This window comes from Onychostoma macrolepis, chromosome 24 (assembly GCF_012432095.1).
Source record: "Onychostoma macrolepis isolate SWU-2019 chromosome 24, ASM1243209v1, whole genome shotgun sequence".
Lineage (NCBI taxonomy): Eukaryota > Metazoa > Chordata > Actinopteri > Cypriniformes > Cyprinidae > Onychostoma > Onychostoma macrolepis.
This window is the reverse complement of record NC_081178.1, coordinates 16,427,176-16,571,354: the sequence shown is the minus strand read 5'-3', so window position 1 is coordinate 16,571,354 and position 144,179 is coordinate 16,427,176. Positions and strand designations below refer to the sequence as shown.

General features: G+C 36.5%; 4 protein-coding genes across 14 annotated transcripts in view; 1 reads left to right on the top strand and 3 right to left on the bottom strand.

Moving 5' to 3' along the window:
- The window catches only part of si:ch211-285f17.1 (sickle tail protein homolog), a 132,880-nt gene extending 121,493 nt beyond the window's left edge, over positions 1–11,387 (bottom strand). The window contains exons 1-2 of one of the 2 annotated variants that reach the window (XM_058765012.1): positions 11,264–11,387; positions 10,655–10,869 (exon numbers count right to left, since the gene is read on the bottom strand). In XM_058765012.1, coding sequence (XP_058620995.1) covers positions 10,655–10,727 — 73 coding nt within the window. In that variant the 5' untranslated portion in view covers positions 10,728–10,869; positions 11,264–11,387. The remainder of the gene's footprint in view (positions 1–10,654; positions 10,870–11,263) is intronic. The other variant, XM_058765011.1, reaches the window with a different exon arrangement.
- A 2,884-nt stretch (positions 11,388–14,271) lies between these two features.
- Positions 14,272–16,600, bottom strand: LOC131533464 (OTU domain-containing protein 1). The gene has a single exon (XM_058765799.1). It carries the CDS (start codon positions 16,107–16,109, stop codon positions 14,805–14,807), a length of 1,305 nt encoding a protein of 434 aa, XP_058621782.1. The 5' UTR covers positions 16,110–16,600; the 3' UTR covers positions 14,272–14,804.
- Positions 16,601–17,684: 1,084 nt separating this feature from the next.
- On the top strand, positions 17,685–26,498 carry tgif1 (TGFB-induced factor homeobox 1). Of its 2 annotated transcripts, none has more exons than XM_058765801.1 (3): positions 17,685–18,092; positions 22,086–22,315; positions 24,882–26,498. In XM_058765801.1, exons 2-3 carry the CDS (start codon positions 22,097–22,099, stop codon positions 25,455–25,457), a joined length of 795 nt encoding a protein of 264 aa, XP_058621784.1. In that variant the 5' UTR covers positions 17,685–18,092; positions 22,086–22,096; the 3' UTR covers positions 25,458–26,498. The 2 variants fall into 2 exon arrangements, with proteins under 2 accessions (XP_058621784.1, XP_058621783.1); XM_058765800.1 differs by lacking the exon at positions 17,685–18,092 and adding an exon at positions 19,036–20,049.
- Positions 26,499–29,460: 2,962 nt separating this feature from the next.
- On the bottom strand, positions 29,461–139,873 carry dlgap1b (discs, large (Drosophila) homolog-associated protein 1b). Of its 9 annotated transcripts, none has more exons than XM_058764858.1 (12): positions 139,843–139,873; positions 106,495–106,579; positions 79,184–80,314; positions 74,629–74,843; positions 71,609–71,789; positions 67,155–67,395; positions 43,392–43,780; positions 42,826–42,908; positions 37,332–37,747; positions 35,514–35,605; positions 35,174–35,326; positions 29,461–33,828 (listed from the first exon to the last, which is right to left on the bottom strand). In XM_058764858.1, exons 3-12 carry the CDS (start codon positions 80,264–80,266, stop codon positions 33,616–33,618), a joined length of 3,066 nt encoding a protein of 1,021 aa, XP_058620841.1. In that variant the 5' UTR covers positions 80,267–80,314; positions 106,495–106,579; positions 139,843–139,873; the 3' UTR covers positions 29,461–33,615. The 9 variants fall into 9 exon arrangements, with proteins under 9 accessions (XP_058620841.1, XP_058620837.1, XP_058620845.1 ...); XM_058764854.1 differs by lacking the exon at positions 139,843–139,873 and adding an exon at positions 139,261–139,465; XM_058764862.1 differs by lacking the exon at positions 139,843–139,873 and adding an exon at positions 139,261–139,465 and having other exon boundaries at positions 71,729–71,789.
- Positions 139,874–144,179: the final 4,306 nt, after the last annotated feature.

The following is a 144,179-nucleotide window of genomic DNA, read 5'->3' as shown; positions in this document are numbered from 1 at the left end:
AATGAAAATAAAAACTAAAATCTAGTTTAAAACATATGCAAAGGTATGAAAATTATTGTATTCATATTGGATTCATTTGAAAAACGTAATACCATTTTCAAGAAAAAACACAAAAATAATTATAAAATTATAAATTAAAAAAAGTGGGAAATAATTGTAAGTAAAGAAAAACAACAATCTAGCTGAAAAACGCATGTGCAAAGCCATAAAATTGCTTGTGTTCATACTGGTTTATTTTGAAGAACCTTTATACAATTTTCAAGAAAAATAAATATTAAAAAAGGATTAAAAAATGTAATAATAAAATACAATAAAGCAAAAATTTAAATTAAAAAATGTAAAAAATTAAATTTAAACCCAGGACAGAAATCTGAGACTAGATTAAACAAATGGTTGAATGACATATATCACTGTCGTAATAAAAAAAAAAAAAAAAAAACAGTTTAAAAATATTTTAAAATACATGCAATTAAGTTATGAAAATGCTTTGTTTATATTAGTTTCATTTGGAAAAATGTATACAATTTTCAAGAAAAAAGTAATTATAAAAAAGGTCTATAAAATACAATAAAATATTCATATAAGTGGATCCCTGCCTGACAGTCTAGTGCAGGGTATTGGGTTAAAAGGTCTGACAGCCCTGCATTATAAGTTAAAAAAAAAAAGTTACTTTAATACACTTGACATTCACCGACTAAAAGCAAATAAACAATGACTGACAAAGACTTTGACTGGCAAAAAGAGTATAACAGGGCCTGTAAATAAAATGATAGAGGAATGTGTGTTTATATAAGTGTGTTGGAGGTGATAAACCCGTCTGAGAGTGGTGTCTGATTGGCTCTTACAGTGTGGGATCATGCCGTGTTAGAAACACTTTCACAGCACGGGCACCAACATTATCCACTTATTCATGGAGATAAGCCTCCAGTGTGTGTGTTTGGAGGACACTATGTTCTCTTTGAGAATCCAGACACTTGTTATGTCAATATCACCCCCAGCAGAGGATAAACCGAATCTAACCTTTAACCTTTCACACATGGCCTACACCTATCACATGAAAGCAGATCTCCAAAATAACAGCCACAAAAAAAACCTTACAGCTATTCACAATTATCTGTTTTTCTTGCTTCTTGTTTTCCATGAATGTTTGTTTCTTGCAGTTTTTTTAGCCCTCTCCGAAGCCTCTAAATTATGTAGAGTGGCAATATTTTATGAAGTGTGTTTTTGCTTTGATAAGTTGCTGAGATTGTCCCTGCATATCATGTTGGTGTTAATGAGATGGAGAGAAGGGGAGGACAGATGTGAAGAGCTGAGGAATCAGGAAGAAACATGAAAAGAGGAGGGAAAGGACAAGCAAAAAAGGGAAGAAAAGGGAGGAGAAGAAATTTGAAAAGAAGTCTAGTACAGTGATGTGAAAAGGTTTTTAAAATTTTTGCATATTTGTCACATTTAAAAGATTCAGATCATCAAACAAATGTTAATATTACACAATGATAAAGCAAGTAAATACAAAATGTATTTTTCAAATGATGATTTCATTTATTAAGGGAAAAAAGCTATCCAAACCTACCTGGCCCTTCGTGAAAAATTAATTACCCCCTCCTGTTAAATCATGAAAGAACTGTGATTAACCACATTATTTTAGAAAGTTGAGATAAATTTCACTAGCCAAACCCAGGCCTGATTACTGCCAGACCTGTTGAATCAAGAAATCACTTAAATAGAACCTGTCTGACAAAGTAAAACATGCTTAAAGAGCAACACATCATGCCGCGATCTAAAGAAATTCAAGAACAGATGATAAACACAATAGTTGGCATGTATCAGTCTGGAAAGGGTTATAAAGCCACTTCTAAGGCTTTGGGACTCCAGCGAACCACGGTCAGAGCCATTATTCACAAATGGAGAAAACTTTTAACAGTGGTGAACCTTCCCAGGAGTGGCCGGCCTACCAAAATTACTCCAAGAGCGCAATGACGACTCATCCAGGAGGTCATAAAAGAACCCAGAACAACATCTAAAGAACTACAGGCCTCACTTGCCTCAATTAAGGTCAGTGTTCATGATTCAACAATAAGAAAGAGACTGGGCAAAAACAGCATCCATGGGAGAGTTCCAAGGCAAAAGCCACTGCTGACCAAAAAAAAACACAAAGGCTCATCTCACATTTGCCAAAAATATCTTGATTATCCCCAAGACTTTTGGGCAAATATTCTGTGGACTGATGTGACAAAAGTTGAAATTTTTGGAAGGTGCGTGTCCCGTTACATCTGGCGTAAAACCAACACAGCATTTCATAAAAAGTACATCATACCAACAGTCAAACATGGTGGTGGTAATGTGATGGTCTGAGGCTGCTTTGCATCTTCAGAACCTGGATGACTTGCCATAATTGAAGGAACCATGAATTCTGCACTCTATCAGAAAATCCTGAAGGAGAATATCCGGCCATCAGTTTGTGGCCTCAAGCTCAAGCACACTTGGGTTATGCAGCAGGACAATGATTCCAAACACAGCAGCAAGTCCACCTCTGAATGTCTCAAGAAAAACAAAATTAATTAATTTGGAGTGACCAAGTCAAAGTCCAGACTTAAATCCAATTGAGATGCTGTGGCATGACCTTAAACAGTCCTTTCATGCTTGAAAAGCCTCCAATATGGCTGAATTCAAACAATTCTGCAAAGAAGAGTGGGCCAAAATTCCTCCACAGTGAAGTGAAAGACTCATTCCCAGTTATTGCAAACGCTTGATTGCAATTGTTGCTGCAAAGGGTGGCACAACCAGTTAATACATTTAGGGGGTAATTACTTTTTCACGTAGGGCCAGGCAGATTTGGACAGTTTTTCCCTTAATATATGAAATCATTTCAAAACTGCATTTTGTATTTACTCGGGTTATCTTTGTGTAATATTAAAATTTGTTTGATGATCTGAACCATTGAAGTGTAACAAATATGCAAAAAATTTAAAAAACATGAAGGGGGCAAAAACTTTTTCACACCACTGTATATTTAAAAGTATAGTTACCCAAAAATGAAAATTTGGTCTTAATTTATTCACCTCTGCATGACTTTCTTTCATCTGTGGAAAACAAAATAAGGTTTAGTGATTTTAGTTTGCTTTTTTATCCTTTTTAACAGCCTCTGGTCACCATATGTTTTTATTGTAAACTGGATCAGAGCAGCATGAACATTGTTCAAAATATTTGTTTTTGTGTTCCACAGAAAAAAGAAAGTCATTTGGGTTTGGAGCAACATGACATTGAGTAAACAATGACAGAACTGTTCCTTTAAGACAACAAGAGAAAAAGAAAGAAAGAGCCCAGGAAAGCTTCGGATAAGATACTTGTTGTTTTATATGTGAAGAACAGAAGGATTTCCTCAGTGTGAAATAATTGTATTCCCCAGACAACTCTAGCAGCTGTTTTTGTGCGGATTTACTGCTCTGCTTGCAAGAGCCCTTAAGTTCCCCCATCTAAAATAACACCAGCACAGCAGCCTCTACCTTGATGCAAATCTTGAGCATTGTCTCAGGATTTTAGGAAGGTATGAATCACACTTTAAGTGAAGAGGTGAATGAGGGGGTTTCTATTTCTCCCTCCTTTTTTGCTGACATGCCGAGACTGTTCTCACGGTGGGAAGTTTAGTTTTACTTCCTAGACCACAGAAATGTCCTTCCAATTCTACAGCATTAACGACAGACTAAACATTCTTATAAAACCAAGGCTTTCGGGGAGTGTAAATACGCATATGTTGGCTCACACACACACACACACACACACATTGAGACCCATGTGCTGAACAAATGCACGAATCAGTGTAGCTGCCTACAGATTACATTGCAAACACACACTGTCACTGTCAATTTTATATTCTGGCTTATATGACAAGGGACTCTATAGAAGTGTTATTACTTTTAGGTTGCCATCTGTAATATACTTTAGAAACTTGTGCAAAGTCCCCAGTGTGGGCAAAACTATAAAGTGAGGAGACTTGTTAAAAAGAATAAAGCTGCTGTCTGCACCCTTTACTCTGTGATTGCTGGGACTATTTGAACGCCCCTACCCAAAGTTTTATAGTGAACTCTATGTGATATATTAGCTTTTCTCTGGTGAAGACAGTGATAGAGAGGGAGGATGAGAAGGGATGGTTTCTCCTTCTCAGAAGCTTTATCCTTTTTTCACGGATAAAGCAGGTTTCTCCTCTCTTCCACTAGGAGAAAGCTGATACCATCCAGTACTGTAGCTTCATCAGCATGCTTGACCCTGGAGATTCAGTTTAACAGTTGTGTATAAGAACGTGACTTTCTAAATTGGTGTCATGCCGACACTAATCCAACTAATCCAACTTAGATAAAAATTTTATTGCTCAGATGTTGCTCTTTCAAAGCTCATGCAACTGTTGGTTACATTTCATCTAGTGTTGTTATCTGTTGTCTAAGATATGTATCCTAAAAAAAACCCCAGAAATTTGCAATTAAATTATATGTTAGTTTCTATTTATTTCTCACACAAACACACATATACACCAATGTTTGCCTAGAGCAATAGACGCTGCTGGCAACCGAATGGTGTCGTAGGTGCAGCTCAAAGAGCAGTATATATACCACCCGAGAACCAGCTTTCAGTCAGTAGAGTGTGCAGGGTCAGAATGGGAAAAGTGGAATTTGATAAAGGACAAATTGTGATGGCATGGCACCTCAGAACTTCAATCTCGGAAACGGTGCACCTTATGGGTTGTTCACTGGGTTGCTGCTGTAGTGAGTACGTATCAAAAGTGGCGCACGGATGGCCAAACGATGAACCGTCATCCAGCCGTGTGTCGGCTGCAGCTCAATGATGCTCAAGGGAAGCGGAGACTGCTGCGCCTTGTTCACAGCAACTGCGGGGCCACAGTGTGACAAATCGCCAGAAGCTACAAAAGTGACCAGTTTGTCACAGCCTTCTGCGTAGCTGACGACCTAGTCTCGCGTAGCCAGACCTTCAGACTGATGGCAAAAGGAGTAACAGATATTCAAGTTGCATTTCTTGATGCAGCAGCAGACTGTGGTAAATGACAGTGGTTTTCTGAAGTACTCCTGAGCCCATGTGGCTATATTTAACACTGCAGCATAACGGTTTCTTGACATCTGAGGGCTCAAAGGTCAAGCACATTCAGCTGAGGTTTCCTGCCTTGCCCTACATGTACTGTGATTTCTCTGGATTCCCTGAATCTTTTCACAATATTATGTATGGTACTAGGTGAAAGACCTAAATTCTTTGCAATTTTGCATTGCTAAATGTGTTTTTTGATTTGTTTGACACTTCTCTCGTGAAATTTGGCACAAAGTGATGAGCCATGATCCAGCTTTGCTTGCAAAGACTGAGATGCTCCTTTTATAACAAAACATGATACCTTGACCTATTACCCATTCACCTGCTTACTGTGAACTTTTTCAAAACAGTTTAACATTAATATTCTATAACCTTTTCACTTTTTGCCTCTGTCCCAAGATTGGACCATGGATGATTGGAAGGAAGTGGCCAGGACTCCTGGTACATCACATCGATGGCCAAGCACAGATATGCCGATTACCAACAGAGGCTGTGGCACCTGAATGCACTGTGAGGCGGACACAGGCCAGCAGCAGCGGTGTTATGCTGTGGGTGTTGTTTACTTGGGACACTTTAGGCATCATTATCCCAATAACACAGTTCCTGACAGCTGTCAGGTATCTGAACATCGTTGCGTACCAAGTGCCATGCCAACTGTGTTCCCTGCCGGTGGTGGCCATTATCAACAGGATAATGCCACACTGCTAAAAATGGTCAAGAAGTGGTTCAAGGAACATGATGGTGAATTTCTGTTAATGCCTTGGCCTCCAAATTCACCTGACATAAAACCAATCGAAAAGTGGGTTCGTGCTACATCACCACCACCCCACAATGTACGGGAAATGGAGGACCTGCTGTTAACATTATGGTACCAGATACCCCAGGAGAGCGATCGCAAACTCATCGAATCAATGCCTTGCTGCATGGCTGCTGTTTGGTGGGCTAAAGGAGGTCCTACAGGTTATTACGTAGCCTAGGTGGTCATAATGTAATGGCTCATTGGTATATATCAGTATATACATTTTTAAATATCACTTCAGATTCAGATACATGTGAGATAAACAAGACTGAAGGAATTGTCCCCATTTACTTCCCATTTATTGCTGTCTACTAGAAACAATTGAGACACTAAAGAGGTCTTACTGTGATTTTTTCTATCTGCACTATTCTGCAATTCTGAATGTTGCCTTATCCCTCTACTCCTTGATATTTCTGTTCCTTTTTCTGCCTTTCATCTCTTTCAGTCCCTCATTCTGTCCTAATCAGCACTTGTGTTTGACATGCATTGACTATAGCAAAGAACGCACACACACACACACACACACACACACACACACACATATACACACTAACATGTGCTGAGCTAATGCCACTCGGAGGGATTTGTCAGGTCTGGCAGTTCTCCACTGTGTCGGCTCTCACGTGGTATGTCAATTGCCCTGTCACCATGGAGATTCAGCATTTTCTGCCCTGTCATCCAGGGATGTGTGTCTGTACCTGAGCTTGCATTTCTATCCTTCACACACATACACATGCAGCCATGCATTCCTCTAAGATCTCTCTCTCTCTGTGTATTGAGTTTAACTGATGAGCCGGAAAATTAAACTCAGTCCTCAAGTATTTCGAGTCCAGAGTCACTTCAAAGCCTCGCTGAGGAGAGCATCATATGGCCATGCGTGACATCTGCATCCAATTAGAGCTTTACATGAACAGGATCCTCAAACCCTCTAGCGTATCTGTCACGACCAATCAGCCAATCACAAACCGCCTCCTTAAAATAGATTTAGCAGCCATTTGGAAAAAGTCAAAAGCATGGTGAACTGTCTTTGATGAGTTGATTGACGTCAACTGTCTTTGATTTCTTATTAATCGTGCTTTTCTAGCTTATTAAAGATGATATGAATGATGCATCTTTAACCAATCACCATGTGTGTTAAAAGACTTGGTAAAATGATATATTATTGGAATAACAGCGAATAAATCTCACATACTCTTCCTTTCACACCCTCTCATTGATCGCAGGAGAAGAGACGCAACAACTCTCATAAAAAGGAGCGAGGCCAAGGACAGTTTTGTGTTAGACATCCCAGCCCATTTCCAGACAGCTAAATCCTCAAAAATTTTCCAGATTAAGCAATACTCTTTGAGTCTGCATAACCAGCCATGACAAGTAGAAACCTGAGTAAGACACGATGCTGATAACTAATATCGGAGTTGCTCCTCAAAGTTATAAGCTTTGGCTTTAATATACTGAACCAAACATGGAATTACTGGCACAAATAGTTAGTTATATGCTTTTTGAGCTCAATAAGGTTAAGAGCAAAGGTCTGTCTCATTTCGTACACTTCTGCACTGTTTTTGCAGTATAAGTACAGTGTATCATATGTTCACGCTGATAAATGGTATATGACGTAGTGAGTGCAATAATTGCACTTAAAAGTTGAGATGAAACTGAAGTAGCAACAGATTTTTTTTCTTGTGTATTTTGACGTACATTCAGGTGAAACGAAAATGTAGCGTTGGGACTTGGTTTTATGCATTAGTTATTGATTTGATGGTGGCGGATCTGAATGCAGTCTTGAGGTTGATTGTTAGGGGGCAGGGTTTAAGCGGACTATAATTGGACAAATGTGGCACACATTCGGCAGAAGACTTAAATTACACTTTGATTAAGAATTATAAGCAAAAATTAGCAAAAAAAAGTTTAAAAAAATTAAAATTAAACGTGCTCAAATTAATTGCTTACAATAAGATCAATAAATGCCTTTGGAAAATAGATAGAAGTGAAAGTTTATTTCATACCAACTTTTTTGATCACTGTTTTCTCTACATTTTGGAAGGACGGGAGTTTTAGGCCCGGAAAATTGCAAAGTAGTGGATGTGACAATTACTGAAACTGAAAACTGGGTTGAGTTAGATGCTTTATCATCAGCAAACATTGTGTCTGTTTGAATCATTGAAATGAAGGTAGGTAGGTCACAATAGTGCAGGGGTGCTTTTCCTGAACAACGAAGTAATTCTCTGCTTAACAATTGTAGTACGATGCATAGTAGGAGAAACTAGCTTGCTAGTCATGACTGTTTCCCGAAAACAAGAAGTTTGTCACACATCCATCATTCGAACGCTGTTGGATAGAACTATCATTAATGATGTTAAGCAAGTGGTGGAGTGATAACTTCTGCTAATTAAACATTTCGAAATCAGTTAATGTCAGATGCTGTTTGCGAATGTTCATTGGAACTGTGGATTCGGGAAACACCAAATTGTTGAACTATGTTGGTAATAGTGAAACTTGCAAACCATAGTTGGTGAACTAGCTGATAAAATGTAAAAACTGTAACTTGAATGCAATGTAAGTCGCTTTGGATAAAAGCGTCTGCCAAATGCATAAATGTAAATGTAAATGTAATGAACTGTATTTTTAGGAAATGCACCCCAGGTTAGCTACCATGCTAAAGCTAGCAGCAACACCAAACTTTCCCTTGAATTAAAAAAAAAAAAATAACATGAAAGGTTTTTTTAGTTTTTTTTTAGCAATGTTAGCATTCCATTTGAGCCAATACAAACATTTTACATTTCATATATGAGATGGTCAAGCACATAGTATATACTAGGCTACTTTTTAATACTAGATGGTTGAGTACACAGTGTTTAATACATAATTTAAGACACAACTTAAATCTAAAGTTCTCTTCAGTGTCTAAAATGCTCACAACCTTCAATGACCCACTTCACTCTCTTGATGTGTGTTTTCCAAACAGCCTCTTCTATCTGAGCAGCACTGCAGTCCTGACAAACACTTCCTGTCCTTAAGATTGTGTATCAGTGGAAGGTCTAAGATTGTGTATCCAAACAGTGAAACCTTACGACACTCTAGATTTCACTAAGAGGAGCTTGCAGTCCTCCAGTAGTCTTGAATAGTCTGCTACTTCTCAGATGGGTGGGTGCGGGGATTTTTGAATGAGCAAGAACTTTTTTAATATTACAGCTCTCAGACTGTAATATTGCTCTTTTTATATATTTCTCCACTACCTCCAATCTCTCGTCAAGTCCAGGAGGCATTCAGTTGTAGTGTACAGGACTCATCAAAGCCATTCAAAGTCATTTCACATGTTCTGATTAGAAATAGCCATGAAGCAAATATCAGACGGAGCACCGTGAAAAAGTTTTTCCGAGATTCTTCAGGTCACTAAGGGATAGTTACCTCGATTCCTGACATTTTTACACACAAGATCATAAATTAGATGTCTAAATCTAAATTTCTATCTAGTAACTTTTCAAAGTAATGTTTGAAAGGAATGTTCTCAAAATCCTAAAGGAATGAACAGGATTTCTAATGAAATCTCTATCGTAATTTGGAACCAGTTTAAAGGGATCAAATAGGAATCTCCTTAAGACTCAAATAAGAACTGGATGAACTTAAGGTCTATGAAATTAACCAAATAAATTGGGTAAAAAAAAACTTGAGTTTATCTTATTTGATTCTTTGAGGATATTTAATTGGTTCCAAATTATAAAAGGAATCCCATTTGTTTGACTAGTACTTCTTTAGTCATGACATATAACCGAGAATAGCATTTCATACACAGCAAGGGTGTTTCTCTCCGCTATAATGTCATAGACGAACGCCTTGCATTAGAGCAGAAATTACAACAGTAGAAAATGTGGCAACACAAGCAAGAATGACTTAAATGTTCACTCAGGGTTTTAAAGGTTATGAGACCGTGATGAGATATGAAACAGCTGTTCTCGTTCAAGTTTTCTGATAAGCTTCATTCAGCAGAAAGCCACTGCTGTCACTGGAAGCGTACATCAGCAAAGATCAAAATCAGTAATGAATAGTGGAGTAAGATGTGTCAGTGGGTAAACAAACAAGCCAAACACTGCAAAAATAGCATGCATTTTTAAAATAGTAGTTTTAATTACTGGTGGGGTAACGTGTGTCAAATTCACGGTAAGCTGTGCTATTAGTTCAGCTAATAGATTGTAATACTAAACTTTGCCTCCAAACACAGGAAGTTAAAAAAAGTTTAGTACATTTAAATATTAATATTAAAGGTTAAATATGAATATTAAAGGTAATCTGGGCTGATTTATGAAAAAATGGCAAAGATATGGTAAAATAAGACTATGGCATGTTCAGAATTTATTGTAAATGTTCATATTTTTATTGTAAATCATCTAGGCTACATAATTCCCCAGTGTTTCCCTTGACATGACACAGCTTACCCATGGCGTGGGGCAAGTTGTGCCACTGGACCTCTTTAAAAAAAACAAAGATTCATAATTTTATTGCGTAACACAACATTCTAAAACTAAAAATATTGCATTTATTTTTTGCCTCGAGACCAACTTAAGTAAAAAGTGGCACAGCTTACCCCACTCTCCTCTAAACTTCAAACTCTTAGGCTGTGCGTCAAAACCAAGTATGCTGCCTGCCTGGACATCATATGAGTGTTTGTATGTTCGCTCAGCGTCTCCGATGCCCAAAAATACTAACTAGGTAGGCAGCACACTTGGTTTTGAGGCACAGCCGGAGGAACCAGAAACTCCGAAATCTTACTGCTAATTTTCGGGCTGGCTTTGCGCTCGCTGGTAGAAGGAAGATCCGCGAACTGGACCCGGTGTCCGGACATCTTCTCCACCTCTCCAGACTGCTCGACCCTGGCAAGAAATCCGCAAAACTTTCGCTTATTTCCCGCTTCAGTCTGGCTGAAAACACATGGAGCTCTGAGTCGGTGTATGCGCTATGGATGTATGACCAGAGGACACAAACTCCTTCATGAGAGAGGAGAGAGACAGAGGGAGGGTGAGGAAGCGAGGGGGTTTTCAGCCCAAAAAGTAAATAAATAAATAAGAAAGGAACTTAAAGTCCACATGACTGCAGAATTACGTCATTCCAATTTAAAGCAAATTGTTCTGTAAGAGACATTTTGCGGTGTAAGCTTATTTACGCATATTTTGCCACATATTTAAAACAATGTGGTTTCATCAACATAATCAATAAGCTATATGATCTTATATAAACAATAACCATGGATGTTTAGCTAACTGACAAAATGTCATAGTGCTTGACCTTTTTCAGTATGGATGCAGAATGCACAAATTGACCAATTATTTAGCTAACGTTTATTAGACCCCTAAACGACATACAATGATTAGTTGGACTTACTGGTAACTATACAGTATCATATGATGAAAACACGCTCCTTCTCACACATACACAGTGTCATGTGTCATAGACTCGAGGTTTATTCATGTGTCCTGTCGCATGATCCAAACGATGCACTATGGTCTGCATAATAAGCTGCATGATTTCTGAGGCACTACTCTATCATAGAGCGCTCTGGCTTATACTGCCATCTAGTGTCTGACACAAAAAAACATTAAAATCTCTTAATATAGATAGATCATACCAGAAATTGCCTATTAGGGATGCGATTCTTTCATGGGTAAAGTCTGTACTCGCACCTTATGTGGACAACAGGGTTATAGTAGTTGACTGAAGCTAAAATAAAATAAAATATTTTGTTACTAATAGGCTTCTTATATTGTTACAATAATAAAATATTTTAAAAAGTTGTTTTATTTCAGCTAGTTTCCAAAGCAACTATTATCAGTTTCATTTAGGCCTACTTTAACTTGATGTATAAAAAAAAAAAAAAATGAAAATGGATCAAATTAAAAAGGAATAAAAAAGATTTAATTACAATGAAAAAACGAATTATGCTAATACATATATACTGTGTATAAACTATATATATATATATATATATATATATATATAAACTAGTAGCATCTCAGTGATACTAATATACTAAATTGAAACTAATATCACTGGTGGATGAGTGGTTAATACATCTGAAATTGTCTTAAAAAAGAAAGAATTCCTATATAAAAAAGTCTATATAAAAGAACATGGTAAGATATTTACAGATTATTGCACATGCCACAAAACACGGAGGTCAACTTGTTCTAAATAAACCTCCTGGATATATGTCGTAAAATAACTAAATGTACTAAAAAGTCACTGCATATTACAGTAATATTTAGGCTTGACCAGTTATTTTGTGAAGTGCAGGCCACATGAGGCAAAATTATGATGTGAACTCAATAATTTTATAATAGTGCCTCTGTGTTGCCTACTGCCAAAAAGTCATATGAATAGCTAAGCTTCATCAGTTGTGATACCAGTATGTGCCGCCCCATATACACGTAAAGAGTGATTCTTCTATTCAAGGAAAGAATTTTGAAGACCCCCATCTCCCCCTCAGAGGAGCCACTTTAAATAGAGATAACCACACTGAGGTCAGGCTTCAGAGCAGTCTATGAGAACATGCGCTCACAAGACAGACTGACATGAGATCACTCTCTCCTCTCATTCCTACATGTGTATGTCATTTTTTTTCTTCTTCTTTTTTTTTTTTTCTCACAGGGTGCCGTGTCTGTAAAGGTTAACATTTGCGTAAAAGCCATGTTCTGGGAATAAAGAAAATTTCTTAAAGACTTTTACATTGTCCAACCTTGTCCTTGTTGGTAATAAACTCTACAGTATATATTGAGATACAACTGGGTGTTTAAATCTTTATGATGTTGTTAAAGGTTAATTAAAAAAAAAAAAGTATCATTTAACTTACACTCTTAAAAATAAAGGTGCTTCACGATGCCATAGAAGAACCTTTTTTGACTAAATGGTTCCATAAAGAACCGTTAACATCTGAAGAATCTTTCAGTTTCACAAAAGGTTCTTTGTGGCAAAAGAAGGTTCTTCAGATTATAAAAAGGTAAGAAAGAGATGGTTCTTTAGAGGTCCAAAACAACACTGGACCCCGACTTTCATTCACTGATAAAAATTATTTTGTGGTGAAGTAAATACTACAGAAAAACAAATGTAATTTCTACTTTAAATAATTTAGTTCAGGCAAGAATTTAAATAAAAGAGTAAATTCAATATTAGTACTCAATTTAAGCTTGTAGAATTTAAACTTTGAACTAAGAAGTATATTTTACTTGCAATTGTTTGTTATTTTTACAAATATTGTTTAAGTAAATATCAACGTCATGATCCCGTTGTTCCCATCATGCACTTGGGCATGAATAATTAATAAGGTAATTTTTTTCTTGCTGTTTTCGAGATGTGTTTACACTGTGTTTTGTGGTTGCTTTTGTTGTTAGGTTAAGTAACTTGCTGTTTTGTGACATCTGGAGTTCATTTTTTACTCAAAACGACCCATTCATACTCAAACACTATTCACTGATTGTCACCGTCATTGTGTATCATGTGCCAAGTATTCAGGTCTCTGTGTTCCTTTAGTTAATAACTATATTGAGTCAACATATTACCTTAGAATGAATAATGAGCAGTCTACTTGCTTACATACGTGCTTGTAACTTAACTACATGCTTTATAGGCATTTTTTTCCCCAGTGCTATGTTGTTTGAGTAAAGCTTACAAACCGTGACTGAGTGAAATGTACTTGAGTATTGTACGGTAAACTTAAAATAATTAAGTAGAAATTACTCATCAAACTTTACCTGGCCACGTTAAATTTACTTATTTCCTTTACTAATTTTAGATAACTTAGTTAAGTAGATTTTACTTAATTCCGTATTTAAATTTTACTTTAAAAATATGCGTGCAAAAACTTCTTATTTTATTCTTATTCTTCTTATTTATTAAACAAAAATATCTTATTTTGTTTTCCACTAAAGAATCATAGTCATACAAAGTGTTGTCCGAATCCAACTTGTCAAATCCAAGTCGAGTTCAAGTCTGAACGTATCTGACTCGAGTTCAAGTCTCAAGTATCTTAAATCTACAGGTTTAGAACAACGGAGGGTGAGTAAATGATGACATTATTTTATTTTATTTAATTTCTTGAAACAAAACTTTAACTGAAATAATATATATATATATATATATATATATATATATACATATATATATAATAGCTTATTTCAGCTGCTCAGGCAATATTTAGTTAAAAATGTAAAATATTTTAGTTATTTTAGTACTTGAATTTTAAACTAAATATTTATTATTTATAAAATATGGGGAAAAAGCTAATAAAAACCTAACCAAAATTAAAACAAAACAGAAAATATAAAATCAATTCAAAATCTTAACAAACACTTTAATAGTGTATATCAATGATACTAAAGTAAAACTGTTTCAAAAGAATTTATTCAAAAATACATATTTGCAAAATAGATTTCAGGCACTTGAACATGACAGAACCATCAGTTTAATATATATATATATATATATATATATAACACAACAGTGCAGGTAATGGACTAAAAAGAAAAAAAAAACACATTCACACATAAACAGTAACAAGAACTGCTGGAAATGTTTGTATAAGTGCGACATATTCCATTCAGGTGGATGAACAGTTCTGCACAACACATTACAAAACTATATACAGGAAAAAAATATACATACAAGACTTAAACTTCTGTAGACAAACATGCAATCAAGACTAAGAAACATTCGCTCCGACCCAGTCCTTATTTTGCATATCGCACCACAAATCATCTTGTGCACTGCACTTCAACACATTTATGGAAAAAAAATGATGACACACAAGGATAGAAATGTAATAAATTAAGGCAATATTTAATCACTTGAGGAATCAAAGTGCAATCAATTTGGAAACATCAGAATGAGTTACAGTATTCCCAGGTACATTCTCCAATTGAGTCCATCGCATTCAATGCAGGCCGTTCTGCTCAATGTACATTTTGGAAAGGGACGCCGCCATAGACTTGGCCAACTCCTCGTCCCTTTTGCGCTGCACCTGGGTGTGACGGCACCAGTCATCATACTCCGGGTTGGGCTGGCAGCTGTCCAGCAGCACATCATAATGACCGTTACTGAGCCAGCTTAACCATATAGCCGGTTTAGACAAGTCCTCTTCACCCAGGTAGTGCACCATGGTTGATACCGTTGGGCTTTCCACGCTACCTCCAGTGGTCAAGTAGATATTCACATTTAGCATCTGACTCATGGCCAACAGCTCCGGATAGCCAGCCCATGCGCCGTCCTGCGCCGCATTGATCAGAAACTCCCCGACGTCGCCTTCGATTATGGGGTTGAACTCCTCCAGGTGGTCGGCGATGTGGTGCATGGTTTGCTCTCTCAGCTCCTTGTGCATTGACTGGTCTCCATAAGCTGCCTTGGAAACAGCCCGGTACAGGCAGTTCCCATCTGGGATGATGTGAAAGCGGTATTTCTGCCTGTCGTGGAGGTATTTGTTCTGTTTCTCCACTTCGGCCAGGTAACGGGTAACCTTGTTGTTGACATCGCTTTTGTTGGGTGTCGCAGCGGGCTCCTGAAGGATGTGCAGCTCGAAGACTGGATTATCATCTTCAACACTTTCCTGCCTTTCTGGGTCTTTAAGACTTTCATATGAATCAGATGAGGGTTTTTGTCCAGTTCCAAAAGTTCTGGAGGGTGTGGCATCACTTTGCAAACATGGCTCGAGTCTCCTCTCACAAACTCTGTAACTGTCATTATCAAAAAACCTATCGTAGTGAATTGAATTTTTCTCATTTATTTCATCGTTGTCATCCCCAAAACCGTCTCTTCTGGGGTCTAAATCTAAGACAGAATCAGAGTGGTGATGATCGTCTCCGTTGACTGCGTAAGAAACTCGGTTGTAGTGCGTCTCCAGAGCTCTACGGTTTGTGCGCGGCTCCTTCACGATGTGAACGGGCACAGATCTCTCCACGCCGTCCGGTCGCGTGATGATAATCTCCGCGGTAGAGGTGTAGAAAACCGGCCTCATCGAGGTGGCCTCATAACATGAAAACGCAGGCATGTTCGCGTCAGGCTGTCCCCCTCGAGGCAAATATTCCGTGTGGGCTTCTATGGCGCTTCCGTTAACGGCGTTTCCAACCACCTCCAAAGAGCTGGAACTTGTCGCTGGTGCGTTATTGGCGACGCTGGTGAGAGTTACGGAAACTTTTCGAGAGGAGCCGGGGTAGTGTGTTAACGCGCTGCTGTACAAGTGCATTTTCAACGTCCTCCCTTTATACAATACGTCTTTGACCTCGTTGTTACCGAATGATTACAACACAGTCCAAAAATACTCTCTGTCATCAATAGCAGTGAATGTGTAGGGCGCGTTTCCATGGATCCTTGTTCCCCGCTGCTACAGAGTTTTCTTGCGTCAGTTCCAAAGCAACCCTAATTTTAGCCCGAGCACTGGTGGTAACCGGACCCCCCGGTCTCTGACACACCGCCCGAGCCGAGGAGACGACCCGCAGCTCGCGGGAATGCGAAAGATGTGATGTGTCACTGGGACTCTCGGCGTTTCTCTCGCTTCTGTCCGTGTTTACGCTAGCGCGCGCGTCAGGGCGGCGTCGCCAGATTGGAATGCGTGCAGCTTGCCAAGAGGCCGCGAGTTCCCATACAGTTCTGCGGACCACACTGCTTCTCAACAGCGAGGAAGTCCCGCCTCACACAAAACTTCATTGGTCCTACTTTATCAAGAAGAGTTGGCTATGAATCGCCTAAGCATATTAAAGACTTTTCTAAGAAATTTACGTCATCAAACCAAAGCTTCAATCCAATAAGTTTATTTTTTCAATACAGACACGCAAATACTTTTCTCCTTGTAGCTTTCATCTCCTGTTTTTCCTTATATGGTTTTAAACTTCCATTTGACACTGAGTTCCAGAATTGTGAACATTTTTGCTACACACACACCTAATCCACTGATCCCTGAGTCCTGAACATTCTGACTCGAGACCTCATCCCATGACATCATATTCTGCAAGGAGAGTCTCAACACTATTACTGCACCTGTTCTGGGAGTTAGTCATTCGTTTTTTAGTGATTCATCTCTATCTATCTATCTATCTATCTATCTATCTATCTATCTATCTATCTATCTATCTATCTATCTATCTATCTATCTATCTATCTATCTATCTATCTATCTATCTATCTATCTATCTGTCTGTCTGTCTGTCTGTCTATCTATCTGTCTGTCTGTCTGTCTGTCTGTCTGTCTGTCTGTCTGTCTATCTGTCTGTTTATCTGTCTGTCTGTATAAAAATTATTAGTAGGCTATTACAGAGGAAATGATGTCACTGGGCAGATCACGGTTAAATTGAAGGTCAGTTGAAACGACATGAGTTTTAAATAGCTTCCACATAACTCTCATACATCGTTCCTCTTGTGTTCTCAGTTTCACTGTGCTGACATACAGTATGTCTCCAGAAACTGAACTGGAAGTGGATATCGCCCTTTTTGCTTTAAGCTTAAGGGGGAAATATTTAATGTATCTCGAATATCTTCTGCACCTTCCAAAAGACATCACTTTACTTATTTTATTTAATGCATAGCGTTACGCGACTTATTTATTTTGAATTATTTACTTCACTTGGAATCAAAATATATCGATTTTTTTTTAAATCTTATTTAATCTGAAAAATGAAGACATGAGTTTTTACCAATAGGTGGCAGGCAAATGCTTCTACGACGCTTTTGTGCAAAGCGTCTGCAGTTGCGCGATGTAGCGCCAGGGGGGGGGGGCTATTGGTCTCTCTTTATCGGATAACAGTAACACGCCTTTTTGACTGCGATGAGTGTTACACAATCTAAAGTGAGCTGTTTCGGGTTTATGAGAAATCGTGAATCATCGCGTTTTCTCAGATCCATTGCAGAGACAATCAACATAAAGACATTACCTCACCGAGCTTTATTTCCTTTAACAAGGACGATGCAATGATAAGATTTTTGTTATAGGCTAATATCCGATTGCTGCAGACATGGGCTATTGTTTACGCGTGTGTGTAGTCAGAATAACCTGTGCTCTTATCATCAGCAGCAAATTGAGAATTAAGGCCAGCCAGATACATGACGCATGCACGCCTCGCATGGAAAAGTCAACGACCTGACCTATATCCACAGCCTCCAAATACAGCTCTCTAAAGCCTTTACCACCATGTGCTTCGGTGTTTTGACAAGCAGATCACGCTTGGTTTTGAAGGTCTGTGTCTGAATCATATGTTTTGATACACATCTAATAATGTGAGTAATGGATACGCTAACTAACGTGCATGTGAGCAAGATTTGACGCAAAAATCTGAACTGTTTTGGTTTATGCATCAAACTGGAACAACAACAGATGAACGCAGGGCTCCATACGCAAGAGAGATAATCAGCGTTAAGAATTCTGAGACTGCTGTGATTTGAATTAGGGACGCGTCACCAGGACAGCTGAAGAAACAAGCGATTCTTGCTTTACAACCATTTAATCCCAACGGTCAACTGGGTATCACGCAGGGCTGCGCCAACAGGAAGCATCACGCACGGCTTACAAATGGAGCTGTGGAACCGAGAACTATCCAGAACCGGTTCCATTTTGTAAATTTGTTCATGGCGTTCGAATTATTTAAAGGTTCTAGAACACTCGGAACGCACATTTTATGACAGTGTTTTTGCACTTACTAATCAGCAGCGCACAACCGCTATTAAATCTAAAGCGCCAGTGTAGTCCCGAATCCCGGACAAATGACTCTTTCGAGTCGGTTCTTTTTAATGAATTAAAAACATGTACAGCGCCACCAGTGCAGTCCGGATTTCGAACCAATGAGTCGGCTCTTTTTAGTGATTCACACAGATTTAACGTCCCAGGTCAAATGAATCTAATAAATGACTCTTTATAGTGAATCAAAACACTTTATTGAATAAATCTGACTCACTCACTTTACACAGTTAAAACTCACTCACTTTAAAAGTCACAGTGTTATTTGTAGGCCTACTCAAACTCGCGAGATTAAATTAAAAATGCACATAGTAGCATATGTTTTGTAGTAATCAGTGGTATATTAAAAAATAAAGCTTTGTTTATTTCGTATTTATATTTAATATTACTACGGCCAACTGTTGTGTTGCATTGATCGCTTTTAAAAAAAAAAAGGAAAAAAAAGTCTGTAGGAGGTAGGCTAAACTAAAAGGTAAACATGTTTTGCAAGAATTGTAGTAAACTGTTTTTTGATGTGTTGCTGTTCTGTTAAATTTGAAATTATGTCATTATGTAAGACTAATAAGAGCCACACTTTTCTAGAGTATTCACCAAACTCTTAAAAATAATCATTAATCGAACCATAATTGTTAAGAAAAATGAGAAGCAAAATTATTACATTCGAATTCCATCCCTATTGGCATTCTTGCAACAGCATCATGGACATCTGTCACCTGAAATAAATGCCGCATTGCACCTGATAACACATCAACGCTATAACACAATTTGTTTGCCATATAAACACGAGTAACATCCAAACATCTCAGTGACAGAAAAACGAAAGCGCCATTAAAAATACTGTTTTGGAGTAGGGCGCCTAACACAAGTATGCTGATGAAAGCAGTCCCAAATATATCCCTGCCATGTGTCTGCCTCTTGGTAATGTTAACCTACATTCATAATAAACCAGCTTCCTGTCTCTCTGCCGCAGTCATTAAAGGGAAACGTGCAGCAACTAGATCCAATTCAATGTCCAAAACACGTCTCCACAAACACATTACGCGCGCTGGATCTTTCTCTAAACACGTTTAAGATTCGGATCGGTTTGTCAAAAAGCCCCTTTTCTGTGTCTTTTTATCCTTTTTGTATGCCTGATGTCAGATTTTTCCCTCTTGCCCTCGGAGGGGGAGGATCTAACCGCGTTGAGTCACGCAGCTGTCAAAGATAGCTGTCACCCAGTTTCCACATCAAACACACTGAATGAGACGCGCAGCCTGTCCCAGGTACCCGACAATGTGTTGCGTCTCCGACAAATGAAAAACGCGCTCCGCGGCGATTCCTCGACAAAAAGAAATATTTCGCTCGATACTTTGTAACAATCTGGAATAATACAGTTGTGTGTGATTAAAGCGAGGAAGAATCGACCTCCTTGTTGCCAACGTGAAAAGGGGAATTTTGACGGACATGAAGACCAAAAAGGGTATGTATCTTCTCGATATGGTTGATAGCGGCGATATATGTTAGATTTTTATCGGTGATTGTAAGGACTGGATAGAACTTGACGATGATGGTTGAACAGAAAATGTCTGGCATACTGCTATTGTTTTCCGCTGCAGACAAAACAGCCTTTTTCTCACCATGTGCTGGCGGGCTGTCACAACGAGCCGTTTCGCGTTATTAACACGCGTGTTTTTATTCACAACATAAAAGCTTTAATTTTGTACAAACATGCTTATGTAATAGTCGTATTTATTTGAGGTGTTTTAAAAAGTGTCGTTTCACGAAATCTACAACTGTAACTTCAAATAGTCTCAAATGTACGTTAACTCTTCTAAGGTTTGTTGTGCATTAGGTATAAAATGCTTTCGTGTAATAGTTGAACGCCTTTTGCTTGGAAAAAAATGTTCACGCGCTCAGAGTTTCTCATAACACTGACTCAAGTTTTGTTATAGGAATATGAAGGGAACTTTCCAAGTGTCGTTTTTAATTTGAAGACTACTCTCTTTTTTGGCTTTCTCCGCCTTTGAACATTGCGTAGCTGACTAAAATGTGCAACAATAATTCCTGACCTCCTTTTGTGAAGTTTGTGTATTTCGCGCTGCTTCCTCGAGGCGACGCTTTCACATTCCCTCCGACCTCGTGTTTCTCACAGCACACAATAGAGCCCGAGTTATTCTCTGTTATTAAGTTAATGTTTCTCAAATATTATGGCGTCTAACCGCGTAGAGAGTCGTGTCAGTCTTTCATCTGTCAACTGACGTGATTTCATAAGTTTTCATCTCGTGAAAAGTCGAAAAAACTGAGTTTGAAATGTCCCACAAGCGACATTCTTTTGTTCGGTCTTGAGATTTGCAACAGGTTCCCCTCCCCCTCCTCCTCCTCCTCCTCATGTAGGCCGACGATAAAATTACTCTTCATCTTCACAAGTGAAGTCGTTTTCTCACACAACATTAAAGATAGATATGTACGTGATTTCACTTGTTTCGTTTTTAGACTGTGAAGAGTCCCACACGCTCGAGCTGAAGTTGGGGAAAGTTTTGTTTCACTTACACAGTGCACATGAACTAAAAGTCCCCCTCAGCACTCTGAGTGAAACGTGTTATTGACAAACTAACCGGTTTATGATAAGTAGGAACAAGTAATAATATTCAAATCATAATTATAAGCAGGAAAAAGTTGTCAGATTAGCATTTAAAGGGATAGTTTGCCCAAAATCAAAACTCTGTCATCATAACTCAGCCTCATGTTATTCCAAACCTGCATGACTTTGTCTTCCACAAAAGGGGATGGTAGACATTAGTTACAGACTCAGTCATGATTCACCGTTTTCATACCATTATAGTGAATAGTGAATGATACTATCTTTCTGTTTAACATCACCTTTTGTGTTTAATAGAAAAAGAGTCATGCAGTGTGTGAAAATAGGTAAACTGGCCCTTTAAGTGAGTTTTAAAGAAAAACAGTGTCTTTAACCATAGTTTGTTCCAGTTTTTGTGAGTGTACATACAGTATTTACAAAGGCACAATGAAACATTGACACCGTTTACAGTCTTTGTGACGCCTCCGCTCCAACCATGAATCACATGGCTTTGCTTGACAGCAGGGATGTGACACATCAGCTGCCACACACACACACACACACTCTCTCTCTCTCTCAGATGCACGCTTATACATGCATACAGACGGCCAGGCGCTGCTGTTGTGTAGCGTTCAGCGGTTGGCATTTTGGAGGGAGAGACCGTGTGTGTAGGATAGGGGGAGGAGGAGGGTCCTCAGCAGGGGTTGGGGGGTTGATGTTTGACTGGGTGTCTTTTGTCCGCCTTCATGCACATGGGTACACACTGATTCCCAGCTTACTCATTCCCTGAAACACACTTATTGACTATTACAAACACATTGCTATTACATAAGCCTAACTTCATACTTTTTCTGGTTCTCAGAGCCTTCATGTGCACACACAAATATTGTAAAATTCATAGTTTTTAAATGGTAATATTTCACGTCTCATGACTATAGGTGTGTTGGCGATGTCCGGAAGTGAGACAGAGGACGAGGACAGTTTGGATGTGCCTCTTGACCTCTCTTCAAATGGAGGAGTGTCAGGGAAGAGGAAGAGGAGAGGAAACTTGCCCAAAGAGTCAGTACAGATACTCCGGGACTGGCTCTACCAACACCGCTACAATGCCTATCCATCAGAGCAGGAAAAAGCCCTGCTGTCCAAGCAGACCCATCTCTCCACACTACAGGTACAGAACATTTTCAGAAGGTGCTTGTATGTGGCCTTGTACAGTCCAAGGAAACTAAAAAACACTACAAATAAACAAAACTGCATGTCACCCAGCCAATCAAAATATACAAAGTTCCCATGATTATGGATAACTTAGGGAGTGTTAAAACTTTCAGGCAGTGTTATTTTTGTATGATTTATATACTCTTATAGTATTTATGGTTTAATGGTTTGTTTTCTTTTTCTTTTTTAACTTTAATTTAATTTTACCTTATTTTAGGCTTTATTTCAAATAAAATAAATAAGACTTTTAATAGTTTCAGTTAACAACAACACTTTTTCAAGGTCTATAAAAACCTGAAAACAGACAAAATATTATGTGGTGAAGATTTTTCTAGTTTTAGTTTGTTGTCTAGAAATTGCATTTGTGAATGGCATATCTAAAAGCTGTATATAAAAATAAATTTAAAGATGTAATATAAAAAAATTGATTGAAAGTCATGGAAAATCATTGGTCAAAAGGTTTGGGAACCCTGAATAAAAAGGGTTTGAATGACCCAAAGCAGTTTCTGAAGTTATGCTTCAGAGAAGGTCTGAAGTTTCTCACAACTGCTTGTTTCCGTCAAGAATGCGAAGGGGAATTTTTCAGTTTTCTGCTTTGTTGATCAGTAATCTATTTATATGCTTCACAGGAGAGCAGTTAGCTGTCATCAATGTCTAGTTCAACTGACGTGTGAAGGAAACCAAAAGGTTCAATGTCATAACTAGCAGAGAGAGAGAAAAAAATACGTCAGAAGAAAGAAAGAGTCAGCTCTTTGCTAGCGCTACTGCGTTTAAGATCACACGTTCTGTTCCTGCTGAGTTTTAGCGTCATATAAACAACACTTCCTGTGAATGCAGTCAATGGAGAGAATTCCTGTGGACAGATGAGTGAATAACTGTTTTGAGTCATCTGAGATGTGGCCACATAGAGAGAGAGAGAGGGAGCAAGGGAGAGAGAAAGAGAGAGAGACTTGCTTAGACACTGGGCCAGGAATTTCCCCTGCGCTCAGCCAGCTGTCTCACTAACAATAGGGAGACACAATACACACACATTAACATAGTGAAGACTACCAGGCTCAGGCGGACCGTTGGATACACAATACAGCCCCATTACCCAGAGAGCCAAAGAGGCTTCTCTTCTGAAGAGACTTGCTGGAAGACAATACAGGAACATTACCATACTGAGGACTGAATTTTGAAAACAGGCTCTTCAGATACTGAGAAAGAAAAGTTAGAACTCAAGTTATTTCATTATAGCATTGTGACAAGTGTGTGTATTAGGAAAAACAGCTTTGCTTATTTTGTAGCAATTGTACTAAGTTTAAATATACCAGGACGAAAATGTAAAGTTTGAAATATAATTGGGCTTGTTAACAATTACAGTATTGCCTGGGTGTGTACAAGTACTTTTATTATCAAAATAGACAATAAAATCAAATTCAACATTGAGAATGTATTACACATGTGTAAAGAATTTTTATTATTTTATATAATTATTTGATGGTCCTAGATGAATAGAGTTTATTTTAGATTTTAAATCTGTGTGCATTTTTACTAAAACTTTCATGTAAATTATCAGTTGCCTGTGGTGCACGATCTGCATTGAATGAAAAGGCCAACAGAGTTCAAATGTTGATATAAACTAAAGGTGTTAAGAGTCGGCTGTTACCTCACGGTTGTAATTGGCCTTTTGTGGAGATCCACACTGAAGTCAAACATTCACATGTGTTTTCTCTAGTCTGAAATGTTGGATTTGCATTAGAGTAGATCTCAACGCCCCCTCAGGTGAGACTCACCAGAGCCGTGAAAGATACAGTGCTATTAGCATGATTAAGGCCTAATGCCCTTAGGCCCAACAAAGAGCACAATTTGAGGGATAAAGGTGAACTGTTACTTAGGTGATTGAGAGAAATCCTCACCATCGAGAGCTTCCTGATTTCAACTGCCAGCTCAGCTTTTTAAAAGAGGAAAAACAAAAATAGAGTCAGAGAACCGTCACATGTTAACTCAATACAGCATCATGAATTTCCATTTCAAACTCGAGCGAGACAGTGTGCAAACAAAATTAAACTGTGTTTAGGACTATAGGTTTTGAACTTTGGAAAATTAAGAAGTGGTAAAAGTTAGAGATAGAATGTGAGGTTATTCTTCCTTAGCAATATTTGGTTTCTTAAATTATTTATATTTATTTTAAAATAAAATGTTGTAAGTTTTTACCTATTAACTGTATCATAATTGAAGTTATTTTTTAAATTAAGAATAATTAAATAAAAAAAAATATTAATATAATAATTAATTAAAATATTTTTATTTTCTGATTCACTGTTTTAAACAACAAAACAAACATTTCCAAAGTAGTACAGCTTGTTTAGCTTATTTAGATGATCTGCTTATGCATTATTGGGTTGTAGGACAAAATATATGCTATGTACTTAAATAAAAATATTTATAACAGAATAAAAATTTATAATACAGTATGGTGGAGAAGAATTGTCAATATATTATTGTATGTGATGTATCATAACCTGTTCTTCTCTCTACAGGTGTGCAACTGGTTTATAAACGCCCGGCGACGACTCCTTCCCGAGATGCTCCGGAAAGACGGCAAGGACCCCAACCAGTTCACCATCTCGCGACGGGGCAGCAAGGGTGGCGAGATGCTCAGTGACAACTCCCAGTCCCCAAAACACGGTATGCTCGCTAACGGAGAGGACCGCAGCAGCTACGAACCCGGCTCGCCTCACCCGACCAGCAACACGCCCACCTCCAACGGTTACCCCAAAAAAGCCCTGTCCCCCAAAACACCCCCCTCACCCGGACCTGTCTTACCCAGACCCTCCGTCATCTGCCACACCACCATCACCGCAGCCACGCAAGGCATTGGCACGTCGACGCGCCTCGGGGTGGAGGGGGCCACGGAGCTGCCGCTCACAGACGCGGCCGGCCTGTTCGGGTGTCGCGGGGAGGGGAACATCAGCCCCCAGAGCGGCCTGTTCAACACCCCGCCGCCCACCCCGCCCGACCTCACCCAGGACTTCAGCGGCTTCCAGTTGCTGGTTGACGTGGCGCTGAAGAGGGCTGCAGAAATGGAGCTGCAGGCCAAAAAGCTCCTCGCCTGAAGACAGAAAAGACGGATGGATGAATGAAAAAGCTTCATCGATGTTTCTTTCTTGCCCCCCAAAACCGAACTCCACAGGGAGTTCAAAAAAACTTGACTGAGCAACAGAAAGCAAACAAGCATGGCCTGATCATTTCTATTTTTGGTAAATGTAAATCAAATTGATGAGGATTCCTTTATGTAAAGCATTTCAAGGTGCCTTGGCAAGTCAGTTCTTTCTTTTGTATTCCATTTATATGTAAATAAATATGTATCTTTTCGTTTTGTACACAGGGGACCAAAACCAAACACAGTAATACGACTTCCTGTCTTTCCTTATTTTTACAAGAAGACAAGCTCTTCGCCCATTCCTCATGAGTCTTTTTTTCTCGTTTTCAGAGATTCGGCTCAATGATTGTGGATTTTGCCTCATTTTTAGAGAACACGTCTGATATTCTGCCTCGTTTTTTTGCACAAAATGGCAGGTCATCTCAGTATCTTATCAACTCTAGCTTTCTCTCCGACAGACTCTAATCACTACTGCACCGGGTCATTCTGTGTCTCATAGATGTTCAGTTTTTTGTATTGTTTTTTGTTGTAAAGTTTCTGATGCTGTTAGTACGTTTCTTTTTTCCTTTCATTACTCTTGAGGGATATTCAGATGTAGCAGAACTATAGTCTGAGATTTCCTCTGAATACTCAGTGTAGAAACGGCCAGTGAATGTGCCCACATACTCCCCACCCCAGCCCTGAACACACACACACCTTAGACAAATGAGCTGGAAGAATGAACACTACATGAATTGTATTAGTAGTTTTTTTTTTTTGTTTGTTTGTTTCTGTTTTTTTTTTTTTTGGTTTATCAAGTTGAGACCACTTTCAGAGGTAAAAGGAAAGAATGGTTTTATGTCACCAAATATGTTGATTTCAAGGTTTTGGGACCTTAGACCAGTGCATTTACAGTAGCCAATGTGACATGATGCCCAATGATGTGACTTCTCCTCCTTACTGTGCAATGTATGTGGCAAATAGGGGTCACACGGTGTTTAAATAAAGTTTTGTTTTCTACAAAATGGGTGTTTATCTCCTTTCTTCAGCTTAACTGCGTTGCTCGATAAGTATGTTCATAGTAAGGTTCTTGCATTCAAGGCTGTTTTTTTTTTTAACCTCTATACAAAGAGTAGCATGGGAAAGCTTAGCCTTAAGATGACAGTTCTTTCCAGTAGTGTTTGAAAAATGAAATAGCATGTAAGGCCTGACAGGATAGGTGGATTGCTTTCATAAAGCGGAAGGCAGCATGAGCAGGTACATCCAAATGAGGTGATTTATACCAATTCACCGCTGCCCTGCCTTGACATCTCACGCATATTAAAGGCATGTTCCTACAGGCTATTGCTAAATCACACTGACATTCTTCTGTGTGTAAGCTTCACAAGAACTCCAATTAGCATAATCCTGCATTTAATTAGCAGTAGCTAAAACCAGACGTCAAAGATGGCTTGCCAATGGCGTCTGTTAGAGTGTGCATGTCTGTGTATCTGAGCACAGACAATAAAGACGGATTAGCAGGGACACGTCTGTCCTGGATATTCAATCACACTCGGTCAGACAGCTGTTCTTTACTTTAGACTTCTCACTGGGACGAGATCCAAACAAACAACTCAAAGGGTCATTGGTCTGGCTGGGAACTAGTGATCAAAGTGATTAGCAGCTCAAAGCAGTTAATTAACCAAACACCTATATTTAAAAAGACATTACATTCTATAATACTGAAGACTTTTGGATGGAATGGATGTCTCTCGCACATTAGATGTTGTCTGGGTTCATCTGTGGGAGATGCCTGAAGGTGTCTACTAATAAGTGTCAAAGAAGGTCTGTTCTCCTATTCAGGCCTCGGGCAGTGATTTAAAACTATGAAGCCTAGTTAATAGTAGGAAAGTATGTAAAAGGTAATAGGAAGTTTAAAATCAGCAAGATTGTGAGATATTAAGTCAAAACTGTGAGAAATAAAGAAATGCATGTTACCATTACATATCACAATTATGAGACATAAAAAAGTTTAAAATTGTGTTAGTCAACTTGTTGCAGTTACAAGAAATAAAGACAATTATGATTTATCAATGTCACAATTGTGAGCTATGTATCTATTACGAGAGATAAAACCACAGCTGTGATATGACAATTGTGAGGTGTCACAACGGTGACACAAAAATTGCTATGTGAAATTGTTGCAACTGTGAGATAAAAAGCCAAATTGTGAGATATAAAGTCAGAACTGTGAGAAATAGTTGCAATTGTCTAAAATAATGTTACAATTACAACAGTCGCAATTACTTGAAATAAGGGAAATTATGAGAAAACTGTCACACTCACAGTATATATATAATACAAGAATAATAGCTCTGGCAGGTCATGTGAGTCAAGCTTGCATCAGCTGACTCTCAGCTGATCACATCTACCTATAGGAATACGACATCACGGCAATGACGGCATCCCTGCATAAGCGCTCTTCAGTATTATTCAGCAGCTTTTGCTTGCTCGGGAGCAATTACCCTCCTCCATCCCCAACTCCTCCTTTCGCCACAGTCAGGACTTGGCTTCTGACATTCCTGTTAAATCAGACTCCCTAATCTTGAGTAATGTGTTACACTAAATGTAATTAAATACATTAATGATCTGCTTGGTTCTGTTCTGGTAAGCCTTGGGGGGGTTATTATTATTGCTGCTCTCCCTGCTCATTCATGACAGGCTGCATGGATAGGAGTTTTTGCCCAGAACAGAACCATACCGCCAAACCAAAATGTATGCTAAGTGTCTATCACAGTCAGAATTTTAAGATATGTTGAGAAATATAAATAGTTGTGAGATTTCAATTGGGAGAAATAAAGTCGCAGTTATGAGAAATAAAGAGAATTATGACAAACAGAGTTACAACTCTGAGATAAATGTCTCAACACACAAAATGTCCCTTTGTCTGAGTTTCTACTAATGAACTGATAAGTTGAATCAGGTGTGATTGATAAAGGAGACATGCAAAATGTGCAGTGTTGGGGAGGCTCCAGGAACGTGTTTGGGAACCCCTGGACTATTGTAACGCTCTTTTAGCCGGAGCTTCTAAATCTACACTTAATAAGTTGCAATATGTACAAAATTCAGCCACTAGGATTTTAACTGGGACTAGGATTGGCAGTCATATTACTCCAGTGGTTCCAGCTGGTTCCCGGTCAGGTTTAGAGTGGATTTTAAAATTATGATGCTTACTTTTAAGCAGTTGTGGCCTAATGGTTAGAGAGTCGGACCTGTAACCCGAGGTTGCGGGTTTGAGTTTCAGGTCCGACAGGGATTGTACGTGGGGGGTAGTGAATATCCAGGGCTCTCAATACCACGACTGAGGTGAGACCCTTGTGCAAGGCACCGAACCCCCAACCGCAGCAATATGGCTGCCCACTGCTCTGGGTGTGTGTTCACTTCTCACTGCTGTGTGTATGCACTTGGATGGGTAAATGCAGAGCACAAATTCCGAGTATGGGTCACCATACTTGGCCACATGTCACGTCCTTTCCTTAAAGCATTACATGGCCTGGCACCTCATTACCTCACAGAATTGTTGCATCCAAACACTCCTAGTTGTAGATTGCACTCCTCTCAAGTCAAACTTGTTGGTTGTTCCTCAAACACATCTAAGATCTATGGGTGACATTCTCTGCCTCTTGAACTTAGGGAAGTTCAGAATTATGATGGTTTTAAAGTTCAACTTAAGACATTTTTTTTAAACTTGCATTAGCTTATTGATTTTGTTTTGCTTTTCATTGTATTTGATTACATTGTGTTCAGCGCTTTGAGAAGCTGCTTTTAAAGGTGCTTTATAAAATAAACGTATTATTATTAAACTGCAATTGTAGGACTTTCATTATTGCGAGATTTCGCAACAATGACAATTAAAGTCACAATTCTGAGAACTAATTCATTCATTCATTCAGGACAGAGCAAACATACATTTATTTGGAAATGAATCACTCCATGGCTGTGAGCATCTGTAATGTTTTAATGATCAAAATTTCATACACGTGCCATAACATCAACAGTGTTGTTACAATAAATACAAAATGTAAGTAGTAAGATATCCTTAGATGTAGGTTACATTTACAATGAAGAACATTCATGTATTTACACACAGTCATTTAGATAAAGTTTATGCCTTTACGAGAACAGTAAATACATAATATTCTGCCTTCATTTCCCAAAACATTGTGGTGGGTGCACAGACCACATTTTGGCAACAATACACAGCCTAATCTTCTATTTTGGGAGATAAAACCCTAAAAAGTCAGGACTTATCATGTTGCCAGATATAAACTGATATTTTCACATCAGTGAATGACAACAGTTAAGAAAATGAGATTGTGATCACTTTCGGCAAAAACTTAAGTGCTATATAGTCTCACAAAATATCTCTCTATGTCTCATAAATATATCTTTAAATACTAAAAATGAAATGTAATCAATTAATATTTCAATAAACATTTCAGTATCATTTTATTTATATCTTTTTTTTTTTACAAATAAAATGACATGGATTTCCTTTGTGTTAATCACTGATTGTCCAAAACAAAATTATTCCTAATTTTGGTGTCAATTTGGACTGTAAATGCTATGAAATACTACTGAACACATTGATACAGAAATATCAATATGAATGGGTATTTTGTCATCAATATTGAATGCTTTAATTGGTACCGTAACATCTCCAGTATAAGACCTCTTCATGATATACACATACACAAACATACACGCACATTCATACACACGTTATATAGTCTCCCCTGAGGCTACGTTGTGCATGACTATCATATATTCATAAATTAAGGCCGAGCGTTTAAACATCAATAATATTTCAAACAAACATTAACCACAGTAGAAGGGCTCTAGTGCATAATAACTGGAACTAAGAGTTTAGTTAATAAGATAAACACTAACAGGATCAAACTAAAGCCAATGCAACTGAACTGTCTATGAAAATAGAGAATGGCTGCACATTTGGCTGCTGGGAAATTAATATCAATATATATATTTATAGTGATGTGTCTATCCACAGTGAAATATTCTGAGAAAGAAAAAAGAAATAGCTCTGTTTATTTAACATATTTAACAAGTGCAAATTAGTATTATCAGTTATTGAAAAATATGAGACAGTGCAGTTAGGTTTTGACTAGTATTGAGTAACCCGTCAGTGCAACTAAGATGCAGCGCTGTTTACAAATCAATTACATGAGCAGCACAAGAGTGTAATTCAATGGTTAAAGTAGGTTTCCTTAAATAGAAAAATAATAAACTGATGTTATGTGCTCTGCATTGATACATGTGTTTATTTGCACTGTCTCCACAGGGTTGCTGAAAGTATATACATCTTAGTATAAATAAAAACACAAAGTAGCTGATCTATATTACAAAGTATTAACTGTGCTACATATCGGTGAAAAAAAAAAAGAGATGCCTTCAGGTAAATTAGGAAGCACTTGGGTACATGCACTTGATGTGGGAAAAAAAAAACACACACACTTGACTGACTTGGCCGAGGATAAAGACTATCATGCTAACTTGTGATTATAAATATAATGAATAAATTACTCATCAAAATTTGAGTTTTTAACTAAAATGTGTATGTATTACATTTATCGAACTGTGACATTGCAGTTGTATTATTTAAAATGATACTTTAAGCATTATTGAAATTATTGAATTATATAGCAATGCTAAAGAGGGCAATGATGGTATGCGAGTTTAAATGTGTTTATTTGGGTTTTAAATATCGCTACAACTCCATTATAAAATACTGATATTTTACTTTATATTCATTTATACAAACATTTAGACAAATATAGTGAGGAGCTATATTAGTAAGCAGTCAGGAAGGAGTTTTATAATTCATCATTTATATATTTACAGAATATGCTAAATAATGTGCATTTTTTAAAAGAATCTTATGCCAAGTTCAACAAAATGTCCTAACAGGGCACGATGTGATGAGTTTACTGCCAAGATAATTTGCCCATACTGAACAAGAAACTGCTGAGTGACATGACATGATCACAGCCAATCAGATGTTTAATGTTTAGTTATGAAGAGCAGAATAAACCAATGCGATTTCACAGTGGGCGGAGCTATTTAATGCCATAGAATTAGAAAATGTCCTGTGTTGTTGTGGCCATTCACACTGACAGCGATTTTATTGCTGGAGGAGTAGCTGTTAAGTTAAATAAGCCACAACAAAGTTAAAATATAGTTGTGAGCTGCAATTGAGAAATAAAGTTGAAATTTTTGATATACGTTTGCAATTACGTTCAGCCACAGTTACAAGAAATAAAAACTCTCCTGATATATAGGGTCACAACTGTGATATATTTATTATGAGAGTAAAAGTAATAAAATCACAATTACGATATAAACTTAAAATTGGAAAAACATTAAGTAAAGTCACAATTACGAGAAAAAATCTCTTGCGATATACAGAATCACAACTGAGGTATACTAATAATGCGACTCATATAAAAGATATAAAAATGTAATTGCGAAAAATAAAGTCACAATTACGATATAAAATCACAATTATCACCTAAAATTAAACTATTATCACCGCAATTATATGAAGTAAAGTCTCAATTAAGAGATATAAAATATCTTGTGATATATCGTCACAATTGTAATATATTGTGTGACTATGACACATGAAAACGCAATTGCGAGAAACAGTCACGGTTATGTTATTATCACAATTAACATCTAAAACCACAATTACATTACGTTAAATCATAATTATGAGAAATAAAATCTCTTGTGATATACTGTTAGAATGTTAAACGCAATTGTGAGAAATAGTAATAATTACGATATAGTCGCAATTAACATAAAATTATAATTACGCTAAGTCACTACAATCACAGTAATGAAATAAAAATTCACAATCCATAAAGTGTCAATTGTGGGTCACAATTGTGGCTTTATAGATTGTGAATATTTATTTCATAATTGCGACTGTTGTGACTTAGTCGCAACCAAAATAAATAAAGTAGCAATTCATTGGATATGGTCACATTGCACCGCCTTGTTCAGGTCACTGAAATCTTTGAAAAATAAAGACTTCGCATCACTTCATTGCTGTCAGTGTGAACGGGGCTTAATGCTGAATGAAATCCCTGACTGCCTGTATGTAACGTTTCTTAACGTGACACATTGCTAATTTATGAATGGCTAATGAATCAGAGCCGTGAAGAGTGGCGTGTTCTGACAGCGCTTCTGTCAATGACGTGAACACGTTGAGCGGTGACAGATAAATGTGTCACATTTGATAGATACAATGGACATCTATGTCAGTCAAACAGGTGAGTGGCACTGCTGATGGGAGATGATAGTGAGCAGACAGGAAAGGAGATAGGATGGTTTGAGAGGACGGGAGAGGATGACCGAGTGGGAGTTGAAAAATATGAGAAGAAAGAAGAGAAGAGGTGGTTTTTCCATTCTATCCCCTGATACTGAAAACAGAACAACCTCGCCCTGTCTCAGAGGTGCAGGGTGACACGTGAGAGAGTGTAATACATGTACTAAAAGCCTGACACACACATTTACATACATACACTGCATTTGTGGCTACATTGGCATTAAAATCTTCAGAAGTGATCGGTATGTTGCCCTTTTAGAAGTTATGTCCTCTTTGAGAACACAAGACATATGGCTCTTACACGGTAACTGCAAAAAACGACAAATTAAATAATAAAATTCAGTAGTAGTGTGCATTATTTGGGTAGTAATATCAACAGACATAATAATATATTGTATTTTAGGCATGAATATATATATATATATATATATATATATATTATTGGTTATTTTAACAATTAAATATAGAGTGTCTAATAGAAACATTAAAAGTCTTTGGGAGTTTAACAAGGGAGCTACAAATGGCGGGATGGAGGAATAGAGTAAAATTAAGTTGTAAATACATACAGTAGAAGCCCACAGTGAAGAAACTCTCTTTTACACAAGAAAAGAGGAGTGATTATGTTACAGCTACCCTGCCTTTGTCATTCAGTGCTATTGTGTTATGGTTGAAGATGTGTGTGTGTGTGTGTGTGTGTGTGTGTGTGTGTGTCTATTTATGCTTCTGAGCACCCGGATTTCAGTGTTTATAATCGTGTTTGGGCCTCTGGGATGTATATTTCAATGCTGTCGGCGCATTCTGTAGCAGAGCTCTGGCGCTGAGAGGCAGCAGCGCGTTTAGCCGCTAACAGCCGCTTACGGGCCTCCAACCGCTGGGAGCCCTCCAAAGACCGGTCTCTCACTAGCAGCATGGGACCTTTCCCCGGCTTCCTGGGTACCGGAGGAGGTACGCGCCTCTCCTGGACAGCAACGACAAACTGGTTAGTGCCACTCCTTGACGTAACACAACACTGCTAATGCATGCAATTATGGGGTCATCTGTTGGGTCATCGGCAATATTTAGTTGTGTGTGAGTGCCAGGCATCAGCCAAATACATTAAGTGAGATCTTAGCCATTTTTGCCAGCTAAGAGTTCAACCCATTTGGCATGAGATGAACGGGACCACTGGATGTAAACCACATGCATCGTGCAATTTGGGAGCATCGCCTCAAAACCAGATCACTGTCAAACACAGAAAATAATAAGAAAATGAGCAAAACAAATCAGATCAAAGCATAACACATGCAGCATATATTAATAAAATAAGATAAACATTCAAATAAAATATTAAATAATGAAGCAATAGTCAAAGAGTCAGAGTACATGCCATATTTAATCGAATGCAAATACAGAAAACTGTCCATTAGTGAAATTTTGAATAAAGTGCTGGCTGTTCTTCTCCATACAACTCCTATAAAAAGGAACTGGATCTGTGGAGCTTCAAAAAGGACACAAAAGCACCATAAAAGCATTGTTAAAGTACTCCATGTGACTTGACATCTGCCCTAGCACTCCTTGGCTTGTTCATAAGAATTCATGAGAGAAGTAGTTATGTCTGAATCACAAACAAATCATTATTTTAATTCCTTTTAATGATTATTTGGTTCAGCTTACAAATTTTTAAGACTTAAACCAGTTCACAGACATAAATCAGTTCACAACAGTGATCCAAATGATTCGGTGACAAATTGGACTGATTCGATTCTCAACTCAGTGACTCAATTTCTGATGGCAGCAGTTAATAGCTCATATAACGACTCTAATTTTTCTGATCGTTTCCTCACAAAAAGCTATCGTATGACTTCAGAAAACCAGGAATATAATGCAAAAGTCATATGGACTACTTTTAAAATGCTTAAATGCTGTGTTTGTGCCGTTCTTTAAGCTTGAAGGCCTCAGGCTTAATTTATATGTGATGAAAGAGCAAACTGTACAATAATTAGTCAAAACAGTTAATTTGGGGGGAAAATATACCAGTTTGGAACAAGTAAATAATGACAAAATTTCAATTTGGGGGAACTGTTCAATACAGAATGGCATATCGAACAGAATACTTGTTTCTTGTTTGCATTAAATAATACAACATCTACTCTGACATACATCGAACAGTTACAATACACCAATCATTTATCTTAAGCATGCCAACGAAATGGCACTGCACTGTATTTACACTGCGTTGCAAATTAATATGTGACAACTGTGGCATTCTTAACCATTTTTAGAGAGTGTGTAATGCATCTGGATTTGTGATGTAAAATCTGTACCTTTCTCTCAGGAGGCTCCAGTGCTTTCCAGTTGTTAGCTTTCAGCTGGTGTAGCTCATCAAACTTCAGGCTGATGTTCTCAATGGACAGCTGCAGCATGTCCCAGAATCCTGCCAGATCTTGAGACACGGGCCGTGGGTGGGCATTGGGATTCTGACAGCCAGAGAACAGATTATACACAAAACATCTGTTAATTTAAAAAAAAAAAAAAAAAAAGAGACATAATATCTAATTGGGTAATACTGATTTAATACTGCTCAGGCTAACATTTCCATTTGAGGCAGGGCTACCCAGTGCAGCTCTGCTCTGATTGGCTGATGGATGTGTGCTCCATACGTACCAAGTTTTCTTCACAGAGCTCCCGGAACTGCTGAAATTTCTGCGACATCAGCAACTGAGCACTACCCACCGCACTTCGAATCTTGCCGAGAACTAAACACAGACAAAAAAAATAATAAAAAATAGAGAATCAGCTGTGGAAAACAAGTTTAGTAAAAGAAAACTGGATTAAGTAGCTTGAAAAGTTGATGAGAGAACAGTATGAGAGATTCAACGCAGTAACACAGTAGTGGATATGTGTGTGTCACAAAGGCTTAGACACTCAGTTAATGTTTAAATGCTGTCTCTTTGAAGTGATAAAGGGTCATAAATATCCAAGGCTTGGGAACCCAAATGCAGGAACCAGAGGAGCAGGGGGAGTGTTTACCATGTACACCAAACAAACACCCGCCAAAGCCAACGACCCAAGACACTCACACACACACACACACACACACAGATCAATGTGATGTAAAAAAATAGATTAAGAGTGAAAAAGAGTAAATAGCATATCAGATTACCAAACAGCAGTGAATTCTCTTAAAGGAAGCTAATGTTTGCCATGCGGGGGTCATATAAAGGCTTTTGCTGTGGCCTGAGGAGTGACTGCAGCGTGTCTCTGTGGATTGGAGGCATGAGGCAGTTTAAACAGAGATCCGACAAAATGAACTCGCTCTGTTTAACATATGCAGCAGCAAGAGACCATATGGCAAACAATGTGCTGTCATCGGACAGATTAGCATATTTTATGTATTCAGGGAAAGAGGGAAGGGTTAGAGAAGAGAGAGAGTGGAAGGAGACAGATATAGAAACAGTGAGAGGAAAAAGAAAATATACAGAGAAAGAGGGAGCAAAAGAAACGAGGGAGACGGGTGGCTCCCTGCTGGTAGAAATGTCTGGTATGTGAGAGGGAGACAGACAGGAGATAGATGAACAAGCAGGCTTTGTGACTGACACGAAGATGGTCACTGCGCCGTGTGTGTGGGTGTGTGTGCTTGAGCAGGGAAAAGGCGGGAAGTGGGATAAAAAGAAAGAGTCTGGCCGGAGGTAACCAGACTGTGAAATGACCTTGTGCACTGGTAGTTTTGTTAAAGTGGCTGATTATTCTCCAAATGACTTAGACACAGTCTGTACAAATGTCACTTTAGTTTTGCATCAAAATGACTACTTGACTTTAAAATAACATGGTGGAATTGGAAATTCAATGATTTAGCTACCAAAGCCATTTTGCTAAAATTACTTTCCTGTGTAGTGTAGAATAACTCAGAAAATTGTGAGTTGCCTACAGGGGCATCATGCACTCATTATTTTTGAGGGGGCACAAGTTGGGGTGGGGTCATCATGTGACACACAGCAGCCAACAGCACTTATGTTTTATTTATTTTTTCCTTTTTATTCTAAACATTCCCAAACGCATTAACTATATCATGAAATATCTTGATTCTGACCTTTATAGATTATGTTGATCTATAGTGCACTATATGGACGATGGTCAAAGCAACCTAATAATGTAATCTATTAACTATGCATAAAAACCTGTCTGTTTATGGGTGTCATGCCATGACATATTTTTAATACGACTGACTTTGTTTAATGTCAATTTAACATTGAAAGTTAATGTGAATAAAAACATTGCATTTAAATCAAATATAATAAATGAGTCCCAAAATGCAGTTGAATCAAACATGAGTTTATAATAACCACAATGTTGTTAAATCGAACAATCTAATCTAAATGAGTATAACTTCCACAACATCTATATACATCTGAATGCCTAATAATGCTGTCTAGATAGGCAGCCTACTACTTTTTTGATAGTCATTATCTCAGAGTTACTCACTGTCTTCTGGAAGCTCATTCTCTCTCTCATCCTGTTCCATCTGTTTGCACCACCCCTCCATCCTCTCCACCTCTGCTTGCAGCAGTTTCAGAAACCAGCGTCCGTCCTGCGGACACACGGACCCTGACACCCCACTTGCATATTCCTCATCCATGGCTCCATCCATCCAGGGGTCTGGAGGGGGCAGAATGGAGGGGTCAAAGCCCACGTCGGTGTACTCATCTTGGACACAGGCATGGTAGTGGTTCCCAGAGCCCTGGATGCTGACAGTAGAAGTGGCAGCATCTCGCGACGACTGGTGGACAATGGGCCCCTGGTGGGTCTGTGTGAACTGCTCGTCGCCAAGACCCTCCAGAAGGTCAAGATCAGCTTGAACGGCAGTGGTGACGCTGTTGGAGCGTGTAACTCTGCGGTAGCTGGAAAGAAAAGATGAACCATGTTGTATAGTTTGTGTTGAAAGTGTTGACCAAAATATGGTGGGAAAAAATAACACCTTTTATGCTAACCCCAAACGTTTGAATGGTAGTGTATATTTTTCAGAATGTTATTTTAAAAAGTAAAAAAAAATGGTTGTTATAATGGTAAAATGTGACCCTGGACCACAAAACCAGTCTTAAGTCGCTGGAGTATATTTGTAGCAATAGCCAAATCATTAGGACATTAAGTAAAGATCATGTTCCATGAAGATATTTTGTAAATTTCCCACTATAAATATATCAAAACTTAATTTTTTATTAGTAATATGCATTGCTAAGAACTTCATTTGGACAACTTTAAAGGCGATTTTATCAATATTTAGATTTTTTTGCACCCTCAGATTCCAGATTTTCAAATAGGAATCTCGGCCAAATATTGTCCAATCATAACAAACCATACATCAATGGAAAGCTTATTTATTCAGTTTTCAGATGAGCTATAAATATGACTGGTTTTGTGATCCAGTGTCACAAATGTGGTTAATATGCTATTCTCTATTATCAAAAATGTTAAAATGAATGGAATGTCTATTTACACTAAGAGCAAATAGGGATAGATTCTATTCACACTATATAAAAATAGTATTTTCTTTGTACTATGTGTAAATAGTAGATGCCACTTAGTGTAAATAGTGGCAGATATTTGCACCTTAGTATTGTAGTAATTAAATAATAACATATTGAGTGTAAATTCTAATTTTTAATAAAATTATTAAATAGATGCCACACTATTGGAACAATAAAGCCCTCAATACACCTACCCCTAAACCTACACATATACATTTTATAATTAAATACCCGTAAGGCACTTTATTTCCACTCTTCGAATATTTCCTTTATTTTTATTGAAAATAAATGCTTTTCCAATCTGATATGTGATGGGAAATGGGAGAAGAATGAGTTCCGCAAAAGGCAGATTCGAACTTTGGTCGATCGCGGTCACATCAAAAGTTACCACCGTGCACCTTACTTACTGCTGCTGTTGCTTGACAGGCATCTTTTGCAAATGTTGTATAACCCAACCACACGTTGGTAGGTGTAGTTAGCCTCTGCTAACAAGGCAGGCTATTTGCAATTAGTGTAAATAGCATATCACTAAAAAATACAGCTATTTTCACCTTGTGTAAATAGAACCCATTGCTATTTCCACTTTGTGGCATTTAGTGCAAATAGCCGCTGCCAAAAATTAAATCATTAAGAAATGTAATAAAAATATAAAACATTCTGTAGCCAAAAACTCCATTAAAATGAATTATAAACATGCCTATGATGCTTAAAAATGCTTTGAAATGAGATCTTACTAATGCACCATAATGTTGAAAATGCTGTAAAAACAAACACTTCAAATACTTAAGATTAAAAAAAAAAAAGTAAATAAATAAATAAATAAATACAGTAACTGGCTTGTAATTTTCTGTTAAAATTTCCTTCTAGGTAACTGTAGGCCATGATATCAAATACAAGTGTAACAAACACACAGACACACACCTGTAGGAATAGAGAGGGATAACATTTCAAAGCGATGTGGCTTAGATCAGCTACTCTGTGTTTGCCTGGTGTGTGTGTGTATTGGAGATGTAGGACACCTGCTCTATTCAGGTGCACTGAAGCACACTGACATCTCTCACCATACCCTGAGTGTGTGTCGGCTGTGTCTGTGCATCTGAGCGTTTGAATTTTGGCTTATTAGAAGGCACACTCTCAGAAATAAAGGTACAAAAGCTGTCACTGGGGCGGTGCCTTTTCAAAAGGTACATGTTTGTACCTAAAGGGTCCATTTTGGTACCTTAAAGGTACATATTAGTACTTAAAGTGTACATATTTGAACCTAATAGTTACAAAAGTGTACCTTTTGAAAAGGTACCACCCCAATGACAGCTTTTGTACCTTTATTTCTGAGAGTGCACAACACAAAGAATGATAGCACATACAGGCCATAAATTGTGAGTATTTTTTTCATTTTTTCATGACCTGAACGATCATTATTTTCACCCATCCTTCCAATAATCTGTGTCTGTGCTCCTTCACAACATACTGAGCTCTGATGTCTTTTTTAACCATTTGTTTCCTATTAAAGACCATTTTAGATTGTTGGTGTGTGTGCGTGTGTGTGTCAGAGAGGCCTGTTTCATATCAGTTAACTACTTCCTGTAGAGAGGAAGAGAGACAAATAAAGGGCACAAGAGAAAGAGAGAGAGAGGAGCGTATTCATTTCTTGTTCCGCTCACATGGTAGTAATCATTGCCTCCTGTAAATCATATCATAAGAAAGCGTTCGTGTGTGTGTGTGTGTGTGTGTGCGCGCGCGTCTCATGTTCATAGTTAAATGTAACTATGGCAGACTGCTTTACAACAGATTCTTTTTACATTTGAACCTAAAATACATAAAGTGGCCCCCAAAATATCTGGACACTCAAGCCACAAATAAAAAAGGAATACATTTCATTGTATTAGATGACAAAATATTAAACCAAATGGCAATGGCAAGAAATATAAATGACAAAACAATATGCCTAAATGAGCTAACTATTTCATCATTGTCCATAATGATGATCAAAACCTGACTTCATACATCCACTCAAAATCACACTGATATCAGTTTACCATGGTACCATGACTGAAAATTGTGTCATAGCCAGCCAATCAGGTTGAATCTGGATTTTCTATTTATGTACGAGATGGTCTGTTTGAGGTTGAAACTAACCTATGGTGGACTCAGAGCTTTATATATTACCCAAAGCTATCAATAGACACGAGAACACCCACACACATTCATTTTTCAAGATGCTTCTAGCAAGGGAGGGCCACATGTTAAAGCCACTAAGACCACCACAGCACCAAAACCTCTGAAGGGTGTGACATGGAAGACACAGTGTCAGAAGTTCACCTTTTTATTATTACCAGAATTACTTTCAATGGCATGTTTTCCTTTATTATTTTGTTTATCTTACATATGAAAATACACATCTATCTTTCTATCTATCTATCTAGACAAGTATTGGAGCTCAGCAGTTTGTCAGTACCACATATGACTTTGTACCTGCTATAGTGCACCTCCCCAGAGCAAAAGAAGCCAGACTTGATTGGTTTGGGGCTCATTCCTTAATTTCCTTCGTTCCTACCGCACCAAGGAGGAGGAAAAGAGTGTATGACGTGCTAAAGGAGTCTCTACGTACAGTTCAAAGGCTCTGACTTCAGCAGGAAACAAGAGCAGACCTGTGCTAAGAGAGCCATGTGTGTGTGTGTGTGTGTGCCAGTGTTTTACAGCTGTATTCCCTCTCAGTTACAAAGGCATGCTTCAGCAAAGTCCAAATACCGGCGACCTGTGCGGGTGTGTGTGTGTGTTATGTGTGTCCCTCTCTCACCGTCTAGGAATCTGCTGCCCTCAACTCCTCAATGCTGGCAGCTACCAGCCCAAACCTCATATACATGTGTACACATACACATATTGGTTAAATTCCAAAACCTAGTAAGCTCCTATATAGGCAGCTCCCTACTAAAACAGCATCTTAAACACAATCTGTAACAATCTACATTAGCAGAGACTGATGTTAGCATGTTGCTAAACTACCAACATGATATAGTAAACAATTCAGTTTTAAACTGAACTATTTTAATCTTACCAGTATTGAATAAAATAACCCTGATAACACACGTACATCACGGAGATGTCTATTTGATGTCTGCAAGATGTATTTTTAGTTTGTTCATCTGCAATATGTCTTTAAGTCGTTTTCTATCAGATGTCAAAAAGACGTTTGTGATTTAGAATGTAAAACTGACATCTTAAAGATATAAACACTCTAAACACTCTATAAAGCACAAAAATGCATAGCACACAAATACTGGGTGTAGTGTATTTTAAACAAAATTTTTATACATTTCAGTACTTAATGAAATGTATTTATAACTAATATTGTGATGTTAGCATGTTGCTAATCTAACTACATACACATAACACATATATGCAAGTATATTTTAATAGGCAATGTTCAAAGTATAATAATAAAAATAGTATTTTTTTTTAAATACCTTTTTGTACTGAATGTAATAAATTCATAAACAACACCAATTTATTTTATTTTTTTCAATAAATAATGCATTATTCTGTCGGTTATGAAGGATATTTGTGATATTGTTTTAAATCTGGCTGAGACGAGGTGTCTGTGAGGTACCAGCGTTGGAAGCATGTCTTAAATATTGCTTCCATAGACAGTTCACTTGGTTTTGGAAAAGGACAACTGACTCTAAACATACCCAACCTCCTGTAAAACAACTGTTTACACACAGTATGTGTGTGTGAGTGTAACCTATTTGCTCTGGCATTTGATCTGTACTCTTGAGCAGCGCTTTGGCTACAAGACAGTGATTTTACGATGCTTCGGCTGGACCTATAGCAGAACTTTAAGGGAAACACACAGAGACTGAGCATCTAGCGGCCTCTACCTCCTCCTGTCGTTATGTCCCTCCCTCTCACAGGGTGCTAAAACAGTGACATCTGAGGGTGTACGAGTCAGAGAAAGCAAAAGAAAGCAAGAGAGAGAGAAGTGAGACGGGGGGTCGATACTTGACCATGTCTGTGACCCAGCAGCCTGCCTGCTTCATAATGGGCACAGCAACAGATGGCCGTGCACGCACACACAGACACACCCGCATACACACACAGAGCAGCTGTCTCTCTGCCTCCCACTCCTTTACCCTTTCAGGAGGCCCCAATGTCCAAACCACCATGATAGGGACAGCTGCGTGTGTGAAATAGAGACAGAAAATGGGAGGGTCTTTGTCAAAGGAGCATGTGCTTGAAATGACAACTCTCTCTCTTTCACTTTCCTTTCTCTCTCCTATTACACCTTCCATTCTTCAACTTTTAAAGTCACTATCCTCACATCTGTAATGCTTTAAGTGACTTTATCTTATTTGAATGAGCACATGTTGGGAGTTAAAGGGTGGAGATGTAATGGCATACGCTGTGTATGTGTGTGTGTGTGAGAGAGAGTGAGTGGGTGTAGATAAACTTACCATCTCTCCTCCTCTACTTGAATGCCGACCGACTGAAACTTGCAGTGCACTTCTGATTGGTTGGTTTCCTCAGGACCGTCCACCTAAACACAGACACACGCACATTCAATATGGAGTCTGGGTGTCAGAAGTAAATTTTGAATTATTCAGAGAATATACCATTAATTATGGCTGTCTCAAAACTTAACAGCATTTGTGGGCATAGTGTACATAATCTTAGAGCATACTTAATCACAGTAGGCCTATATTCTATAATAAATGCCCGGTTGAATTTGGAATAGCATACTGGCATACAAATGTTACTATTTTTGCCATATCTTTATATTACAGAAATAATATGAGTAGTATACTAGTATGCTGTTCTGAAGGTTCTGAGACACAGTCTACTTTTCCACATATATGAGTAGTTGAATGTCTGTTGTTTACTTTTTTTGTAAATTGACTGCTGTAGTGAAGTTCACATATAATGATCTGTTTCTTGTTTTCTTTGTAAGTTTGGTATTGCTTATACAATCTGTAACCCTATAGGCAACCCAGATGTGCGTGTGTGTGAGTGTGTGGCCAACCTGTATCCCTATTGACAGGCACTTCCTGAGGGCATCTCTCTTAGCTTCCTGTGAGATGTGTGTTACGCTAGTGGTGGCGGAGGCTGTGGTGATGGTGATGGTGCTGTTGGTCACATGCTGGCTGGCTGGGCCGTGGACTTGAGCGTTCGCTGCCTCGATGGCTGCTGTCAGGGCCTTCATGCTATCTATGCTCTCTGTGGAGTTGCTGAGGCCCGACTGGACCGCTGCTAAGGCCCGGTTAGCAGGACCAGCACCGGTGAGCTCATTGTAGGCATCTTGTGCAGATTCTGTGCTGCTCTGGGCTGTTATAGAGATGTATGGCCTGGTGGGTGTTGACCTGGGCGGGACTGGGGGTGGAGTTTTCTTGTAGGTGGTTATACATGATGATACTGTGGAGTAGGAGGAAGTGAAAGGTTACTCAGTGAAATTTTGCACAACTAATTAGCACATTCATCAACTGACCAACTAGTGGAAAAATTAATTTAACATTCAAAATATAACAAGACAATAACTGTAGGTGCATGATGTGAAAAGGGATAAAAACAAGAAATGAAAGTAAAGCTGGAGTATCGTGGAACTATTTAAAGTACCATATAGAGAACAACACAACAGAAATACAATATATTAGAATAGATTAGAACAGGTTAGAACAGAGTTGAGTAAAATACAGTAGAGTAGAGTGGACTTGAGGAGTAGAAAAAAGTTGCATAGAGCAGAAAAGAGTAGAACAAAGTTGAGTAAAAGAGAATGAAGTACAGTTGAGCACAGCAGAATATAACAGAGTAGAATAAAGTTGAGAAGAGTACAATAAAGTAAACTAAAATATAGTATAATTGAGTTGAGTTTAATAGAAAATGGTATAAATAGAGTAGAATAATTTAAAGTTGGCATATAATACTATAGAGTTAGAACAATTCAATAAAGTAGAACAGAATAAAGTAATGTAGAATAAGTAGAGATGTACTAGAATATATAATATAACAGAGCAGAAAAGAATAAAGTGTAATTCAGTAAAGTGAAGTAGAGTGGATATAATATAAAATGTAATAATAAAATACAACTGGATAGAGTAGAATTCAGTAAACGAAGATAATTGTTGTTTAGAACTGTATAGAAAAGTAGAATAATGAGTAGATAAAGTCAACCAAAATAGAATTGAATAGAGTTGAGTAGAAAATGGAAGAAACAGTGTATGATAATATACATTTCAGTAGTGTAGAATAGACTGGTATAATAGTATAGAATTATAGAATAGAAAGGATCTGAGTAGAACTGAATAAAGTAGAATACTACAGAACAGAGCTGAGCAGACTTGACTAGAGTAAACTAAAATTGAATGGAGTGGAATAGAAAAGGATAGAAGAAAAATAAAAGTTGAGTACAGTAGACTGGAAAAGAATACATTTGAATAGAGTAGAATAAAACTAATGGAGAAGAAAAGTTTTAAATAAAGCAGAAAAGAATAGAACAGAGTATAATAGAATAGAATAGAATAGAATAGAATAGAATAGGAAAGAGGAAAAAATAGAATATAATACAGTTGAGTAGAGTAGAATAGTTAAAAAAAGTTTAGTACAGAAACAAATAAAAAACAATATCATGAAATAGAATTGAGTAGAGCGGAAACAAGTTGAAGAGTGTAAGGTAGGCACTGTAATGTCAGAGTATAGTAGAGCATGTTTAGAGTAGATTACTGTGAAGTACTGCAAAGCAAAACTACAACAGGAGTTTGGCATTACTGTCCCAATATCATCCATCTATTTCTGCTCTCTCTGTTCTTCCTGCCTGTGTTGCTTAGAATAGCACAGCTGCTGGAGAAGACTAAACACTGTGTATGCGTGTGTGTGTGTGTGTGTGTGTGTGTCTGTGTGTGCGTGTGTGTGTGTGTGTGTGTGTTCAGAGACTAAACAGTGGCAGTCCATTTTCTTACAGCTCCCTCATTTCCTGCTTTTGGCAGGAGCAGGTTAGTGCAAGCCCAGACACACACACACACACACACACATTACTCCTGAACACATGAAGGGAACGGATTAGATTGGAAGATCTCTCTTTTGCTTTATGACATCTGAGCGTACGAGAGTGTGTGTGCCAAAGCGCATCTGTTTTAGATTACAGAACTGTAAGAAGATCATGCACTGTCTTTTAACAGCTCTCTCACACACAGAAGGGATGTGGAACAGGTTTGTGACTCCGCTCCGTGCGTCTGAGTCTATGTAAACTGGGTCACGGTGCATGCGGAAAGTAGGCCAGGCTTTCTCTTTAAACTATTACTGCACTCGAGCCGGGCACTGTGTGTGCTTGTTCTCACCTGTGTGTATGAGCCTGTGTCATGTGTCAAGCGTGTATGTGTGTGTTCTCTGACCCACCCAGTCCTGCGGTTTATTTCTAAAGCCTTTCCTCTCTCTCTCGCTCTCTCTTTCTGTGACAAATGGCAAACCACAGGTCAAATAGCCCAAAACATCCACCCACCTGGAGCCCTTTAAACTACAGTCAGATGTGATTTTCCAAGCTGGAACAATCTGGAAGTTTTAATCTTATCACACACTACCGTAAGAGCATTGAGATTCTCATAGTCAAATATAAATGTTCATCCTGTCTACTTTTAATTAAAAACAGTAATATTATTAGAATTTCAAACAATTCAATTCTATTTTAATATATTTTAAAATGTGATGGAAAAGCTGAATTTTCAGCAGCTATTACTCCAATCTTCAGTGTCACATTATCTTTTTAGAAACAATTCTAATATGCTGATTTGGTGCTCAAGAAACATTCATTATCATTGTTGTTTAAAACAGTTGCACTGTCTAATATTTTTGTGGAAAATGTGATTTTTTTCCCCCATTAATTTTTATTTATTTATTTTTATTTGTATTTTTTTTTAGCATTTATCTGATATAGAAATCTTTTTTTAACATTATAAATATCTTCACTGTCACTTTTGACCAATTTAATGTGTTTTTCCTGAATAGAAGTATTAATATCTTTCCGAATAAAAAAAACAAACAAACAAACAAAAAAAAAAAACATACTGACCCCAAACAGTATTGTAAATATAATTAAATATAAAAATAAGTGCATTTTAGCTCATACAGTAGATACATTTATTTAAACTTCTAATAAAAAACGTCAGCTAACAGAAACGCACACAGATGTCCCATCCACACAAAGGCATGCCAGTGAGGGCAATGGGTTGTCTGGACTCCACAAAGTGAAGAGGAAGTCAGTTGCCAGAGAGCTGTCAAAGTCTTTTTAGAGGCCGAAACGTCTCAAAAATAGTGTTTTTACAACATGGGCCACCGCAGTATGATATATTCTCTAAGACCAGATGTGTAGGACGCATCCCAAATTACTTTATTTTCACCTACACGCAAGCAAACACAAAAAAGGCACGGAATAAAAACAAGTCATGCCATGTTAGCGGCATTACGGACTACCTCACAGTTTCCACGGATACACTTTGATGTTTGGATCATGGAAGCGTCACGCCTCCAAAACCGCACACACACACGCTCTCAAGGCCATCGTGTTTATCCAACAGTTGGGAAGTGGAGTGTGATACAGAATTCCTGAACTCCAGCAGGCAGGAACGGAGAAAGAAAAACTCCCTGAAATGTTTTTGTCCAACTTTCTCTCAACAAAACGGTCTCAACATCTGCCGCTCGTCTAACACAATCCGAACGCTACTGCAAAACAAACTACTTCTGACGATTGTAGTTAACCTTTAGATCGAATCTGAGGGAGGTAAGTATTTTCTTTTCAAAATGAACTCCAATTATCTTTTACACCTTCACAAAATCATTTTTACAGTGTAGTTTTGTAGCCATTCAGCCTGTTGGTTGAACATTAATTGGCTGCGTTCTTGGCCGATAAAGCATTTCTCATTTCAAAAGAGCAAAAGAATGAACGAGAGGTTAAAGAGGAGGAGGAGAGGGACTCTGTGAATGACAAAACCCCTTTTGGCCCCCGGCCCACAAACTCCTCTTTGTGAAGGAGCTTCAAACGAGCGACCGACAGAGGAGTGTGAATGGTGAATCTCTTGGCTAAAAAACACACTACCCCCCACCCGGGCCAGCACTGTATCAAAGACGGCCCCTGCTCAACCCCCTTCTCTCCACTCCTTCACTGCCCCCCTCTATCATCCATTCATCCCTTCTTTTCGGCCCCTGCCTGGAGAAACTCCCCTTTCGGCCTCATGCTTCATTAGGAGGGGAGATTGAACGCACCTCTGGGCATGTTGACGGCAGGACGCGGAGGAAACCAATGGGAGTGTGTGAGGGCTTGTGTGTTAGAAGTGACAAAAACGATAAAACTCATTCAAACAGGTTAGTTGGGCTCCCTCTAGTAGATGCCAAGGGAATTATCGGAAAAGCACGAAACACAAAGCGATATAAAGCCAGAGGAGGGGCCGCAGAGTGTTTTTGTGTGTGTGTATGTGTGTGTAAGCAGGCCAGGGTGCAGAATGACAGTTCGGCCCAGCTGCTGTGTGTTTAGAAAAGGGCTGGTCACTGTTCGTCTTTCTCTCCATCCCTTGCTCTCTTTCCACAGCCAGCTGGAGTCCTTTGTGATAGTGTAGCTGTGGAAACAGGGAGGAACATGAAATCTGTGGCCCTTCTATGAAATGGTGTGTGTGTGTGTGTGTGTGTGTGTGTAAAAAAAAGAGAAGGTAATAAAAATAGACCACCAGGCCAGTCACTGTTGAACTAAAAAGAGTAGAACAAATGTTCAGCGTTTTTTACAAAATGCAGATTGTCGCGGTTGCGACTGCTAAATGTAAACTGTGTGAGTGGAGTGTTTACTAACAGTGTGCGTGACCTACTTTTGCTTGTCCTAAGTTCATACACATGGCCAGTTTCCTCGCTGTCAATCAGTGACAAACACACCCATGCATGCTTACAAACACACACACATGCGCATGCGCCAACGCTCGGCCAACAGGTGACAAATAAAGTGTCATAATCACAGTGCAAAGTAGAAATAAATCTCAGACCAGACAGGTTATGGCAGTTCATTAAGGTAAGTGTGAGATTATTATGAATGTGGTTTAGAAAAAAATAAATTAAATAAAAAGAAATTCAAAGAAAATTCAAAAAGAAAAAAGAAAACAAAACAAAATAATTGAGATTATGAATGTGGCTTAAAAATTAAAATAAATAAATAAATAAATAAAAGAAAATAAAGTAAAAATTGAAAATAAAAATGTATCTACAATATATAATTTTAATTAAATGTAATTATTAATAAACAAATTATTAATAAAATTATTTTAAAAAATAATGGAACATTTTGAGTTTGTTTAGAAAATTAAATAATACAAACAAAATAATATATTTTTTAATTATATAATATATTTTTAAACTAAATAAATATATATATGATTGTACAAAATAAAAAAACAGAACAAATATAATAAAATGATTTTTTTTTTTATTTATTTTTTTTCCAAATGCAAAGGTAATGAGCCTTGAAACTTTAACTTCATCTTCAAAGTAGTGGGAGTAGGTATCTGCAGGGGTGCAGGGTCTTAACTTAGGTGATGAATATCTTTTTCTATAGTCTGTAAAGACAGACATGCCCTGGAGGAGGACAAGAGAGGCAGGGATGAATGAAGGGAGAGAAAGAGAGAGAGAGAGAGAGAGAGAGAGAGAGAACGAGAAAGGCAGTAAAAGAGGATGAGATTAGTTTTAGTGGCCCATTTGCTTTAGTTCCTGTCAGAGCATTCCTGACACCAGTCAAAGTGGGAACACACACACACACACACACACACACACACACAAACACCAAAACAAAACCATCTTGAACTAGGATACACAAAGACATAATAAAACCGCAAGACACAATCAACTTGAAAGAAGTCTAAAATTATAATTTAATACACAAGCAAGCTCCTGACTCACAAATGATCTCCCTTCAAAGCTCAGTTCTGCCCTCACACTCCCTGTGTTAGAATGAGACGTCTAGCCTACATACCTGTCTGATTACACATCTGCCTGTGACAGGTCACCGAGTGTGTTTGTGTATTTGTATAAGGATAGATGCATCCTGCATTGCTCTCTACCAGGAATTAAACACAACTGACAGGATGAAACACATATCCATATTTACTTATCTAAATGAGAACATATTGATACTAATTTTAATTAGCTTTATTTGCACTATTAACTAACTATTAACTTTGACCTTTGCCTCGATAAACTCCAAATTTGCTTTTAATCATTAGGTAAAGTTTAGGTATGGGATTGGATCAAGGGATCTAAAATATGGTCATGCAGAATAAGGCATTAATATGTGCTTTATAAATATTAATAAACAGCCAATATGCATGCTAATAAACTAAAATGTTACCTTATTTATTTTAAATATAAATATATATAAAATAAAATATAATTTAATAAAATAATATATTTGCTTTTAAATATAGGCCTATACACATATATATATATATATATGTACACACACACACACACACACACACACATGCACACACATATATATATATAGTGCTGTCAAATGATTAATCGCGAATAATCACATCCAAAATAAAAGTTTTTGTTTACATAATATATGTATGTGTACTGTGTATATTTATTATGTATATATAAATACACTATAAAATTAATTTAAGGGACAACTGGAATATTTTAGTTGAATAAACTAAAAATTTTAAGTCAGCGGGGTAACAAATTATTATTTTTTTTTTTTTTTACAGTGTACACACACATGCATGTACAGTATATATTTCAAAATATATATGACCCTGGACCACAAAACCAGTCTTAAGTCGCTGGGGTATATTTGTAGCAATAGCCAAAAATACACTGTATGCGATTTTTCTTTTATGCCAAAAATCATTAAGTAAAGATCATGTTCCATGAAGATATTTAGTACATTTCTTACCGTAAATGTATCAAAACTTAATTTTTGATCAGTAATATGCATTGCTAAGAACTTCATGTGGACAACTTTAAAGGTGATTTTCTCAATATTTTGATTTTTTTGCACCCTCAGATTCCAGATTTTCAAATAGTTGTATCTCAGCCAAATATTGTCCCATCCTAACAAACCATACATCAATGGAAAGCTTATTTGTTCAGCTTTCAGATGATTTATAAATCTCAATTTCGAAAAATTGACACTTAAGACTGGTTTTGTCGTCCAGGGTCACATATGTTGTTTATATATATATATATATATATAAAGACATGTAAATACATGTAAATATTTTCAAAATATATACTGTATGTGTGTGTATTTATATATACATAATAAATATACACAAAATACACACACATATATTATGCAAACAAAAACTTTTATTTCGGATGTGATTAATCACGATTAATCATTTGACAGCACTATATATATATATATATATATATATATATATATATATTTAATTAAATGACACATTGTTGAATTTGCTAAGTATGTATATTTAAAAGTTAAATTCACCTGTAGCTATGAATAGTATGAACTTTGTGTGTTTGTGTTTATTTGAAGGTCTTTAGGATCGAGATCTTTTACATCTCAAGAGGTCAGAGTCCTGACACTCATGCATTTACATCTAAATTCAAAGGAATGTGGTCAAAAGTTCACACCCCGACTTATATATGCAGCACACCCAACACGCAACTCATGGGACGAGCCAAGAACAAATCGAAATAAATGTACTGTCATCTGAGCACCACTACTGATTTGAATCTAACCAACTTTCCAGCTGACTTACCACCCTAATAATTACCCGTAACTCACCTATCTCTCTCTCCTTCTCTCTTTTTTCCCCCTCTCCCCATCTCTCCCTCCGCGGTTTGTTCTCTTTATGCTTTGTGTCTCCAGGTTTGACCTCTGACCCCTGGTATCCTGTGAGAGGGGGTTGGGGAAAAACCCGTTTGTGTGGTGGAGAAATGTGTGTGTAGTTTTTGTGAAGTGTGTGTTGGTGCAGGTTTTGGGTTATTCCATGAGTGAAGTGGTCTTTAGGAGACTTAAGAGACCCCCGACACTCTGACACGCACACACACAGGGGGTTGGGGGTGAGTGGGCAAGAATGCAAGGAACAAACGAGGAGCCCGGCAGGAGTGCAGGAATGCAATGCATTGTGTTACAAAGACTTCCTAAACTACTAAACTAAGTAGAACCTCATACACACACACACACACACAACACACCTCTTCCCATAAACTCATATAGAGTCAATCTAAGTGGCATGTTGTAATTTTTGGCTTTTTATAAATGCATGTTTTGAGATTTCAGTGCCGAAGTGATATATAGCCATTAAAGGACCCTCCCAAAACATTTAGGGGCAAAAAACACACACGCACAGACACAGAGGACCCTTTCTGGAAGAGAAGAGATGGTCTGTAATTAAGGTTTGCCCCACCCTCGCAGTGAAAACCTAAACCATCCAACGTACTCGCGCACACACACACACACACACACACACACACCAACATACATAGGAGAGGAGAGGAGGGGAGTAGAAAAGAGTTTCCTGTGGCAGGCAGTGTGACAGGATCATGACAACGACCGCACTTCCTTTCTGTGTGGCCTGAATCAAAGCATAGTGATTCTCAAAGAGAGGCCGTTAAGTTGTAATTACGTAAAGTGCACGGTCATCAAACAGTCAAGAGAACTCAGAATCACTCTCTAAAAACAGACTCTGATACTACTAGTTTCTGAAAAAAAAAGTCTTCTAACAGTCAATGTGTTTTCTTAAATCTTAAATTAGACAATGATCTTTTAATTGACATTGTAACAAGCAATGTTAGATGTTACAGTCTACAATGACAGACCACATTCCACTAGATTTTGTAAGGAAACAGACTTTAAGATCCAGCATGTGTCAGACTGTTTCATTGTGTACCTTTCGCCACCTACAGGATGGAAATAAAATTGTTTCTTCGCAACACTGAAATACACACCAGACAACAATAGCTGATACCACATTTTTTTACAGCACATTTTCTTGAAAATATAAAACACAAAATCACTAAAAAAAACAACAAAAGTGTTTTTAATAAAGTCTCTGATGCTCACACAGGCTGCATTTTTTGATAAAAAGTAAAAACTGTAATATTGTTATTATATTTATAATATAAATCAATAATATTGTAAATAATATTAAAATATTTTCTTAAAATATAAAATAATTTATTAATATATATATATATATATACACAGAGCTGGGTAGTAATTTATTACATGTAATCTGGATTACGTAATCAGATTCCAAAAATTAAGTACTTGTAATCAGAGTAAGTTACATTTTAAAATACTCGTATTCAGACTACAGTTACTTTATGGATTACATGATTACATATTATTCACACAATAGCAATACATTATTCATAAATCATTGATTCTCCCTAATTTCTCTTTTTCATCTTTTAAATTTTCCTTTCTAAAATAGCCTACCGATTATATACATATTATATATGTATATATAGTCCAGTTTTGTGGACATTCACACAAAGATCAGGTGGCGACAGCATTTGAACACTGGATTCACAAAAATCATTTCAGGTTTAAGAAGGGTTTCAAAACTGCATCAACTAGGCTACTGATGAACACATTCATTTTTATATGAATAATTACTCTGTAGGTTTTTTAACCATGTATTATTAATTATAACTAATTAAAATACACACAATCACGTTATTTCTTAGTTAAATGCAATGCAGGCATTCCAAACACTTTTGCCATCTAAACCTTATTCACCAAATATATTTGCTTTAAGTACCCTTGAGATTTTAAAATAAATATTTCAAGTAACACATTTGCATGCTCACGGTTTCTTAGATGTTGATTAATGATCACATTGCATGCAGGTAAATAAAAATATTTCATATTTTTTTAGTAAGTGTTTTATTCAAAACAAAGACTATAGAAATGCAAAGACGTTTCTCTCCTATACTTATGAATGGGAGAAACTGCAAAGCGCAATATGGAGGAACAGTCCCACCTTCTAAATGAAAGAGCCAAATTTCCCATAGAAACCTGACTAGACCAGCTAATGCATATGTGCAGTCAAAAGCACGTTATGACTCCGCATGCGCATTGGCTGGTCTAGCCTGAAAAATAAGCTTTTTAAACACTATTTGAGCATAAGAAACAACATTCATGGGGCAATTAATTTCAGATTTTTGTTGCTGATTTGACATATGTAATTTAATTGTGAGTTCATCGAGCAGTTTTTGAGATTTCAGGATTCCCCCATTCATTAAGATAGGTCTTGTGCGAGCTGCCCGGAGGCGTTGAAAATATGGCTACGGAGTGAAGAGACTTTCCTCGAAAGGGAGTTCAAATAAAAATTTAAAAAATCAAAGAAAAAAGAAAGGGAGTTTGTTTTAAATGATTTATTTTCATTAATTTATTTTTATGATTTAATTAATCGTCAGCTTTTCATTAAACTCACAACCCCTCTGCAGTTCCTTTATGAACCCTAGTTTGGGAAACCTTGATGTAATATAATGTTTAATGCACTTCATGTTGTAAATCACAATGAATGGAACAAGTTTTCTTACTCTGCATTTTTTACATCATTATGGTACAAGATAATGCTATTTAAATCAATATGATAAACGAGTTAAATGAAAAGTAATCTAAAAGTAATCTGATTATATTACCTAAAATGTGTAATGTAACGGATTACGTTACTGACTACAATTTTTGTCATGTAATCTGGAATCAGTAACGGATTACAATTTGTAAGTAATCTACCCAGCTCTGTATGTGTATATATATATATATATATATATATATATATATATATATATATAAATAATTTTTGTAATGTATATACAGTATATATAATAGTAATACAGTTTTTTTCAACTGCTTACACACATTTTCAAAACTTTGCCTCTCTTTTTCAAAACTTTACACACAAATCCAAGAATTGCACACACAACATGCAAAATGCCTCACATCTCTTGCAAAATGAAGTACTGCATTCAAAATATCACAAACATATCTCAAAAGCAAACATTTGTCTTACGTTACAAACACTTTCGCCATAATATTATATTTTTGGATATATCATATACACACAGTTATTCAAAGCATAAAGCTCTTGGAAATTTCTGGAAAGTAATTGGCGCAGAGAGTAAAAATTCCATGAAAAATTCATGGTAAACATGAACGCAAGATTGAAAAACTTTTTTTTTTCTTTTTACAGTTATTTTTAACTGCTTACACACAAAATCTTTACTTGTCACACAATTTCTGAAACCTGACACTCAAACATCAGAACCACAAACCAAATCTGCAAAACCTTACACTAATTCTCGGCATTTGACTCAGTTTTCAATTTCAGAAAACACTTTTTGCAAAACACAACACACAATTCTCTATGTAACACACACAAATCTAACACGAAGTATCTTGATTTCCTTTTTCAAACACAACCATTTAAAACGCCACACTAATTCATCAGTGCTTCACACTAACTCCTCACATGCACAAACACTCATTGCTTTATTTAACACCGACCAATCACGGCTTTAGAATAGGCCTATAAATAGGCCACAGGTCAAGTTCTACAGTTTTTCTTGCTTCGTCACTTTGATGTATTTCTCAGATCAAAAATGAAATTCTCAAAACTACTTTGTTCAACCTCCACCTCATCTAGTCACTTGTGCACGTCATAAAAGCAGTTTCTCATTCTTTTGAACAAGTTGCGATTGCTTTGGTACATTCATGCAACTGATTGTCTGCGGTTTCCTACATTATCAGTTGCTAATGTCATGTTGCTCAAAATGTATTATATAGTTCTCTGTGCAAGTCAGACCACTAGTAAAAGTGTAACTGTGAATTCAATCCAGTCTCTTTCAATCAATATCACACGTACAGAAGTGTAAATTTGTACTTTTGAAATGGATATATGGCATACATAAGAAGTGCATTTCAATACAGTAACTGTCATTCAAACTGTTGCCATAGTTTACATCAGGTAATGCTAACAGAGTGCAGTGTTATATTGACAACATGACTATGTATTTTGACTATCTTGTTTGTGAACAATGAAGCAAGGACTTTTTGTTCTGATGGCACTGATATGTTCATTGACATAAATACTTACTTTTGAGAGATGAACTAAAGATTTTGAGTAAATTACAGGCTTTTGCAGGTAATCCATTGTGTGGTGCTGTTTGGACGAATTGTTTTGAGAAATGCACATACTTCTTTGCCAGTATTACAGTAAGGATAATTCGAGAAATGCACCAAAGTGATGAAGAAAAACTGTAGGTTTTGAACAATGGATGCAAACAATGTATTTCCTTTCTTTCTTATCGTGTAATATTGTATTCAGAACCACGAATGCTTACAGTTAAAAAAAAAAGAAGTTTGTTTTCAATCTTGCATTCATGTTTACCATGAATTTTTCATGGAATTTTTAATCTCTCCGCCAATTACTTTCAATCTTGTACATGAATGTACACAGGAGCTCATGAAAGAAGAGCTTTATGTTTTGAATAACTGTGTGTATATGACATATCCAAAAATATAATATTATGGTGAAAGTGTTTGCAACGTAAGACAAATGTTTGATTTTGAGATATGTTTGTGATATTTTGAATGCAGTACTTCATTTTGCAAGAGATGTGAGGCATTTTGCATTTTGTGTGTGCAATTCTTGGATTTGTGTGTAAAGTTTTGAAAAAGAGAGGCAAAGTTTTGAAAATGTGTGTAAGCAGTTGAAAAAAAAAACTGTAACTAAGCATTCGTGGTTCTGAATGCAGTAGTACACGGTAAGAAAGAAAGGAAATACATTGTTTGCATCCATTGTTCAAAACCTACAGTTTTTCTTCATCACTTTGGTGCATACTTCCTGTCAGATTTTTGTGTGTTACATAGAGAATTGTGTGTTGTGTTTGTCAAATGCCGAGAATTAGTGTAAGGTTTTGCAGATTTGGTGTGTGCTTCGGCTGTTTGAGTGTCAGGTTTCAGAAATTGTGTGACAAGTAAAGATTTTGTGTGTAAGCAGTTGAAAAAAACTGTAAATAGAGAATTGTGTGTTGTGTTTTGCAAAAAGTATTTTATGAAATTGAAAACTGAGTCACAGGCCAAGAATTAGCGTATGGTTTTGCAGATTTGGTATGTGGTTCTGGCGTTTGAGTGTCAGGTTTCAGTGTGACAAGTGTGACAGGTAAAGATTTTGTGTGTACGCAGTTGAAAAAAACTGTAGTGATAATAATAAAACAAATATTTTTACAACCCCTATATAATGAAATAATAGGTACCCTTACATATTTAATCAGGACCTCAATGTCTGTTTCAGTAAGCTTGAAGGGTGTATGTATGTAAAACTGAATCAGAAATGCATTAGATCACCTCCTCTGTAATGTCTATTAAAAGGTAAGCTTCAGGTCATAGGTTTAGAGGAGGGATTCACATGAAAGCTTGGAGATTATGTGTGTTTGTGTATTTTTCTGCATGCCCACACTAGCAGAGCATTTCAGACAGCATGTTCATTCTGTCGCTCTCTCACTGACACCCTTTCATGTCTCTTTCTCTCACATACACATATATACTTACACAGGCTGATTAACTACGGGGAGGAAGAGGAAATCATATAAATCTTAAAGCTTTGAGACACAATGTTTAAGTATAAATCAGCACAGCACCTTTCATGGTGAGTGAGGGGAGTGCCTGAAAGGAAATGATTATCAGCGCGGCTGAGAGAAAGAGACGGTGACTGAGGAAGGGAGGGAGAGAGAGAGAGGAAGAAAAGTAGCAAGACTGTTTAACTGAAATGTCTCACTGAGTGATTTGTGAAGTCTGGAGAGATGGGCTCACACACACATAAACTCATTTTCTCAAAGCAAAACTAACACCCCAAAATATTTAGTATGTTATAATGCAGTGCACATAAAAATTGTACTATTCACCCGGCACTTTTACACAACTTTTAAAAATAAAAATAAAGGAATGTCCTATTCAAAATTGGACTTTAATTAATATGTAATTTGCATATTAAATGCAAATTACAATAATTAAAATAAGAAAATGTTCAAAAACAATTCGAATGTTGAAAATGACAAATCGTGCCTTGGAAATTAACTGAACTAGGCTTTTCAGCTGAAGCAGGCATACTAAAATGACTAAAAATGAAACAAAAATAGGCTATTACAGATAGATATCGTCGTCTGACATGATTCTCTCGCGTATCTCACGTAGGCAGCATGTTATTTCAAGCACGTGCTTTCTCCACTCTCTTTTTGTACTACAACGCCCTCTAGTGCTCAAACCCTGCAGTTTTCATTAACAACACAATATGCATTTTCAACGGGTTTAATTGCATTACAATTATATTAAATGTATGACGATGACAATTTTTTGTACTTTTTGTACTAAATATTGAATTTTGAATAATTTTGAAATATTCAATCAAATTCAAGAGTTCAAAAATATTGATTCGTCTCTTAATACAGCAAAGGACTTTTAAAGTCACCTGATTCAGAGTAATGAGAGTATAATCGATAATGTTGAGATCATATCTAAGTGAGTGTCTGCATCGATCGACTTCACTGGAGGGCTTGTTTATGATTTCACCGCTGCCATCTTTGGCATTCTGAGTCAGCCCCATTCACAGTTTCATTACACATCTCTCCCTTTAGACAGGGTGACACCGACGCCATGATGCACTCATCTCTATTCTGGTATAAGACTACATCAAAACAATTCAAAACAACCTCTACTAAATATGAAATTAATTAAACAAAACATGAGAGAAATCGAGAGAAGAAAAATATATAAAAACAAAACAAAAAAGTAAATATGTGACCCTGGACCACAAAACCAGTCATTAAGGGTCCATTTTTCAAAATTGAGATTTATACATTGTCTGAAAGCTGAATAAATAAGCTTTTTATTGATGTGCTGCATGGTTTGTTAGGATTGGACAATATTTGGCCGAGATGCAACTATTTGAAAATCTGGAATCTGAGGGTGCAAAAAAATAAAAAAATAAATATTGAGAAAATTGCCTTTAAAGCTGTCCAAATGAAGTCCTTAGCAATGCATATTACTAATCAAAAATTAAGATTTAATATATATACGGTAGGAATATAAATATCTTCATGGAACATGATCTTTACTTAATATCCTAATGATTTTTGGCATAAAAAAATCGATAATTTTGACCCATACAATGTATTTTTGACTGGTTTTGTGGTCCAGGGTCACATATTAGAGTAAGCTGCTGTATCAATGACATCATCATCATATATATCCTCTGTTACCCAGGACAACAGTTTAAATGAATTAGTTGCTGTGGTAACAACAGCATCCTCGCCTGGAATAAAGAGCTAAATTAATGTTTTGCTCATTTTTTTCTATTACACTGCAGACATCTTGACCCTTAATATCAACAACACGGTGTCAAACCATTTTTTTTCCCTAAAAAGCACTAGGCAATGACTCCAGTAAGATGTTAAACACAGAAACACTAACTCTGGCAACAAGCTTTTATTTATAGAGACCGATCATAGCTAGACTGTTTGAAATGAATGGGATCTCTTATCCTCATACTGTAACTTGGATTGTTGAGCCATGTATGCTCTCACATTAAAAACTACACCCATGCTGACCCAGTTTTCTGTCCAAGTTATGCTAAAACACTTTTGGGAGAACCACACCACAACTTTTGGGATCATGTCCACCGGTTTAACAAATGTGACTTCAAAACACAGAAAAAAAGGCAATAACAGGCAAATAGTCTCACCTCTCATGTGTGTGTGTGTGTGTGTGTGTGTGTGTGTGTGTGTGTGTGTGTGTGTGAGTGTCTTTTTGAGCTCTGCTGACACCTGCTCCCTAATATCACATATGACATACCAAAATAGACTGATGCTGGACAGAGTTCAGAATCTCTCCCTCCCTCTTCCTCTCTCAAACATACACAACAAAGCCATCATGACATTTTTTTCATAAAAAGCTAAATATATAATTTTTAGGCTCACGTATAGGCTATTACTAATATTTTTAATAAATATCTTATATTGTTAATATAATTACAATTAAATTATTTTATGTCATTATGTATAGTTGTAACTTGTATATTATTAATATTATATTATTTGTATTAGCCTACTAATTAATTTAAACTTAGAATATTTTATATTAACCTATTAATGTTTCATTTTGATGTAAAAGACCCGTAGGCTCAATCAACTTATAAACTGCATGCATGTTGACTTGCATCAGACCATTGCAGTATGAGTAAGCACAATAAGCTATGATGGTCTCCTCCATCACCTCCGTTAATACTGTCAAACACAAACAAACAATTGATACGAGAGAGAGAGAGGGAGAGAGAGAGAGGGAGAGAGAGAGAGTGAGAAGGGGGCGCGTGTATACTCACAGAGGCGGCGGATCCAGCAGTCGCACATACCCTGTAATTTTCGGTAAGCGGTAACCGGAGAGAGAACGAGAGACAAAAGCGACTGAATGAATCGGCGGGATCTGGTGATAAACTCCAGCTTGGCTCTGAATGGGAGCTAATGACACCGCACTCAGTTAACGCTCGGGTGCCGGATCGAGCTGCTAGTTCATTCACGGGCGGTAACGGGACCGGCCCACACCGTCACATCCGTTAAATACACCGATTCCCGTACCGGCCAAACATGAGCATGCGGGACTTCCCACCCCACTGAACCGACTGACCCTGTACAAATCATCAAAATAATGAAATATTCGTTAAATAATAGCCTAATTAAAATGAGAAAGAATAATAATAATAATAATAATAATAAAGTAGCCTAAAAGCCAATGTAAAATGACCAATGCTCTCTGTTCAAGTCTCTGTTCAGTGTAGTTAGATTTTAAATATTGCTGCCCATAATTACAAAATAGTGTGTATTTTAGGTCATGAGACTGTTTTTTTTGTTTGTTTGTTTTTTCCTTTTTCTTTTTTTAACAAACTCTTAAATATTTACAAAAATAAAACCTACAAATAGGCCTACTGCATTCTCACTTGATGAAGCCATTAAAAATTTTTGCATAATATATTTTTATAGAATGAGTAAAATGCTGTTCAAAACTAATTTCAATCCACAGGACATGTAAACTTTTCAAAAGTAGACCTACATCAGCAATTTATACTTTATATATTTAATTAAGGTCACGTTTTACTATAAAAGAAATTAGTTTTACAGGCAGTTTTTTAATTTTTTTTAACCGCACTATGACTATAGCTACAACTTATAGGGCCTATTTATTATGTATTATTTATTTAAACCTTTATTAGGGCCAAACAAACTTGACTAAATACATGACAAGCTCCTGTAGAAACTCACACCTATAGTTTTATATAACAGGGTTTTAATGTGCAGTAATCATGTTTATGAGTTTCTGCTCTAAAATTGATTCTAAGCATGCCCTTCAGTGATGCCTCTAGCAACATAAAACATGAATTTTTCTGGCGCATTAAACACTAAACAGTGTTTGTGCTCAAGCCCGCCCTCACGCGGCGGAAAACCCCAACTCCCAACTGTTTCATCTCTCCTCTTCATCACCTATGACTTCCTCAAGAGCTGAGCCTCCCTCTCTGTAATCCTTTATGAACTTTTTCCCACAGTAATTCCATGCATCTTGAAAAGAAAAGCCTTATTACATACTACTAGAAGCTACACTGTAAAAAAAAAGTTCTGTAGTTTTTACAAAATAATTTTGGCAGCTGTGGTTGCCAGAATAATTTGGTAAAAAATACAGAAAAACTGTAAACACATTTACAGAACAAACTGTAAAATTTACAGTATAAAACTGTAATTTGCGAACAAGGAAATTTGAATGTAAACCAGTAAATTCAACAACACACACTGCTATTAAAATCTGTTTTGTAGCTTTAACATACTGTCAACCACCATAATAATGCAGGTGGTATAAGAGAAAGCCACATGAAGAATCAAAGCTCATCACAAGCTTCACCACAAGCAGAAGTATATACTAATATATAGAAGGTGCGCAGAGTCATTCATGCAAACACAAAACACCATCATGGTAACACACGATACTTAAATAATGCAATAAACTTTCATTAAACAACAGAAGATGTAACATAAAGCCCAAATGCACATAACTGATAACAAAAAGTATTAAAAACATGATTATTTAAACAAAATACTTTCAAATGTGCAGTGTCATGCAGGGAATTCTGGGAATATCAGTTTACCGTTTTTGACTGTAAATTGTACATTGATTTGTTATTTTTTTACTTCTAAAAACTGCCCAATTAACAGCATTTTACTGTAAAATTACATGAAATGTAATTTTAAAATGACATAAAATTAAATTTCATGTAAAATTACATGAAATGTCTGGTTAGATCTTTTACAGTTTTTCCCTGTATATAGTACGGGAACTTACTGTTAACCTATTAACAGTTTTCTTTTCCCGTAGTATTTTTACAAAATTTTACAGTTAAAATTACAGTGTATATAAGATGATCTCTCATAGACACAACAATTTTCAACATAATGGTTCAGATTTAAAGATAAACATGATTCATTTAGAGAGGAACTTTAGAAACATGATTTGCCAGATTTTAGGATTTGCAGTAGTGAAGTCGACTTCAAATGTCCACAGAAGCACAGAAGTTTTTTGATAAGTTTCACTATCATGTCAAATAAATGTGTTTCTTTTGAACTTTCTAATCATCAAAAAATCCTGAAAAAAAAAATACATCACCTTTTTGACAAAATCATATGCAGTAAAATTGTTCTGAACAAAAAATAAAAATAAAATAAATAATAAAATCTTTCTTGAGCCACAAATCAGCATATTAGAGTGATATGATAATCTAAAGGATCATGTGACACTGAAGACTGGAGTAATGATTGCTGAAAATTCATATATTTTATAATATATTTAAACAAAAAAAGAGTTATTTTAAATTGTAATAATATTTCACAATATCCCCGTTTCAAATAAAAGCAGCATTGAGCTCTGAGACACTGTTTATGTCAGTGAAGAATGAGATCAAGAACGGTGACATCTATCTCTCTGGACCTCGGAGCACTCACTATAGTGCTGATCTGGGGCTGGTGTTTCCTTGTAAGCTAGAGGCATGAAAGCATTATATCCCATTACCCTCGAGAAAGAAGCAGACAGAGAAGGAGAGAGATGGACCGAAAAGCAGATAATGCACACAAAAAGAGAAATTCTCAGACAGACGGGATGTTCTAATCCTTTAATGCTGTGGAAATGACATTTAGATCAAAGCTGCTAAAAGGACAAATGCGATACACACATTTGTGCGCATCTGTGAGTGTGTGTCTATGCGTGTAACTTGGGATATGGGACAGCTGTAAAACTCTGACTTATCATTGCAGGAGTTTATACAACAGTTATAGCTCTCATCCTCAAATCTGATTGGTCGAGCCACTTTCCAGAAGTGCTGATATACAGACCAACATCATCTATTAATGTTAGTTAATGGGCCTGAGCTAACATGGACTACCAATGAACAGTTGTATTTTTATTAACAACCGCTAACAAAGATGAATAAATACTGTAACAAATGTATTAGTCATTGTTGATGTTAGTTAATGCATTAAATAAATGGAAATGGAAACTTATTGTAAAGTGTCACCAAACTGTTTGTGTTTACAGTGCTCCAGATACTCAGCGATATGGCCAAGAATATTATCAAAAGCTATTATATTTAAATATTTTTTCCTATATATAATATTGATATTTATAACAACATTAATTATACAATTCATGGGGTGGGAAATGTATTCTACATGTTTGTTAGACCTCAAGAATGAATGTTTGTTTACAAGTAAACTCCAGAGATCAAGCTATCTTTTAAATCAGAGTCCCATTTTTTTTCTAAATTAATATAAAATTATAATAAAAAATGGTGTCCAATAAAGTTAATTAATAAACTTCAACAATTGAATACATCCTTTTAAAATGTAATATAACAATTAATTTACAACAAAAGATTGCATGAATGAAAAAAATATCATGGTTGTGTGATTTTTTGTTAATAATAATAATAATAATAATAACCAATGTAATATTTGTTAAAATAAATAATAGCAATAAAATAATACAAATAATAATAATAATTATTATCTTTACTATAGAACAACTCTGATCATCAAAATGTAGACTTAATATCAAAAATGCATAAAAAGTAAATTTTGGATATCAATATTGATATCAGTATCGATTTAGTGCCCAGCCGTAGATCCAGACCAGAGTATCTGAGTGATTTTTCAGTCCAGAGGTGATTTCTCTCACCAATAAAATGGAATATTTTCAACTAACTGTCCAGATTTAGTCAAAAAAGTAGATTGCTCAATATCAACTTGTTTGCAGAACGTTTTTGTGAGTATAAAAGCAATATCACACTCGTGACTATTTCCACACACTTCCCTTCCCACACACACACACACTTGTGACCAAAGGGAAATTAACCAAGCTATAACATCCACATATTCACAATATAAACATATTTCAACCTGGAAATGTATGCTCTCAGCCAAGACTGGAGGTTTTTGTTTGTTTGTTTTTGAGCTTTTAGCTCCCTATGATCGATTTCTTCTGCGACAATGAGTCAATAATGTGTATTTGTTGTGTGTTTGTGCAGTCATAAAGCCTGAGGAAAAACATCAGGTGTGCTTGTGTTTCATTTAGTGTACATCTATATAAAGCATATTGGCTGTTTGTTTTCATTTTGCCTTCAGGTCATGTGTTCTGCCAGTGACTCCTCATGAAGGCCGTTCATATTGACAGTGATTTAACCGCTGGAGATTGGCAAGCTACTGTACTTGTTGTTCCATGTCAGAAATCCAGTACAACTCCTGTAACCAAACGCATCATGAGGTGGATAATGTGAGCACGACTGTTTAAACTCTCACATCACACCAGGATTCATTTGCATAATGCATCAAACCAAAGTGTTGCATAGAATTTGCTTAACGTTTCGTCACCAATGGTGTCATTCATGGCCTTAAATCGCCAACTCTCAATGAAAACGAACTACACTCTTCACTCTACAGGAGGAGAATTTTACTTCTCCCACATAATAAATCTAGCTGCCAAGCTAAAACCTTCTACACCGTTTGTTTGGGTCTTTCTCCAATCTAATTGGTCACTCCATGCCTGTTACTAACAAGAGGCCCTTAGCACAGGCTAAATACCCTGTCAGATAATGGCCACCAGTAATGGTCAAAAACGGTCATAAATAGGCCTCAGTGGATCAAACAGGTGCACAAAAATGGACTAAAACAGTTTTAACAACTCAAACAGCACCACTTTCATTTAAATGGAAAGGAAATGGAGATGGGAGAGGTTTTTTTAAGCAGTTATTCAGCTCAGTCAAATTACATGTCTTCCATGTCTGCAATATACTATATGTTTTGAGTCATTGTTGACTTATGATCTAAAAAAGAATACAGTGACTTTTGGTACTTTTAATATTAACACAACCACTTTTAGTAACCAATAAGAAACTGTGTGTATTAAAGGAAATGTGTGCTAAAATTATGTTTAAAGAAATGTACAAAAATAAATACAACTGCAAAAACTTTAATGAGACTAGGTTATATTGTACACAGTGCAAAAATTTGCAGTTAGTAAGTTAAAAAAAAAAACTTTTACACTGTAAAAAGTGATAAGGTGACTTAACTTTAAAAAATTGAGGAAACCCGTTGCCTTAAAATTATTAAGTAAATAATCATTTAAAAAAAAAAAAGTTAAGTGAACTTGACAATTCACTTAACTTATTTTTTTTAATTATCATTTACTTAGAAATTTTAAGGCAATGTGTTTCCTCAATTTTTTTAAGTTAAGTCAACTTATCACTTTTTACAGTGTACTAATACTAATTAAACTCCAATGATTTCTGAAGGATCGTGTGACTCTGAAGACTGAAGTAATGATGCTTAAAATTCAGCTTTGCCATGAAAGGAATAAATCATATTTTTAAAATTGCTATAATTGTTCACAATATCACCATTTTTCACTGTATTTTTGATCAAATAAATGCAGCTGTTGTGAGCAAAAATGTATAGTGTGTTATATAAACATTACAAATATTATAGTACTGGTTGGTTGTCAATAGTCCCAACTCCCAAGTGTAAGATACATGACTTTAACTCAGAAACTGCATGATATAAACTGCAAACACCCAAACCCAGAGAGCAGACTTTACTCCCTCATTTCAAAAGTCCACTGCATGACTGATTTTTATTTAATTGATTAACAATATTGTTTAAGTGAATAATGGCCTGCAAAAGCAATGATGTCTAATCCTGATTGACTTTTTTATCAGTGATTTAGGCTTGTGAAGAAGAGTTCACAAAAAGCACACACATGGGACATAGTCGATAATGGAGCTCTTTTTTTCCATGCAAAAGTCATTCCCCAAATCCCAAAATCTCGTCTCCATCTATTATGTTCCTGTCTGTTTCCTCTCCCTCATTCTAATTTGTCTCAACAGTTCTTTCTCTTTCTCTCCAGCCTCCCTTCGTCCCACTTGTCTGTAAATGTTTTTAATTAGCTGACTACGACCCTGATGACAGTGTGACGAGGAGAAAGAATGAGACTCTCTAATCGCTGTAATTAAACAACATGCCACACAAGAGAGAAGGAGGGAAGAGACCTCAGCTCTCTCTATTCATACAGATGAAGTGTCAGAGAGAGTGAAGGATGAAGGAGGGGAAAAATACTGTTGGGAGGGAAAGTAGGAAGATTGTACATTTTTCATCGGTACACTCTTAAAAATAAATGTTTCAAGAAGGGTTTTCACAGCAATGTCATTGAAGAACCATTTTTGGGTTCCCTAATGAACCTTTCAGTGAGTAGTTCTTAAAATAATTTTTTTTTCTTAGTGTGAAGAACTTATTCATAATTTAAAGAACCATTTTCCACTACAAAGAACCTTTTGTGAAATGGAAGGTTCCACGGATGTTAAAGGTAATTCATGGAACCATCAATGCCAACAAAGAATGTCTGGAATTTATGAAGCCATTTAAAATTTGATAATTATATAGTTATATACAACAGCTACAGTTGGCTATACCATCATATGTATTTATTTCTATACTTTATAAAAAGTCATGTTGGGCCAATGACAAAATAGATTTTTAAAATGAGGAATGATGTGAAAAAAAGTCTAGTTTAAAAGTTCTAAGAAATGCAATCTGCACTCTTTATGAGAATTTATTTAACTTTTTTTTTTTTTTTGGCTTCACACATAATATTGTGAACCCAGGGCACTTCTAAACTATGAGTAAACAAGTAAAAATGATTTTATATATATATATATATATATATTTTTTTCTCCTTATTCTTCCTTAACTGTTTTAAATTATTTTTAAATACATTTTTACATCTTGTTTTTATTAATATTACTATTTAATTCCTTGTTTTTATTGTTGTGACTTTTTTTTTCTTTTTTTAATGACTTTTTCACTTCCTTTTATGTAAAGCCTTGCCTATAAAACATAATTATATAATCATAATTAATTATTATAAATAATTAGTAATAAATACAATAAATTATATTTTTATTATATTTCGAAATGTTCTGTTACAAAATCAGGTGGTTACACCACCCAGACAGTTTTGAGTTTATACTTATGAAAAATAAATAAATAAATAAATAAATATTTGTAAATTGAAAACTTGTTTCTCATAAAAAAGGTGCTTTTTTTTTATTTTTTATTTTTTTTTAAGTTACTAACCCTAGTGACAAACCTGTTATTAAAACTTCAGTAATAGCGGTTGTTTTATCAGGTTTTATGGCTCTTGTACCTGTACTGCTCTGGATGGTTCTAACAGTTGTAGTTCGAGGTGGTGAGATGGCCTGACGCGCCGCTCTCTCCTCTTCCTCCTGCGAGCAGCCCTTTTCGATGGCCCGCACGTAACTGTGGCTCCTCATGCGGAAGCATCCAGACCCCGGCAGATCCAGAGCATCCACGGCCTTAGACTCCATCTCACTGAACACACTCTCACACACAGCCTCAATCTGCCCGTTTACTTCCACCTCGCTCACCTGCAGGGGGAGACAACGCGTCACCACATGCTGTCATATTACCCCTTCACCCTACTGTCATGGGATAGTAAACACTCCTGACTGAATGAGCAGGTTTCAAGATGTTAGCTCAAGGCTTACTCATGTAAAATGACTTTAAATTATTGTAAGAAGGCAGAGGAACCTAGTGAGATCATATGAAGTTGTTAAATGCTGCTTTTCTAAAGATCTATTAAAACACATTTGACTTTTCATGCTAAAATTAATCCCGGATTAAGGTGAATTTTAACCCTAGGCAACGTTTCATACATTTTCAAAGATGTTTAGCATGACTTTTAATCCTGAGTTATGAAAACCTGTTCAGGAATTGCAGTATACTAAAGGTATGGAAAGGGATGAACAGTGTGAAATATGGCACAAGATAACCAAATATTAAATTAATCAAGGGTTGAAAATGAACAATTAATTCATATTGTGGAAAAACAAAGTGTTTTTTTTACTATAGTCAGCATATTATAAACAATGGATTCACTTTTAAAATGCAAAAATATTATAACATAATATACACACACACACACATATATATATATATATATATATATACACACATACATACATATACATATACACACATATTATATATATACACACACACACACACACACACACATATATATATACATATATATATATATATATATATATATATATATATATATATATATATATACACACATGATTGATTAATTAATTTTAATTTGTACATAAGAATATACATTGTATTATTTATAGTATTGTTTCTTAGATATAATCAACAATAATACATAGTATACAATACAAAATATTCATACAAAAGGTAAAAATATGAAGCCTATGAATAAATCATAAAATCTATATATTGTGTTAATATAATTCAACTATATTATAATTATGATATAATTATATCATATAATTATGATATTAGTATACATTATTATTTTAAATAAAAAAATAAAAACACTACACAGCGGATACATGCATTCTCAATCCAGGGTGCTTTGTTTCTATAACCACCTTTTCAATGTTGGAAAATGTCTTTTATTTTCAGAAATATGTTTTAAACATCATACAAAAGTTTTACAAAATACAAAAGCAAGAAAGAAAATCACAAAGAATAAAAAAAGCACAAGTGTATTAGTGTGTTTAAGAAAAAAAGTCATTTGACTTTAACACAGATTTACTTGTAATCAACTTAATGACATCGTTTCAGCTTAAAATGTCATGACACCCATAAATAGTAAAATGAATCAACGTCATAGTTGGAATTAGTAATAGGTTAAATATTGACGTAAGATCAATTGTCAGGGGAAAATGTGCAAATTGCGAATCTCAAGCTGTCATTTGTTATGTAGGCTCAATTTAACCCTCTAACAGCCAAGCTGCATCTTCAGTGATAAGGGTTAAACACACTAATACAGATAACAGAACAGAAAAAAAGAGTGCAGAGGGGAGGAAATCTCTACAAGTGAAAGCAAAAATCAGGAATGACTGCTAATTCTATAATACAGCAGTGTAAGAAGTGTGACTGGATTTAGACAGAAACTTATGAGAGGAAGGGGTTTCATGATTTAAGGTTGGAAACAAAGTGGGAACAGGTTGTTTGGAGAATTCTGTGACTGGAGGACTAATAGTGAGTTGTGATTGGAGGAATAGAAAGCAGAGTGTTTGTCACTGGCTAAAGGAAGACAAGCACCAAGATTTGCTAATCATCTAGTAGCAATAAAACCCCCAAAACCCTCAGAGAAGCACACCTACACCAACACACATGTATGCCTGTACACACATACAGTGCAAACACATAACCACACATTCACTATACACATGAGGGACCAATAAATAATGTTGTTTTTTTTGGTGAGCAGACTGAAATGATTGATATATCCTCAGGGAGCAGAAAAGACACACATTCACACACATGCCTGAGGGCAGTGTTTTTTTCGCGGGTGGGAGGAAGCAACTCTTTAAAAGGTTAGGGCTGTTGTCAGTCTGAGTGAGCTGTCAGGCTCTGAACACTCACCTTAAAATTGTCTTGGTTGTAAACGCTGCCCGTTACCTTATCCCAGGGCTACAGAAGCTAATCTTGAAAACTCACCTTAAAATCCCATGGCAACAGACACTAATCCTGAAAACTCACCTTGAAAATCCCTTAGCTACATATGCTAACAAGGAAGAACACCACTTAAAATTGCTTAAAAGGCTTTACTGACACCAACTCACCTTGAAAATTACTGTCAAGCATTAAAACTAACAGTAAACATGAGAACTCATCTCCACACGCTTAATATTTTGTTACTAGCATATACTCCTCCAGTTAGCTACAACAGCCCATTCTGACAGAGTAGTGTTTGAAGTCTTTTACTAGTATGTACTTGTTGGTAATGGGGGAAATACATTTTGAGTAGACTAGTAAGTCAGCAGTATTGGGCCAAAATATCACATCGTAAAACTGCATCTTGTCACCACATATCTTTTTTTTGTTGCACATGTCTGAAATCGCATATGAGTACTTTTACTACATACTACATTTGATGAAGCATGCACTTTGTGACCGTTAAAAAGGTATGTTCTTCATAGTATGAATGTGTGCAGTATGAAGGAAATTAATGTGTCGTGTGACTTACGGAGTACTGATTATTAATCATGTAAACCCTTTTATTTAAATCTCGCTATCTTCCATGTTTGTAGTTTTTAAAACTTTTTTATTTCTGTTTGTATTTCTAAGCAAATCTGTGTCCAACGTACAATGAATTGTGGCCAGTTTTAGCTGTTAGAGTTTGCATGGATCTGTAACTCGAAATTTCACTGGAAATAGAAAAAAAAAAAACATCTGGGTACCTCTTGCGCTGTCTGATATTGTAATGATCATGGACTTATACTGACATCTAGGTGTGTGAAGGCAGCATTACACAAAAATGCTAGTTTTAGTTATAGATGCCATTGTAGAAATGCTCTTTGAAATGGTCTGTTTGCAAATAATTTATTCTGAGTAAACGTGAGCAATGACAAAGAGGGTAACAGAAATAAAGTAAGTAGTCTTCAGTTAATCGTGTGATCTCAAAATGGCAGCCCCCATGAGGTGGCACACTCCCATGTAATTGAAACAGCTGTGAATAGGCTACTGATATGGCTAAAGTTTTCATTTCATGTGAGTAAACAATTTTTTGGGGGTAAATTTTTCAAAGTGAACTTTTACTTTTATATATTTAAAACAGCTGTGGCAGCTAAAAGCCCAAAGTATACTTCGATAAGGTACGACAAGGTATGTGCACAGTATGTAAGATGTAAATTTCATCAACATAACACGCACATACCATAAACACAGCCAATTTTTTTTTTAAACCGTGTGAACTTTATATGTGCGAGTTGATTCGTTTGTCCAAAAGGTGGCAACACTGAGCCAACGTTTCACAGAAAAAAAAAGAAGAGAATGAAATAATGCCAACAAACTACTTTAATTAATAGAATCAGAATAACAGTAGCAAACAGTAATAATGTGTTCGGTTGTATGCATTCACTAATATTCATGTCAAAACTGAAGTATACTTGGGGATTTAGCCTTAAGGTCTTTGCACATTTGAGTCCGAAATTCTCCTCCAAACTTTTTGCACGTTAAAAAATAAATACGACCTCCCGTTGTGTGTCAATCACGTTTAAACACACAAAAACATCACAGCCACAAAAAAAAAAAAATCGGATCAGGTTTTCTGCGATTTTCTAGATTTTTTTTGATTTTCTGCGTTTTCGCATCCGTAGCAAGCATTATACCAAAAAAAAAAAAAAAAACGCATACGATTTCTGACAGTGTGCAAGGACCTTAATTATCAAGAAGTACACTAACTAGGGCACGTTAAACACAGTATTCACAAATATACAATTTGTGAAGCTAATCATAAACTTCCATACCATACTGATAGTACGCGAATTAGGATTCTGAATAATGCATGGATGAAGAGATGATAAAGGATTCCATGAGATGATTAATGGGATTGAGCAGAAATTAAGCAAAAATATAACTTCTTTTCGTTTGCATGTTTTCCTCCCCTTTGCAAACCTTCTTTAAGGCTGACGTTGAGGAAGGCTCTGGTTGGAAATCACCATTAGGATCTGATCCAGGCCGAGCTGTTGTTTCCCACTGGCGTAAGATCAGTATCTTAATGGCGATTTCCACCAGAGAACGAAGGGGGCGATGACCAACCTGGCTGATGGTGCTCATGGCCCTCATGTAACTCTCATTTCGGGAGCGAAATTTGGGCGAGGCCAGCAGACCGGCCGGGTCCAGACTGTCCAAACTGCGGTTGATTGAAACCTCACTCACCGCTCGCAGGTAACTGTGACTCCGGATCTGCAGCTTGGGGGAATGGGACTCCGTACTGATCCTACAAACAGAGAGAGAGCGAGAACAGGTGTTCAAGTATTTAATGAGGGGTGAGATTACTCTTGTAACTCACACTCATTCATCATGTTCCTGTGGTTTTCCTCCAACAGAGATCTCATACTCATTACTGTTGACCTAAAAACAGCTTGACCTGGTTATGTGTGTGTTAGTGTATTCTTCATATATCTGACACCAATCTAAACATTAACTCCTCACAATTAGTACTGGCATTTGACTGTTTGTGTTTACATGTGGATGGGCAATCAGGTCTTTGAAATATGAGCACAGAAACACATTAAAACATGAACGCACACAAACACGCATTCTATCCCTTCAGGTCGAGTCAATCTTAATTATGGATGTGGCTCTTAAAATAGTATGCAGTTACAGCAAGAAAAAACACACATTAGTCATTCTTCACTGGAGTGAGGAATGTAGAGAGAGAGGGAGGAAAAGAGAAACAAAGTACAAGAATAGATTTAGAGGAAGAGATGACAGTGGATGAAATCAATTAAAGCAGCAAATGATGGAAAAACAACAAAATAGTAGATGTTTGCTGAAGTGTACTATGAGAAGGAAAGCATACACAATTAGATCTTGCGGAAAAAATAGGACAATGCTCATGTATTCTCATTATATGCTGTTATTTCAAGAAGCTCAGCTTTTGACAAAGACAGTTTTTCACATGTTATATGTTCTAGATGAATCATTGATATATTTAAAATGTTTAAATTATTTAAACATGGTTCAAATATTTAAACAAAACATTATAGTTTAATATATGTGTAATTAATGACATTGGCCTATTAAAAAATGACACATTATCATCAACTAAAATGTAACTTTTGTCTAATTTTATAACTAATCATATACAATAAATGAATATTGAATATTTACTATGTGTGTTTTGGCAAAATTTGACTAAAAACTGTTTAAAAAAAAATTGCTCATAAAAAAAAATTGATACTGTATGACTCAGGTCCCACATCTGTGGAACGGTTTTGCAGAAATAAAGGAAATATCTGTCTATAATGAGCACAGGCCTCAGGGGACTGCATATTTATTATATAACGCAACATTTTTTTCTCTAATATACATGCGGTTGTTTAAACACGTATGAGTGTGTATGTCTACTGTATTACTGCGTTTCTGAACAGAAAGTGCGTTTACGGTTCATAGGTTTAGAAATTTCCTTTTTTATTATGCATTATTTATCACCCTAGTTTTATGTACGTGTGTGTACAGGAGTATGTATATGCATGTTTGAATGTGTATGTCCATATTTGAGTTCAAGGCACAATGCTCTGATTATAAATATTCAATGCTGTGGCACATCCTGTCAAGCAGAAAAAGATAAAGAGCACATGACAGGAACCCTACTCAAGTGTTCGCCTTTCCCTACACACTGAGAAGGGAGCATTCATTTGGAACACTGATGGCACCATATGCTTGAGTAAATTAAATACACAATTTGAATTGTCATACTTATACATAGAAATTATTATAATATGCATTTATTCAATCAAAAATACAGCAAAATCAGCTTATTTTATAATAATTTCAATTGTAATTTATTCCTGCGATGGCAAAGCTGAATTTTTTCATCAATAATTTCTCCAGGCTTCAGTGTCACATGATCCTTCAGAAATCGTTCTAGTATACTTGATGCAGTTGTGCTGCTTAATATTTTTGTAGAATCTACAATATATTTTTTTTCACCCAACCTCTGATGATCGTTTATTTGAAATGGAAATCTTTTGTAACATTTTTTACTGTCCCTTTTCATCAATTTAATGCATTCTTGCTGAACAAAAGTTGATTATTAGCATGCCTATTAATAACATATTAGCTGTTTATTAGTATTTATCCTGCATATTCTAAATCCCTAATCCTACCCAATACCTAAACTTAACTACCTATTAATAAGCAGCAAATTAGTAGTTTATTGAGGCAAATGTCATAGTTAATGGTTTGTTAATTGCGAGAATTGTACCTTAAAATCAAATGTGACGATTAATTTCTTTAAAAAAAAAGAGAACTTACATTTTTACACTGCACTGATGAGCATATGCTGTTGTCACAGCAATGATGCCCACATTATATGAATGCTTTGTTTGCAAAGTTTGCACACAAAAGTGCACATTCACACACACACAGAACTAAAAGCGTGTGTTGATTCTCTTTATAATGCAAATCAGCTTGCTCTCATGAATAAGTCTGTGGGATCCTAAAAGTGACTCACTTCATTGTAAATATTCTAAGTAGGATATGTTGTCACTGTATAGTAGCTACACGGCTATAATAGCAATATGCATGTGAGGTTTTAACATAAATACTGAAGCCGAGATCAGTTCCCGCATTAAAAAAGACCCACTTTCAGACGATATAACGGTGTGCAACCCGAAAATTGAAAGGACTTGGAAGGAACTTTAAAGGCGCAGGAAAATTCCCTTTGAAATGACTTTGTTCTGTTGAATTTTTAATAAAGGGGAGAGTGAAAGGATTTCACTGTAGTGGTAAGAGTCTCAGGACATGAAGGGATTTTATATGAAATTGCACCGAGTAAGTGTGTATGCATTTGTGTGTGAACAGAGGTGGATTTAAGGACGGGACTACACTGTCTCCAGAGACCCATCCCAACAGCACTTAGAGATGGTGAAACGCCTGTAAAATACCGTGTTTAAAATGACCCCAGAGAAGATGAGGGTTCATTGAAATTGCAGACGGATCGGCAGGTCCACGCACATGCACACCAGACGTACACATACAGCACATGCATTTAATTTCCCATGTGATTTCACGGCAACAAAATGCACAAGCAAATGCATTTCCAGACTCACTTGAGTGTGGTCATCTCGGTGAGGGAGGGCTGAGTGGCTTTCAGGTAGCTGGCTCTCCGGGCCTGGACTTTGGGTGAGGGTTTAGGGCTGCAGTCTGAGTCTCCACTGTCCTCCTCTGCCATAGCTTTGATGTAGCTGCCGCTCCTCATCCTCCTGCACGGGATCTCGTCATCCTGACCCACAGACGAGAAGCCACCCCACTCATCCTGAGGAACCTGCAGAGAGCGAGAGAAAGTTAGCTTCTCATAAACGCCTGATCTGCCTGTAAAACTTAATAATAATGACAAGCTATAAAGCAGTGCATGATGTAGACAGATAATAGAGAATTAATTAGGCAATAAATGAAATCAACTAAACAATTAGATTCATATGATCATTCAAACATGCATTAATGAGCACATTACTTGATAAACAGTTGCAAATTGTAATTATTAATATGTTTATATATAAATATGGTGGCAGTGTTTAAGTATTATTTATGTATTATTATAGTACTAAAGGGGTCATGACATGACAAACCAAATTTCCCTTGATCTTTTTACACAGAAGAGGTCTTTGTATTCTTAATACATCCTGCAAGTTTTTCATAACTTAAAATGTCCTCATCATCAATAATAAAAAAGCATTTATGTAATAACCCTCAGAAAACGGCTCGTTTTGGATCAGAGTACTTTTTTTTTTTTGTAAATTTTAGTACTTCAACTTCAACTAATTTTAATTTTAAAAATTTATTCTAATTTTTGTTTAAGTGGCGAAGTAATAATAACTTTCATATTTGATAACTAGGCATATAATAAAACAAATAAATGTTTTGTAAACAGCTGTTAACTCACCAAATAGTAATTAGTTTAGAAATGCACAGTAAATCTAAATCTAATAAACCAATTACAACTCATTTAAAACCACTGATATATTTAAGTTATGTGTCCCAAACCAACAAGAGTAATGCATTGCAACTGTCCAAGCATAAATGATGTGCTGATCAATGTTTTAAAACATAAAAAAATGCTTTATAAATGACTAACTGTTAACTAATACGTCACCAAATGCTTACTATGTCCTTATTCTAATGTATTAACCAGAACCCCTCCCTGCTGAACTACAGATATGACTATGACTTCTCAGTCTTTTCCCACATTATCTCTATAACATAAAACCTCTTTGATACATCAGATAATACAGCACTTAAAAAGCTAAAAGCGCATCCTGGCATAACGCGCACAGCCTTATGCAACCTGTACCCACACACTAACACCTGCTGCTCCCACTACAAAAAGCAATATTGACTTCTGCATAACCAACATCATTACCTGAAAATGATCTTGAAAACATTTTACACCCACTTGCAGTATTCATGTACGACACACGTAATGTGTACCTCTCAAACCCTCACCTCAAAAGCCTCTCACCTCTCGGAGATGAATAACAATCATTTCATATTATCCAGGCACGGCTCGGATTCTTTTCAAATCTTTCACCATTTTTAGTGGTCAGTGAAGGAGAACTAGTGAGCCCGGCTTCAGGCTCGCTCCGTGATGTGCATTGCATGCTAAAGAAATTCTTTCACACGTTACCCTCTTTTTCACACGCTCTACTAGGGGGCGAAGCCAACAACCTATCCTCCGTCACCAAAAACAGAAGAGAAAGGGGCACAAAGAGAGATATTGTTCAGACCAGGGGAAAGGATCCACTCTCTATGGAGTGCTAAGGTTTTTTTTTTTTTTTAAAGAGGATGGAAATGAGGAAAAAGTGCAGAGAGAGAGGCAGAACGGAAACAAAGTACATCAATAATCCTTCTGCTTGAAAACTATGGTTGCTATGAGAATGACCGTGACCTTAGCATTACTGGGAACTAAGACATCTGGAGTTATCCACAGCAAGTCAGTGTACTTACAGTCAAGCTAACTCTATTAGCAGACAGACTCTCATTACTGCAGATGGGGGCTCAGATACGGGCACTTTGGCAGTTCTCCTTAGAGTTTTATTTAGTTCCTCTATCTCTCCTGACTCTATTATCTGCAACGTCTTCTCCTCTTACCCTTCTTCTCTCTTTCGTTCCCTGACTTTCTCTCTCACACACACACACTTTACTAGTCCCTTGTAAAAAGACTTTTCATCTCCTGGTAAAAAAAAAAAACCTATTACATGACTTATTTAAAATAAATTTATTTCATACCAAGTATATTTCAAATCCATTATTTATTGACATATCTCTTAAGGCTCACTGATATAAAATTATAATTAAACTATATTTCGTTATTGCACAACACACATTTCTTAATATTATGCCTAAAATGTGTTTTAATATCACTATTAATAAGGATTGTATTGTATCTGTATAATATCAGTCTTTAAATGCTAGATATTTAAAGTGTACCTGAAGTATACTTGCAATATTTCCTCTTTAGCACAATCTAATTTATTTCAGTATATCTTTAGTTGTACCTCAGCACTACTTCTGCACAATTAAAGTGCATTGAGCACAAAATTAGTTGTTCCAATTTAGCAGACTTTAAGTATACTAGTTTATAGGGTATTTTTATTAAGCACATAAATATGTAAATGTATTTGTAGTATACTTAGCCCTGGTTTCGCAGACAGGGTTTAAGTTAAACCAGGATTAGGCAATGGTTCAATTAGGACATTTAAGTAGTTTTTATAAATGTGGTTTAGAATAAAATAATACTGGTGTGCATCTTCAGACAAAACAAATGCACTGACATATTTTAAGATCAGTTAGTGCAAGTTTCTTTCAGTTGAAACGGCTCAGATTTACATTTTAGATTAGGCCTAAGCCTAGTTTGTGAAACCGGGGGTTAAATGCACAAGGCTCCTAATCATCACAAAGCCCCTTTTTTATACAGCATACAAGTTGAATGGATTATTTTTATGGTGTCATTTTGTAGCAGACATGGTCACCTCAAATTAGTTGACCTTGACCATATTTAACTCCTCTTCTGTTCTTTTCTCTCAATTCTCCATTCTACATGCACCTCACTCTTTTCCTCTGCTCTCCTCCCTCCCTTTCTGCTTTCTCCATCACTTTCTTTTTTTCTAAGACTCAGTAACTGTGTCACATAGGGAACATAAGAGACAGAGAGATAGCAAAAGGACAAACAAAATCCATTTTTTTCCTCTTAATCTTCACACAAACAGTCTCTGATCTCCAGGGCTGTAGGCTGAAATTTTTCTCACTTATCCTTCTCTTATTTGTTTATGATCTCTCCATCACACAGCATTAGTCCACAACAAAGAAATCAAAACACAAGCCATGGTCTCTGAGTTCATTTTAATCTGTCACATTCAGTGCTGCTAAAACACAGCAGGTCAGTCCTGAGCATATGTTAATACATTCAACAACACCGGCATTGTAAGGGACCATCCATACAGGATGTGTTTTTATGCTAAAAAAAAGATAGACGGAGGCCCAGTGAAATGAAAAAAGAGCATGATGCATTTTACTCATTAAATATGTCGGTAACACTTTAGTTTAGGGACCAATTCTCACTATTAATTACTCGCTTATTAGCATGCATATTACAAGCATATTGGCTGTTTATTATTACTTACAAAACCTTTTTCTGCATGCACATATTTTAGATCCCTTAATCCATCCCCATACATAAACTTAAAGGGATAGTTCACCCAAAAATGAAAATTCTGTCATTAATTACTCACCCTCATGTCGTCCCAAACCTGTAAGGTCTTCGTGCATCTTCAGAACACTGTCTATGCAGGGTCAGAAAGCTTTCGGATTGCATCAAAAATATGTTAATTTTTGTTCCGAAGATGAATGAAGGTCTTACAGGTTTGGAACAACATGAGGGTGAGTAATTAATGACAGAATTTTCATTTTTGGGTGAACCATCCCTTTAACAACTACCTTACTAACTATTAATAAACATAAAATTAGAAATTTATTGAGGCATCATTTATTGAGGCATCAATCCATCATGATTTCATAGGAAAACTATAAAAAATTTATCAAGACCCGTCACAACGGTCACAGATGTCCATTTAGCACTTTTCAAACGAAACAATTACAAACAGCAAGACACGTCACAATGATCAAAGACATCCCTATAGCATGTTGTCATACAAAAACTATTTTAAAACAGTGAGTTTCGCAATCGAGTTGCAGGTTTGTAACCTGCAGTCTAACTTATTTTTATAGAAACATTTAAAACCCAGCAAGAAGTCATTCTAGTATGTTATCAAAGAAAAAAATTATAAAACGGACAGATGCAAAAATGCATCCTGTGTGAACGGCCCCTATAACATGCTTGGACACAGACATGCACATGCATGCAATATGTCTACTCTTCACAAACATGCAAACACAGCAGGAAGATCATGCGCTGAAAGATGGAAAACGTGGAGAGAGATGAAGCACAAGACAAACAAAGATGAAGAGATGTCACACCTTCCACACCAAGAAATCAAATGACTCCTCAGCAGAAACGAATGAGGTGTGTAAGCTGACCTGATGAGACAGATGAAATGACAAAGGTGATGATGGTCGTGCTGATGAAGAGAGGAGAAATCTCTCTCCTACCTGTAAAAACTGGCAGGTTCGTCCCTGCTGGCAGGTCTGTGCTTTGACTAGAGCTTTATCGATATTGACAGTGGCCTTCTGGTACACCTCTCGGGCCCTGCTCACCGTTAGCGTGCTTGACCAGGAGCTCTTCTTGACAAGCGGCCCAGCCTGGTCCACTGACGTCGGGCCTCTGAAAGTCAGAGCGCCTCTTGTGGGGTTGGAGCAAGTGGAGCAACTTCCAACGTCATTGTTGCTTCGTGAGGTCTTCAGGGACGAGTGTCCCCCTCCTAGTGTGTTGTAGCTCTGTCCCAAGAAGTAGTGGGACTGGGATTTGTCCGGATGCCGGCCCATGGTCATGACTCCAGAGGGTTGATGCTGGTGGTAAAGGCAGATCTCCCTGTCTAGAGTGTCGTCAGAGCTCCAGTAACCCGACCCGGGTGTCCGTGCACGAGGTTTGGGCTCGGAGCGACTGCGTTCCTTGTTTTTCCCCCGCTTGTTGCTGGACGACTTGTGCAGGGTGCCTACAGTCGTGGTGGAAACGTTCGGATGGGATATAGCCGTAGCCATTGCATCGGCTGTGATGGCGGGGTCATTTCCATTGAGGCTGCGTTGACTGGGACCTTCCAGGGAATGGGACTTGGTGAACAGTTTTTGGACGGAGTGTACGAGGTGGCGTATACGCCCAGGACTGTCACTGCGCTGGTGCTCCAGCGCTGCAGTCCGTTTGTATTGCAACGTGTGATACCCATCCTTTCTCACTGGTTGCTGCTGGTCAAACTTCTCCAGCAGGGATGATGGGATGGCAGCCGAGCTGCATGGGCCGCACCCGCCCCCAGTTCCCCCAGCTATGCCCCCCGGTCCCACATAGGGTACTATGGCGCATTCGTCCTTAAGCTCGTGATGCGAGCCGTGATGTCGGCGTGGAAATGTGCTGCTGGCCAGATCGGACTGGCACCCGTAGAAGCTGTGGTCGGTCGGGTGGGCCTGGTTGAGGACATAAGGCCGTCGGTCGTGGCGGAGGGTCAAAGACTCGTAGGATGGGTCGCAGTGTGTGAGTGTGTGGTGGTGGCTGCGGCTGGAGGACAAGCCTTTCATCGTCATCCTGATACACTCACCCTCTCACAGCCTCATCCACACACACTGAGTCTACTGCAGAAAGACAGATGGACAAAGAGACAAGAGGGCCAGAAAGCAATGTAGAGGACAAACAAATTAGGTGAAACAACAAAAAACAGGAACACAAGGAGAGAGAAACAAATAAAGAGAGGGAGAGAAAGAAACAATATGGATTAAAGATTGTCAAATTTAGTTCATATTTCAAACTTCATAGTGTCCACTATAGTGGACTGTCCTTAAAAACATTTGAACCATTCACTACTATGGGTAGAGGTACTAAACTAAATACTTTCAAAACCGACTAGTTAGTTGGTGGCTTAAACGAATAGTGGACTTATCTGTCTCAGCTGGACATCTTGTATAAGTAGACTGGTGTTGGAGTCACCTGACCCCAAGCATTTACATAAGATGTGTCTTGTTTTCAAAAACAGCTAGACGGAGCGTACTGGACTGGAACAGAACACTGGAGTCTCATGACACAATTTAAAAAATTTGACTATTTTTAACTTGACATGCTGTCTTAATGCAACACTTGAAACACAAGAAACAATGTGAGATTTGACAGAATGGACAAATATGTCTGAATGTGTATGACTTTAACGGCAGTGCTTTTAGGGGATATATTTAAAGACCACGCAGAGCAAATTGGCATGCAGCATATTAATTACAGCACAGACATTAAAAAAATAAAATGTGAAAAAATTTGAATAATCGCTGAGCCAGTTGACGACTAGTTACTCATAATTCTGCACTACTTTTCAAAAGTTTGGGGTCAGTAAGGTTTATTATTATTAAAAAATTATTCATATTTGTCGATGCCGATAACCTTGTGGGTTATCAAAAAATCTTATTTTTATTCAGCAAGGATTCACAGGAATAAAATACATTTTAAAATAGGCTATATTGAAATAGAAAACTGTTATTTTAAATTGTAATAATTTTTCACAATATAAATAATTTTACTGTATTTATTAATAAATAAAGACTGCCGAGCATAAGAGGCTTCTTTTAAAAAAAGCTTTTAAACATCTTTGACTGCCCTCATATGAAAACAAGACTTTAATACCAAAATCAATGCTCATTCAGAACGATTGACTTTCAGTCACTCTGTCGATGCAAATTGCCATGAGTGTGAACGCCCCTTTAAAACAGAACAGTAAATGCAATAGTGATGTTAGCACGCCAACATTAGCATGTGAAAAAACCTCTCCAGGCATGCCTCGCCAAATCTGAAGAAATACAGCGATGAGAGGAGCGAAAGATAAAGCCAAAGACAGATTAAGACTGAAAGAAAGGAATTGACGCATTTTGCTGTTTATTCAGCTATATCCTGTTTACTGTGTCAAAATGAGAAATCAGCCCTTCATGCTTGAAGTCATTTGTAAGACTGTGAATTCATTAAGAGCATTTACCAAAAGATCAATGCCTGTACTAAGATCAATGCCATCCAGTGAGATGGACGCTTATACAGTGCATGAGCATTCAGTATGCGCTATTTTAACTACCATACAGCAAAAAAATTTAATAAAATATCAGTACGATTTTAAATTAATACTTTAATTAAAAAATTAAACATTAAAAGTCACAGACAATACATTTATGAATGTATGCATGTATGTATTTTTATAACAATGCTATAAAATATTTCTATTTCCATTTGTTTATTTGTTCTTTTGAACATTCTATTCTTCAAAAAATTTTGCAAAAATTACTAGTAATGTAGGGAATACCAAGCACACACACTGAAATGATATGCATTATAAGAAAAGCCATTCACCCACATATTAAAGCTAAACACATGCACAAAGACTATTAAACCGGTTATCTTCTAAAGGATCTCATTTTCACACTTCCTCTCACTTCCTTATGCTGTGTGGTGACTCCAGCCTGACATATCTATGTGTGTGTGAAACTGTAGCTGGTGCAGAGTAAATCTCTTGCCTTATTATTACATTCTCTCTCTGGCTCTGTAAGAACACTGAAGATGTGGAAACAGAATAATTAATCGTTTCATCCTCCCATCACTTTCTTTGGTAACAGATGACGTCAAACTACTATTCTACCGAGGCAAAATAGCACACACACATCCAAATACACTAATTTCCAAGCAACTTTTGTTTTTTTTTGATGAAATATGCAAATCAACGAGCATGTAAGTTCTACCAATTGATGGGAGAGCTGAAGCAAATGTAAAGCATATGATTATTTCATGAAACTGATAAATAAACCATAGCATCAGTGATTCTGATGAAATCTTCATAGCTGATGTCATGGCATGTATTATATTAATGCATGAGCTGCTAGTGAATGTGTTGTTCAAATGTTGTAGTCTTGGCTGAAAAATAGCTTGATTTCTTTGCTTTCTTTTTCTTAGTAAAGCAGATATAACTCTGAAAATAAAAGAAAAATGAAAATGTGTCTCGCAGTTGCATTTGTCTGTACTTCTTAGTTGAGGTAGGACACAAACACACACAAAGTGAAAGAAAAGATTAAGTTAAGATTAAGATACTAATATAACTGACAGAGCTCCAAAAAAATAATATTAAAATATCATTAAATGGATCCTAAAAGTAGTGTATACAACTTATAATGCACTATATTTCAAGTCTTCTTAAGTCAAATGCTAGTCAAAGAAACAGACTGAAATTTAAGACGAAATTCACTGGAAAACTTCCACTAGAGAACAAATCATTTACGTAAAACCTGATGCAACGTGTCTTGAGGAGCCAGATTTGAATGTATGCAGTGACAAATGAGATTTATTGAATAAAGACAACCAAATGTTTAAAAACAGCATCTCTGTGTATGTGTGTGTAAAAGCATGTGTGCTCGATACCTCCACATAATGGCTCATATATGAGTTGTTTTGTAAGGCTGAGCTCATTCATTGCCCCCTGAAGCCTTTCAGATGTATCCTAGTGGAACTCGCTCTAAATTAGACCGAGTGGAAATCCATAAATAAAGATGCTCATCTTGTACTTTCCTCTGCAGCCCGACTCTCACTAGAGCATCACAATCCTTCTTCACTCTCTTTTAATTACATTCATTGTCCATGCTCCAATTGACTGGTGGTGTTTTTTAAGGCGAAGTCATGCTTAGGGTTAGGGAAAAAAACATGAACATTAAGTATTAAAGTACTCACTCTGCAGTACTCTCAACATGAATGATGATTCAAATCTTGTGCTTTATTGAAAAGAGGTGTCCCATTACATTTCTAAGCCATTAGAATCATAATTTTCACCTGCCACATAATAAAACAGAAAAACAACAACAATGCTCTAGTAACCACCCTATAATGACATAGTAAACACCTTAGTAACTACCAAGAACATCTTGTTTCAGTTAAACTCATTTCATCGTCCTCTCTCTCTTTTGCTTTGATTGAAGTGTGCTTTGAAACACAATCAAATCAAGCTGACTGATGACACGACAGCAGAGAGTTTCTCTCTCTGGGCCAAACTAATTACGCTGTCTGTCATTAATGAGAGAAGCACCACGTCACTCTTTGATTACACACACTCTGACACACTCTCTATGAACAATTTCTTCCTGCAGATCTGTTTGATCAAAGAAAACAAACACAAGAAGAAGAAGAGAGAGAGAGAGAGAGAGAGAGAGTGACAAAGACAGAGAGAGGGGTTGTGTACAAAGAAGTGCTCAGTAATCACTATGTCAGATTTTAGCACAGCTAAATGATTTCAAGGTAAACACAAGCAGTCCTTTCAGTAAAAAATAACAACAGAAACTAAACCGGAGCAACAAAAACAGATGAAAGCAAGCTATTTAGGACAGTAACACCCCTCCTCTTGCATTTATTGACTGTTTATTAAATATTTCATCCTCCACTCACTTTGTTCATTAAATATTTAAGCTAATTTCCTGAAACCTTTGAATACTTGCAGTATACAAGTGTAATACTCTCAAGCACTACAAGTCTAACGCTCTCAGCTACATTTAGCACATTTTGTCAAGATTATCTGCAAACAAGTGACCAATTTGAAAAAAAAGGTAAACTGTATGTAAACAATACAATGACTTTTAAAGAGGTCATGAACTGAGAAATCAAAATTGATATATAATATACTTATTTTTGTGGGAGATTCTCAAATTTATGTTGTATAAACTTAAAACGACAAGTTGAGAAAACTCAAAATCTGCTGAAGCTGGTTGCCTTGTTGGCACAACTTTTTTTTTTTAGTGTATAAAAACATTACGTAAGTTTCAGAACTCAAAACTTTCTCGTTAGTCTAAAAACAGCTTATATTGAACCCAATCTGTCAAAAAACGACAGGTTGTGGAATGTGCCACTTTATGACGTAATAATGTGGCTAAACACCGCCTCCACAGAAGAAGATCAATGCCTGCTTCCACATCACTGCCTGTTTAGCCCCGCCCACCGATTAATGAAGTGTCAAACCATGTCAGGAAGAACTTGGTCCTTTGTTCACTTAATTTTACCACGGATTCAGTTATAAACAAGGCACAATTTGACGCAGGAATTTCAGAAAGAATTAAACAAAGACGATCCTGTGCTAACAATATTGGATCCGACGTCGCACCACACAAGTGTGAGTAACTGTTTTCATCACCTGATGACTATTGCTTTGTCTGTTATTACATTGTTTGATATGTACTGAATATTTATGCATTTTTAACCTTAAACACAGCAGTGTCCATCTGTGAAGGATGTAGTCTGTCAAACATAAACAACTGTTAGCCAATCATAGCAGTGGGCATTTACTTCCGAGTCTACAATCCGCCACACCTATTCAAACGAAGCGTTCTGATAAGGGTGGTCAAAACAGGACATAAAATAGCCTATTACTTATAATTTATAATGTTTTTGATGTAAAAATATTGATAACATTATAAATGGACCTCAGAAAACAGTACAAAATAATAAAAAGGCAGTTCATGTCTCCTTTAATGTGAAATGCTACACTATATTTAAAAAAAAGTTGACCCAACTTGTGACCCTGGACCACAAAAGTGTCTTAAGTGTCAATTTTTCGAAATAAATATTCGAAAATAATATTCTGAATAAATAAGCTTTCCATTGATGTATGGGTTGTTAGGATCGGACAATATTTGGCTGAGATACAACTATTTGAAAATCTGGAATCTGAGGGTGCAAAAAATCTAAATAATGTGAAAATCGCCTTTAAAGTTGTCCAAATTAAGTTCTTAGCAATGCATATTACTAATCAAAAATTAAGTTTTGATATATTTACGGTAAGAAATTGACAAAATATCTTCATGGAACATGATCTTTACTTAATATCCTAATGATTTTTGGCATAAAAGAAAAATTGATAATTTTGACCCATACAATGTATTTTTGGCTATTGCTACAAATACACCCCAGCGACTTAAGACTGGTTTTGTGGTCCAGGGTCACACTTAAAATTTTAAGGCAACCAGCTTCAGCAGATTTTTGAGTTTTCTCAAATTCTTGTTTTAAGTTTATACAAAAATAAGTTGAGAAAACTCAAAAATCTGCTGAAGCTGGTTACCTTACAATTTTAAGTTGGCTCAACTTTTTTTCTTTTTTTTTTTTTACAGTGTACATGTGTTTCTTACGCTCAGTATAAATTTCCAGGATCGTGCTAACTATATAAAAATAAATAAATAAAATAAAATATAATACTGTTCATAAGTCGTAAGTAAGGGGTCAGTAAGTTTTTTTTTTAATAGATTTAATTATTATTATTTTTTTAGTGACAGTTAAGACATGTATAATGCTATAAACATTTCTATAATAAATTATATAGAAATCATATTCTATAGCAAAATGCTGTTTTTTTAACTTTATATTTATTAAAGAAAAAAACGTATCAGTTTCCACAAAAAAAATATTAAACAGCACAATTGTTTTTGCACAACATTGATAACAATACGTTACTTTGCATTTTGAGCAGTTGTATCAGTTGATAGTTAGATCGTTGTAAAGAAATCAATAGACACTCAGCTCAGATGTAATGTATGAGTTGCCTTTTGAAATAGTAATACTTTGATGTTAAGTTGTGTCATTTTGAACTGGTGATTTTAGTTCAATGAACAAATGATCTTAGGTCTATGTGTATTGTATCCACCAAGCATTTGAAAAAAGTCTTAAGCATTTTGAAATGTGCATTTTGATCATTGGTTGTGAATTTTTTGTCTAGAGTTTTGAAAAATGACATGAAGGTTTTGATATTAGTGCGAAAATGATTGTAAAAAACTGTAAAATGATTTCTGAAGAATCACATGACACTGAAGAGTAACAGATGCAGAACTTTCAGCTTTGCATCACAGGAATAAATACATTTTAACATATATTAAAATAGAAAATGGTTATTTTAAAATGTAACGATATTCAAGAATTTACTATATTTTGATCAAATGAAAGCAGAGACTTAAGAGACTTCTTTCAAAACCCCAAATTTCCAACCTAAATGGTAGTGTATGTTTTATTTAAAAAGCCATTTTCCCATTTTTATTTATATATGATTTTTACATTTGCTATTTCGCAATGCGTCTATCAAAATAATGAATATCAATGTTAATCTAAATATGGAATTTTGTGTTCTAGATAAGCATTATGTTGCTCACAGTCATTATGCACAAAGAGATTTGTCAACATCCTGGTGACCTGGTGAAACTTGGATATTCTGATACTGGACTAAAAAGTTTGTGAACCACTGAACTAAATCATTTTACTCACCTCTAAATAACAGATAATTATGTGACAGTCCAGGCTGAACTCGAAAGCATAATTCTTTCCCAGCCTTAACCAGAAATAAACAACCTATTACAAAACACCACCAACAAACCTAAAAACTGCCTGCACAAAACCAAGCGTGGAGGTGTAAACCACATTAAGGCCGAGCAAGAAAGTGGGCTGCTTGCTAATTGGTGCTGTGACTAAATAAAAGGGCCCTTCTATTTCGAATCCTGTGACCTCTCATCCGTTTGTACCATAACAACATATTGTTCCGACCAGCAAGCAATTTTCTCTCCCTATCTTTTTTTTCCCCCTTTCAATAAAGCCCAATAAAGACAACTATAAATAATCTCACGGGGGAAATTGAACGTGGTCGTTTTTTTCTCATCTCCATGGCAACAAGTCTTTTCCCCCATTGCTTCACCCAACAGAAAGTGTATTGCTCGTGAACTCATGAGGAGTTGGTGAGAAAGTGATTCTTGGTGTGAAAATGCAAGTTGCCATTTCAGTAACAGGGTTAAGAGTGAATAGCAGGAGTCGTGTGAGGAAAACGAGAAAAGATGGCTTTCATTCTGACCACTATGAATTATAAATGAGGACGTTCGGTCGTAGTTTTGGATGTGTGTGTGTGTCCGCGTGTGTTTGTGAGATCTCCGTTTGCGTGTTGGGGTACGTGTGTGTTAGAAATGTCTTGTGGGTGATATGTACAGTTGGCTGAGAGTGCAATAACAGGCTGCTGATGGGGCTGACGGAAACCATCAGGATCAAACTGACTAGTGAAGCAGAGATACAGCCGAGGGGACCGACACAACACAAACTTCACCCAACAGAATATACACAACAGGCTAAACACTGCATACGGCATGCTAAACCTGCTACAGACTACACATTTCACACCATGAACTACACATTATTTTGAAAAACACACTGTGACAGTGCAGTGTTTGTTATAAACAACCCAGTTTTCCTCAGATGAACACTAATGAACATAATGCACGGCATAGCCTTTCATCAGCCAATCAGAATGCACATCAATAAAGACCTTACCAAGAAAAACAAGATGAAAAGAGAAATGTGGAAAATCAAATGAAAATTGACTTCTGGTATTAAAGGGTTAGGAGAGTTCAAAGGAAGGTCCATCATACGTTTCTTATAAATAAAGCATAAGAAAAGAAAATGTGACCAGATTTCCAGTTCAGTTGTCAATATATTGCTGACATTTCCAGTGTTATTAATTATAAATGAATAAAGGTTTTGTGTGTTTTGATCATGGTATCCCTATAGCGAAATATAAATATACTAAAGCATATTTGAAATACATTTATTTCATGATAAGTATACTACAAATACGTTTACATATTTATGTACTAAATGAAAATACCCTGCAATTGTACTTTTAGTATACTAAACTTGTATACTTAAAGTCTGCTAAATTGGAACAGATAATTTTCTACTTAATACACTTTAATTGTGCAGAAGTAGTGCTGAAGTCCAACTCAAGATGAACTGAAGTATCTTTGATTGTGCTAAAGTGGAACTATAGTGCAAGTATACTTTAGGTACACTTTAAATATCTTGCTTTCAAAGACTGATAGATCATACAATCCTCATCAATGTTAAACACATTTTAGGCTTAATATTAAGAATTGTGCACATGCACAAGTAGTTCTCCAAATAAAGTTATAATAATAATTTTTATATTATGAAGTGACATGTGAGTAAATGTTAAAGGGATGGTTCACCCAAAAATGAAAATTCTGTCATTAATTACTCACCCTCATGTCGTTCCAAACCTGTAAGACCTTCGTTCATCTTCAGAACACAAATTAACATATTTTTGATGCATTCCGAGAGCTCTCTGATCCTCCCATAGACAACAAGGATCCTTACACGATCACGGCTCAGAAACATAGAAAGGAGATCGTTAAAATAATCCATGTGACATCAGTGGTTCAACCGTAATTTTACCAAGCTACGAGAATACTTTTTGTGCGCAAAAAAAACAAAAATAATGACTTTATTCAAAAATTCATCTCCTCCATGTCACCCTATAACGCCATTTTGGAGAGTATCACATACGTCAACAACGTATGCAACGCATGTACGCAAATAGGTTGTTTACATTGTTTACACTTTGACGTAAAATATCCGCATGTTATTGCATATTACATAGTACATATTATTTTACTGATGTCCTTGCTACGTTTCTGAGCCTTGATCGTGTTAGGATCCTTGCTGTCTATGGAGGGTCAGAGAGCTCTTGGAATGCATCACAAATATCTTAATTTGTGTTCTGAAGATGAACGAAGGTCTTATGGGTTTGGAACGATAATGAGGGTGAGTAATTAATGACAGAATTTTCATTTTTGGGTGAACTTTCCCTTTAATAGATTTGAACTATACTATACTATAATGTATTTTAAATATTACTTTTTTCCTGGGGATATCATGCTCTGTCATACTACATAATTATATTTGATCATCATTGGACATTTATGAACAGTAAACACTGTTACCAATGGTTGGATGTTGCTTTAACCAAAATTAAAAACATTGACAGATAACTTAAAATGTATATTACTATTTAAAAGTCAGTAAGATGGGATCAGTACGATTTTTTTTTAAAGATATTAATACTTTTATTCAGTGAAGTATACATTTATAATGTTACAAAGGATATTTGATTCAAATAAATACTGTTTTATTTTACTTTCTATTCATCAACAAATTTAAAAAAAAATTATCAGTTTTAAATATTTATACCGGTAATATTTATAATGACCTTTTTTCCCCATCTTTGACCGAATTTTAAGAACATTAACAGATCATTTAAAATTATTTTGTTAATTTTAACATTAAAAAAGAAAAGAAAAACACAGCAATTTTCATCAGCATCTGTAGTGGTAGATAGGATTATGCATAATCTTATTCTCTCTAAATGTGCACGCTGTCTCAGTCTCTGTCTCTCTCTCTCTCTCTGTGTGTGTGCGTGTGCGCGCGTGTGTGTGTGTGTGTGTGTTCTTGCTCACACCAAAGTCCCTTTTCTAGTCTTTGCTCACACTCTCAGCCAAATGACACTTTTAATGCCCAAGTAACAAAAGCATGATTTAGTTTTTTTTTTCATACAAAATAAAACTTCATACAAATCTCGGCTCATGGCACCCTCTTTAAACTAAACCTTCTTTAATAAGCTAAAGAGAAACCAAAACGGTTAAGTATTAATGACTAAGTGGGCTTTTTACAATATAGGCTATATATCATGTTCTGCCCTTTCACAGCTGATAGACAGCTAACAGCCTCAATGATCTTCAGACAGGGAAATAAACTGTCTTCTGCTCAGTGCTTATCCTCATATATTTTTCATTTAGATCATTGTAGAAGACACATAACATCGTCCTCACAGGGGAACATCTAACATGTGTTAGCCTGAATTAATGTGAAATTGCATAACCAGTTGAGCTCCTAATTCTCAGGAAAACTAAAACACCAATTATAAAAATGGAAACAGAAAAACAACAACTACTAGGAAATAGAAACAAATTGGGTAAAGAAACAAAGCAATACAAACCACAATCCACTCATTGCAAATCCAATTGTGTGGATTTAGCATTAGCAGAAGCTTAGCATGTTCAGGTCAAAAGGTGAATAATCTGAGGAGACGGACACAAGTCTTGCTCTCTCTGTGTCTTTCTTCTAATATCACACTATCTCTCAGCATTAGCGCTGATGTGCAGGCCAGTTTAACTTTTAATACCTCACTGGTTAATAGACTGCGGTCTCTGTGCTCTTTTAACAGGAGGAGGGCAGATGCTTCTGGAAATAGTCTACCTCTAGCAGAAGATTAATAAGGGCAAAAGGTCAACTTTCTTTAGTGTTATAAAGCAGACTGATGACTGCTTTTGAATATCAAGCTGTATATGTGAATTTAAATATAAGTGTGTGATGAGTAAGACATCATATTACAAACTGAAGATAAGATTTAAAGGGACAGTTCACCCAAAAATGTAATTGCTCAAATTGTACTGTTTCAAACCCTCATGCTTTTCCTTATTCCATGGAACACAAGCGGATGTTTAGTAGTTTTGTCCATGTTGCTTTTTTCCATACAAATACGGTGAATGGGGAATGGGCTGTCGGCTAAATAAAAAAAATAAAAAAAGATTCACTGAAAAACGTCCATTTATTCACATTGAGCGATATATACACTATTGTTTGGGGTAAGATATTTTCATGTTTTTGAAAGAAGTCTTTTATGCTCAACAAGGCAGCATTTATTTGATCAAAAATACAGTAAAATAGGAATTTGTGAAATATAATTACAATTTAAATGTTTTCTATTTCAATATATTTTAAAATGCATTTTAATCCTTTGATGGCAAAGCTGAATATTTGAAATAGAAATATTTTGTAACACTATAAATGTTTTTACTGTCACTTCTGATCAATTTACTTTAGAGTTGAATACAATTATTCATTTCTTTCTAAAAACAAAACCTTACTGACAAACCTGGTTTGAAAATGCACAAATTGAAATGATACAGTGATAACTCCGTCGGTTCATGTGGCAAGTTATCATATGGCTTTAGAAGATTTGAAATATACACTGTAGTTTTTACAAAATAATTTTGGCAGCTGTGGTTGCCAGAATAATTTGGTAAAAAATACAGAAAAACTGTAAACACATTTACAGAACAAACTGTAAAATTTACAGTATAAAACTGTAATTTGCAAACAAGGAAATTTGAATGTAAACCAGTAAATTCAACAACACACACTGCTATTAAAATCTGTTTTGTACCTTTAACATACTGTCAACCACCATAATAATGCAGGTGGTATAAGAGAAACCCACATGAAGAATCAAAGCTCATCACAAGCTTCACCACAAGCAGAAGTATATACTAATATATAGAAGGTGCGCAGAGTCATTCATGCAAACACAGAACACCATCATGGTAACACACGATACTTAAATAATGCAATAAACTTTCATTAAACAACAGAAGATGTAACATAAAGCCCAAATGCACATAACTGATAACAAAAAGTACACTGTAAAAAAGAAAATTTAAGTCAACTTAAAATTTTAAGGCAACCAGCTTCAGCAGATTTTTTTGTTTTTTTGAGCAAACTCAAAAATCTGCTGAAGCTGGTAAAAAAATGTTTTTAAAGTTCGCTCAACTTTTTAAAATGTTTTTACAGTGTATTAAAAAACATGATTATTTAAACAAAATACTTTCAAATGTGCAGTGTCATGCAGGGAATTCTGGGAATATCAGTTTACAGTTTTTGACTAAATTGTACATTGATTTGTTATTTTTTACTTCTAAAATCTGCACAATTTACAGCATTTTACTGTAAAATTACATGAAATGTCTGGTTAGATCTTTTACAGTTTTTCCCTGTATATAGTACGGGAACTTACTGTTAACCTATTAACAGTTTTTTTCCGAAGCGTTTTTACAAAATTGTACAGTTAAAATTACACTTATTTTTTTACAGTGTACAACATGAGTCATGTGGCCGTTTTTATGGTTTATATTTTGTCACTTTTGATATATGGAAATTACAAGATTGTCTGTTCTGTTTTTGAATTACATTAAAGAATTTAAATCATACAGCTTTGGAACACACGACCACAAACACATAACAGAATTGTGATATTTTGAGTGATGTATCCTTTAATTCCCACAGCCTGGCTTTAAAAAAAAAAAAATCCCTCTGCTTTTCTGCTGATTTAGTGGTGTGATTAAACAGAAGCCAAATGCGAAACACCAATCGAGTAAACAGCTGCTCTAGAATTCATGTGTGAGTGCAATCAGATCTGCAAAATAGGAACAAACACACACAATTCTCCAAAAGGCTTTCACACTCACACATTCTCTCGCCAGAGTTCCTGAAGCAAAACCCATTGAGAAGGACTGTTATAAAGGAGGATATGTTTTCTATTAGGTCCCTGTGTTGCAGAGATATAACCAGAGCTCTTGGTCTCTGCAGGAGGAGCTTGAGTGGCAGGACTGTTAACGTGTTATGACACTTCGGAAAGCCGCTGTGCCCTGCGTATGATGACTACAGACACAAGCCTGTCTGCAGAGAAAGGAAGAGTGAGAGAGAAAATAAGGAGAATGGGATGAGGGATAGGAGAGGTAAGAGACGGAGGGAAGAGTCGGTAGATAAAGGAAGAGAGGAGGGTGTAATAGTCTTTTGTTTCCCGTGGCTGTTGGGTTTCAAAGCAGTTCTCGTGACATCATTACCCCGTTTGTACTGTACACCTCTCAGTCTGTCCCCGCGGCTATAGCTTTCATCATGGCATCCAAATGCCCCATAAAACCCAAGGACACAAACTGACAGAAATACACGCACACGCTTTCTCGCACTCTCGTTCTTTAACACACACACATATATGCAGAGTGAGAGAAGAATAAATAGTGAGGGTTAGAAAGTCCGAGCTTTTTGAAGGCTGCAACTGTTCAAAAATGCAAATGCTTTTCAATTCTCATGACTAGTCTGCCATACCTCTATAGCGAAGAACAAAACCTGAGAGGAAATGCAGTTAAAATGCCAAATGTGGAATTGTTCTAATACAAAGCCTCTGCACATGAAAAGCTCTTTCTAGGTTCTCCACTGAATATCAGAATTCAGGAATAATGTGAGAGAAGTCTTTGGTAAGAATGCTACAGTGTGTGTTATTTATGATTCTCTCAGATGGTGAGAACATATTACCATAACAAAAAACTTATATCAAGAGACTTGATACACAACTCTTGGCTTGCATGCCTACAATGCTCTAGCTTTTATTTTGTGTTTTCCATTCAAAGTCGGATGTGGGATACTTGATATCTTCGTCTTCCAACCATTTAGAGATTTGTTGTCAGATATTCACAAGATGAATTTACGCAAAGCATTTGCTAATATTTGTTTTTTTAAGTGTATAGTTTCATCATACAAAAGCAAAACACAGTTACAATAAAACTAGGAAAATGGCTTTAAAGTTTTCAATTTAATTTTGATTTGACGTGATACGAATTTTCTCTAAATCTTAGTATAGTTAAAGAACAGATCACAGTCTAAGAGATCCAATATTAGACAATGATTTTGACAAGTTGTTGTCTTATATAATGGTAGTGCAAAATTATTAACCGAATATCATTTACTATCATACACCAGCATCTCAACCAAAGGTGCAGTCACATTTACTGTCGTCCATCAATCATTCAACTGGAATCCACACAATCAAGAATTTCGAAAGATTTCCCCATACATATTTCACAGTGGGTTCAAGTTGGCAAAGAGGATTCATATTAACAAACACAAAACGAAAATTTGGTAACACTTTAGTAGAGACCAATTCTCATTATTAACTAGTTGCTTATTAGCAGGCTGATTATTAACATATTGGCAGTTTATTGGTACTTGTAACGCACATATTCCGCATTACCATATTCTACATCCCTAATATATCTAATGCTATTTCATGCATTCTGAGTAATCTACACTGTTAAAGAGTTGGATTCTCATGCCAAACATGGCCAAAGTTTCAAAAAAACGATTTGAACGCATGATGGAGTAATTCTGCGTCAAATACACTCCTTCTGGGTTTGTATAAAGGTGTGTTCACGCCATATCGTAATTATCGTAATTACAAGATACCAACTTGAAAAAAAGCATTCACGTCCTCGTAGAACTGGAACTGTGAACTGGAAGTTTTCTGAGAGCTATGGCTTGTACCACGTGCCCACTGCATCTCGCGCGGAACCAGAGAAAAGTAGTGGCACTTCCAGTAGTAAAATATAATTAAGCAGTTATTTCGAAAAATATAATAAAATTTATGTAAATGACTTTTGCCAATGTAGATGTCTTCATACAAAAGTAATGTGAACATAAAAGACATGTAGCACAGAGTTAGATATCTAGGCTATCCATGTAAGAACAACCTAAAGAAATAATTATGAAGTGTAATAATAACGCATTTGCATAGCAACTGTTACTTGTTGAACGTCACGTGTTGTCATCTCGGAATTACGGTAATTGCGACATGGCGTGAATGCAGCATAAGTTTTGGAAAGTTTTTATTCGAGCATGGCCCTTCGTGACGTCATAAAGGGAGGAATTCCTTGTATGGGCATTTCTCCTGGAAGAGCACGCCCTTCAACGTTATCGGCAGCGCTGCACAGGAATTGCTCAAGAAAAATGTCTCTAAAGGAGTGTGTTTTTGGATGTGAGGGAAAGATAATCTTGTTCAGCTTCCCAAAGAACCCAGCATTACATGAACAGTGGATGTAGTTTGTTTTTCCGGGGCAGCAACGGAGTTTCGCAACTGTTTATTTGTTCCCGTCATTTCGGTGATGAATGTTTTATAAACAAGGCCCAGTTCGGTGCTGGATTTGCACATCGTTTGATACTGAAAGATAGAGCGGTCCCAGCAATAAAAGATCCCAGTCATCATTCGGAACCAGAGGCGTTAAGTGAAACTGCATCAAATTTCTGTGTTTTGTTGGCAATCGGTGCTTAAGTGCTCATGACTCTTTAGCTCCGCCCACGGCGCACCTCCAGGAGCTCAGCGGTTTTGGGAGAGAATCGTAAAGCTGTATCTTTCTTTTAAAAATTTGATAAAACTAAAGATTCTTTGGAGATATGAAGGATGCAAATCTACTCTATGTACTCGACATTAGTATGAGATTGGACAAAACTGTATGTGTTATGTCCCCTCTAATGACAACTGAGATCCCAGTGTGACAGCTCATAGCTGAGATCATATTTGTACAGGCTGAAAAGCAACAATTGTAAAGAAGTATTATAAATCACAGTGTGCACCCAGCTTAACTTAGGCTAAAAGTTTGCATTCACACAGATGAGAAAAAGAAGTTATATTTTACAAAACAATCAAAGACTTAAAACACAAAGTGGGTGTTTTTCAAATGTGCGTCTTGGAAACAAAATAAATATGTTAACTTGTCCACTAGTCTAGAGCATTTCAGCCTGTTTGCTATGTTTCATTATCTGCTGAGTAGTTTAGCCGAGTTGGCGAACGCTGGGGATCATTTTATCGTAGTATAAACTAAAGCAGGTTTGACTGGAGTACTGAAATTTAATTAAGAGCCCCATGTAGGGAACTTGATCAAACAGACCTGACAACAAGTGCAAACAGCTGTGACAGCTATGAAGGTCTATGTAATTACATCAAATTTATACTGAACACAAAATGACTTGCTTCTGGTAAGAGCCTTCAAATGAAAAATCTGGTACACTGTTTATGTAAAACCGAAAACCTATAATCCATGAAACATGAATGACTTCATAAAAAATAAACAAAACTCAATATTTTACACCATAAAGGGCTAGTCTTTCACCAAATATGTATTTATTTCCTTATACACTCTTAATGAACCACATGCAATTGATAATTGATGTCAATTCTGCACCTCATCTTCCCAGGTTGCATTGCAGATTGAAGACAGAGTATCAGGAAGCACCAAAATGCTTTTATCACTGAATAGCGATTTAGCCTAATGAGCTTCACAAATCTCACCAATGAGGTGTGAAATCAAGAGTTTATTAAAAAAAAAAAAAAATGGTAAATGAGTTTTTAATTTCATTGTTGCAAACACGGCAAAGAGCTGCATTTGTAATTGCCAAACAACTCCAAACAGCCGATTAGGGGAGACACACTGACTTTGATGAGTTTAACTTGTTTGCATTGACTCCTGAAAGTTTTTGTGCATCACAAGTGCCACCATTGCAGAGAAAATAATCATTTCATAACCTAGATAACACCCTGGAACATGGGGAGAAAAGAAGCGACTAATCATTTTTCACAAATGAGGTAATTATTTTGGGTTAATGGACTGAAATGCTTAAAGCCAAGAGGCCTTGCTGTCTAAAACACTGCCACATTTTCTCGGATTATTATGACTCATTTATAATTTAATCATGAAAACAACTCATTAACATTAATTTGAATAATGCATAGTTCCAAGTGGTACACATGATACAATATCGGCTAATTATAATTATTAAGCAAGCATTTAAATGGCCTGTTACATTCGGACCCAATGGAAAGTGACATTTAACTTGGACTTAATGGTAATTTTTTTATTTAGTCAATTTATTTTAATGACAACTCTACAGACGCTGCCAATGCACAAATCATTCGTTCTTCCGTTTTGTCTTATTCTAAGATCCTGACACGTCCTTACCAAACAAAATATAGCTAATATGAAGCACGTACATGCACGCAAAATAATAGGCTACCTAAATTACCATGTCTTCATCCCTCTCATTCACTCCCATTGACTCGGTATCCGTGGAGACACTGCTGAACCGATGCTCTTTGAAGTCTTCCTTCAGGCTCCTTTTCAAATATCACCCATTTTGTGGAAGCAATTGAATTTTCCTTGGCAGTGGTGTGTTAAACATTAACCCCGCCAGACCCATTGATATTCCGAACGCGACGCTCCGAGTTACTGTTCCTTTCTTCCCAAACTCTAGCCCCAGTTCCCAGAGCACAGTCAGCGCATTGGATGGGCTTTAGAGTCTGTTTCTCACTGCGCTGGATTCAGTGCATATTACAGCTCTTTTAAAAGGACTTCAGTTAGAGCTGAGCGATGATACTTTTAACATCAAAAAGCTGGGGCGCTAAATCCGGTTTTCTGGCAGGACGGACAGCGCGTGGCCTTTGGAGATCCGACTACAGAAAACCACTCTGCATAATGGTGTGAGCTGCAAAGTGTTTAATACCCACAGGTCAGTTTTCAGGTCCTGTGATGATTCCATGTCTTTGGTTACATTGGATTACATTTGACTGGCCCACATGAACCAATGGGCAAAATGACACCTCAATACTAGTTTTTTAAACGATGTTACAATTGTTATCACTCAACATCTGTAAATTCATGTATCAATTCGGACGGGACTACAGAGTTTTACAGAGGTTGTGTGAGAAAAACACAGATTTGGCAGATTCAGATGGCATTAATATCACAAAGTCTGTCCCTATGGGAAAACTAACCCCATCTGGATAGGGCTTATGATGGGGTTGCAGGGATGGGGTTATATATATATATAGTGCTTTCAAACGATTAAATCGCGAAATAAATTTGTTTTGTTTACATTATATATGTAAAGTGAAAGTGACGTGACATGTGGCCAAGTATGGTGACCCATACTCGGAATTAGTGCTCTGCATTTACCCATCCAAAGTGCACACACACACACCGTGAACACACACCCGGAGCAGTGGGCAGCCATTTATGCTGTGGCACCCGGGGAGCAGTTGTGGGTTCGGTTGCTTGCTCAAGGGCACCTCAGTCGTGGTATTGAGGGTGGACAGAGCGCTGGACATTCACTCCCCCCCACCTACAATTCCTGCCGAACCTGAGAGTTTACGAGTCCAACTCCCTAACCATTAGGCCACGACTTCCCAGAAGTCGTACTGTGTATAAACATGCATGTTTGTATTTATATATACATAATAAATATACACAGTATACACACATATATTATGTAAACAAAAACTTTTATTTTGGATGTGATTAATCGCAATTAATGGTTTGACAGCACATACACATATATAACAGCATATACTGTATATTAGAGCTGGCCAACGATTAAAATTTTGAAATCACGATTAATCACATGATTTTTCTGCGATTAATCACAATTAATCGCATCGTTATGCTCAAAATTCAATAATGAACTAAAAAGTAGTGTATTGCTCACTTTTTTTCATTTAAAAGTAGCCATTATTATTACTCAGAGTCCAGAGCCTTGATCATAACATTATAACCTTCCGAGTAGAGACCTCAGACCTAGACTATCGCGGGACCCAACGCAACAGAGTGCGGCATGGGACAACACTCAATGGGCGAGTGCAGGCGTGGGACAACACTCAATGGGCGAGTGCAGGCGTGGGCGGGTAGAGTGTGTGTGGGATGCGGGAGAATAAGAGTGTACTCACACTTAGGCAGTGAGCAACGGACTTTCAAAATAATAATAATAATAATAAAAACAACTGTGTTAATGCGCGATAAAATAATTGTCAGCGTTAATTAATTAATGTGTTAATGTGCTAACTTGCCCAGCCCTTATAAATATATATATATATATATATATATAATGTTTTTTTCAGTTACTGAAAAGTGATTTTTAATAGTTTTAGTTTACAATAACACTTATTCATACTCCAGTATGCTGGGAATATAAGTGTTTATTTTATTTTATTTTTCATGTTATTCTTCCTAAATTTGTACAAATATGCAAATAAATATTAGAATGTTTTACCTTTTTTTTTTTTTTAACTCTCCTAAGACTTTGTGATGAAACAAATAACATCAAAATGTATTTTACTCCGTCTACATGCCTAAATATAATACAAATGTACAGTTTACTTAAATGTCAATATGTCATGCACAATAAACACTTATATAACAATGTACATACTATTTAAAGACAAATAATCAAAAAAGTATTTGACATATTATTCAATTATGCCTCACATTGTGATGAGAAATCATGCACAAATCATAAACCTGACAGAAAAGCAGCTCATACGGAGCATCACCAGAGAAGCGTTCCCCAAGTTTCACTCTGACAGAGGTGCTTGGGTTCATGCAGCTATTGTTGGAGCACTATATGTGTGTCTGTGTGCACTGTAACACTGACTAAAGCATCAAAAAAGCCACTGATTATTTTGCTACAACTCACAAAACAGCATCCTAGCATCTCTTGCTGCAGTCAGGCCGGCTGCCATAGCGACTGTAAAAGCAAAGACCCGGCAGCACAAAGGTTAGTCTGATCCCTCTCAGACAATGATGTGAAGCTGACTTCACAGTGTGTGTCCAACATGGATTGTCTCCTGTATCCTCTAATCCTGTTCTCTGAGCTTCCTACCTGCCAGCATGAGTCTCCAGTTCTATTAGACACAGACAGCAGACAGGCTGATGGGAGCTGTTAGCATGAGACGTCCTCAGAACTACTGCAGCGAACAGACAAAACTGGAAAATAATCCTCTGTGTTTTCTGTCTCAAAGCTGCTTTTTCTCTACTGTTATATACTTACATTTTTTTAACTAGTATGTATGTGTGCATGTTGTGCGTGTGATTGTGTGTTATGGTGTTATGTCTTATACAGTATATACACACACACACACACACACACACACACACACGGAGTATATATATATATATATATATATATTAGAGCAGTTGATTAAAAACATTTATTGACTTTGTTATAAGCTTAATAATATTTATAATTAGCATAATCATTATAATTATTTGCTTAAAAATGCATATACTTGAAATAAAGAAAAGCATGTCAAACTAGTTTAAGGAAACAGAACCTTTCACACTTCCGCCAGGTATGAGACATAATCCTTATTATTCTTTTGTTTTTATTCAGCCATTATCAGCCTTTAAACTGGCAATAAAACGTTTACAAAGCCACATCGCTTCAATCCCAGTATACATTTACCCAACTATTATCAAAAGTATTTCTAAATAAATACAAAAAAACATTTTCTTGCGACCTTACGTGAAGTATTATGATAAAATGCATTATGAAGACGAATTGGACCTGTTCTGCAGGTGCATTAGAGCTAACATTAGCATGCTTCAATTTATGAGATTAATAGCACACTTTTACTCAGAACTCACTTCAAACCACCATCGAGTGTTTGTAATAACTTCCTTTTGCGATCACATATGGAATTTGGTCGTTTACTCTTATTAAAATATGCTATTTACAGCATTATATCACTGCACAAATTAGCATTTCAGATGTACACTTTCAACTCAAGAAAATCACATACAAGTGAAGTGAAATACGGCCAAGTATGGTGACCCATACTCGGAATTTGTGCTCTGCATTTAACCCATCCAACGTGCACACACACAGCAGTGAACACACACACACTGTGAACACACACCCGGAGCAGTGGGCAGCCATTTATGCTGCGGCGCCCGGGGAGCAGTTGGGGGTTCGGTGCCTTGCTCAAGGGCACCTCAGTCGTGGTATTGAGGGTGGAGAGAGCGCTGGACATTCATTCCCCCCACCTATAATTCCTGCCGGCTCGAGACTCGAACTTGCAACCTTTGGATTACGAGTCCGACTCTCTAACCATTAGGCCACGACTTCCCTAGGATATACAAATATCCTATCGTAATCGTGTGTTTATTATCTTATATCATTTATAGCGGCTGTTGTCATGTTTATTTCTGCTGTGTAAAAGCCTTAACATATACTGTATGCTCTGCTGAAACTCACGTTGTTTGTGATGTTTACAACCGCCTCTCTGTTCTTAAGTTGCCAGGGATACATTCCAAGTATAATACACATTAGTAAAAGGATCTATTTTAATTTTTATTTGTCTAAATACACTTTGGGCGGCCGCGGTACATTATAAAAGTAACCCAAAAAACCGCAACCCACGGCTCTGTATTTTTTCCCGCGACTGTCTTTTCAAAATAGCCCACTTGTGCCATTACCCTGGCAACACTGGCTCGCTGTACCCTCATCACACAGTGATAGATAACCTTCCGCGCTGTGATGACGGGAAGAAGTTTGGGTCAAACCTTATCAGACGATTAATTTGTGTAAAAAAAATATTAACGCGTTAAAATTACAATTTTTTGATTAATCGCATGCGTTAACATTGACACCCCTAATATATATATATATATTAGGCCACTCCATATATATATATATATATGACACACTAATTAATTACACTAATTATATATAATATTGATACTACTTATAATTGTAGCTAATTATAATTTTAACTTTAAATATATTACTGTAGATGATGATATAAGCAGATTAAGCACAAATTATTAAGCATTAATATATATGGGCCATTCTACAGAATTGGAAACGTCTTGAAAAAAATTGTCTTTAAAAATAAATAAAAATAAAAATAAATTGCATGTATGCAATTATATTGTACAACATCTAAGGTACACACTTCTAGTAATTGTGCAGTTAATTCTCATATTTTCAGAAAGTTTTGGAATATTTGTCTCCAAATTTGTCACTACCGAAACACAGTAATAATAATTTAATTAGAAGGGTTATATTGACCTATTAAGATTTTTCTTACATCTACATTGTAAATATATATTTTTTGCTATTTTATTAACATTTTTTTTCAGAGGTAAATCAATAACAATTGCATTTTTAACAATATTTCAATGTAATTTATGAGATTTGTTGTATTTTGAATCCAATTTTTCTTTGTAAAAGGCAAAAAGATGATCATACTCATTTCAAAGTTAAAGGGTTAGTTCACCCAAAAATGAAAATTAGCTTGTGCTTTACTCACCTTCAAAGCATCCTAGGTGTATATGACTTTCTTCTTTCAGACAAATCCAATCGGAGTTATATTAAAAATTGTCCTGGCCCCTCCAAGCCTTACAATGGGGGTAAGTGGGTGCTTTTTGTCAACAGTCCAGAAGACGTGAAATAAAGTGCATGCATCCGTAACAAAACGTGCCTCACACGGCTCCAGGGGGTGAATAAAGGCCTCCTGTAGCGAATCCATGCGTTTTTGTAAGAAAAATATCCATATTTTAAACATAATAAACCCTTTTTTTCTCACTTCCGCTGTCTGTCTTATGCGGAAGCCGTCCAGGCGGATGACGTAGGACGTCAGCGTTGCGTGATTAGTGACGAACGCGGAGAGAGAACAAAACAAAACATCGGTCACGAATTAGAAGCACAAAACGAGGATTTGTAAAGAAAAATGACGGAGGATTTCGATATAAGCCAAGAGGAGACTGGTTTTCCTTTGCTAAAGTAAGGAAACTTTGTTTCCTTTGCTCCTGCGTATCACAGAGGTGCGCGCATGACACATACGTCCTACGTCATCTGCCTGGACGGCTTCCGCGTACGACAGTCAGCGGAAGTGAGAAAAAGTGTTTATTACATTTGAAATGTGGATATTTATCTTACAAAAACGCATGGATTTGCTTCAGGAGGCCTTTATTCTGGCCTTTATACGGAGTTATCCTTTTGCCTGAATTACTGCAGCAATGCGGCGTGGCATGGAGTCGATCAGTCTGTGGCACTGCTCAGGTGTTATGAGAGCCCAAGTTACTCTGATAGTGGCCTTCAGCTCATCTGCATTGTTGGGTCTGGTGTCTCTCATCTTCCTCTTGACAATACCCCACAGATTCTCTATGGGGTTCAGGTCAGGCGAGTTTGCTGGCCAATCAAGCACAGTAACACTATGGTCATTGAACCAGCTTTTGGTACCTTTGGCAATGTGGGCAGGTGCCAAGTCCTGCTGGAAAATGAAATCAGCATCTCCATAAAGCTTGTCAACAGAAGGAAGCATGAAGTGCTCTAAAATCTCCTGGTAGATGGCTGCGTTGACTGTGGACATCAGAAAACACAGTGGACCAACACCAGCAGATGACATGGCAGCCCAAATCATCACTGACTGTGGAAACTTCACACTGGACTTCAAGCAACATGGATTCTGTGTCTCTCCACTCTTCCTTCAGACTCTGGGACCTTGATTTCCAAATGAAATGTAAAATTTACTTTCATCTGAAAAGAGGACTTTGGACCACTGAGCAACAGTCCAGTTCTTTTTCTCCACAGCCCAGTTAAGATGCTTCTGACGTTGTCTCTGGTTCAGAAGTGGCTTGGTAGCCCTTTTCCTGAAGATGTCTGAGCGTGGTGACTCTTGATGCACTGACTCCAGCTTCAGTTCTCTCCTTGTGAAGCTCTCCCAAGTGTTTGAATCGGCTTTGCTTGACTGTATTCTCAAGCTTGCGGTCATCCCTGTTGCTTGTGCACCTTTTCCTACCCAAATTCTTCCTTCCAGTCAACTTTGCATTTAATATGCTTTGATACAGCACTCTGTAAACAGCCACACCTTTCAGTAATGACCCTCTGTGACTTACCCTCTTTGTGGAGGGTGTCAATGTTCGTCTTCTGGATCATTGCAAAGTCAGCAGTCTTCCCCATTAGTGTGGTTTCAAAAAACAAGAGATACCCAGAATTTATACTGTAGGGATGGTCATTTATTCAAACTCAAATTTAAATATTCTAATATTTTGAGATACTGATTTTTGACTTTCATGAGCTGTAAGCTCTAATCATCAAAATTAAAAGAAATAAACATTTGAAATATATCAGTCTGTGTGTAATGAATGAATATAATATACAAGTTTCACTTTTTGAATTGAATTAGTGAAATAAATCAACTTTTTGATGATATTCTAATTATATGACCAGCACCTGTAAATAGAGTCGATTAGGCATATGTCTTAATGTAAACAGTTGAGAAAGAAAATGCATCCATGCTTTCGTTCTTAAAGTGAAAGCAAACTAATAATAAATCTAATGCTGTCAAAGAAAAATACAAGTGCTTACTGCTCCTGACTAAATAACCTTTGTAACATCAAAAATGATTAATCTATATTTAATTTATACAGTGAAGACTATGTAGTTATTTCACATTTGATTATTACATTTCTCTAGCATACCTGAAAATTTCTTTTAGACAGAGCTGAAAAGCACTTCTTTGACATCTTTGTTCTATTGTATTTATTTTCTGCTATTGCTTGTAATTTGGTTATCTGTAGAAAAGATTTTTAGCACTGAGCCCAGCCAGAATTGTTTTTCCAATTGTTTATTTTCTTTATTATTAAAAAATAAATAAATAAATAAAAATAAATAAAAAGTGTATAGGCCTGTTTTTTGTCGTGAATGTCCCAATTGAGGTACAGGATGTGAACATTTCTGATAAATGTCCATGTTATATATTTTGGTTACATTTGTGAGTTAATAAAAATGTAGAGGGTTGTCTAAAATAGGTAGGCCTATATAATATCATAATATCGAAATATCGATCGTTATTCTCCTGTATCGAATCGAATCGTAATCGTATCGTAGAATTTTTCGAGGTATCGGCAAATATCGTATCGCTGGGTATGAGAATCGATATCGTATCGTATCGTATCGTATCGTGATGAACCATCCGATTTACACCCCTAGTAGCGACCACATCACATTACAGAATTTTAACTTGCATACTATAACTCTAAAACAGGGGGTGTCAAACTCAGTTCCTGGAGGGCCGGAGCCCTGCAGAGTTTAGATGCAACCCTAATTAAACACACCTGATCCAGCTAATTAAGTCATTCAGGCTTATTTGAAAACTAGATGGTCTGTGTGTTGGAGCAGGGTTGGAACAAAACTCCGGCCCTCCAGGAAATGAGTTTGACAACCCTGCTCTAAACATACTAAAATAAAAAAAAAAAAAATAGCATAACTGTACTAAAATTTTGTTCTATTCCCACAAATATGAGGATTGTCTTCCCTTTTGTCACTACCGAAACAATGATGACATGTTTCAGTAGCGACAATTTTAGATACTTTTGAACCTAGCTCAAAGATGCTAATCAGCACATAGCTAGCACAGTTCTGAACAGTGGTACACAAATTAAAAAAAAAAAAAAAGTGTTATGGAAGCTGCTGGAATGCTGTAATGGAACATTCTGGGTCAATTTAACCCTCAGGTAGGTGTGTATATGTGTGTGTGTTTTGGTTGGCAGTTAATTAAAAATCTCTTTCAGTGTGCTTCAGCTTACATCAGGTAGATGTGAGATGTTCTTTCTCTCACAAGACTGTGGGTGTGGGAGGCTGTGGAGTTCAGCACATTTAGGTCTGCAGTCGCCTGATCAAATCCTTTGGCACAACAACAGCTGCTCTGCCACCAAATTTTAGACTTTCAAAGGCAGTTAAAAAACTATGAGAGAGAGAGAGAGAGAGAGAGTGTGTGTGTGTGTGTGTGTGTGTGTGTGTGTGTGTGTACCCAGATGGGGTACTGAAAGAAAAAAAAAAAAATCATGCTGTACTACATTCATGGCTCCATATTAAGGACTTATCCACACTTCCCAATTTCTAGAAAAACAGTAATTACAGATACAGAAACATCTACTGTTGGAAACCTCATTGCTGTGCAACACATTTTTAACTGATAATATTCAAATATCACTTTTGATGCAACACTGTACTCGTGTGATGTCAGATATGAGTGGATAAGCGCATACTACCATCTGGAATCTATAGTGAGTGCTAGAAGTGAACATGTAATTTAATTTTACTAGGTTTCAGGTTCATCACCTTTCTGTTATCTTACTCTCTTTTTCTCTAACAAATGTTGACAAAAGCTATACTAATGCAGCTACCAGTGTCTCAAAACAATTGTGCTTTCAATTGTTAAACTTTGGCTGGTTTTTTAATCAACAGTATCACTCTATAACTTGCCTTTATGAAATTCATTATGAAATATGCATAACACCATATAATAATAAAAAGGTACATACATAAATAAAGATTATGTATATAGTACATATAGTACATAGTCTGGCTCTGACAGAGCATTTTGGGAATATTCAGGGAGCAAATATTTCTGTACACTGGAGCAATTTTGACAATAGAAAAAATAGCTGATTCGCTGGGAAATGCACTATTCAGAGGAGATGGAAACACAACTCACCTGATTTATTCTCTCTTTTTACTCATCCTTGTCCTCGCTGTGTTTAATTCTTTCCTCATTTCCTCCATGCAGGACATCTGTTTCACTGAAATACGAAAAAAAGCATGAGACCAAATCAATTGTCAATTTGATAAACCTAAAATTTGTCCTCTGCACATTTGTATTAGGTAATTGCACATGCTATTTTTTTCAGCTAGCTGAAAGATTTTTACAGTGCAATGGATGTAAAAATGAGGATATAATTCTGTAAATTTCTGCCCCAAGTTTATTTAAGATTGAAAAATAGATTATAAATATAGTATATAAGGTTCAGTACATTTTTTCCCTTTCTTTTTTGAAGGAAATTAATATTTTTATGCAGCAAGAACACATTAAGGTGACAGTAAAGAAATGCATGATGTTGCAGAATATTTCTGTTTCAATTAAAATCTGTTCTTTTGAACTTTATATTTATCAAAGAACCTTTTGCCATCACAGGAATAAATTACATTTTAATGTTGTTTACTAATATATTAAAATAGTAACAGTTAATTGGAATAATATTTCACAATATTACTATTTCACTGTATTTTTTTTTTTATATAATAAAAGCAGCCTTGGTGAGCATATTCACAAAGAAAAAAAAAAAACCTTATTGGCCCCAAACTTTTGAATGGTAGTGTATAGTAGCCTATTATTTTATAGAATAATTAACAAACAATTTGTATTATAACTATAATCTTTACTCTACAGCCTTCTATATGATCTTTATTTGGACTATAAACAGTATTCTTCGCCTAAAATATAATTTGTTCATGACAATAAAAGTAGGGTATTAGATAACAATGAATAAGCCACAAGCGAGTTTTGGTGCATACTGTATCCCCTTCCCTTCCGAGACGTTTGCTACGCCCCTGCACACAAACCATTACAATGATTTATATAACAATTTAATGATTTATGAGGCTCTCTGTGGGTACTAAGGACTTTATTAAAAATATGTGTGACTGTATGTGTTTGTGTATGCTTACACTTTTACTAGTATAACACAAAAATGAAATGTTAGGATTGATATTATGATGTTTACATTTTCACATGCTCTGCTATCAGGCATCGAAGCAAAGCTGTTTTACATTGACCTAAAGCTGTTCACATGGCTGAGTCGGCCATGAATAAATTCACGTAGCTTTGAACATTTGAGCAATTTCAGTGGTTTGGTGCTCTATTTATTCATGTAGTATTCATGCGTGTGTGTTTATGAGTACAGCAGAAGGCTGTCTGTGGGCTAGACTTCCACAGTGAGAAAATCAAAGCAACAAACTGACAGTTCAGCTTCCAAATGCTCTCGCCAGGGACAGAAGTGAGGGGTAAAAAACATGAAAGCGATAGGCAGACAGAAAGAGAAAGCACACACCATCCAGAAAAGAACTAGTGTGAACCTTTCATTTTATGCCTATCTGAGTCCCTTGAAAGACACTGTTCTTGAGTTCAAGCTCCAGACGGAGTACACGTGTAGCTTAAGTTCCTGGTACCACCTGCAGTCATGTATGGGATATTATATAAGTTACTTCCGGTCCTATGATTGGCTTAATATTTCCAGAGTGTGTGAACAGGGCAGAGGTGGAGTGAGGAATGGACTTTTTACTTTTTAAACATGAAAGCATCAGTGTATTACCCTACTATACAAAATAAAAAAAAACATTTTAGTAGTAGTAAAATTCACATTTAATTCAATGTGTGCCATTTCTTTGTAATAATTAGTGAAATTTATTGAAATTGAATTTCTGAGTGAAAATAGTTTCAAAGTAAATCCTATAGCACATTTTGTCAGTGTAATAGTTTGCTCTTGTTTCTTTACAGGTTTCACCAATGAGTGTGAAGTGTGAAATGGAAAACCCGGAGTGGAACTAAAGCGGAGCAGAACACTCTCTGTCACTTCATTCCACTCACACTGTTTCAGACCGTCTTTCACTTTGTGCACTGATGCTTTGGATTCTTTAGCAATGAACTATATTGTGGGGGGGGGGGTAACTATAAAAATCAACTGCAGTTCTTAATATCATCCTAGATGGGATTATCTGCACATTGTTCATGCTATACACTGATCAGCCACAACATTAAACCCACTGACAGGTGAAGTCAATAACATTGATTATATCGTTACGACAGAAGACAGTGCATTGCAGTGTACTGCGGATGGGGCTGCATAGCTGCAGAACAGTGCAGAGTGCTCATGATGAAGCCTGTTCACCACAAAGAGCACCTACATTGGTGATGTGAACGTCAGAACTGGACCATGAAACAATGGAAGAAGGTTGCCTGATCTGATAAATCACACTTTCTTTTAGATCAGGAGGATGGTCGGGTTTGTGTGCGATGTTTAACTGGGGAAGAGATAGCAGCAGGATGCACTATGGGAAGAAGTCAAGGAGGTGGTATGCTCTGGGCAATGTTCTGCTGGGAAACCTTGGGTCCTGGCATTCATGTGGATGTCACTTTAACACATACCACCTACCTAGATTGTTGCAGACTATTTACACCCCTTCATGGCAATGGTGTTTCCTGATGGCAGTAGCCTGCTTCAGCAGGATAATGCACCCTGACACACTACAAAAATTGTTCAGGTATGGTTTGAAGAACATGACAGAATTCAAGAAGAATTCAAGGTGTTGCTTTGGTTTCCAAATTATGAACACTATATGAACACTTCATAAATATGTAACAATGAATGACAACATCTGCAGATGGTGGATGTTTGGGGGTTCCCAAGGTGAGATGGAGGATGAGCTAAACAGATGGTGGTTTAAGTTAGGAGGAAGTATTGGCAGCACTTGTAGATGATTGTGGATATAGTAGTTGTTGGGCTGAGCGAATATGGAGGCAACCAGCTTTTTTTTACAAAACTACAAAATTTGTCCACTTTACCACATAGTTGTTTGATTAAAGGTATAATTCAGCCAAAAATGAAAATTCTGTCAATTATTCACCCTCGTGTCCTTCCAAACCAGTAAGACAGTCGTTCACCTTTGGAAAACAAATTAAGATATTTTTGATGAAATCCAAGAGCTTTCTGATCCTCCATAGACAGCAATGCAACTTTCCATGTTCAAGGCCCAGAAAGGTAGTGAGGACATCATTAAAATAGTCCATGTGACATCAGTGGTTCAGTGTGTCGTAGTCTTGCGTAGCCAGACCTTCAGACTGACGGCTGAAGGTCTGGGAACTTTGGTCGCTTTGAATGGCCAAGATCTGCCCAAGAGGCCATATGACTGACAGGTAAAGCAACCAATCACATTTTGTTTTGTGCCACGCCATGTTTAGGGGTGTGGAAATGTCGCCACAATAACAGACCGTGTGTAAAACACATATTTTAAAGATTCTATGCCGTGAACTTACATTTTTTCACATACTTTTGAAAAATTCAGCGTTTAGTTGATCCTGACAAGCGCTCGTCGTCAGTTGTAAACACGACGGCTTTCTTCTTTTGTGAGGGGGTTTGGCGCCACGGCATTTTTGTTTCCAGGCGAAGCGTTAAAGAACGCGACACACACGTATCCTGGAAATCCTGTATAATTCAACCAATCCGATGACAACTTCGAAACTCCTGAAGTGTTTCCTGCTAAGTGTGCCATATGCATCAGACGCTTAGCCAATGTTCTGTGGGTGTGACGTATAAGGCTGAGACTACAGTAAGTGCGTCGTAGTACTATGTGCATCGAAGACTGACATGGAAGAGAATAAATTGTTGAATAAAGTTATTTTTGTTTTACAAAAAGTATTCCCATAGCTTCATAAAATTACGGTTGAAGCAGTGATATCACATGGAATATTTTAACAATGTCCTTACTACCTTTCTGGGCCTTGAATGCGGTAGTTGTGCTTCTTTCTGCAGGGTTCTCGGATATCATCAAAAATATCTTAATATGTGTTCCAAAGGTCATACAGGTTTGGAAAGACATGAGGGTGAGTAATTAATGGCAGAATTTTCCAAATGAGAAACGTTCCAATTGATTGGAACAAGCTGATAATCGCTTTTACTGATTAATGGTCACAACTTGCCGATCACATTGTTATGCCGCAGAAGACAAATATGTATGGCAGTGTCGCGAATATGAAAAGATCTATCTATCTATCTGTATATCTGTATGTCTGTCTCCCTTTGTCTTTCTTTCTCACTCTCTTTTTGCCCCTGCTGTTGGGAGCGATTTCAATTTCACGCTCAGCTGGGACACATCATCCACTCCAGCTTCACACCTCCCCGTCAGCATGCTGTGGGCTCCCACCAACAAGTTCAATCAACATCAACAACACATGGTATGCATGGAAAGATGAACACCTATTTATATGCATATGGCTATTATACACACTAGGTGGCTTATGGTGTCTCACAAATGTGGTTATAGATGAACGCATGACAGCCTAAATAGAGCTTAAGTCTTACAAATATCTCGAAGGTCAGGCCACACCTGAATCCTGGGAAAATATGTGGAGAACCTATGAACAAGTCACATAAGTAAGAGAAATGCAGAAAATCTGAATAAAGAGAGGAAGTAATTGTTAAAGGAGAGATACATGCTATATAAACAGGCAGTATGTGAGATTAGGATTAGTATGTCCCATCATACATTGGAAATAGCATGGCAAAGGTGCCCAGATGGCTCCCAATTTTCTGTGGATTTTCAAAGTACACATCTGTGTATGATTTTAGGCTAAAATCTTCCATAAACCCTTGCACTATATAAACACTTTTCTCTCAATAACAATACACTTACATAAAGGGAGAACGGGACTAGTTATAACACCTGAACTTCAGTGAATATATTTTTCAGTGTATATTCATATTGTAAAATACATTTTTGAATAGACATACTCTAAAGTACTACATACTTTTTTCCACTTAAACTCTCACCGTGGCCCCTGAGGAGAATGGAAAACTGATACACTCTCAATGCGCATTTAATGAGGATTGCGAATGAACTTTAGCATTGCCCTCAGACTAAAGTGAAGATTGAGTTTCAGTAGGCATGTTTGGAGACAGTCATGTCTGAAGAGGTGTCCATCGCATTAGTGACCCTTATGACTTCACTAAAAAAACTCACTCTTATGCCATGACACTGCCACGCTCATTCATATTCACAAGCTCCCCATGAATTATGCATCATTATGCAAAAATAAGGATTAAAAAGAGTGGAGAAATTGGCTGTGACCTAAGCAAAATATACAGAAAGAGAGATGGAATGGAAAGAAAGAGAGTGCTGGGAGGATAGGGTGACAGGAAACAAAAAGACGCCTTATCTGAAATCTACAGTGCTGTGGTGTTATCTTCACAATCGAGTTGTCCACTTTAACATGCATCAGCATACTCAACCTCTGCAGTTCAACAGAAACAAGAAACCAAGACGCTGAGCTACAGTTTATTCTAATGTAATTCTACCAGAACAACCTGGTGCAGTTAGAAAATGAGCAAGAAGGTTATTGAAGATGCAATCAGGTGTTTTCAACTTTCGTGTCCTAGGGGTTCATTTTTATTAAAACTATGGATTTTCATTTTGTTATATGAAGAAACTGTCTTTGAAACTTTTTACCATTCCTTCATCAGCTACATTTACATAAATGTTTTTTTATATTCACTTATATTCCCTTGTTTCAGAACTAGACTTTTGATCTTGAAATAGGAAAATATATCATAAAAACATGAATTGCTACATTCTAAAAACTATTATGATCTAAACAAAGAGTGAGAAAAACACATTTCCATTTGTTCATTTCAATTTTGTAAATTGTTCAAATTGACACAAATTTTCATAAATTTCCACCAAATAAATCAATTTTAAAGTGTTTTCAGTAGTTGACTTGGTTAACAGAGTCAATGGTGTCTTTGAAGAGCTTGATATGAAATATGACTTGATGTAAATATCACTTCTGAACAGAATGTTTAAATATACAATGTCCAGTGAAGCTATATTTGTAATTTTTAATGCAAAAGCGTGTAAATAGTATTCACTGTGTGTATTTGGGACACTTACAATTCTATGAAATTAGCTTTAGCATGAGAAAGGAGTCAGCCATTCTAAAATTTAAAATGTTATTTTTACTACATTCTGGTGAAAATACATGTATTGTATACTAAATTAAAACTTCAGAAAATGTAAAAAGTGGTTTTAGAGTTTATGTATAGACCAGAATTTTTAAAACACTATAAACACTATAAACTACATACAGCAAGTTGTCTTAAAACTACAATGTGATGTGTGCCCTTTTGCTTCCTGTCTTTCTCACCTCATTTTTCTCTTCGACTGCAACAAACTGACCCATATCTAGAACAGTCAGCATCCATGAGGATTATGGGTGATAACTGTGTACACACACAGAGAGACACAAATGAACACACACACACACACACACACACATACACAAACACAATCAAGTCTTGCTGATTGTCTATGCCGTGCCCTTTGAAAGAGGATTATAGTGTAGTGGCCGTGAAAAGGCCGTGAATTATTGACAAAAAAAGGGACTGGATTTAGATTTCAGGCCAGCCGGGGCTAAACAGGAAAGAGAGGGAGAGATAAAGGTCATCCAAGACCAGTAAGCAGTTAGAGGCACTACGTATATTTGGTTTTCCTCGGGTTTTTGCAAGCTCTCCAAGTAATGAGCTCAATTACAGCACCCATGGAATCCTTCCTGATGGATCAGCAGCTGTCAGTGATTCAGGTGAACACCTACAATCGTGGTAGCTCAGGAAGAGTACAATCCAATATCCATCAGGTCTCTGGGGACAAAAGCTTTTTAGATGCCATTGCTTTTTTTCCTCATAATTGTAGTCTTCTGGGTACAATCACTGCTGGGCAGCTGTGTGCTCATGTGGAAGACAGAGCAGCTATCCCACAATGCACTTTGAGCCTTCATTTTGACACCTGAGGTTGAGAAATTACAAGATTTAAGCAATTTTAAAAGGTGTCTATGTGGATCAAAATGCTTCAGGAGAACCTGGTTTGCTGGGAAAGGCTTAGCTCACTGTTGAGTAAGCAAAAAGTGGCCTCAGGAGAAATTTGCAAGTGAAATTTTCTCAGCACTCCAGTGTAGATTTGTTTGGCAGGCACCAAGCTGGGCAACTTAAGAGCACAAGGCAACAATTATGTGTCATATTTATCAAACTTTGCCAGACTTATGATTTTAACTTGGTTAAATAATAATTAAAAAACTCGCTTTTCATATATTTATAATTTCCCATATACTGTGCCATATGTAGAGACCAGACATTGGCAACCATCTAAAAAAACCCTAGTAACCATATCTCAACACATATATCAACACCCTAGCAACCATCTAGAATACCCCAGCAACTCCTAACAACCACATAGAAAGGCCCTTGCAAACATCTACAATATACTGGCACCCACTTAGCAACACCCTAGAAACCATATTGAAAACTCCAGCAACAACTTAGCAACCATCTACAACCCTAACAACAAGAAATGCCCTAGCAAACATCTTTAAGAACCCAGCAACCACTACAAAACCATAAATTTCCATATTTCATGAGACAAGGCTTCCCTGTCATTTACAGAATTTTTCGCCATTTACGAGACAAGGTTTTCCCGCCAGCGACAGAATTGTCCGTCATTTACGAGACAAGGTTTTCCCGCCAGTGACAGAATTGTCCGTCATTTACGAGACAAGGTTTTCCCGCCAGTGACAGAATTGTCCGTCATTAATGAGACAAGGTTTTCCCACCATTGACAGAAATTTCTGTCATTTTTGAGACAACGCTTTCCCGCCATTGACAGAAGTTTCTGTCATTTATGAGACAAGGTTTTCCCGCCAGTTACAGAAATTTCTGTCATTTATGAGACAAGGTTTTCCTGCCAGTGACAGAATTTTCCGTCATTTATGAGACAACGCTTTTCCGCCATTGACAGAAGTTTCTGTCATTTATGAGACAACGCTTTCCCGCCAGTTACAGAAATTTCTGTCATTTATGAGACAAGGTTTTCCTGCCAGTGACAGAATTTTCCGTCATTTATGAGACAAGTTTTTCCCGCCAGTTACAGAAATTTCTGTCATTTATGAGACAAGGTTTTCCTGCCAGTGACAGAATTTTCCGTCATTTACGAGACAAGGCTTCCCCGCCATTGACAGAAGTTTCCATCATTTATGTGACAAGGCTTCCCCGCCACTGATGCTATTTTCTGGCTTTCCATGTTTTAACTGATATACAGTAGGAAGTGCTATTGTACATCTCAAACACAGGTGAAGAAGCAGAAATAAGCGATCACATAGGGAGATGCATATGCTAAATTAAGAAATTAATCAAACATTAAACAGAATATAAATCAAAACACTCTTACTGTTACTGTTACTGTTACCAAATTTAATGTCAACCCAGGATGTGCTATAGGACTGCAAGTTTTGGGGGTGTTAATGGAAGCAATCTACTCTATCTCTGTTTTGATCATTGTTTTGATCAGCATGACTTTTTTATATATATAAAATGTTGCTTTTTTATGAAACTTGCTCACATTCAAGTGTTGATAAAAAGAAGAATGCATAAAACTTGAGGAAAAGTTTTTTCTTTAAAGCAGAGGCTCTGTTCTTTCTTTTGAAATATTGCATGTTCAGATATTCATACAACAAAACAAAATCACACAAACAAAATTTTCTAATGGCCATTCACTTTTTGTGAAAATTAAAAAAAACTCTGACGGCGGCTGACAACATTTAAAACAAAATGCTGATGGGGAAAGCATTAAAATTACCCAATAATAATAAAAAAAAACTATTTATGTGTTTATTTATTATAGACACATTCAAACAAATAAAAACACACATACTGTTCCCTACCATTTCAAAGAGAGGCATCTGTTGAGCCAGAGGCCTTACTGCAAAAAAAAATATAAATTAAAAAAAAATTTAAAAAGCCATGGGACACAGAGCCAAAAATACACACAGATGCTTACGCACAAACAAATACATGCATTCAAACAAACAGATCACAGCAGTTCTGCGTCAATGCTAATTGTATTCTGTTCATATGCAGCATAATATACAGACATTAACATTCAGAATACACACCCCACTGTTCATGATCCACTGCCTCGCATTCTCTAAACACATGCACGCGCATACACACTGTCATCACTCACATATGGCTTCTCTGGTGTGCATGGGCAAACACAGACCCACATCTACACACACAGACACACAAGGTTACACCACTGTTGTTTAGGAACTTTAGGGCTGAAGCACTCTAATGTAAATCATACTACATCAGCATGACGTTTGCACATTCACAGCATGAAAATGAGATGTGGCTGCACGCACACACACACACACACACACACACACACACACACACACACACACACACACAGAGACACAGAGACACAGACAGACACAGACACAGGGTGCAAATTCTGTGTGCATCACGTAATAAATGAGTGAGTAGATGACAAGAGGGATCAAAATAATTCAGATAAAGAACAAGCAAAATCAACACAGTATATTTGCAGGTGATTACAAATTTTTAAATGTTTTAAATATATTGCTACATATATTATTAATAGCATACAACAAATACATGAATAATTATTAATTAATTTAATAATTTATTATTAAATATTAATATTAACCATTTAATACATTAATTTAATTTAAATACTGAAATACTATTATAGTTTTGTTTGTTTGTTTTTTTTAAATTAGGTTTTATATTTACTACCAATGACACAAATTACATTGGTACGCCAGTAGGTGGCGACAAGTAACTGTCTTTATGATTGAGTCACTGAATCATTTATTCAAACAAATACACTTCATTCATTCAGCAACAAAAAACAAATGACATTCAAAAAAGGATTGAATGATTCCGAAAGTTCCACAAAGTTCCACGAAAAGTGCAAAAAAAGTGTAAAACGTCACAAAAACATAGAACCACATACACTTGCTTCAAATAACACACTTGTGGTAATGTGTTATTAAACCGCTCTTAGAGATCAATATAAGACCTTTAATTACATAAGATATCCATTACATCTAATATGTCTTTTACAGAGATCATTCCGGTCAACAAAATCAATCATTATCCAATCAACTGACTCCATCCAGAATGCACACAGATGAGTTGAAGACTTGTGTGAACTCTCTCACTTAAAAATGAAGAGCGAGGGTTGTTGGTGTCTTAGGAGTGTACTTAAAGGGGAAAAAAAGGATAGCTAAAATACCATGAGGCAGGAGAATGCCAAGTTAATTAAGGTTTAATTTTAGTCGATTAGCCTGAGAGAAGATACACCCTGAGCCTGAACCATCGTAAAAAAAAAATATATATATATAAATAAATAAAAATAAAAGATGGAGAATGAGGGATGGAAGACGCTCAGCTAGAGGGAGAATGGAAAGTAGCACAAGGACAATACACATGCAAGTAAACAAAAATATTTAGGCCTAAATTTATTCAGTTTTGTCAGATTGTGAAGATCATACCAAGTGAAATAATGTTGAGTTTATGTTACAAAACAGAGATAGTCAGTGGTCATACTTTAATCTGAACTATTTGCATCTGTTTGATTTTATTTAAATTCAAAATGAAACAAGCAATTTATTTGGTTAAAATTTATGAGACAAACACCTGATTAATGTGCATTTTAAACATTCAGTTTATAAATAAATAAAGTGAAAATGAAGTAAAAATAATGTTAAGTTATGTTATCATTTACAGACTGAAAAATATCCATCACATTAAGTTTATTAGTTTGCTTATGTTAAAACTTTGCATTCCAAATTGATGGAAATTTTATATGAAATTCAAATACACAAATCTATTTTGAATGTATGCATACATCCACAGTAAGCTGCAGTGTGCTTATGTGTGGGTTAAACGTTATACTTCACACATACCATAAAAACACACAAACCAAATCTACAGCTGCTGGATTAAATCTGTAAGATGATCACACACATATACACTTTCAAATATCACTGGGTTATGAGTAAATGGGTAAACACACAGATATGCTCGCTTGTGAAAAGGGTTAATGAGATAGTAGAAACCATGAGCCTCTTACAGCGAAATCATTTAGCGTGATCAAATGAGTGGTGTGTGTATCTGAACATATGTGTATGCAAATGTTCTTGCAGCATGTATACTTGTATATTAGCACAGAACTATCAATCAGAAAGGGTCAGTAATGGCATTTCTCATACACTGGTGGTCTCTAAACCCAAATCCCAGTGGACAGCTAGTCTGTGTGACATTCTAATGAGGTTAAGCCATCCAGATTTATTAAAGTAATTGCCATATCTCATCATGATGACAGGGTTGCAGCGGTGACAGCGGCCCTGCCTCGTGATGGATGATTGCCTCATTAAATATTCTTCATCAGATGATTGCTGATATTTGTATGCGAGAATTGTTTTGATGAATCTTCAAATGATTTTAAAGCAACTGTATATATATTGCTGATAAACATTTTACCACATTTCATGCGATTCTTCAGAAGTGTGTGTGAAGCTGGAAGAGACGTCCGTGTGACCTTTAATTTGACCTTAAGCATGCTGATTACTAAAGATCACGAGGGGAAAGGTTAGAGACTGTGTGTGTGCTCTTATGATTAAGTATGCAATATTTATGAGTCACCTGGCATCATGTTTTATTAAATAACTATGCATTTAGCAATCAGCACTGCATAACATTCATTTGGACTGACACTATAAAATTAAATCAAAGACATCTCAGTAATAGAAAGTGAATAACATGCCCTTTTATTTTTAAATTTACTGGCCACGTTAAAATAGTTTTAAAATAATATTCACAGTGTTGCTTTAATGTAAACAGGAAAAAGTGTTTGAAGTTCAAATAATTCTAAAAATAATGTCAGATAGTCTGTTTCAAACTGATTTAATGAATCATTAACATCACCATTCTTACTGACTTCTAATGTATCAAGGCATTTTTGTGAAAACAAAAACACGAAGTTAAATATTATATGTATATTATATTATATTATCCTTTCTGTTCATTTCAGTGTTATTTTAAAATTATATATATATATTTTTATAGGCCATTTATTAATTTTTGAATTAGTTTTATGTTTATATTTTAATTTTAGTTTCTTTTTAGTCATTTTTAATAGTTATACAGAATATTATATTAGTTAATATATATATATATATATATATATATATATATATATATATATATATATATATATATATATATATATATATATATATATATATATATATATATATATATGAATGAATGTATGTATTTGTGTATATATAGTAATAAAACTAATAACTAAAAAAATATATATATAAAGTTTTCATCTAATATTTATATTTTTTCTGTTTATTCCATTTAACAAAAACAATTTTTAGTATAGTTTTAGTTAACAATAACAACACTGGTTCATTTAATGAAAAACAGTGTGGAAAAAATACTTTGATTTTTTTATACTAGATTATTTATTTATTTATGCCAATGAATGCCATTTATGTACAGGTGCATCTCAATAAATTAGAATGTCGTGGAAAAGTTCATTTATTTCAATAATTCAACTCAAATTGTGAAACAATAAGGCTGTGCTTCTCTCGGTTGGTTGTGCATCTTTTTCTTCCACACTTTTCCCTTCCACTCAACTTTCTGTTAACATGCTTGGATACAGCACTCTGTGAACAGCCAGCTTCTTTGGCAATGAATGTTTGTGGCTTACCCTCCTTGTGAAGGGTGTCAATGATTGTCTTCTGGACAACTGTCAGATCAGCAGTCTTCCCCATGATTGTTTAGCCTAGTGAACCAAACTGAGAGACCATTTTGAAGGCTCAGGAAACCTTTGCAGGTGTTTTGAGTTGATTAGCTGATTGGCATGTCACATATTCTAATTTGTTGAGATAGTAAATTGGTGGGTTTTTGTTAAATGTGAGCCAAAATCATCACAATTAAAAGAACCAAAGACTTAAACTACTTCAGTCTGTGTGCATTGAATTTATTTAATACACGAGTTTCACAATTTGAGTTGAATTATTGAAATAAATTAACTTTTCCACGACATTCTAATTTATTGAGATGCACCTGTATGTTTATTTGTGCTTATATTGTATCAAGAATGCTGCATATTCAGACATCCTACTCATTTGACTACGTTTTGCATACTATATAGTACAGACGTTTTCAGTTCAGTTTCAGTTTTCAATTCAGTTGCAGGGAGTGTCTTTATTAGCACACTGTAGATTTATTGAAATTTACTTGATTGATTGAACAATTATCCATCTTCTAGGGTATGAAAAGTAAAGAAATCATACACAAGGAGGAGATGGCACTATAAAAATGAAATTTACTGGAATTTAATGGAAATAAAAAATAATGAAGGAATATAAAACAGAAAATCACAGAAAGGATATTAAAACCTGGATGAGCTCCAGAGCTTCCCATTCAGCTGGTCCCCACATACTGAGGATTCTGGGTAAAGCGGCAATGCAGGCGCGAACATTGAACACAGAAAGAGTCACTTATCAGCAGAAGATGCTGACCTGAAAATGTCTCCCGCTGGTTTACATCTCAGCGTGCTGCAGTCATCCCTTCTTTATAAACAAGATTACAAAATGGATTAACTGCTGTTCGTTAATCCATTCCAAGTGTGTCAATCGTGCTGGGACGCTTGTGCTGAAACTTTGCTTTCGAGCGCTGTAGGCCGGTTAAGGGTGCTTCTAGGCAACAACCACACTCTCTTGAGCCTACAACCTGCTGCTATAGGTATAGCCTACATCATATTACTTTTAGCGTCTTATCTACTCCCTCTCTTTCTAATTGAATCATTGATGTTGGATCGACTTTTGCAGAGAGGAAATGTAAGGAGACTGATGCGATTATCTCTTTAACACTTGCTGTGTGGGTATGAGCGTGTGTGTGCATCTGAAGGCTCATATGTTTTTCATAGCTGCTGACAGAGACGCATTGTTGCCCGAGGGGCAAGTTTTCTCTGAAAATAAACAAGTAAATAATAACAGATGAAAAAAGGAGGGAAAAAAAGTGCACTCAGAGGTACTGAGTCATCGCTGCATAACTGTCACTCAAAGCCACAGTCAGTGTGTCAGCAGCCGGAGAGAAATTGCCATCAGTCTGCACTCTGGCCTGCATCTTTCGGCTTTGCACATGCCTTGATGTTTCATTTGTTACTTCAAGGAATCATAGTAATCTAATCTCATTTGCCTTTTTGGTGTGTGTGCGTGTCTGTTTGTAAAATTCCAAGAAGATAATTTATTGAAACAAAATAAATAAATAAAAAAAAACAGTTTCTTCGGTATTTCCATATATGTCTGATGAACGATACACTGACTGTTGCTGTAAAATTCTATATTTGTGATTAATCTTACACATTTAAATAGTACATAATAAATGTGATACTGAAGACTGGAGTAATGGCTGCTGAAATAAATTACATTTTAAAATGAATTAAAATACCAAACAAATTGGAACAAAACTGCACAATTTTACTGTTTTTACTGTATGTCTGATCACATAAATGCAGGCTGGATGAGCACAAGAGTCTTCTTTCAAAAACATTTAATTATTCCAAACTTTTGTACAGAGTAGTATATAAGTAAATAATTTATATAAATATTTTATTGTGTATACTGTATGTATTAATCTCGTGTGTGTGTGTGTGTGTGTGTGTGTGTGTGTGTGTGTACACACAATAAATCAAAATGTGCATAGCATTTATCATTTTGTAAAAATTATAAAAAATAAAAACGTACGCAACAAACTATTACTATTATTATCGTTGTTATTTTAAATTAAATGCATGTTGAAGACTAAAAATTTGTCAGAAATTCCTTTTTACTAATATTTTATATGGACTTCAGGGGAACAAAAAATTAATTAATATAATATTTATTAACATTAAAATCATAAATATATTCAGATAAAACAAAAGGAGAATATAAATATGAATAATAGATGTGAGGATACAATAAAACAGAGAGAGAGAGAGACAAATGGTTTACGCAGTGACTTCACTCTGCAGAAATTTGCATGTCATTTGCATGTGATATGAATATGACCCTCCACACACACACACACACATACACACATATACAGTCAGTTGCTGTGTGCATACACAAACATGTTTTGTCATCTACACAGCCAACAAAAGCTCTACCTGAATCATCATAGCCAACATCTGCATTGAGTTTGTGCATAACCTAGATCCATTCGTAATGCAGTCCACACTACAATCGCTTCAAAAAGAAAAACACACAATAGCTTGATCTTATCTTGTCTCTGGTGTATACATACGCAAAAGCAGTCAGTGAGGACAGTGGGATGACAGCCACGTCCGATCTGTCAACTCTCAGTCTCTGAGGATGTTCTGCGAGTGTGTGTGTGATCAGATCATGATCCTCCGGCACTGAATCTTGTCAATGCCGGTTAATCACTCTGCCAAAAGATGCCTCACATACAACGGGGTACAAAAAAAAGAAAGAGAGACTACACTGAAAAAATGATTTAAACCTAGAAATAAGCAAAATTTTGAACAATTTAAAACAAATAAACGTTACAAAGTTTAATAAAATTATACATATTTAAGATTCCGAACTATTTTTAGGCACATTTTTGACAGTAGCCATGTAAACTCATTTAAGAAGGTTTCAAACAGCATCTAGTACAAATCATGCGGAATATCATGCTTTCACAAAAGCTAATGAAGTTCATGCTGCTCTAATGTTGTTGTTGTTGTTATTCAAACAGAAGGGGGTGAACCAAATGCCAAATTAGACATTCTGAAATTCACGTTCACTTTTAAATTGAACAATTTTCACTCAAAATGTTACGCTGATACAACTGCAGTACAATTTGTAATTAATTTTATATTTTATTAAACTATAAAATGCAAAATAGAAGCATTGGTTGTATTAAACTTTTGGACCCCAGTGTAAAATATATGGTTCGCCGCTGTCCATGGTACTGACTGAAAGTATACACAGATATACAGGTGCATCTTAAAGTAGAATGTCATGGAAAAGTTCATTTATTTCAGTAATTCAATTCAAATTGTGAAACTTGTGTATTAAATAAATTTAATGCACACAGATTGAAGTAGTTTAAGTCTTTGGTTCTTTTAATTGTGATGATTTTGGCTCACATTTAACAAAAACCCACCAATTCACGATCTCAACAAATTAGAATACTTCATAAGACCAATAAAAAGAAACATTTTTAGTGAATTGTTGGCCTTCTGGAAAGTATGTTCATTTACTGTATATGTACTCAATACTTGGTAGGGGCTCCTTTTGCTTTAATTACTGCCTCAATTCGGCGTGGCATGGAGGTGATCAGTTTGTGGCACTGCTGAGGTGGTATGGAAGCCCAGGTTTCTTTGACAGTGGCCTTCAGCTCATCTGCATTGTTTGGTCTCTTGTTTCTCATTTTCCTCTTGACAATACCTCATAGATTCTCTATGAGGTTCAGGTCTGGTGAGTTTGCTGGCCAGTCAAGCACACCAACACCATGGTCATTTAACCAACTTTTGGTGCTTTTGGCAGTGTGGGCAGGTGCCAAATCCTGCTGGAAAATGAAATTAGCATCTTTAAAAAGCTGGTCAGCAGAAGGAAGCATGAAGTGCTCCAAAATTTCTTGGTAAACGGGTGCAGTGACTTTGGTTTTCAAAAAACACAATGGACCAACACCAGCAGATGACATTGCACCCCAAATCATCACAGACTGTGGAAACTTAACACTGGACTTCAAGTAACTTGGGCTATGAGCTTCTCCACCCTTCCTCCAGACTCTAGGACCTTGGTTTCCAAATGAAATACAAAACTTACTCTCATCTGAAAAGAGGACTTTGGACCACTGGGCAACAGTCCAGTTCTTCTTCTCCTTAGCCCAGGTAAGACGCCTCTGACGTTGTCTGTGGTTCAGGAGTGGCTTAACAAGAGGAATACAACAACTGTAGCCAAATTCCTTGACACGTCTGTGTGTGGTGGCTCTTGATGCCTTGGCCCCAGCCTCAGTCCATTCCTTGTGAAGTTCACCCAAATTCTTGAATCGATTTTGCTTGACAATCCTCATAAGGCTGCGCTTCTCTCGGTTGGTTGTGCATCTTTTTCTTCCACACTTTTTCCTTCCACTCAACTTTCTGTTAACATGCTTGGATACAGCACTCTGTGAACAGTCAGCTTCTTTGGCAATGAATGTTTGTGGCTTACCCTCCTTGTGAAGGGTGTCAATGATTGTCTTCTGGACAACTGTCAGATCAGCAGTCTTCCCCATGATTGTGTAGCCTAGTGAACCAAACTGAGAGACCATTTTGAAGGCTCAGGAAACCTTTGCAGGTGCTTTGAGTTGATTAGCTGATTGGCATGTCACCATATTCTAATTTGTTGAGATAGTGAATTGGTGGGTTTTTGTTAAACGTAAGCCAAAATCATCACAATTAAAAGAACCAAAGTCTTAAAATACTTCAGTCTGTGTGCATTGAATTTATTTAATACACGAGTTTCACAATTTGAGTTGAATTACTGAAATAAATTAACTTTTCCACGACATTCTAATTTATTGAGATGCACCTGTACGTACATGCAGTGTTGGGAAGTTAATCAGGATTTGGGGCAAAATTCTACCAAAATAAACAAAAATGTTGTTTCAACATAATGGGGCACAAAAATGCCCCTGCACATTTAAGCTAGATCTAGTACGGCTGTCATGATTAAAATGAAATGTGAAATGAATGAAAAGTGTCAAATGTAGCATTATATTTACAGAAGATTTGCTTTTTATGCACGGTTTGCTGCATTGAGCATTATAAATCTATCACACACATTTCTGTTGAGCTTATGAATGCCATGTCCAATCAGAAGTGTTTTGAAGTGTTTCACTGACTGAATTCATGAATTCTATCATTGTCATCATTTCAACAAAGTACAGAAAAGAGTATTGATTTCATGATGTAGACAGCATCAGTGATTATAACTTTTGCACTTTAACAAAAACTATAGAACATTGAAAAGGTAAAAAATGCCCCCGGAAATCAATTCCAGTGAGAAAATATTGCTCCTTAATAGAAAAGATTTCTAGAAAAAATTAAAATTTCTGACTCTGCGTACATGGGATGTGTGTATACCCTGATGTCATCATATGTTTGTTGTTCTTCCTCTGCAACATGCTTTCTACATTTAAACTGAATTAATAATTCAAATATTTAATCATTAATTCACTTGAATTTTCATGAATACAAACACATCAACACAAATAGCATCAAATATTTTTAGAGCAAATGTAACAAGGATTTGTGGGAAGAAAAAAAACGATATAAATTGGATATAAATAATCCTCTATCTGTTTCTACTGTTCAAGATCTGAATGAATGATTAGCTAAACCTGACAATGAGGTTTACCATTTACCAGCCATAAGTATTTACTTTCCATGATACAATATTATTTTCTTTAAAATATGTTCAAGAATCTTGATAACATATTCTCTTTAAAATAAAATAAAAATAAAAAAGGTAATCCACATGCCCTCATTAAACAAATGACAGATTGGATAACGTGCAAATTAATGCCAACTGTTGATGATTTCATATCTCCTAATGTTTGGACATTTAATTTCACTCTTTAGCAGCTCATTTGATAAGTGATGTTTGGAGTTGGCTTCCAGGGGATTATGGGTTATTAGTTATCCATGTCAGTGTGTCAGAGACAGATCTGTAGAAGGGAAATGTCATCTGGCGGGAGTGAGCGTGTGTGTTTGTGTATGCTGAGAGAAAGACAAATATGGCTGACACATAACAGCAAACAAGCAGCAGATTACATTCATGTACCAGATTTTCTTGAAAACGTACAAATGAATGTTAATTAAAAAAAAAAAAAAACATTTTATACTCAATTACTTTCCCCAGTAACTTCCAGCTCTTCTCTTTTATCTGCCTCATTATAAAATAATAAACAGTTCAACAGTGAAGCAGTTCCCTAAACATAGATAAGTAGAAGTCTGACTCATTTTAGTTTAAAAAAAAAAACAGATCACTCAGAAGTGTTCCTGGAAGTCCCTGAGCAGCACTTTGTGTTCTTTCTGTAGTGAAATAAATATCTGGCTATAAATATAAAATCCCACAGACTGACATTGAAGGGGGATATCAAGAGACTCAGGGATGGACACTTTTGAGCCAATAACCGACCAGAACAACCTAGCAATGGAAATGACCTAGCAACCACCCAACATACTCTAGCAACCATATAGCAACATGCTAAAACCACTAAAAATACCTATAACTGGAACATTTTAGCAACTGCAAAGCAAAGTACTAAAAAAATCACAACAGGCAAGTAACAACAAACCCTAACATGATAGTGACAAGCTTAAAGGCCTGATCACACCAAGATGAATATTGTTATGTAAAACTATGACTATGTCAGAAAATCAAATTGTATTTTCTTTCAGTCTGTCAGTCCGAACATTCGTGTTGACTGCACTGACACCTTCGGATGGCAACAAAACTTGAACTAAATTGAGCTGGATAATAACACTACTCTTCGGTAGAGCTGCTTCATAGCTGAATCAAATGTGTTTTATAATTGATGAACAACATCAACACTGTTACTGAACTGAACCGAATCAACTTTGAACTGACTTGAGCTGAATACCAACATATGCCTTCTGTAGAGCTGTTTATAGCTGAATCAAACTAATAAGAAGTAATAAACTACACAGTTATTGAACTGAATCAACACTAAACCTGAGGTAAATAATGACACTATTGTCTTCATAGAGTTGCTATGCAGCAGAATTTTAATTTCAATCTTATATTCGAAGATTGTCATTTTCCTGTTTATTACTGTGAAGCTATTTTGAACAAATCTACATATTGTATAAAGCTCTATATAAAGATTATTTGACTTTTAGCTTGACGTGGCATCTTGAACTGAATCTCAACATTCCAAGGAATCCATCTAGTGCATGCTTACATAGATAAAACGATTACAGAACGAACGCATCTTTTGAAAACGGCCTTTTACTCTATGACTCACAAATGGTCACAACTGTGTTGTAGTCCAGCGTGACTTCATTTTCAGACTTCATTTCATCGTATATTTGCCATCGAGGGGTCTGTTGACTGGCTGGTGTGTGCAGAGGGCAGAGGCACTGACCTGCTGGGATGTGTGGAGTGCAGGGTGGTCAACGGCTGCTCTGAAAAACATACTGTGATATAGTCTTTACACATGGACCTCCTGGCATTTCTGGATGTTGAGCCAACACACACACACACACACACACAAGACATGCACACACTTACACGTACATCCACTACTTATGACTGAAAGATACAGTGTAAACACATACGCATGTGTAAATACAAACAAATAACAATATGCTCGCATACACAGATGAAGCTGCGACATTCATCCCGCGACACATGCAAAGTGAGAACATGCATGCGCGCACACACACACACACACATACACACACAACACAGCCATCTGTCAGACTCAAGTCCCCCCTGTGCTCTGGCTGTCGTAGATATAATACAGTCTGCTGATTGGCTAAATCTGTTACCACCTTATTATAAGACACAGAGACCCATGATGAAACGCACACGAAAGCACAATAAATAACTTCCTTTTTCATAGGAAGTAGAGAAACTAGAACACTTGAGGAGGACGGGAGAGATGACATTCAGGGAGAAGGACATGACAGACATTCACATTAAACTTTCCAACCTCTATAAACCCGTTTTTTACCGGAGTGCCATTTCAATCTCTCTCTATTTCTCTGCATCGTCTCCTTCCATCTGTTTCACGCGCTTCTAATCATTCATCTTAATCTAGCGTCCCAATCATTTTCCAGTTTGTGCCGCTTCCTCCAGAGTGCTGTTCAATAAGGCTCTGAAATTTGACCTCTTACATCACGCTGGCACACAGGCACTCATAGACACGGACTGATGGGTCCCAAATGCCCTGTTTTTGAATTAACACATTATTGCTTTGTAATAATAGAGCCAGAGAAAGTCAGAGAGAGCAGGAGGTTCAAGAGTCAGACTAGGTCAATGTCTGCAAGTGTGGTAGAAAAGAAAAATCTACTCAGTACAAAGATTACTTTGTATATTACCTTTTTAAAATTTTGGGGTCAGGGAGATTTTTAAAAACTCTTTATAAGTCGTCTCTTATGCTCACCGAGGCTGCATTTATTTGATCAAAAATACAATAAAAGACTAATATAGTGAAATATGCAAAACGGTTTTACATTTTAATAGGCTATATTTTAAAATGTCATTTATTTCTGTGATTGCAAACTTAAATTTTCAGCAGCCGTCATTCCAGTCTTCAGCATCACATGATCCTTCAGAAATCACTCTAAGATGCTGATTTTCTGCTTGAGAAACTTTTTTTTTTTTTTTATTATTATTATCAATGTTGAATACAGTTTCTGCTGCTTAATATTTTTGTGGAAACCGTGATGAATAGAAAGCTCACAAGAACAGCATTTATTTGAAACAGATGTCTTTACTTGTCTTTTTGATCAATTCAATGCATCCGCAAAAACTTTATTAATGATAGTGTATATTAATTTACATTCTAAATCGTGGCCTTTTTGTTTCTTTACACAGAACCTAAGTCTAAAACTTACCTAAAAATTTAACACTGCTCTTTTGCTGCCTTGCAAGCTCTGGTATTTCCTTCAGGAAAAACAGATCTTGTTTTGGGACGTAACCAAACGTGTGTCGCCAGACAGTTCTGACTTTTTCAAGACTTCGTCTTTTATTTTTCTCCCACACAAGTCGGAAATAGGCTGCCAAATTCAACAGATCAGTCATTTAGTGTTTGGCACCACAAGAAGTTGTGTTTACACATTCCCATGCCATATGTTAACACTCTTTTTTGAGGGTGGAAACATTTGGTAGCCAAAAAATGAAACAGAAACTAAACCCCACTGGTGTGAGAGTTAGTTTGATGGTGTGTGAGTGTGTATGTGTGTGAGAGAGGGAGAGTGACAGAGCTCCTGCCAAATTGACAGCGCTGCAGGTAATCCTCAGCAAACAGGAAGTAAGTAAATGTCAACACAATTACACACACCTACACATTCACAAAATCAACAAACACCCAATGGGGGGTTTCAAACTGGCCTCCAGGACCACCAGGGGTCCACATATAATTTCAACAGGAAAAAGTGAGAAAAAAAAAATAGAACTGTAAAGATTCAAATGAGTTCAATTTATTTATTTTTTATTCTATTAATAACCAAATTAACCAAACAGTTATATATATATATATATATATATATATATATATATATATATATATAAACACCCTAAGAAGTTGAGCCAATTTTTCACAGAGAGTGAAAATGAGAATGGAAAATTATAATTTTCACAAATATTGGACCTTTATTGGTGCAAAAAACTTCATAAATTAACCTTGAGAAACAAACATGATATTAAAAACTGAAACTGCATTTCATGGCCCCTTAAACACAGCACTGACAAAATTGCAATACTGTGATTTTTATGAAAATAAGAACAGTACAGACTTCTTTGAAGTACATTGGAGCATATACAAAATACTTTTTACAGGTTTGTTTTTTTTGTAAGGGTGACTCCTTATAAATCCAAAAGAACCAGTTCATACAGGTTCTTATAGTTAATACAGCTGCTGTTCTCTTTCTTTCTCTGGTAATGCTAGAGTTAGTTGGTTTCATGAGGATGCTGGGACTACTCATGCTAGAACAGTCCATGTAAATGTCAGTATGCTTACAGTTTGCGTGCATCTATGTGTGTGTACGCATGCACATTTATGTGTGTTCTGCAGGCTGTGAAATTAAATTTGTCAGACTCTTACGACCCCAGCATGTCGGAGAGCCACAAGTATATAGCGAGTGTGTTACATCTACATCAGCACTTCCCATCCACCCCTCCTTAACATTTTTATTGCACACTATTCCATCCCCATGAAATGCTTCTTAAACAAATGCAGTCTATAACCGGCACTCTCTCTTCACTTTACTCTGACTGTGGCGTGAGTAACAGAAATGTTTAACATTTATATTCATCGTCTGTGTCAGACGGATGGATAGACCTTTTAAAATATCGGTTCTAAACGCCGCTTGTCCTGCTATCCACCGCTAGAGAATGAATGGCAGCATTAGAGCTTCATCTGTGTGGGATTGTAAATCAAACTGATTCTGAATGCCTGTAGCCACAAAAACACAAAGCCCTACAGATGTTAGATGAGTAATACTGTATACTACTATACAGTATAGTTACTGTACACATTCAAGTCTAAAAGGAATAGTTCATCCAAAATTCTGTTGTCAGTTAATAACCCTCATGTTGTTCCAAACCTGTAAGATTTTCTCTTGTGGAACACAAAAAGAGAAGATTTAGCAGAATGTCCATGCTGCTCCTTTTCTAAAGTGGATGGGGACTCTAAAATAAATATTCAATTTGAAATGATAGAATTTACCCATCACAGCATTACAAGGTACAGTATGAAACATTAATATTAATTTTGACATTTGCTAAAGATTCAACTACACGGCATTAACAGCGTTATCTAGTTTTTTGTTTTTTTAAAAGAATAGATGACAGCAAAGGTAATCTACATGAAATGAGCATGAACAATTAAATATTCAATATCATCCAATATACAGTATATTTAATATAAAAAGTCATACAAAAGCAGACTAAAACAGAATGAAGTCTCTTTTAAAGGAAAAACTATAAATAGCTTTACATGTACCTATTTAGACACTATATAAATAACTCTTTCACAGAAGAAAGTCATACAGGTTTCTTAGTACATGACAGAGAATAAATAATGACAGAATATTCTTTTTTGGGTAAGCTATCCATTTAAGTCTGCTCTATGCTTACTGTTTTTCTCTCTTCGTCTCTTTCGGTCTTCACTGACTGTCCTTCTTTCTCTCTCTTTCTCTCTGACCAACAGGCCAAGTCTATCAGTAACAAGGTATGAAGTCAATTTTGTTTCTTCTCAAGGGAATTCTGAGAAAAATAGAGGATAAAGAAAGGGATGGAAAGGTAGAGCAGGGAGAGACAGGGTCCTTATAAACATCACAGCATGAAGTAAACCTCTTTTATCAGTATCAGGTACAAAGTATCTATGCATTTCACAGCTGAGTAACCACACTAAAACACAAGTCATGTTGCTTTTATCCATCTAGGTAAACCTCTGGTTACAACATATTAGACCTGCATGTAAAAACACAACAGGTACATGTTTTCATTATTAGCAGAGTTTGCCAGGTCAAGCATTTTTATCATATATTTTGATCTGTCCTGATCAGCTTGTAATTATTTACAGTGCATGTCAATTTTTGTGTGTTTGTTTGTGTGTGTGTGTGTGTGTGTGTGACAGATCTGTCCCAGCTTACACACACACACACACACACACTTCCCCTCCTCTTACAGCTTGTCTAGTGCAGATTATCCTTGCTCACGACCGCTTACACAAATCTCTGCACTTTAGGAGTGTGTGTGTGCGTGTGTGTGTGTGTGTTTTGGGGGGTAGAAATGAGTGCTCCACAAATATCAACACAAAATATAGGATGTCAGGAAAGTGAGATGACACAGACCTCATCAAGCCATGTTAGGGTGTTGCTAGGTGGTACATACTGGAACACTAAAAAGAGACTACTTCCATATTTTGCCTTATTGAGAGTGAATTTAAAATGTACAAAAAAAATCTTTGATGTTCTGCACCAAATGGCACTATTTTCCAGCAAACATGCATTTAAATGAATTTACAGCGGTCTCACTTTACATTTAATGAAAATATAAAACATGTTTTCCCTCACACAAGAAAACTGCAGGAAAAAAGCCCCTGTTGTAGCTTGCAAAAACTTATCGGTCAAGGACCTTCCTAAGGGTGTTTTTTTTTTTTTTTTATTGAAGTAATAAAAAAAAGAAACCATGCAATAAAACAGTAAACATTACAATTTCCTTTTTTCTATTTTTGCTGTAACAACCCATTCCCCCCAAGTCCCGAACATCCCAAGGCAGCTTTAAAAGAGAGATGGAAAAAAATAAATAAATAAATAAACAATTACACATAGGTCTGAAACCATGCATGTCATAACATAACAATGATGATGATAATAAAGGAAGTATTGTTACAAATATATTTAATCACAGTATACATACTTGAATAAAAGGAAAATAATTTAGCCATTCTGCAAGACAAACTATTGAAGTCAAAACAGCAAATAAAGCATCACGAAGGGGATAAAGAGAGAGATACAGAATATAAATGGAAAAATAAATCTTTCAGATTTTTAAAATATGACAAAATGGGCTTCCAATTAGTGTAAAACCTGTCCACAGATCCCCTTAGTGTAAATATGATCTTTTCTAATTTTAGAAAAAACATCACATCTTCCAAACAAGCTGTCACAGATGGAGGGGTGGGGGATTTCCAGCTTAACAAAATTCTTCTGCGGGCCAGTAAAGAAGTGTAAGCAATAATGCCCCTCTGAGTTGCTGTTAAAGTTATGGTCATGGTGTCACTGCTGTTCCAAAAATGTCTATTAAAGAACAGGGCCTCAATGTCTCCCCCAGGGCCTTACTGACAGTCTTAAAAACCAATGCCTAGTAGTAATCTAAAGAAGGGAAAGACCAAAGCATATGTGTCAGATCAGCTGGAGAAAAAGAACATCTATCACAGGCCGCATCTAATCCAGGGTACATTCCAGCCAACTGTGCCTTGCTCAAATGGACCCTGTGTAGCACTTTGAATTGTATGAGCCCTAACCTCTAAGGGTGTTTTAAGCTGTTTTTGTAATGAAGTTTTTGCAAGTTAGAGTGTGGGGATTTCTTCTAAAGTTTTCTCTAAGACTTTTCTAAGGCCTGCAGAAAGTCCTTGACTGAAAGGTTTTTGCAATTAAGTTGTGGAGGGGCCAGATTCATGAAAATCTTAAGGAACACGTTAAGAAATTCTTATTCGGAGTTCTTCAATTTTCAAATTCTAAATTTGTAAGAACATTCTAAAGTGCAATTCTTGGAAAAACTTAAGTTCTCAATACATGTTTTTGGGAATACTAAATATTCTCAAATTTACTCTTAAATTAAAAAAAGGGGGTAATTTTTTAAGTTTCTTGAATCTGGCCCCAGGTACTTTTTCTACGCACCTCCAATAAATGTAAAAACATTTAAGAACATTTCCTCATATAAAAATATTTAAAAACAGGTCAGTGCAGGAGAGCTGAACAAGAGATGCGTCAGATTTAAAATACATTGCTTTTGAGCTCTATCTTTTGTTTCTGCCCTGCTTCACACACAACCTGTTGTCATGTTCCTCTCTAAGAGTTAAATGCATTAAGTGCCTGCGGTTCTACCAGGGCTACAGAAGAACAAGTCAGGGAAGAGCACCTCCACTTCATCAATTATTCAACGTTCCTTTTTCATAAATCTCACATGAACTGTACTTTCCCACTTACAGAGAAAAATACCTTAAGAGATTTTGGGAATTAGTGGGACATCAACCCACAAAGCAACAGAGCGGCACCACTTTTTAAAGATGCAAATGAACATCAATGTGCAACTTGACAATACTCTCTCTCTCTCTCTCTCATACACGCAAAAGAGCTGAGGCGAGCAGACACTGCTGACTGTTCAGCTGGACTGAAATATCTTTTCAGCTCATCAGCATCTGTATGTCATCTTTAATATGCTGTCACTTCCTTCTTTCCTCTGATTGAATAATACTGCCTATACTGCCTTTTTGTATGGGTATATGATGCCTGGTTTTCTGACACACTCATGGTCATACTTTTTTGGGTGCTTTGTGGCAAGCTTTATGTGTGTGTTTGAGTGCAGAATAGGCTATACTAAAGATTAATGGCTTAAATAAATGACTATTAGTCGATTAGAAAAATGTCTCTAACAGGTACTACATGCAAAATCAAACAGTAGGCCTAAGTAATTACATTGATGTTCATTCAGTGAAGGATTCTTCAAGACTGACTCTAATTTACAGGTTTGTGAGTCTTTTTGAATGATTAAAAAGTACTAGCGTATAAGAGTATTTTGTTATATCTTTATATCTTCGATTAACTAAAACAAACTGCTCATAAGAATGATTTGTTTGTGAATCAGACAACACTGGTCATGCAATATGTATGATTTTGCATGCAGCCCAACTCAATATGTGGTGTCTTGCCATTATTCTGCAGTACATTGTATTCTTTTCTATTAACTTTCTATTAGCTATTCATTTAAATGATTACCGGCTAAGTAAAAAGTTAGAGACAATATGTGGTAGCATAAAAATCGACTGTTCTTCAGAAAGTCTCTGGGCAACAGACTGAATCTCACAGGTTAATACATTTATTTCAAACAAAACCCTGAAACTAAATAAACATGCCTTTCTTTTTCTGTCTTTCTATTTCCTTCTCATTTTTAACTTGCGATCTTTACATCTTTCACTGTCATTTTATTCTTTTCAAAGTCACTCTCTCTTGCTGTGCTTGATTGTATATGTGTTACAGTAGTGACAGATCAGGGCTGTGAGGCTGACAGTGCCGAGTCATGCCAGAGAATTTCAAAGAAGGCTGCCTTGTAGTCACGTGTCTGTGCGTAAAATCACATTCATTAGCACCCAGTGAGTCCACTGAAGTGAACTGATGGCAGTGCATGTTTGTCTTCTCCAAGTTATTACTGTCTGTTTACATTCCCTTACACACTACGCTCTACACACACATCATAAATATAACCACTGGCTTGCTTAAAGGATGCAGGGTATGCTCAGTGATGCTGACAGTTGGAGATGAATAAACACACACACACACACACACAAGCAGCTTTTATGTTCTAGACACAATGTTCAAAAGCTCAGCAATTAACATTAGCCTTGTTCATCATAATGACAATACAGACAATTAATACTGTAAAAATAAAAGATAATCATGTCATTGTCATAAATCTATCAATGCAAATGTATGCTTCACTGCTCTCTGATATTTAAATGTCCCTACAAATGTACACCATGTACACAAATCTGGGTCGTCTCACATCACCACATGTTCTATACTCTCCAGGTCAAATCTCCAACAAAAACAATTCTATGTTTATTTAAGTTTAGCAATGTCGTTTTGTCAGTCACTTGGTTTCGATTTCTGTTTGCTGGGTATCTCTGCCCACAGTGAGATCTCATTGGTCCAAAATTCTGCTCCAGCTGCATTTTAAATATCAAATATGTTCTTCTTGTGTTATGTCACTCAGCATTTTCACCTTTATTGTACATAATATTCTTGCTAGTATGCTTGTATGTTAGGGGTGTCCAAAATCAGTCCTGGAGGATCACTGTTCTGAGTTTAGCTCCAATCTTCCATAATTTTCCCAAATCTAAAGTGTTACTCAAACTTAATTTCCGTTCGTACAGATTGATTTCACGTTGCATTGTTTTCATTGTTTTAGTTAGCTGAAAAATAATTGCCTATACAAACATTGTTTTTTATCATGATTTTAACATTTGGTAACACTTTATTAAGGTGTTCTTGTTACATGTTACATGTACTTACTATTACACAGTAAAAAAAAATCCGTAAAATTTACGGTAAAGAAACCGGCAGCTGTGGTTGCCGGAATTCTACCGTAAAAAATACGGTCACAACATTTTAGGTTTTAACTTAAATTTACAGTTAAATACCGTAATTTCATTAACTGATATAAATGTTAATATACCAACCTATTGAAGTACTGAAATCTGTTTTGTACCTTTGACGTACACTGATAACCACCAAATGCAGGTGGTGATGAGAAAGTCACATGATGAACCAAAGCCCATCACAGGCAGCTTTTAAATAATAACATATATAGAAGGTGCACAGTGTCATTCACACAAACACTAAACACCATCATGGTGAGACTCATTAAACTGAAATATGCAATAAACATTAATTTAACAACATTAGATGTAACATACAACCCTAATAAACATAACTGATGAGAAAAAACTAAGAAGAAACATAGTTATTTCAAAGAAAAAAACATCAAATTCAAACAAAATTTGAAATGCAAAGCAGGGAAATCTGGGAATGTAAATTTACATTCTTTTTCACTTCCAAAAATGGTATTTCACCGTAAAATTGTCTGAAATGTCTATTACAGTTTTTCACCATATATATTAGGGGAACTTACCGTTAACCATTTAACAGGTTTTTATAGCATTTTCACAGTTTTTTACCATTAAAATCACGGTCATTTTTTACAGTGTATAATAACAATAAATTATGCATAATTACATGCAAGTACACCTAAGCCAAACCCTGATCCTAACCCTAACCATATAATAAGTACATGTAGTTAATTAATATTACTCAGTACGTAAATGTATAATTACACTGTAACAAGAACACCGTAAAATAAAGTGTAACCTAACATTTTTAATAATTTAATATTTACACAGAGGCAAAATGTAGAAAATACTAAATTCATTTTTTTTTAAATACATAGAAATATTAAAAAATATTGTTGTAATATTAAATTAGGAGGTCATATGAACAAATATTTGTAATGTTACTTTTATTATTTGAAGATGAAGATCCACACTGTCTGTTCCATTTCTTCCTGCCAAGCACTTAAGCATGTTTAAACATTTCCATCGGAAAAAAAAATGTTTAAACGCTAGTGAAAAGTTTCACCAATTAAATTGTTTATGTCAATGCATTTTTTCTTCAATAAATTAAACAAAACAAACTAGGTCTCCCATATTTAATTTTTTGGTTCTAAAGGGGTTCTGGAACCACCCGACCACCCCCCAATACGAACGCTTCTACATCACATACATACTTATTTTGTTGCTCCTCTTTCTCCTAAATCATTTCCCATTACCTTTCACTTTCCTGTCTAGTAAAAGTACGAAAAGGGTGATTCTAATTCACATCAGTGAGTTCTTGGCCTCAGCATTCAAAGCCTCACTTGTCCTTTATTCCACCTTTTCCAAATTCTCCTCCATCATTCTGAAATAAGAGACTGATGGCTTCTCAGATGGCCTCCCTTGGGCAGCAGAAGAGAACACTGAAGGAAAAACGGATCTGGGAAGGCTGAGAGAGGTTCCCGGCTGCCAGTGTCATCATGGCTCCGGAGCTCAGCTGCAGGGCCCTACAGGACGGAATTGTATTTCTCAACTGTGATAAAGGGCTCTAAACTTCTGATTTGATACTGTGCTGAAAAGGATGATTAGTGCATGAATTTACCACCCCATAGGCATGAAGTACACACACTTCTGAAAAGGGCTTGACATCTGATTTGAAGTGCACACTACAGCGTAAAGGAGCTCGTATGAGATCTGCCCTAAGGCAGGGGCCACGCAGAGACTGAAGTACAGTAAGGGCTATCAGTGTAGCCGCAGGCTCTGTGAAGATGAAGAACAATCACAAGGCACAGGACTACGCACAGTTACGTTTATTCAATACTACACCTTAAAAAATGTTGTTGTTTTTCAAGTTGCAAATAAAGATTACTGGAGTACGTTTTAAGAAATTACTATTTCAGTCTTTCTACTTAAATTTTTCATGTTTAACTCAATGTGACCATTTCTTTGTAATTATTTGTTAAATGTACTAGCAAATCCTACACCATTTTTTTTAAATGCAAGGCAGCATCCTTGAAAGCTCTCTTTTTGACATTAACACACAGACACAGTTCTGCAAATAAAAGACAATTTATGATGTTCATAATAGATATTTCTTTGAACTAGATTAGATAGATAGATAGATAGATAGATAGATAGATAGGTAGGAGGTGTGCAGCTCTTAGGTTTAAAATAAAATATTTTAAATATGAAACACCTTTAGATCTCAGAGAACATCTTTGGTCCATTTGAATCCCCTGCAGCATAGAGCCCAGAAGCGCTGAGTGGCATGCATGAGTGTGCGCGCGCGCGTTTGTGTGTGTGTGTGTGTGTGTGTGCACATAAACACACAACCCCCCACATGCACATTTATGAAAGAAGAAAGAAAAAAAGATTAATTCACTCAGGATAGAGTGCAGATGGCCATTCATGGGGTGCATTACAAATAATAAACAAATGAAATATTTAAAAAAATTTAAAAATTTAGTAGGCAGTTCAAGTCCTAGAGAGTTCTATAGAGCTGAACTGGCCACCTATTACCACTCATACTGAATGAGAGTGGAAATATTTGATTAATGCTCAATGTGTTTTGGCTGACAGACGAAGTGATGAGGAGAAAGAGTGTGACGGTCAGCCTGGCAGCTACAGATATGCAAGCAGCCTAATAATGAAGAATTTGCAGCAATGTGGTCTGTGGAGGGAGAAGAATCTCTCTCCTGTACACAAATACACACACACAGCTCTATGATTTGAACAAAATGACTGTTGAGTGTAAATGGGAACCTAAAGTAAGGGAGCAGCCAACAGTCTCCATTAGGAAAATGACTTAAAGACTAAATGTCTTATTAAAAATGTAAGAAAATGCAAAATAGTTTGTGTGATGGTTATGCTTAGGGTTAGGACAATAAAAAATATCATAGCTGGAAACATCGAAATGTCGCCTGTGTTGCACTTGTGTCAACTTATCACATATTTTATTAATTTACTTCTTCATTCTTTCCCTTCCATTTTCTATTACAAAGTAGAATCTATATTAAATTTCTTAAAGAACAATCGATACTGGATACACATAACAGGAAATGTGACCCAATGAAATCTTAAACATAAAAAAATCTACTTATAAATCCACACATTTCCAGAGCTAAAAATCACATTCCAGACTCAAAGTCATATATATATATATATATTTATATAAAGAATAAATTCATGAGAGTTTTAGATTTTTGGTCACATAAATCGTACAAAACTAATTTCAAGAATATTTTGCCTCAAAAAGTATGCATTTTGTCTCGTTAATACATTGACATGTTGAATATAAATGATCCCTTAAATTATAAGGGCATACATACGTTACAAAAAAAAAAAAAAAAGTAAAAAAAAAAATAATAATAATAAAAATGTAAAAAGTAATTCACAGGAAAATTTCATACATTGTTATACATAGCCTACGTTTTTTTTTTTTTTTTAATCGTATATGGTAAATGTACTATAAGATTTTTATCTATTAATTTCCCCATAGTTACAAACATTGTTTTACAGTGAGTGTTACTCTAAAATGTGTGTCGGTATAAAATGAAAGAGTTACAGAACACAAGCAGTTCAGTGTACTTGACGGAAACCTTTCCGCGCGGGTGCCATGCAGTTACGCACTAGAACGCAACACTTCATGACGTCATAATTGCCCGAGTCTGATACAGTTAATGTTATAGAAACCGAGCGATTTATTTATTATGACGGGTTTTCCCAGTGTACTTGCATTTAATGCGTGCGTAATAACTTCTACCTTTCCACGTCCCTATATCTTCAATCTCCAAAAGCGTAGACGTACAAAACACTTTAAAGTCAATCTGTGCAACACATTACACCCATAAGGCTCTCTCGTTCTACGTCTACAATTCAACGATGAGACTGAAGCAGTCTCACAATCAACAGTTCACTGACGCTCCTTATGGTCACTTGAGTGCGGTCCAAATTCCCGCAGCCGTAGGATCGATCGCAGTGACATGTTGAGAATTAAACCGCTTCCCACCAGAGATGAGACAATAACACATAATGACACCACTGACATATGCTTTAATCTAAGTACTGGAAATCATCCTTGCTGTAGCCTGCGTCCAAACCAGTGCGCGAGCCAAGGAAAGCACACACCGCGTCCAACAATTGCATGAAACTAAGCTGTCAATTATGTACACGCTCCTTACCTCGAGAGTTTCACGACGCAGATAAACACAGTACTTTCTGGAAAACAGCCTGCTAAAAACATTAAATCCGTAACGGTGCAGGTTGCGTGGATCTCAGCGGCGGACTCTGATGGGGTCTCGCAGTGTGAACGGAATTAAAGCCCGGGTTGCGGTGGATAGGAGGTCCCCCTACTGCCGAGTCCGTTCACTACCGTGCGCGCTTCACCGTCTGCACACACAGTACTGCTGCAGCATCCGCTATGCTGAGAAAAAAAGCAGGACAGCTATAAACTACGGAATGGATTACTGTCTCAAACTACAGCGGAGCTTCAGTGGGTCCCGCGCCAGATAGTAAACACGTATAGATATCTAGATGTCACTACAGAATTTAGTTCCTACCCTAAAACACCTGCCAGTAATTTTCAGGCAATCCTGTAAATTTGGGGTAGAGTTTTCAGGTGGGTTTGATTAGGGATGGAGCTAAAGCGGCCCTCCAGGATTAGAGTTGCTTATCCCTGTATTGGATGGATAGATAGATAGATAGATAGATAGATAGATAGATAGATAGATAGATAATGTACTATAGTTAAGTGGTTTTCAAACCTGTCCTGGAGGCACCCCTGCCCTGCACATTTTGTATGTCTTCTTCATCTAACACACCTGATTCAAATCATCTGCTCATTAGTGGAGACTGGAAGACCTGATTTGGGTGTGTCCAAGGGAGACATGCAAAATGTGCAGGGCAGGGATGCCTCCAGGACAGGTTTGAATACCACTGCTATAGTTTACCCCTCAGAAAGTTCAATACATTGAGTAATATGGATCTTTCTGATTCATGATCCTGATCTTGGGGATCCATTTCATGTTGTGTATGTCTCCTTAAAGCTGCAGTCCGTAAGTTTTGCCTCTTTGTCGCCATCTCTGTTTGAAAACCTGGAATTGCAGCTTTGTGCTGAATTATCTTCCTTGCATGGGGTTGTACTGCGGCACGGTTCCAGCGCAGATTAATCTAATGTTTAGAGGAGTATGTGTGTCAGTCTGTCAGTCACTGCAGCGGTGTGGATACTGTACTTAGGAATCACAGATTCTAGTCTACGTCTTGGAATATATGACCCAAATAAGAATTTTCGCCATATATCGCCATCTGAACAAGTAACAAGTCTGCCATGTTTGTTCTGACCAACTGAAGAAAAAAGCATTACAATAAATCACGCTACCAATGGTAATCAAATCTAAGATCGGTTAGCTCATATCACATCTAACCATGCAAATTATTATTATTGTTTATTAAAATTATATATATGTGTTTCATAAACATAATCCTTTCTGGATTACAATCCACCATCAAAATAATACATTTAATTATTCTAGCTGCTGTGAGAAAAGGCTATAAACGATCCGTCACCTGCAGGATCCTCACATGTGATAGCCTAGTAGCCAGGACAACTACTTTATGTTTACAGACGTGACGTAACGACGCAGCAGCATGCTCGAATTTCCTGCGAAAACCTACCCGTACCACTCAAATTAGAAAACATTATTATAAGATAACCGCTGTGAATCGGGCTAAAGTAAGGTGATAGTTTTGAACACTGGCTGGTTATGTACCTGTTCAAATATTGATTTCGGTTCATTTTTAACCCAAAAAAGTTATGGACTGCAGCTTTAATTCAACACACCTGATTCAAATAATCAGCTCCTTGGCAGAGATCTCCATGAACTGAACTGGAGGCCCATTTCAGGTCTTGGAGTCAAATAACGAATCAATGTAAAAGGATGTTAAAAAGGTATTGGAAAATTGTTGTGAGTACGAGTATGGAAGTTTTGGTAGGATTGGAAATAAGGAAGCACATGAAATGAGTCTGAAACAGCTCCTTCTGCTGTAATTCCAACTATACCCCCATCATTATACTAATGCCAGGGATAGGCAAGTTCGGTCCTAGATGGCTGCTGTCCTGCAGAATTTAGCTCCAACCCTAATCAAACACACCTGAAAAGGCTAATCAATGACTTCAGGATTACTAAATCGATATGAAGGTGATTTTTTATTTATTTTTTCCAATTCACTTAAGGATATATTAAGAGAGGGAATGTTTGAAGTTCTCATTTTTAATTTGTGCATCCTCGTTTCCTTTCCTCGCGTCTTAGCTCCACCCATCCCCCCACCCCTTAGGATATGAGGGAAGGATGCAAGGAAAGAAAATGAGGACAGAGGAATCAAAGGAACTTCTATTTGTACATTGGAATTTTCTTGACCACTCAAGCGTCACTTCAAAGCATCATTTGAAGTTTGTTAATAAAGCAAGATGTCCTGTTGAAATATATGATATGTATGGTTTATTTAAATGGCAAAGGTAAAATGTAAATTAAAATTATTAGGACAGATGTGAAGGGGGAGGAGTATATATGTGTATCGGGGTTTTTTTTTTTTAAAAAAGACTTCCACAAAGGACATGTCCGTGTATCCTTGCTCATAGCTCTTCTTGTTCCTCACCTCCTTGCTGTGCAATTAGAGAAGGCAAGGCAAGGCAAGTTTATTTATATAACACATTTCATACACAGTGGTAATTCAAAGTGCTTTACATAAAAGGAAGTGAAATAGTCATTAAAAATAATAATAATCACAACAATAAAAACAAAGAGATTTAAAAATTGATTTAAAAAAAAATTAAAACATTTAAGAATAGAAAATGATTATACATAGTGCAATCAGTTCGGACGTAGCACAGTGCTCATTCAACAAATGCACAGCTAAACAGATGAGTTTTGAGTCTGGATTTTAAATGTGGCTAATGTTTTAGCACATCTGATCTCTTCTGGAAGCTGGTTCCAACTGCGGGCAGCATAATAACTAAAAGCGGACTCCCCTTGTTTTGTGTGAACCCTTGGTATTTCTATCTGACTCGATCCTAATGATCTGAGTGGTCTGTTAGGTTTATATTCAGTGAGCATATCTCCAATCTATTTAGGTGTACCGAGATGAGAACTGAGATCTCAGTACTGAGAACTGAGATGTCCTTCAAGATGGCTGAGTTTGATCGGTTTCCGGCTCACAGGCTCGAGGACGGAGGAGCGAGGAAACGAGGAAGCATCAATTTGAGTATTGAGAAGCACAGAATGTTTTTTTTTTTCTTTTAGTTACCAACCAGGTTACACTCTATACTCCACTCCAGTAGGTGGCAGAAATGCACCTTCTAGATGGTTTGCCAACCACAATATAAACAACAGACGAAGAAGGTCTGAGAGTCTCTGCTAGAGCTATACGTTCCTCATTATTTCAAGTTTCCCCCCACTTTCAATTGTTTTACTTCAATGAAAGTTTAGAATTTTGTGAATTTTTTTTAATGAAAGGTCAAAACGATAAATTATGCAGATTTATTTTCACAGCCGCCTTTGCCCATTTTTACCAAGGGTGCCAATATTAGTGGGCGGCACTGTATATGTATGCTTGGGCTTTTTTAAATATTTGTAAAAGCTAATTAATATATTGTTTGCGGTGGGGATAAATTAAATGCGATCTGTGGTGACGTAACAGTTGTGTTGCATTGTGGTATATGTAGCTGCCTGAAGTGTATTTCTGAAATAGGCTCACTATCTCAGTCAAAATCGAGGGGCCAAGGGTCTGTCCATATAAACTTCCCTCATCCACTTCACAAAGTGGAATGCACTTCAAAATGGCAGCAGGATTTCCCATAGGGAAAGTGCTTAGGCCTTAGGGGAAGTTTGTGAGTGTGTGCCTAAAAGTGAAGTGAAGCACAGCTTAAGAAGCTGGTAAGCTGAATCAGGTGTGTTTGATTAGGGAATCGTAGGCTTAAACATGATTTTTTGATCTATCTCACTTACCGCATATTGAAAAGGCAAGCTCCTCTATCTTAAACCTTATAACCACACAGCAGAACTGCTGAAATGTGTGGTTTTGTATCACTTTAATTTGCTAATCAAACAGAGTAGCATTTAAACTGTTGAAAGATTCAAAGAAAATTACGCGCACACCTGCAGGATATGCCTGCTGTTAGTCCTGATTGAAGTATTGATAGAAAGGTGTAAAATTTATTGCACACATGCATGCAGAGCTCAAAAACATGCACACAAGGGTTTCAAAAAATCTAATAATTGCCATTAAAATGTATGAAATATAAAAGCATTCAGTTATGTGTGCCCAGACAGTTGGCTGCTACTGCATGTATTTGCCGCTTTCGGATTCTCTGTTGGACTTTCTTTTGCACACACACAGAGAAATGTGTGAGGCCACTTCATCATCATTATGAGTGTGTCAAGCTGGCTGGACAGGGTGGGTGTAGTGGTGGACAGGGTGGGTGTAGTGGTGGCCAGGCTGATTTAAGGGGCAACTGGGGGCACAAGAAACATCTTTCCTGGGGGAGATGATAAATGAGCTTGCCTCATTTTAGAAAAAGGACAGAAAATCCCAAAATTCAGCCTGTCAAGCACACCAAAAGATTTACTAAAAGTATTGTAATGTATCACAATTCTTATATACTCCTTTTGATATCACTGACCATTTAGGTAAAATGTTTTTACATTTTACATTTTAGACATTCAGCAGACGCTTTTACAACCTGAATTCCGGAAATGTTGGGACGTTTTTTAAATTTGAATGAAATGAAAACTAAAAGACTTTCAAATCGCATGAGCCAATATTTTTTTTCACAATAGAACATAGATAACATAACAAATATTTAAAATTAGAAATTTTACACATTTATCCACTAAATTAGCTAATTTCAAATTTGATGCCTGCAACAGGTCTCAAAAAAAGTTGGCTCGGGGGCAACAAAGAGCTGAAAAAGCAAGACATTTAAAAAAGATTCAGCTGGGAGAACATCTAGCAACTAATTAAGTTAGTTGACATCAGGACCCGTATTTATCAAGCTTCTCAAAGTGTCATTTTATTCTTAAGTGCTGAGAATTCATGAAATTTA

Bases quoted from the DNA above. Each gene is read 5' to 3' on its own strand.
- tgif1 (XM_058765800.1), top strand. The intron at 22,316-24,881 runs GTACAGAACATT...TTCTCTCTACAG, and splicing joins CCCATCTCTCCACACTACAG to GTGTGCAACTGGTTTATAAA.
- dlgap1b (XM_058764858.1), bottom strand. From the start codon at position 80,266: ATGACGATGAAAGGCTTGTCCTCCAGCCGCAGCCACCACCACACACTC. The intron at 71,790-74,628 runs GTGAGTCTGGAA...CTCTGTTTGTAG, and splicing joins ACCGAGATGACCACACTCAA to GATCAGTACGGAGTCCCATT. The intron at 43,781-67,154 runs GTACAAGAGCCA...CCTACTCCACAG, and splicing joins AACCATCCAGAGCAGTACAG to TATCATCATGTATAACCACC.
- LOC131533464 (XM_058765799.1), bottom strand. From the start codon at position 16,109: ATGCACTTGTACAGCAGCGCGTTAACACACTACCCCGGCTCCTCTCGA.